Source organism: Notamacropus eugenii, chromosome 2 (assembly GCF_028372415.1).
Source record: "Notamacropus eugenii isolate mMacEug1 chromosome 2, mMacEug1.pri_v2, whole genome shotgun sequence".
NCBI classification, from domain to species: domain Eukaryota; kingdom Metazoa; phylum Chordata; class Mammalia; order Diprotodontia; family Macropodidae; genus Notamacropus; species Notamacropus eugenii.
Genome location: NC_092873.1, coordinates 30,302,319 through 30,446,497, shown reverse-complemented (window position 1 = coordinate 30,446,497; position 144,179 = coordinate 30,302,319). Strand labels below are relative to the sequence as shown.

Sequence of the window (144,179 nt, the reverse complement as noted above, 5' to 3'; positions counted from 1 at the left end):
TAAACACATGCATGTATGTGTGTATATGTATGCATGCATACATGCACACACCCCTATGTATCCTTATGCATAATATACACATATATATGGGGGGATATACCTACCCCCATCCCCACCCCTATATTCCCTATGTATAACACACACACAGACACAGACACACACACATCTATACAGAAGACCATATGTAGGAATATAAAGATGTATATATATACTTGGAAGAGAATGGCACACATATACAAGGACATTATTGTAATATAAGTACAAACACAAGGAATATACGGCACATCTATAGACATATACATATATAATACACAAATACTGAATGCGTATATACATATGTGTGTATCTCATATTTCTTAGGTTTTTATATTACTATATTGTCTTTATACTGCCTGCATATCTGTGTATACACAAATACATACATACATATGTGTCTTTATATGTCAGTATTGGATTTATGTATGTGGGTTTACACATGTACATATATCCATGTGTGTGTCCTGATATTCTCTCTATTAATATGCATCCCTATATGTATTTGTTTTGTATATTTCCTTATATTCCATGTACATGTGGGTGTTTTGTATGTATATGTGTGTGTCTTATATGCCATGTTTGCATCCCCATATACCTATAAAATATCTGTGTGGATGTGTGTATACATACATACGTAAAAGGAATGTAAGGATACATGCATATATAGGACATCTACAGGAAATATGAAAGTGTACATATACATATATGTATGTATTCTTATATCACTTGTCATTTACATAAATATAAGCTTTATTAGACTTGTCTAAAAGTAGAATATCTGCAGGGTTTCCAAAATGTCTCAGTACAGTTTTAATCTATTCAAACTTAAAACTGCACTAAGACTTTTGGGATACTATATAGCTCTCTAACTCTAGATCATTCTATGCATACATATACATGTGAATGAATCATTATGATGAGATACGTTTTTACATATCTCATTATATTCCACATGGGTGTATATTTGTATATAGAGAGACACACATCCATTTCCTGTTTAGTCATTTCAAGCACATCCAACTTTTCATGACCCTATTTGCAGTGTTCTTGGCAAAGATATTAGGGTGGTTTGCCATCTCTCATTCCAGTTCACTTTATAGATAAGGAAACTGAAGCAAACAGGGTTAAGTGACTTGTTCAGGGTCACAAAACTGGTAAGAGTCTGAAGCTAGATTTGAACTCAGGGAGATGAGTCTTCCTAACTCCAGGTTCACTACTCTATCGACTGTGACATCTAGCTGATATTATCTATCTATATATCTATGTATCTATGTATCTATGTATCTATGTATCTATCTATCTATCTATGTATCTATCTATCTATCTATCTATCATCTATCTATCTGTCTGTCTCTCTGTCTGTAAGTGTGTCTGTCTGTCTGTCTATCTACCTAAGTATTTTTCCCTCTATTGGTATACACATGTTTATATGCATGTGTTTCTCTCTGTGTCTCACTTTGTCTTTGTCTCTCTTAGAGTTCATGTATCGATTTACTCACAGATCTACAAAAAACTGAATACTTTGAACTTTCCCTGGAGTGGGGTAGTACGCCGTGAAAAGCCAATGGACCACTAAGTTGCTCTAGCCTGTGTCTAGCTGATGTAGCTATTCATAATTCGTTACTTCTGACAGCCAATACCCCACCCCAAACCTTCTGTTCTAGGAACTCACCTGTCAGTCTCATCCACGGGTTCCCCCTCCATCTCAAAGTGGCAGGAAAAGCCATTGTCTTAAAAATTCTTGGGGCAGAGGCCAGCCACACACTTCAACTTGTCCACAAAAAATGGAGCAATGCTGGGAAGTTGGTGAAAATGGCCTGCAGCCAGGTAAAGTGGAAGCCCAAGCAGGCTCTAGAGAGCAGAGAGAAAAAACAAAGAAGTTCTTTGGGAGCGAGGACATGGAAACTGAAAGTTTCACCTAAATGCCATAAACAATTCTTGTCCAGGTCACTTACTACCATGACATTGTTGTGGTACTCTAGATCACCAGCCATTTATAAATTACTTGATATGTGCCCAGCACTGTATTAAACACAGTGAGAGATACAGAAGATTTGTGTATGATATAGGGCAAAGAGCTTTGGAATGGGAATGGGAAGACCTGAGTTGTAGTCTCAGTTTTAGCATTTAGTACTTCTATTTCCTCAGGAAAGTTTACTTACTGATCCTCAGTTTCCTCATCTGTAAATATAATACTAGAGATTATATAATATATAAATGTGGGTAGCCTATGATCAGTCTGAGAAACCTATTGCTCAGACTACATGAGAGAATGTAGGTAAAATTCTTTACAACCGTAAAGTGTTATTTAAATATTAACTACTGCTCAGTGTTGTAGTGGATAGAGTGCTGAGCTTTCCCGAATTCAAACCTGGCCTCAGACACTTACCAGCTGTGGAACCCTGGGCAAATTACTTAATCTTGTTTACCTGAGTTTCCTCATCAGTAAAATGAGCTGGTGAAGGAAATGGCAAACCACTCCAATATCTTTGTCAAGAAAACTCTAAATGGGGTCACAACTGAACAACAATATTTCTATTACAGAGGGAAACAGGGGAATTAGGGGTTATGAAGTTTGAGCTCTGAAGCTACACATGCTTAGGAGAATGACTTTTCCTCTCTAGCCTTCAGTTAAGAGGGCCCTCTGCAAAAGGAGGATGCAATTTTCTTTTATGCTCTGATTCTAAAAGTGGCAGTTCTTTTATAATTCTCATGTAGCCATCATATATTTAGATATGTGCCCTATTTCCTCTGTTGGATTATAAGTCCTGAAAGCAGTAACTCTACTCCTCCATGTTGCTTGACAGCTCCGCCAGTACCTAGTATGATGAAAACTTGATGGGAAAGTGCAGTGCGGAGGAAAAAATGATGAATTGGAGTCACAGAGGACTTGAGTATTCCCAGCTACTCCACTTAGCCTGTATACCTTGGTACAATCCCTTAACATCTCTTGGATTTAGTTCCTCATTTGTAAAATGTGTGTGTCTGTGGGTGGGTGGATTAGATAATCCACAAAGTCCATTGTAGCTCTAAATCAGTGATTCTATGATCCTATCTATGTAGGCCATCCTTTGTAAGTGTAATTTGTACTTCAAATTTTTTGAATGAAAGGAACTCCAAGCATCCAACAACAGTGATAATATCTCTCTCTCAATGTTATCCTTACAAATTAGGAATTCAACCTTCCAAAAAGTAACCTTACACTTTCCACATCTGTAAATACCCCATTGAAGAACGTTATGTTATCTAAGAAGAGTGGAAAGATTTTTTTTAAATGTGTCATCCTGAAAGGGATAATAAGTTTGTATAAGATATAGTTAAATGAAAGGACTACCATTTTGTATGCCAAGGACTATGTAACAACATAGCATCAGTCAGTTATCCACGCTAGGGTTCAGCTAAGGAGGCTTAGCATCTCAGTGCATTCATAGATAACATCCTCAGTCTATGACTTCCTTTTTAACCTTTTCTTGAAGCGCTGGTTAGTATAAATAACTATTCCAATTATTCCCTCTTCCCTCTTTGTACTTTTAGGGTTATGCCAGAAGGAGTAGATAATGCTTGCACAACAGATCCCCTTCTCCCCAACTGTCTCTCACATAAATTGTCTTACCTTCCTGAGGGTGTTATAATGCCCTTGGTAAGTGGAGTGCCAACAAACAGAGAGAAAAACATACATATGGCCAAGCTTATGTGTTTGAAAAGGGAAGGAGCAGAATCTGTGAAGCAGATAGAATTGCAAAGGGGAAATGTCTAGAATATGGAACAGGTAGAACTTCAAGTCCCATGGGAGCTAGAGACTTACTGACCTGTTATTCACAAAAGACTTTGTTCTGGTTATATAGTGCCTGGCATTTTCATAGTGACAAAAACACCTAGCCCCCAAATTCTGGAACTTCAGGAAGTTTCTTCCTTCCTGAGAAAGCTTAACCAACTGCCATTATAGGCATCATCTCCATAATGAACAGAGAGACAAAGGTGTTAAGGTGCTCACTAGAACCAGAACCAGCACCAAGACTATCTTGTATCCTTGTTCTTTAAGATATAGCCCTTAAAAGCGAGAGAAACCTTTTACTCCCTCTATGTCAAATCAGTCATTTATAACCCTGGTAACTGTGGCTTAAGATGGCTTTTGCAGCCTCCTATAATAATTGGCTTAGCAGACAGGGTGGAGAAAATTACTTCCCTCTTGAAACAAGGAAAAAGAAAGGTCATTAGAAACCCCTGGCCCCACCAACACCTACCTTTAGGCATAGTCAGACAGTAGAATGTGGAATCCTGTCACCCCTGAACTCTGGGCAGTTTGATAAAAGTTCCAACAATGGAATAAGTTGGGAGAGTCTTCTCATCATATCTGAGGGATGAATATGAGGAAATGCTGCATTCCAAGCGGCAGTATATGCAAAAGAAAGAAAAGCCTCTAAGTCTTTTCAAAATGCAGAGAGTAACTCTTTACCATCAGAGAAAACAAACTTCTTCTTTCCCTGTCTCATAGGAAGGTGCATTTTTTTCCCTTCTGTGAAACTCTCCCCCTCTCCATCCTCAGCTAGACTTAGAAAGAACAATTCAAAAGATTCTCATGGATTTTTCTTGGAAGTCCTTGAGTCATTTCCAGTGGAAGGTCAGGTCTGTCCCCATTTTGTCTTCCTGTTTATATCAAAAAGATTGGACGGAAAGGTTTTTAAATGTTAATGAAAATCACTCTGTTTTGTAGGGATAGTAAAGCAAGGTAAGGGGTAAGAGAACAAATGCAGCATAAGTGCTCACAATTTGTTTAATTAGCATAACAGCTACTGATGTAAGAATGGCTGCTCCCCACTGAAGAAGCAATTGCAAAATATTATCTCCTCTTTGATAATTACATTTTTATTTTCTTCATGAAACTAATAATTAAATTCTATTCCAGAATTCTAGTTGCTATTATTTACCAACAGATGTTAGTGAACTACTTTTTTATTGTCATTTTTGCTTATTTTCAGTAGGTCCACTCTCATATATTCTCACCATAGTTTGTAAATGCTTCCATCCCATCAGAACTTGAAAGACAGCAACAAAGTACAGTGGGAAGAGCACTACTGATGTTGTAGTGAGGGGATGTGAATTCAGATTCATCCCCTGATCCTTACTGACTACTTGAACTTAGGAAAGTCACTTGGTTGCCATGGGCCTCAGTCTTCTCATCTGTAAAATGAGGGCATTGGATAAGGTCACTTCCGAAGTCCTTTCCAACTCTAAAATCTAATCTGATCCTATGAATGAGTTAGTTCACTTAGAAGAATGAGATGTAGAGAAACGTAAGGGCACAAAAGGAAAAAAGTCCTAAGGGCAAAAAATTATGGGATGTAAACAATGTTAGACTGATCAGTTGGTGCAACATGGTATAGTGTGGGTGGGACACTGGACTTGGAATTAAACTGTAGGTCAGTCCGTTCAATCAATCAATATTCCCCTTGTTCCCTTAAAATAACTACCCTTGTTAGGTGAGAACATCTCCCTGCGTGAACTTAAATATCTCTATTAATCATCAAGCAATCAAAGACATTAGAATAGGCTGTGAGACACCTAGTCTTGACAACCATTGGTCGTCAAACCTGGCTGGTTTCTAGTCTCCTCTCTAAAACTCAATGCAAGATAACATTGCACTATCACTCAGAGCACCAGATGTGCCAAGTCTCTTACCCGCCCCCAAGACTTTCAACTGGCCATCATTTTTCTTTCCTATGTGACTGGCTACATTCACTTTCTTCTGTTTCTTGTTGGATCAGGGAGGGATTTGGGCAGAGTCCCTCCTGTGTGGTATGCTTAAGGAAACACCCTGAGTTATAAACTTGTGAACTCCTTTGTGGTCACATCTATGGGTGTGTGGAGTTGATCGGAGGTGTGTGTGTGTGTGTGTGTGTGTGTGTGTGTGTGTGTGCGCGCGCGCGCGCACGTGCACGTGCATGTGCACACTCATAAGGGTGCTGAGTAAGACCCTCAATTCTCATGGAGTCTTTACCTATGCAGAGTTCCACTTCCTTATCTTACCAAGTCAGCTGTAATGGCTCTATTATTTGGCATATAATTCTTTTCTTTTGATGCCCTGGTTTTGGAGAGTTTGCAGTTAGAAGCTATTCAGATCTCTTGCTGGTTAAATGAGTTTCTTTTAACTCAAAGAACTCTTCTTAATATGAAATTTCTCTGATTCTAGTTCAGAGAAGGAGAGATCAGTGCAGTCTGGAATATTTGGAGGAGGCTTTATATTGGCATTCATTATCTCTGCCCATTCCTCATTTGAATATGTTACTGAAGGGAAAGCACTGTTTGTTTATTTTGTCTGCGTATTCAAAACCAAGAACAATGCCTTGATTATTTTTGGAAGGTGTGGAGCTGTGATTTTTCTTGTGGCATAGGGACCTCCAAGTAAGAAGATACCCTTTACTGATATAGATAGCATCTCATCCATTGCTTGCAGACTTGGAGAGCTGCCTGTTATTGAGAGCTTAAATGAATTGACTACACAGTCATTTTATTTCAGAAATGGAAAGTGAGCCAATTTCTTCCTGACTCTTAGCCAGGTTCTCATACTTCAACAGTAGGCACTTATGCTAATAAGTATTGGTTGGATCAAATTGAATCTCAGAGCTGGTGAGACTTGAAGGATCTAAATCTTTGTTGAACTAAGACAAGCACAGAGGAAGAGAGAGGGCTTTCTCTGCAGAGAGAATAACCCTAAGGAAAGATACAGAAGTGGGAAGGAGCACACTATGTGAAGGCATGGCCAGTACGTCATTGAATACTGGAGGGGTTTGGATCTAATGTATTTTTTGATCAAGAAGAGCACATTGAGGAGGAAGTGGTAAAGTTCAGTTGTGGTCACATGGTCAGAGAAAGATGAAAAAAAGAAAGTTCAGATGAACTGATGAATGGATAGATAAGATAGATAATTTGTAGAGTTAAACATTAATTTTAAAACTGTGTAAGTTAGTGGTACTGGATATAACAATACCTTACATTTGTAGGGCTTCTCATATTTTCCAAAGCTCTTTTATAGCTCTAGAGCAATAAGGAACCTCAGAATCCATCTGGTAAATGACCTTCTCATGCCTCATTATACAGATGAGGAAACTGGAGCCCAGGAAAATTATTTTTCAAAGCCAATCATGGAGTCAATGTCAAACTTTGAGCTTGTAACTTTTGAGAGAATACTCTTTTCATGGTATTATATTGCCTTCTTTCACACCATTTCTCTCATTTGATCCTTACCATAAGTTAGATGGTGACCAAGGTAAATATTATTGTCTCTGGGTTACAGAGAAGGAAACTGAAGCCCCAAAGCCTGTGGCTACACTGGCAGGCATCTTTCCAAAATGGAAAATTTTGAGTTCTGAATATGATGTGTTTCTCTTATTTGAGGATCAGCCCAACTATGTTTGGGGAGGTTCATTAGAAGGATGTTGGTTGGCTACCAGAATAGTTTTTCTTTTTTCCATATGAACTGTCACATGAAACCATCTGCAAAAGTAAGAAGGAGAGGAGAACCGGTAACAATGCTCTAAGTGTTAAAGAATGTAATCATGAGCTCTTATTATAATGCATGAGTAGGGGAGGTCTGAGTATAATTTTTCTGTTGGCCTAAGGGTGGGGGGCTTCAGGCTGGTAGACAAGCCACAAATGCTCAAGTCACTTATGCCTATCATGGACTTATGATATGTGTGAAAATACTTCCTGCATTGGCACTTAGAGAAAAGTTTCACCTTTTTCTCACAATTTCCCCCTCCCCCATCCTCTCAGGAAAACTTAGACCTCATCCAAAAGGACATCTTTTAAGGTAGTTAGATATTTCTCTGTCCATGCAGGATTTGAAAAAGGATATTCACTTACCAGCAACTGGCAACATCAACATTGGTTGGTTGGTTGCTTGTTGTCCTTTGTCTTCAAGGAGGACCAAAATGACATCACCATGATAAAGTGAAATTTCAGTGGGTCTGACTGTGGTTGATCAGGCGAATGTGAGCTTGGAATGTTCTATCACAGGCTGGGCACAGATAGTCCATGTGAATATTTGGGGTGAATATTCCAAATTTCCCATCCTGCGATTACTTTGTGCTGTCTCAATTCTGCTTTGCTCAAAGCGCACAGCGCCCTTTCTGATATGGGCACGCCATGCTGAGCGGTCCTGTGCCAGTGTCTCCCATGTTGCACAGTTAAATCCAAAGTTCTTGAGAGAGACCTTGAGAATGTCCTTGTATCACTTCTTCTGGCCACCACGTGATCGCCTGCCCCATGCGAGTTCTCCATAAAAGTCTTTTTGGCAAGCATACATTTTGCATTCAAACATCCTAGCCAGCCTATCAGAGTTGCGCTCGCTGAAGCATAGTTTGAATACTTGGCAGTTCAGCTCGAGTAAGGACTTCAGTGTCTGCTACCTTATCCTGCCAAGTGATCCTCAGAATCATCCTAAGACAATTTCAATGGAAGCAATTCAGTTTCTTGGCATGGCACTGGTCGTCTGTCCATGTTTCATAAGCACATAACAATGAGGTCAGCACAATGGCTCTGTAGACCTGCAGTTTGGTAGTCAGTCTCATACCTCTTCTCTTCCAAACTTTTCTTCTGAGCCTCCTAAACACTGAGCTAGCTCTGGCAATGTGTGCATCAACCTCATTGTCAATGTGTACATCCCTGGAAAGTACACTACCAAGGCAAATGAACTTATCCACAGCTTTCAAAACTTCTCCATTTGTTGTAACTGATAGTGTGGTGATGGCTGATGGAGCACCTGTGTTTTCTTGGTGTTAATTATTAGGCCAAAATCAGCACATGCAACAGAGAATTGATCCATACTTCGTTACATCTCAGCTTCAGAGGCTGCATTGAGTGCAATGCAGAATCATCTGCAAACAGAAAATCATGCACCAACACTCCCTCCACTTTGGTCTTGGCTTGTAGCCTTTTCAAATTAAAGAACTTGCCATCAGTATGGTAGTTGACCTTGATGCTGTGTTCATCCTCCTTAAAAGCATTAGTCAACGTGGCTGAAAACATTATGCTAAAAAGCATGGGAGCAAGCACACGCCTTATTTCACTCTGTTGGTGACTGGGAAGGTACGAGAGTTTTGTCCATTGTCCAGAATCAGGACAAACATGCCATCGTGAAATTGACATACAATATTGATTAATTTCTTTGGGCAAGAAAATTTTGACATAATTTTCCATAAGCCCTTATCAGTAACAGTGTCAAAGGCCTTGGTCCGATCTACAAACGTTGTACATCAACACGCTCATCAGAACAAATGCAAGCATGGTTTTCATCCACAGAATAGAAATGAATCAACTGCCTGGTGAAGGAAGCAAGACATGATGAAGAATATTTGCTCCACTCAACCCAATTCAATTCAATCAAACAAATATTAATTATGCACACTAAATGCAGCCAGAAAACTTTTGTCAGTGGAAGGCTGCGTAGGTCAGGGGAGAGAACACTTGACTGCATATCAGAAGTCTGTGTTTGAATTCGGCTTCCTGCTATTAAAGTACCATGTGACATTCAGAAAGGCATTTCTCCACTTTGGGGGTTGGAGACATCCTTCCATAGGAGCTAGATTGCACAACTTGGATTTGGACTCACATCCCCAGGTTTAATTTTCTCACCTGTAGCATAGAGACAATGACATTTGCAGCTCAGAATGATTGTTGGGAGGAAAAAGTTTGCAAATAGTGAAATTTATGGTTTTTCAGAGAATATTTCTTCATTTTTCAAATAAGCATTGGCTTAGATAACCCCTAAGATCCATTCCACCACATTATGAAGTTTAATTTCTTTCAAGTGTAATATATTCTCTCACCCAAGGTCTCTACTAGCTTCTAGTATTTTTTGTTTTTATAATCAACCATTACAGGAACCTGGAAATATTCCACTCTGACACAATGTACCAATAATACCTCAATAGACATAAAATGTGGATAAATCTTCAGAGACAAGATTTTCATGTACTCAGCCGAGATTCAGACCCGATAATGACATGTCCCCTGCCTCTTTTGAGAATGAAAAGAAAAGAACTTCTTAAGACGTGAAACCTGCCTTATCACCAATGAGAAACTATTGTGAGGTCAGTAGGTGAAAGCATAGGATTCCTAGTGCCGGGACAACATTCTTCTCTGCTAGGGAGCTTAAGTAATGGAATCAAGGGAATCTGCAGACACAGGTGACATGGGAAGTAGGCTATTAAACAGAAAACAAGACATCTACTATTGTTAGATCTACTTAAAGCCAAGAGAATTCAATACCAGAACTGAAATATTTAATTGCTCAATTAGGAGTTGTAAGAAATTTTAAACTTGTAAAATGTGAAAGAGTCCTGAAGATCTCTATTTCAGCCTGCCAGTTTTGAATGGTAAAAACTCACGGCCCAGAAAGTTCACACAGCTAGGAAGTGTAAGATCCCAGACTTGAACCCAGGCCCACTCCTTCTCAGCTGTTTGTGTTCTCTGTTATACTGCTTCTTGGTATTGTTCACTTGTGTTTGACTGTGGCCATGTGGACCATACAATCCATGGGGTTTTCTTGGCAAAGATACTGGAGTGGTTTGCCATTTCCAAACCCCAGTGGGTTAAGGCAAATGGAGGTTAAGTGACTTGCCCAGGGTGGTACAGCTGGTAGGGTCTGAGGCCAAATTTGCACTCAGGTCTTCTGATCCCAGGCTCAGCACTCTATTCCCTGAGTTATCTGTTCTTCAATCATTTTTTCCATAGTATCTGACTCTGTGTGACCCTATTTGGGGTTTTCCTGGTCATTTCCTTCTCTACCTCATTTTACAGATGAGGTACTGAGGCACACAGGATCAAGTGACTTGCCTAGGGTCACATAGCTAGTAAGTGTCTGAGGCCCGATTTGAAATCAGGGATATAACTGATTGCTTTCACCTGCCTCTTCCACAACTGGCTGCATCTGATATCAGGTGTTATTTAGTAGGGATGGCTTTCGGGTACCAGTCTCTGTTAACAGCAGCAAAAGGTTAGAGAGCAGGGTGACTCAATGTTCAGTCACCAATTTCCTAACAACGACCTCCTAAAGATTCCTTTAAACTCTAAAGAAAACTAGGACTCATCAAACCAATCATTTAGTGGGAATTTCCTCCTTTCTAAAGGAAGCAAAGCAGGGTTTCTTTAAACAGATGACTTCCCTAGTGCATTCATGTTTGCTCACAATTATGTTAATTTAGAATTCTTCACAAACTGGAAGCAAGGACAAAGTAATTTTGAATGATGTCAATCAGACAAATAAGAAAAGAGGATTTAATTTATGAAAATTCATTTTATGTACAGAAAATAAGTTACCATTGACATAGGGCTTAAAAGTTTGCAAAACACACTGTATCATATTTGGTGTTCATAAGAGTCCTGTGAGGTAGGTGCAACTATTTTTCTTGCTTTACACACAAGGAAGCCGAAGTTAAGCGATCTGTCTAGTTTAACTCAGTTAGTACATGTCTGAGGCAAGACTTGAACTCAGATCTTCCTGACTCTAGGCTTACCACCCTTACCTGATGGGCCACCTAGCTACCATGCCTTCATTTCCAAAGGAGGAACTCTGAATTTTCACATTATCCTCAGATGTAGGTAGGGTTCTGTGTGTTTGTGTGTCCATCCTTTGTTCCCAAAGATGACCATGCCATTAGGGAAATAATGACGTAGGGTTGTGCAAGTCCCCAACCTGACTTCTCCTCCAGAGCCATCTGAATCCAGTGAACTCATCAGGATGACTGCAGATGACCCAGGACAAGGCAATTGGGGTTAAGTGACTTGCCCAAGGTCACACAGCTAGTGAGTGTCAAGTGTCTGAGGTGAGATTTGAACTCAGGTCCTCCTGACTCCTGCACTGGTGCTCTATAGACTACACCACCTAGCTTCCACTCACTAGTAAGGGTGGTATCCCTAAGTAGGAATTGCGTTATTGAGGAGAAATGGGGATGGATAGCCTGCTCTCTTTCCTTCCCTACACCCTTCACATGTGCCAACCAACTGCTCAGTCACAGAATTCCCCAGTAAAAGAACCTAAGCAGGAGGCTCATCTCCCCAAACTTGTGACTTCTTGGGGCTGAACACCATCTCTGAGTTCAGCTGTGTAAAAGCCTCTTTTTCAAATGATCCAACAGAGTCAGTTGCGATGGAGATAATTCCTTCAATTCATCACACCAGCCACCAGGTTCCCACTGGAACAGCTGGCCACAAATCAAGACATTCTCACCCACAGAATCTACCTCTTCTTCTACAAGAGCCCCTGCTGTGCCAAAGACATCAGCGGGAGTGAACACGGCAAACAGGAGCCTGTTGCTTGCCTTGACTTCAGATGAAACAACAACTACATCTGACTCAAGTACTCTTTTACAGACCAGGCTGCCTGGGAGCCTTTCCTCTCTTCTCTCAATCATCACATCTAGAGCACCCCCAACTACCATGGAGAACTCCAGTATGGGATCAATAACTATGGCAGTTCCACCAGATATTCTCTGCACAACTGCCTCAGCTTTAGGGATGAGCACCAGTCCTCCTGCTTCCATGTCCTTCTCTCCTTCAACTTTCCATGCCAAAGAACCAGGAGAAAGCCCTGTACCAACTCCAGGGCAAGCTGAGGTCACTACCCCAGAGAAGTCAAACTCCCAGACGTGAAGAGAATCTGGCTCATCTGCCTGCACCATCCTGCTATAAGGATCATCCCAACACATGTGCATCCTTGGCACCCACAAAAGGGATATCTGGGCCCATAACATTGTCTGATTCCTTTGTGGAGAGTACACTCAAGCCCCACACAACTCTCAAATATCAAACACGTTCCTTGAGACCACCAACTTTTACAAGGCCAGAGACACATCTACTGTTGCCCCCCATGATATAAGACAGCGAGCCAACCATTCTACAATTATCCCCTCACCCCACATGACAAGAGCCCCAACAAGCCAAACTCTACTTCCTCCCACTAAACACAGGGAGACCTTGAATCCTGAGGGGGCAGACATATCAGTTGGATCAGTGACTGGAGATACGTATTTTCCTCCTAGTGTTAGAAGAGATTCTAGACTCCAACTCTCTTGCAAACAGGCACCGAGCTAATAATATGGCTTCCATAACCACCTCTTTGTTTGAAATGAGTTGGGGGTGGGGAGCAATGGTGCTAGGGCAACTTTTCGTGCTGAGACCTCAGCTGACCTCCAAGCAAGTCCTGATGGAGTGTTCAGCACCAGGTCAGATGGCTATTCCACTCTACACCACACCATCCTTTCTGTGGGTTAGAGCAGAAACAGTCTTGTGTCCTATATCAACAACGGCAAGTCATGATACCTTTAGCAGAAGTAGCTCTGTGACTCCTACAGGAGAAAGAACTTAGAGCACCTCATCTTCTTCCACATCTGAAGCCACATCTCTTGCCATGACTGGAATGGCTAACACCTCTACTTGACCAACAATTCACCATTCTGCTTGCCCTTATGGGATCATATTACTAGTACCTGAAGGGAATTTAATTGTCTAGTACAAATGTCTTAAAGTAGAGAAATCTCTAAAGCAGATGTGAACCTTTGCCCAAAGACTCACAAGGATAAGCATTAGAGGTGTAGATTGAATCATATTCCATTGAAATTCTTCCTGAAATGTGGTACACAGATTTTCCCATCTCATTGCTTTCTCCAGTGAAGCCTGTGGGGTAATTGCAACTTTGGAGAATTATGGGCAAGAGATTGGACAGGTATTGATCGGTCAGTTGAGCTTAAACTAATTTTCGTTCATTATATTTTTGCAAGGCAATTGGGGTTAAGTGTCTTTGCCAGGGTCACATGGCTAGTGACATATGTCTGAGGCGGGATTTCACTCAGGTCCTCCTGATTTCAGAACAAGTTTTCTATCCATTGAACTGTCTAGCTGCCCCCGAGTCTCAGTGTCTATCCTAATTCATTCCTCTGCCACAGATATCAATAGAATTCCAAGTAAGGATCAGTACCTTCTCCTATTATCTCTATTCTGCAAGTCTCCCTGGGATCTGCATGAGTCAAAAATGAATCTTGTCACGGTATAGGTTCTCTAACATGGGTGTCTCATGGACAAATGGGGCCACACTAAGCTAACATAGCAGTGTGTAGCAGTCTCTGATGGAATCCTTAGACCGTAGGTAAGACTTATCCAGGAACTGAAGCTCAACTAATGAATGCAGGGGAAAGTGAGGTGTAGTGGGTTGGGAGATGTCTCGAATACAGTAGGGGCCAGACTAAGAGGCAATGGAAGTCTGTCTAAATGATGCCAATTTCCACCCACCAACACTTAGGCACATTTCAACCAACTGCCAACTCCAACTAACTTCCATGTGCACAGGATTCTGCACCTGAAGCACCGGGACGTTGGATAATGTCAGTGGATCTGACCTGGAAAGAGACTCAGCAGAGTCTACCACCATCCCCAAGACTGTCTCCATTGTGAGAGATTCCATTTCTGACACTGCAACAGAGGTAATCATCATGGAGACAACTCCAGGTAGAAGAGCCACTGATAATTCACCTTCTCACTGTGGCCACCATAAGAGTTGGTCTCAGGCCTAAGAAACACAGAAGAATCATCTACTCTTCCATAGAAATTTCAACACCACCTGGATCATTTCTTGCAGATAGCTTGAGTGCTGAAAGTCCCCTACTTTCCTTGCCTGCAAATGGAAGCCACAGTCAGCTCAAACTCCAGCGTTCCCGTTAAAGATCAGTACAGCCAGGACAATTTCTTCTACATTTCCTTTGGACTTGCTTCTATCAGAAATATCCCCTTGAAAGAGTCCAACCACCACCCAGGCTCCATAGCCCACTGCAGTTGATTCTTCCCATGTTTCTGTCTGAGGGAAAGGAACCGAAATCAGGCCCATTTTTTCTCTACCTGCAACTCCTACAGCCATCAGCGCCATGGGAGTTGGGCCAAACTCAGATATGTCCATGATGTGAACGAGCCCAGAGAATTCGGATGCCTGCCCTAGACAATAATAGTGAGGATCAGTGCCCTGTCCTCCATTGCTCCCAGAATCATCCCAACATCTGCTAGAAGAGATATGAGAAATTGCTTGCTGTCTACAGAAAAGTCAATGGTGGGTAAAATAGTGGCCAACAGTTTCCTTGAGACCACAAGATACTCCAAGACATGCAGCCCACGAGGTCCAGGTGTAACACTTTTGGCCTGACAGAACCTCCACCTCTTCTCTGCCCAGCCTCCAGGACTTTCCTTTCCCTCTCTGAAGGGAGTATAAGGAGCTCAGAAAATCCCACCTGTACTGCTTCTGACTGAAGTGATGTAGCCCACAACTTCCGAGAACTGTACTTCTTCTGTTACACCAGTGACTAAATGCAGTGATGGTTCTGCCTTCTCCACCAGCACCCTAAAAGTGCTAGAAGAGGACACACAGTTCTTTCAGAGCCCAGTGAAAATGCATCAAGGATGTCTCTCCTAATGAGCTGACAGCTGGCCTCTTGATAAGCCCTGTGGGGACATGAGCTAAATATGGAATAAATTGGAGATAATCAATAAGGGAAGGACACTAGAATTAATAGCGATCACTTAAGAATCAAGAGCGTCATGTTTATTAAGATCACGCCTTCCTATAGGCAGGAAGGGGGTGCCTTTCTACAGGAAGGGGGGAAGATTAACAGGGGTTTGAAGGAATTCAGGAAAATGAGGAGGGAAAGAACTCCAAGGATGGGAGACAGCTAGTGAAAATGTGTTGAGTTGGGAGATGGCTAGGCAATGTAAGGAAGAGCAAGAAGACCAGTGTCACTGGGGGATAGGAGGAATAAAGTGTAAGAAGATTAGGAAATGAAAGGAAGGGCAGGTTCTGAATGACTCTGAATGCCAGCTGGCATTTTCTATTTGATTCTTGAGGTAACAGAAAGCCATTGTATTTCACTGAATGGTAAAATGACATGGTCAGACCTGGGCTTTAGAAAAATCATTTTGGTCGCTAAGTGAAGGATGGAAAAGAATGTCTTATGACAAGAAAACCAACCAGAAGGCTACTGGAGTAGTACAGGTATGAGGTGAGGTGGGCTTCCACCAGGATGATGACTGGGTCATGTGAGCGAAGGAGCATATAGGAGAGGTGTTAGGAGAGCAAAATCTACATTCCTTATCAGCAGATTGGACATAGGGTTGGGAGTATAAGTGAGTAGTCAAAATTGACCTCCTGGGCTTTGAGCCTGGGTGATAGGGAAGATGGTGATAGCCTGAAATTGGAAAGTTGAGATGAAATGAAGGTCTTGGGGGAAAGACAATGAGTAGAGTTTTTGACGTGCTGCATTTCAGATGTATACAGGACACCCAATTCAAGATTTCTAACAGGAAGTTGTCCAACAGTTGTAATATAATTGGAGGTCACTACAGAAGCTAAGGGTAGATGAGTATGTGTGAAAATCATCCATTGTCAGGATGAATTCCCAGGTGCTTACAAAATCACAAAATTTCCTAGAAAAAGGAAAAAAGAGGGCCCAAGTTAGAGCCCTAATTTGCTACGCCCAAAATTGGTATTGATGACTTGGGTGAGAATCTAGCAAAAGAGACTGAGACAGGGTTCACGCAGAGAAGCAGGAGAGTATTGTCATAAAAATCTGAAGTAGACAGTATCAATGAAAATAGGAGAATGGAATGAAAAGCTGCAGAGAGATGGAGAAGAATGAGGATTGAGAAAAGGGCATTTCTTTTTGCAGTGAAGAGTTTTATAGGAACATTAGAGAGGACAATTTCATTTTACTGATGAAACTGACAACCAGACTGTAGAGATAAAAAGGGAGTGAGAGGAAAGGACGTGGAAACAGCTTTTGTAAATAGCTATCTCAAGGACCTGGAAGAGAAAAAGGAAGAACTAAGAAAGAAGGAAGAATACTATCAGGGAAAGAATGACAAACTGAAGGTGTTTTTTCTTTTTCTTTTTTGTGGGCATTCATATTTTGCAGATGGGTTAGTAGGGAAACAGCCAGTAGAAAACCGGAGATTGAATATACACGAGAGATTGGGAAAATAGAGGAACACTGCTATGGGAAGGATGAAGAAAGCACATATTTTGGAGTTTACAATCAGAACATGTGGAGATGATATATTGTACTTTGTACTCCGTGACTGTGATATGTGCACTTATTTGTTGCTACAGTTAGGGAAGTTAGTGTACTACCTGCCACACATATTTCGTATCGTACAGCATCAGGAGGCATGGCGGTACTGCCTAGTGGCCCACTGACACCCGAGTCCACTTTAAGGCCTGTGGGTAAGAAAGTGCTTCTTGTGTTTGTCTTGTGCTTCCTAGACACTTGTCTTCCAGTTTTGAAAAAAGGTAGGAATTCATCTCCGTAGTCTAAGAACAGGACACTGATGGGGAGTGGGGGGTTGTAACTAGACTACAAGTCTAGGCAGATTCATCTGCCACATTCCTTTTGCGTCCTGAAGTATGTTGTAATAACAGCCTTTGGATGAGGTACTGCTGGGGCATTTGGTACATTTCTTGTATTCCCTTCCATGTCTACGTGCTATTGAGGGCAGTTTTCTTTCGTTCCTTAAAATCAGCTCACAGCGAACTATTTCTTCTACATTCCCTGCAGACCTACGTGTATCAGACATGTCTCCAGAGAGAGTCCCAGCACCAACCTGACTCCATGGTCCACTCCAGTTCATTCTTTTCATACTACAGTCTCAGCCCCACTTTGTCTCCCTTCTCAACTCCTACAAGCACGAGGGCTACAGAAATGAGGCCAAGCCTAGACCTTCCTCTGAGACAAAGCACCCTGGAGAAGCAAGATCCCTAGCCAGTAAGAGATCCAGGCCCAGCTTCCCTGCCCTCTACTGTTCCCAAAATAATTCCCACATCTGCTGGAGGGGAAACAAGTATTTCCTTGCAGTCTACAGAAAGGCCAACTGAGGTAAAAATTGTGTCCAGCACTTTCCCTGATATGCCTGGAATCACTACCAGAGGGCACGTGTACTCTAGAAGCCAAGGAGGACTTGACAGGACCTTCACCTCTTCTCTGAGCTATCTAAGTGCAGGACTCAGCCACTACAGGGCTGTCTCCTAACATTCTGTGGAAAATATGACAAAGCTTGGCCAGGACTGAAGGTCAGAGAAGCCCAGATGAATGGTCTCCAGAACAGCTCAGAGAGTCCACACCCCCTGAGGGAGGCACTCCCTCTGCTGCACCAATGACTGACTTCAGAACTAGGTGACAGTGAAAACTGACATGGTAGTTTGGCCTCTATCAGCACATCAGTGTGGGAGACCATCAGACCATGAACCTCAGCAGCATCACAATCTGGCACACTCATCCCAGGAATGTTTTTTCTGTTTGAGAACACAGCTTACTCCATCTCAAGTCCTTTTTGACGGCCTAGTCCAGAGCCAGCTGGCTACAGGACACCTTCCCACACTCCAAGTACGTCCGGGATCAGTCTTGAAGGAGAAACAGACTCATTCTTGGTTGTCACTTCACCAGCACCTGCTATCTTCATCACCCGCTTTACTGCAGCCCTGCCGGGAATAAAAACAGAGTTTCCCTGGATCTTGACCTCTTCTGAAGCCCCAGATCTCACCAGGATGGGTAGATCTTATGTCTACTTTGTCCCAGACCTTCTCTCCTTTGTCTTCAGTCACGTTCTCTGAGGATACTTACAAGTCCAAGGCCATGAGCTTGAATACTCCTGAAACTGACAGCCCAATTGTCATCAGCAGCAGCAGTGTCATAGACATGATCTCTCTTTATCTGGAGACCACTCCCAATCAAGAGCTTCTGGGTACAGTGGGAGAAAGTAGGACAGGTGCTTCTCTGATCACTCCTTTACCTGAATCTCCTACGTCCTCACTTGCTCTTCTGGGAGAAGTACCAAGGAGGTTACGTACCACTGCTTCCTCACTTCCATTGGTGATTGCAGTTGAAAATCTCCAGGCCTGATCGGAGAAGACGACTGGGGATATCTCTATGGCTCCTACAGGACACAGCACAGAAGCTTAAGTGAACTCAACCCTGCTTCTTACCACCAGCACCAGTTGCATGGTTTTCCTCGGACAAAGCACAATTTCCCCCTCATCTACTAAAGCTGAAGCCAGTGATCTCACCATCACTGAGACAGATACCACCCTTGCCTGGCCAAGGACACTCGATTCTTCAACTCTTGTAAACTCAACTGAAGTTATTCCCTTCATAGTGAACATTAGCTCAACTGCCCCAGGGCCTGATACCACAAGTCTCACCTTTATCACCAAAATGCCAGACATTGGCCCTTTCTGTCCTGTGGTCACCCTCAGCCCTGAAATCTCAAGTAGAGTGTCAGAGACAAACACAACTTAACCACAGACTACCACTTCTACTGATGACCAACTGTTCTCAAACACTAATCCTGGAAGTTCATAGATCACCACAGCTGGCTCAACTTTGGTGGCAAGTGATGCTCATATTGTTTCACAAGCAGACACAAGGGAGCTCAGAGCTTCCTCGGACCACAGAGAGCATGATTACATGCAGGGCAATAATAAGTATCACCTCAACTCCTCCAGGGCTCCACACAGCAGCTGAATTGAGCTCAGCCATACCTCCTCCTCCAATTGCAGAAGAGACTCCAAAAAGTGCAGAGGACATTCTGACTGCCAGAGATATAAGCCCTTCCTCTACTTGGCAATGGGTAAAAGGGGGCTGCAGGGACTCCTGTCCATGTGCCATGAGGTTCAAGTGTGGCTGCTGTGTCCCAAACCATCATCTCTGGATTTCAAAGTTCATTTATCATCACCAAAGCCCCATGGGAGATTGACACAATATATCCATTGTCTTGTATTGGCAATCGAGGTCACTAACACAGTTACTCTATCGGATTCCCCTCTGATCTCAGAGCTAGAGGAGGGCCAGGATTCCAAAGGTGCCGTCTCATGGACAGAACCCAACAGGACCCATCCCACCTTGTTTTGCCCTTCAGAAAACCCCATAACACATGGCACTAGTCCTGTGGACACCCTCTGACCAAGCATTATCCACTGGGCCAAGTGAGCAATTGCTTGAAACAGACACCAGTGCTACTACTTTTCTTTTCAAAATGCTTGCTGAAGTCACTGTTCCAGCACCACAGAAAACTACCTAAGGGCTTGAAAGTCAAAAGCATTTCTACCCTGGATGGTCAAACTGCCCTAGCAGTGGACACTGGCCTTGTTGGGAACCTTATCTCTGCATTGTCAAAGGTCACAGCTTATATCAGCAAAGATAGGGAAACAGTGTGAAATGGAGCTCCTCAGGCAGCCAGCCTTCAAGGAATTTGCATGTAATGGGGGAGACAAGGCCTAGAAAGGAGTGGTAGCCAGTGAGAGGCAACTGAGTTATGCATCATGAAGGAATGGTACCTGGGAACCAATGGAGTACATGGACACATGACAGTAGAGAAGAATGAGAGAGAGGATTGGGTCACATTTCCAGATCTGGAGAGGATCTGGGGGATGAAAGTGTACCCTTGTACAGGAAAGGAGAGAGTGAAATGAAGCATGAGCTTGAATTCGATGAAAAAATATATGAGGAGAGTGACACACCTGTGGGGACCGTGGTAGGCCAGGGCTATGTTTCTAGAGACTAAGCTTGAATGCTGCAACAGTAGTCTTTGGTGTGGGGATCAGGGCAGTAAGGAGGCTCGAGAAGAAATGGCCACAGCATAGGTTCAAGGCCTGAGCAGGGCTGATGAGTGTGCTCTACTGGAGGAAGTGCTGATGATGTGCATGGGGGAGGAAAGTGTAGCTCAGGAGTTTGGGTATTATTCCACTGAGAGAAAATGGATACCCCTGTGACAATAGCACCAAACCTGCCCACATAACTAACCAACTCCTCTGCTTGTAGCATTCTCCTCCAGGAGCACAGTTCATGGGTTAGTGAGTCTGATGTTACTAGCAAATCAACAGTCTACCAGCGTCCCCATGATGACCTCCACAGTGAGAGATTCTATTTCAGAGACTGTAAGAATGACAGTTATGATGGACATCCCTGCAGGCTCCGCTCCCATTTGGGGTACACTTCTCATTATGGCCATGATCAAAAGTGGGCTCAGATCTGAGACATCCAGAAGACCAGTAGATTTTCCCATAAAAACATTAGTTTCACCTAACAGATTCTCTGGAGTGATCCTGGTTTCTCCCATACACCTCCCATGCTGCTCGTCTCCCGTAGAGCCCACAGTCAGCCAAGGATCTAGTGAGCCTTGAAAGGCCACACTAGTGGCATGGGATACTCAGGCGGGACCAGAGGCAGGTTCGGCTGCCTTGTCCTTCACTGCTCCCAGCACCACCCCAACAGATGGTGGAGGGGACATAAGTCCTTTCTTGTTGTCTGCAGAAGGGCCAACAGGAGGTCAAGTGGTGTACAGCAACTTCGTACAGAGCACAGACCTGAACAGAGGCCTGAGTTTCCCTGGAGCTCACTGCATGAGGTGTGAGGGAGGGATGGTCTGACTGCAGTGGGCCTCCTCTCCTGAACTAGAGTACAGGCAGGCTCAGTGGTTGGTGAACTCTGCGTTACTGTCTTCTCAATTCCCGTGGCTGAAATAAGGTACACCTGGAGTCCTGGTGTTGGTGCTTATGGGTTTCACTCCCTCTGGGGTTCAGGATCTCCTCCTGGTTCTCTGAGCTTGGCCATCTGGGACAGCCACAGCAACGGGGTGTCTCCTTATGATTTTCCTAGTCCTTTGAACTAGGAGACTGTTCATCCCTTCAACTGATCCCACTAATTCCAGGACTTTTCCTGGAGAAGTATTCTCTGGGTTATTGAAAGTCAACAAGGGGAGTGTCCAAACACTTACAGATCACTCTGCTATCTTAGCTCCCAGAAGGTCAGGTGAGTGACTTACATTTTATCTGTGGGCTTATAGTCTCAGGAGGAGCTGACGTTACCTGAGTTTCCGTGCTTCTCTCTCCCTCAGTTCTGCTGCACTCCTGTCTTTAACTGATATGTTTGAGAATCTGCACTGCTGTTTCTGCTTCAATCTGCCCCTGAGGTTCCTGCTGGTATGGCCTGTGCGCTCTGGGCTCTCCCGGTTCTGTGTAACAGATCCTTCTTGTCTACCTTCTGGCCAGTCCTGGACTGGAAATCTGCCACATTCCTGTCTGCCAGTGGATTCTGTCACTCTGAAATTTGTTGGGATAATCTTTTTTAGTGATATGTGAAGAAAGTTGGGGTAGAAGTTAGGTGAGTACGTAGTCTCACTCCATCACCTTGACTACACCCCCCTCCCCACTTATTCTGTTTTTGTGGGGTTTTGTTTTGCGGGGAATAGGGAAGAAGAGAGCAGAAAGATTTCAGCAGAAAACTCGAAAAGAATTTTTATAACTAGTGTTTGTGATCAAGTCCTCATTTCTAAAATGTATAGAAAAAGAAGTCGAATTTACATGAACAGAAGTCATTCCTTAAGTGGCGAATGTTCAAAGGGTATGAACAGGCAGTTTTCAGAGAAAGAAATTAAAGCTATTCATAGTCATATGGAAAAATGTTCCAAATCACTATTGATTAGAGAGAGGCCAGTCAAAACAGCTCTGAGGGAGCCTCTGTTGATCCACTGAGATGTTCGCAATCAGCAGCAGGCTGATGATAGATGTCAGCCCAGGCTTCTCCAGCAACGACAAAATTGAAGAAAAAGACATCTGTAAGTAAGCTCGTCCTCATCTTCAGTTAAAATTCGCAATTAGTTTAGCAATTGTATATCAATAATTAGTAAAACTGCCTATCTTTTGTTAATTTCTTAAATAGAAAACACATTACAGCCTTTAAAGAGAGATGACTAAAGTATTTTAGTCAATTTAGCGGTTTCTAGAGTACTAGTAACAATTAACAACTTGGGGGAGAGTATTACAAATATAAAGAAATAGAAGTTTTTAATAAACAGTTGTACATACATATGAATACAAATATATACACATTGTACATATTCAAACGACACAACATATTTTAAAATACATTAGGAGTTTTTCACATTCATATTCTTAGTGGAAAATCATTACACATTATTAAACATAGTTCATTACACAAATGAACATTATTTCTTCCTTTCAAGTGAGCATTATTCTGGATCTTGATTTGGCTTTGGCATTCTGGAGGATTTATCCACCGATCCTATTGGAGAAGTCCTTCAAGATATAAAAAAAAAGTTCATCAGTAGCTGGTGGAAAAAGTAGGAAGAACAATTCACATCATACACGTGTGTGTGTGTGTGTGTATCTGTGTACACACAACATATTTATGTATGTGTGCAATTTTTAAATTTTGCTTGGAAGAAATGATTCATGTGAAAAAATTCTGCATGCGAGAAGCATGAAAACGGTCAATGGTCCAACGTTTCCTGAACACTTTGAAGTCAAATGACTTTACCATGGTGTCATGGGTAGCATATATCATCGGATAGGGAGGACATGAACTCAAGTTTACCTGGAAACCACCTACTGTACAGAGTTGTATGAAAACTCAAGTCAGATCATGTCTGCACAATGCTTTGAAAAGTTAAAAGTGCTTTCATAATGTCAGTAACTATGATTACACTTAAGATGTGTGTTGATTTTGGAAGAATTCATCAAATTGTTAATGTAATACTGCTTTGTCATCCTTTGCAAAAATTACTATGAGAAGTACAATTATAAATATGTTCGTGGCGATCTGTTTACTTATGGTCACAATGAGCTCGATTTCCTACTTAATTAGCATAACGAATTGCTTGACTTTTACCTTTGAGCTCACAATCCAACCAACCAGGACAATTGTTTCATTTGACTATTTGAGGAAAATGCGAACCGCACTTCCATTTACCTACAATTTCTATTTTTTGCTTAAATTGTTAGCAAGGGTTTCAGTATGAATATTGCTTTATTCTTTCAGGAGTCTTGGTCACTGGACAACCAGTATAACTTAAGATTCTAACACTTCAACTGATATTCGTAGATGGTTTTTGAGTTGTGGGATTCTTAGTATGTTTTCCTCCTCTCATGACCCTCCTCTGTAAAATCACAGTAGAATCACAGAATTAAATAAAATAATAGAATTTCAGAAATGAATATGAGTTTAATGGCACTCTAGGCCAAACAAACCTTGAACAGCAATTTTGATTGCATTCTCATAAAGTCACTGAATAATTTCATATCTGAAGATCAGAAGGCACTACATAGAATTGAGGACCGATCGTTCTTCTGTTTCATGGGATGCTGTGGCCAAAAACTGCATTACCTACTGACCAGTCTTCAGGATCTAAGTCACTCTGTAATTGGCCAGCCTTGTCTTCTGGAAACAGCCACAAGGTGGCTCGTGCTTATTCTAGCCTATTGGAAAAAAATCTGCTAGCTTATTGGAAAGAACCTGTTAAATCACCGGCATAGAAGAATCCAAGGTTACTTCAAAGTGATGAAGAAGAGTGAGATGACACTGAAGCAACAACTTTGTGAGAGAGTTCCAGCATATTTAAAAATCAGGTATAACATCAAATCATAACATTTTATCTGTGAGCAATTTGGACATACCATCGTTAAGTTCCCTAGTTAATCTTTCTTCCTACTCCTTCTGCATCTGAAATAACATTAAAATGCAAGTCAGAACGATGACCTACATGAGGAATAGCGAACTCTAGATAATACACAGAACTCAAAATCTCTTAAGAAGGGGAAACCAGATTGTTGATCAAGGAGCTGAAGAAATAAGAACACATGTATAGATCTTACACCAAAAGATTCAGTGAAACTAGCAAAAAAGTAATGAAGATGAGGTGATTCTCAAAGCAAAAGAGTAAATATAATTCCTGTCTATGTACAAGTAAAACAAAGTGGCCAACTGATGGTCAAGAAGGAGACTTTCACGTGGCATATTTTACTCAAAATTGCAAAACTACTGCTTTTCAAAATGAATATTTTCATTCAAGTCTTCACAGGGAAGACAGGTTTATTAAGTAACATTCATGTTTCCTTATCATATCTAAATGATGCACTTGTTGACCTCAAAAGTTTAATCCTTTCATCTTTATGAATAGATCGATTCATTCAATATCTACATTTTTGGGGCATTTTAGCAGTGTCATCAAAAAATCTAAACATTTGCTGGATTAAATGTGGACTGTATAACATTTAGCTTGCTAGTACTGGGAGGTCCTTAGAAATGGGCATATTTTCCAAAGGGAAAGATGTCATAGACATCCAATATCTCGTAAACTTCTAACCCTAGTTGAAGAAAGTCTTTATACAAATATGAACTAAAAAAACTGAGTTAGGAAATAATTCTTCATAGTACATGTGATCGCTTTGTAAAAAAATTTCTCTGTGATATTGGGGAAAAAAAGAGGGTGCGTTCCTGTGGGTAAGGTTTTTTGTGTTTATGTAGTTGTTTAAGAAGGTCTGAAAAAAAAAAACCAGAAAAATCACAGGTAGACTGTATTTTCAGTGTTAAGATGCCATTGCCATGGGAAAGTAAATAGGAGGAGATCAAGCCTCTCTTTAAGTACTTTCTGGTGGGGAAATAGTATTCCATGTAAAGAATAATTATATGAATGCCACTTGTCAAGGTTACATAAATTGAGTAAAACTAGGTATAACTATTTCTGAGAAGTTCACCAACGATAGTGGTAGATCTAAAAAAAAAATTTTAATGCTCAAGATTTAACACTTCAAAATATTATTAGGTAAAAGGACAAGATTTAGTAGATCATTTTAATATCTCACAAAAATCAATATGACGCATTCAAATATCTAACCAGGTAATTTAACGAAGATTAATTACTTTAGATTATAGCTTTAATATAAAGGAAGACAAAAAATTCCAAATGACTAACCTTTGCCAAGAAAGCATCCACACTCCTTTGTGAAGATTTTTGGTTTCCAGTATATTAAATTTCACGAGTTGTTGTCTCATCTCAGCTAGCCTCTCCTTAGTACTCTGAACATTTCAAAGCACAAAAATGATTAGAATTTTTCGTAAATGTTTGGTGTTTTTTTTTATTACTGCTATCATTATTGTGTGACTTTTGCAAGAAACTACTGAAAAGAATTAAAGTATGTAGGCTATTAAAGTTTTTCCATAATTGAGTTATTTCCATTAAGATCCTTTCCCAGTAAATGATATTAAAAAAAATTGAGTCAAGAAAAAGGTTTTCATACTGTCCTCGGAAATTAAAAAACCAAACAGATACGTGTAAATCTGAGATTCCTTACTAACCTGATTTTAAAGAAACCGTCAAACTTGCATTCCATAAATTGATATTGGAAATTAGTGGGTTGGTTTTCAGGGTAGCAAATCTGGGTGATTATCCCAGGCAGTGCTTGTGCAGTCTTTCTCCCAGGATTCAAGTAGCACCAAATGAGTCAGGGATGCAGTCTCTTGAGGGGAAAGGAGGTGACTCAGCCGAGGCTAAAATATATTCCTGAGGCTCTGAACTTTATAGGCAGCCTATAATACCTACTAACCATTGTCACCAGTATTTATAGCAAGGAAGATTGCTCCAAACCTTTTTCATGAAGAAATAGTGTCTTCTGGCTGTCCAAAACTCTAATCTAAAACCTCCTGCAATATTTGCTTTCTATCCCTTCCCCTCCAATAAATTCCTTAGATGAGTTTTCATCTGTATAGAAACTGAAGGGATTAGACAGTAGGGCAATTGAGGGACCCAGTTTGACTTGCTCTGGGTTAATAGGATGTCCCTGCATTCTTCAGTTCTGCTTGTCACCATTGGGAGAAGATTATTTACAAAGCGTTACATATTTCTGTAGTCCTTTCATACATTTCCAGAAATAATTTAGACCTTGAAGTGTTGTCATTCAATGAAATGAGAATGATATTCTAATATTCAAAATATCTGCTTCATCCTAGAAGGACTAATCTGTAGTGGACAGTAAAAAGAAAAATATGGTATACTTAAAATAATTTAATACGATTATATATTTATTGAGAACTGAAAGGGATCTCAGAAGCCTCCTAATCAAGCATGCTCATTTCAAAGATGAAAAAAAAAACACCTGAGGTCTCGGAAAGTTAAGTGACTTGTTGAAGGTCATAAGCATCAAAGGCAAGATGTGAAGTCATATCCTCTGTCTCTACAACAAGAGCACCATTTTGCTAATGTACCACACTGCATTCCTTTCTACTTAGTTAACATTAAAAAAAATTTTTGGTTTACCTATATGTGCCAAAATATAGAATCTCTACAGCTAATACTGATTTCCTAATGAAGACATCTATTTGTGCATCAAGAATTTGTTAAAAATCAACATGGAGAGCTTTGAAAGCAATCTGAGAAGTTGATGGACCATTTTAAGTGTCTCTGTTTGGGCTTATAGTTGCTTCACACCCCTCTGGGAAACAACATCTCCTTTTTCATATTCTCACCCTCTTTTTGTATTACTTTATTAAAATACTGACTTTATTTCACATGTATACTTCTGTCTCCCCACCATTTCCATTTGTCTGACCACCACTACAACCATGCCCTAAAATAACATTCAATATACACTTAAATGAAGCAAAGGGTGGAGTTCCATCTTTGAAAACTAAACACGCATTTTGGACAACACATTCTTGGCAACGTAATCTGGATGACATATTTCAGACTGGGTAGGGAAAGTTCTCACTCTGCATTAGAAAAGGACAGCCAGATATCAACTGTTACAGAAATAAGAAGGAAAATTTTAACAAACTGTTCAAACTTATTTTCTTAAAGAGATTTCCTCCACAGCCCGAGATCTTGAATAGCCTCCTGATCAGACATCCAGAAGCAATTCTTTACATAGTGGATGAATTTGCCTTCCACTTTTGGTAGGGAACTACCCTTTTCAATGCTTATGTTCATTTTTGCTTTAATATCCTCTCGAGGAGTAGGTCCTGTGATAGTCTTGGGAGTCTTGTCCTGCTTTCTGAAGGATTCTTGACCTTTTGGTTTTGTTGTGGACGGCTTTGAATCTTTTCCATTTTGATTTCATTTTTGTGCATTTTTTTGCTGCAACATCACCAACAGATTTCTTCTCTGGAAGAAGATGCAGAATCAGATGATGAAGAGGAAGATGTTATGAAAGTCTTAAATATGTCTGGCAAACAATGTGCTCCGGGAGTTGCTAGCAAGATTCCACAGAGAAAATAAAACTGTCTCAAGAAGATGAAGATGATGATGAAGAAGGTGATGATGATGAAGATGATGATAGCTTTGAAGATGAGGAAAGTGAAGAAAAGATCGCTTCATATTCTCTTAATTTATTGTTTGTTGTTATACACAGGCTTTTATATCTGTGAGAATGAACAGAAAAATTTAGTGAAACTTTTTATAATTTAAATATTATACAAAAAAGTCTTATTTTTGATCCACTCCCTTAAATTATTTTCAGTCATAGAAGGGAAAATAAATCCGTAAAGAGTTCTTGACGTCACCCAACTCAACGGACAGTATTTTGTTAACTAAAGCAGAGAAACAGACGCCTCACTAATCGCTTCATTCATCCTCAGATCCTGACTAACATAACTTCATTGTAGAATATTCGCTAAATGATCATTGGTTATGCTGTCATATTTGCAGAAAAAGGGATACCTTCCAGTAATACATTTATTTTGAAAAACAGATATTTTGCAGTAATGTGTTGTGCCTTGGTCATTTTAATTGTAGATCTCTGTAAAGTAGTTGGTGAAGTATTCAACGGTCTCAGTCCACAAAACACTAATAATGTCATTTAATATTAGAATACAAAATTTCATTTAAAATGTTCCTTTAGTGATGTAAATATAGGAAGTCCCTAACTTGAAAAGTCAATTGGATCCCAAAAGTTACTCTCTGAATTGACTGGTTGGAACAGGGAATGCATTTGGAGCTAGTACTCCAAAAAGGAGTTCAATAGAAGCCCGCCAAAACCTAATTTAACCATAACACAACTGAATTACTGTCGTGGAAAATGCATGATGATTTAGAAACTCTCCTCCGCCAATGAAATGGCAGCCTCTAGCCTGTGGTCAGAGGATCTTACATCTCAACAGTGATAGGCTTTTGCCCTGTTCAATTAAAATTCATCTATTGTAACTCAATTAGAAATCATTAAATGCTTATGCTTAAAGGTTGTGATGGAATACAAAATTTAGACAGACCCTGGTTCATGCTTTCATTCAAGTGAAATGTAAGATATATGTGTAGATAACTGAGATATAGAACAAAATGTAAGAGCTTTGGGGGAGTGTAAGAGATATTTTGATGTCAAATCTGATGATAAAGGTCATTCATCATCAACAACAGAGATCAGAATAGGCCGCAAGGAAGAGGTGGACTTGGGGGATGATGAGTGCAGAGGGCATGGGTGAATATCACAGGCACAGGGCAGAGATGGGAAAGCACAGGGCATGTTTTCAAGGAGAGAGAATAGTACAGTTTCACAGCACCTTACGTTGTAGAAGAGGGAATAACATAATTTAAGTGTGGAAAGGCAGGCTGCTGCCACATTCTGAAGGGCCTTCATTTCCAGGGCAAGATATTTTGTAGGGTCTAGCTCAAAAGTCATATCCTTAATGGAATGTTGCTGATCCTACAATGTCAGAAGAAGCCTATGTCTCCTTCAGTCTCTGACTTCATTTTCTTCGGAAAAATCTTAAGCACTTACCTCATTCTTATTTGAACATCTTATTTGAGTCCCTACGTTACCTCTTTTACTAGAATCACCTTCAAAGCAGGAACTGCTTAAATCATCCACCTCTGTCCCTCCAGAGACAAATACATTACTTCATATGCAACAGATATTGAATAATACTTTTTGAATGAGTGGCAAATGAACAAAATGAAGTAAACAATGAAGGAAATAAATTAGGATGGAAAACCTAGAGACTTACCTGACAGAAACATTTATGTGCAGAAACAGTATATTTAACAAGAGACTGTCAAATGCTGTATAGTATAATTCTAGAAAACACACTTTAAGGTACAAGTGCTATACAGAATTTTACTATAGCTTCAAAGTCGCAGGGCAGAAGGCTTGTTTTCCAGCAGTAATTTAGTGAATAAAATGAAAGTGAAAAACTCTTTCTTCACTTCGAGTTATACATATTGTAATTGTTGATGCAATGGTTAATACATAAAATGAATTTGTACTTAGGATGTAACAAAATAATTAAGTCCTTGCTTACTTAATGTTTGGATGAAAAAGCCTACAAAAAGGAGTCTTACCCACTGAGCTCTTTCTCTAATTCTTCATTTCTCTTCAGTTCTCGTTCTAGACGATTTTCCAGGGACTGATTTAATTCAGTGAGTTTCTTCAACTTTTCCCTTTCAGTATAAGGCTGTAAAAATATTTTTACAGAGAAAAATGTTACAACTCAACTGACATTTCTAAAGAGGATGCTTTTCATCAATTCCAGATACAACTGTAAATGTTAGTTAAAGCATAGTTTGTAAAACCCAAACAAATATAATGAGATTTGAAAACGATTCATCTTACTTTAAACAACAAAGCTTTCCTGAGATTTCACAACAAACTCTTTCTTTTTTTTTAAATCAATGAAAGTTCTCATTTGATTTCAATAAAAGTATTACCTATACTAATAATATTAATAAATTTAAAAATGGTAGAAATGCATAGTATGAATAGAAAGGGGGTCAAGTTTTCCAACATACAACACCGTGGTGGAACGCTGGCTTTTCTCCTTTCTCTAGAGCCAATGGAAAAGTTCCCTTCATCTTCATTCCGCCTCAGTGTTGGCGCAACTGGCCCATGTTGTAAGCATTCCTGTGCTGAGATGTCTATATATGTATTCTCAGGTAAGACTGGAAAACTACTCTCCAAATCTCTTTCTACTTGACTACGTGAGATGCAACCCGTCAATTGGTTTAGATTATGAGCCAGGTAATCTTTTCTGTGGTACACAGGAAAAAGAACCCTCCTCATTCTTCTGAATTCTGCTGCCCTTTCTAGATTCACTCCTATTTCTCATCTTTGCTTCCACACTTCTCCACTGAATGATTACAACAGCTGCCATTTCTTCATCTCTTATTCCTATTTCATTCGTCTATTTACCTAGGATTGTTCACTTATTTATTTCATATGTACTGTGATTTAATTGGTATGCGGAATTCTCAGTGAAAAATTCCATCTCTCAATGCAAGGAATTCCTGCCCTCAACCTGCAATTGAGAATCTGCAACTCTAAGAGTCTTGGCGAATGACTTCGAGTACCCAGAGGTTACAAGGCTGGCCCAGGTTCACACCGTCATTTATGTAAGTGTTGGAAATCTGTATTACCTTCCCACTACCTAAAATGCATTCCCAATAGGCACAAGTTCTCTCTGCCAAAATCTTTTTTCTAAGTCCATGACTTCACTGAAACATAGGATTCTCTTGCTCTTATCTGATTTGTCATTTATTATCCTTTCACAGTGTTTGTCTTTCCTCTTCTATCTCATGACTACCACTTTAGTCTTGGACTAGTACCGCAAAGAGAGGATTAAAAATTGAGGGGGGTGGATATTTTAATCCAACTTTCTCATTTTCCACATTGGGAAACAAGCACAACGATATTGTCACTCGCCTGTGGTTTAATTAAAACCAAAAGGACTACAGGGTCTTTCTGTTCTAGTTTTACCCCTACACCAAACCTTTCTACAAGATGCTAAGTAAATCGTTATAAAACACTGTTTAGATCATATAGGGACTGCTATGTATGGGCCAGGAGATTGAGGCTAAAATTCTCTGCCTTCTTTCGTCTAAAATCTGACCTCATTCTTTTTTCCCCAACTTTTACTTCTAGTTTCTTTACAGCAACCCTCCTCACCCTCCTGTGCTTCTTCTAGTTTCCTGGACTTTACTGCACATCTGTCCTGTTGATCCCTTCCCATATCTCAAAGGGAACTCATATTTCTAACCTTTCTTCAAAACTTTTCTTGGTATCTTGCAACAATGATCCTTGCCTTCACCATATTCTTGGATATTTTGTTCGGCAGCACACAGAGAGTATGCCATTCTTGTTAGTTTTGAAATTTTGTACCATCACTCACTTACATCTTTTATTATTTCAGTATCTATCGGTGATATATTGTGTAAGAATATAGCAGGAATTCAATAAATACTTTTTCACCGTAGATTTACAAGAGCTGACTAGGCTAGAAGTAAGGAGCAACAACTGCAGTAAACTCGCTTACGATCGTCAGAGTGTTAGAGCAAAAAGGGGCCCTAGTGTTGAGCTAGTTCATCATTTTAGAAACGAGGAATCTGAAGCCTAAAGACAGAAAACCATTTGTCAAAGTCATATGGATGGCAAGGTCCTGAGGCAGGGCTCAAAATCTGGGAAAAAGGCACTTTCAGGTGTAGGTTTTATACGTGTGTGTGTATGTGTCTGTGTGTGTGTGTGTGTGTGTGTATGCAAAACATAAATTGAATTTACCTATTTGTCACTTGTTCCAGTAGAGTTGCTAAGTCAGTAAATTTGCATTGAGTAGTATTTTGTGTTGAGAAGAGCAGGACTGGATTAAATACCATCTGCTCTAATCTCCAGCTATAGTGATCTCTACTTTTTATAAATACTTACATGCTTACAATTCAGTTAGCAATTGTTAATATGCTACCACGTATTACAAAGGAACTTCCTATATTTTGCGCTGGCATCCCAGAGAGAATGCACATTCTTCAAGGAGAGAGGACATGTCTTCCACATAATTTTGGTAACCCAATCTGCACCTATCATAGGGTAATTTACATAATTGGCATTCACTAATTGCTGTCCGTCCTTCGTTGACAAAGAAGACCATGCCATCAGAGAAATAATGACATGATTTGCACTTCACTCTGTTTTTTTGAGTGAGGGAGAACTGTGCAGGTCACCAGCCTCATTTCTCCTCCAAAGTCGTCTGAATCCAGTGACCAGATATTCATCAGTATGACTGGAGATGACCCAAGATGAGGCAATTGGTGTTAAGTGACTTGCCCAAGGTCACACAGTTAATGAGTCTCAAGTGCCTGAGGTGAGATTTGAACTCAGGTCCTCCTGACTCCTGCACTGGTGCACTATCCACTGCACCACCTAGCTGCCCTTCATTCACGAGTGAATGAAGTGTTGAACCACAAAGAAATAGTCATTTGGATCAAGTATCTTATAGTGGAAATTGTCAGGGAAATTAGAAAAGCAATGGCTTCAGTTTGCCCTGAATTGCAGTTAACTGTGCTAATTCATATTGCTAAAGATGGACTCTAACTTATTGCTTCCTAGCTATATATTCTAGGGCTCACTTCACACCTAGTTTCTTGACTGCAGCCTGATGCCAAAAGCTTTTGAAGGTTAATATTTTAATCAATATGGGTTAAAAAGAAGATGAGGCAAAGAAAGAGAATGAGTGGCAGGGGAGGTAATTGGGAAACAAAACTTATTTCATTCCAATACTGTCTTCTGAAACTTAGAAAAATTTCTCAAGCATAAAAATATGAAAGAAAAGAAGTTTGCTGAAGAATGAGATTGGATCTCACGTTTATTTCTTAGATAAGACAAGTATACTGAAGCTAATCAAGTAAGAGAACACTTTTGTAACATTAGGAGGAACTTATCAAAATGTGGGAGGCAATGATTATTTGCATATAATGGACATTTGCCTTTACGTTTTCAGAGCAGAGAAACAAGAATTTATTAAGTGCCTACTATGTGCCAAGCACCATGCAAACACTTTTACAATTATAATCATTTGATCCTCACAACAACCCTGGGAAACAGAAGCTTTTATAATCCTCATTTTATAGTTGAGGAAAGTAAGCAAGATTAAGTGACTTGCATAGGATCAGATATATAAGGATCTGAGGTCACATGTGAAGTCAGGACTTTCTAACCCCACACCCAATATTCTATCCATTTTTCCCTCAAGGTACGTCTAAGCAGAGAAAAAGCTCATCATCAAAACCTATTTTGGGCCACTTTGGCATAGATTTCGATGACTTTACCATCGGTAATGGGTACTCGCTTGAAAATGTGTTTTGGAGCATATGAGAAATATCCATTTCTGTACTTTTTGGCTGGTGTAATGAAGAATGCCACACCTGTCACTGCCTATAAGTGTGAGACAGCAACTGATGATGGAAAAATATATTCCATAGTAATAAAGGGAACACTTTAGGAGAATTTGACTGAAACTCTTCTATGCTTAACGTTGCTTTCATTCTAATGATTTTTAATAATAACAATAAAATGATTTAATGCTAAATTTCTATTTGCCCTTCGGGAACTCTGGGAAATTGAAAATTTATAAAAAGTCAGACTAGAAATTCTCAAAGTGCTTTAGTCCAAATATCACCTTGGAGAAATTTTAATTTCAGTCAAAACTTCAGCTCATGGCAAAGTCAACAAATAGATACTTAGTTTTCTTCTTCCTCTTCTTCCTCTTCATTTTCTTCTACTTTTGTTCCTCTTCTTCCTCTTACTATTCTTCTCCTTTATCTTCTTCTTTTACTGCTACTACTACTACTACTGCTACTACTACTACCATTTCTAGTGCTACACTATCACCATTTCCACTACTATTACTCCTAGTACAATAATAACAATTACTTCTACTACCTACATGCTGTGAAAAGGAAGTTCTATCGAAAATAATGGAGTATAAAAAATCCCTGTCCTCATGAAATTACAATCTAGTTGGGTAAACAAGACTTAGACACAGGAAATGATAGTTTGAGAACAGATGTGAACATCATAAGAAAATAAATATAGAGTTAAATACTAACCTATATGTTGACAATGAAAAAGTGGAGCTCAGAAGATTAAGAAATCAATAGGGCTGAAAAGTCACAACAGACTTGTGGCAAAAGAATGATAAGTTTGGAATTCAAAAGCTTCTTGGAGGTGAAGGTGGGTAGGCAGCCTACATGGGGAGGTGTAACTAATCAAGAACAAAAACATGATGAAGTTAGGGAGATGGGAATCAACAGGGTGAGATCAGTTTGATTTAGAGGATAATTATGAGAATATCCATCTAATTACTTTAATTCTCAATTTCAGTTTGCATGCATAATTTCCATATTTACAAATTGTGAAGAAATATCATTTTCCATTTTTTCGAGGAGTAGTTTCAATAAAAGCATACAAATAACTTCTACTTCACAGAGCTGTTTTGGAGATTAAATGAGAAAATGAATGTAAAGGGCTTTCTAAATATAAAGTCGGATAGAAATGAAAAATACTTCCTTCGTTGTGTCAGGATGGATAAACAAAATTGTCAACCCCATAAAAAGTGAATAATATTACTAAAATTTCAGTGTACAAATGGTGGAGGTTATAGGTTTTGTTCTGTCAGTTTAAATGAAAGGCACAGGGTTCATAAAATATGTAATATTGGTGAAAAAAGAAATATCACGCTGAACACATTTTTCATAAATGGGAAGTTACTGATTTTTTGCATGCACACTTTGTTTTTGGCTTCATCTCTTTCCTTCGGTAGTTTTTTTCTCAACTTCAAAATCATTTCGAGCAAATGATGTAACCTCTAGTGAAGTGTCGGTTTTGTGTTGTTCTTTTAAGAAATCAGCAAGTTCTTCTTGCCTTCGTACTGTAGTCTGATGGAGATATGTCCAAATAATTTCTCTTACTGACTTCATGAATCAATATCAGCTCATATAAAATGAATATACCTACAAAATTAGTTGATATCAATATTCTCACATGCACCTAAATTTCATCAACGTATTCATAATTATCATAGATTAGAGCTAGAAAAAATCCAAGGGACTATTTAATAAAAGTACCTCATTTTGCAGACGAGAAAAACTAAGTCTTAAGAGGTTAAATGACTTATCCAAGGTCATAATGGTAATAGTTAATAAAGGAAAAGATTGGAACTTGCCTTCTGAGATTGCAAAACTCTTTTGACTATATCACTCACCCTCCATTCAGCATGGATCAAATGCTATCCTCCGACCTGCTGAGTACACTTCTCATAAAGCAGTTCATTCAGCCTGATTTCCCCATTATCTCTTTTTGAGAAGAATTATATCACCTCCAAAGCTTCTTAGGAGCTAATTTTTTTATGCACAATGCACATGGAAGGTGATGGAATAAGGTAGGGAAGAATATACAGTTTCTTATACTTGAGAGAAACATTAGGAGTTTCCCCTTCTATTTTTGAGAAAAGGTAACAATCTTATTTCTATGCAACTGTAAGAAAAGGTTTCATTTTCCTTGCTCTCATGGTTTCCCCTGGAGAATGAACATAAGCACTGATATGCTTGTCAGGCTTGGTAAAAGCACTTGATATGAATGAACTGGTCTGCCCAAAGCCAAAATAACCACAAAAAAATAAGGTTTTTTAAGGTGAAGGCTACACTTCACATCTTCCACTGTCTTTGCCAAGTCTTCAAAGCAGTTCCTTTTTCTGTCCTGATAGGAATTACACTTATGGTAGCAGTTCATGGACAGAAAAAGAGGAAACTATCGAAAATATGGTAGTTCTCATACTTATGTATATATAGTGTAGTGCAGGGTCTCAGTTTTGTAGAAAGGAGGCATGCCATTTCATTTTCTACCCTAGAAGGAAGATGTACATACATGTATTCAAGCATACATATATGTACATATACGTACATATGAATGCATGAATATGTACACACAGAAATGCACACTTGTATATGTATATACAGATATGCTACAAAAAATCCTGTTGGTTTTCACTATACAGCAAAGCAAATGATTCTAAAATTACTTATAACAAACGAAACCAAAAATCAAAAGAAATCAAAACTTTTCTCTTTTTAGATAAGATTAATTCCCTTGTAAAAATAAATTTAACTAAAGTTTGATAAATTTTTTTAATGCAAATGCAAAACCAATGTATAGTTGTGAAGGATAAAATTGACATAATTAATTGAATTTCTACAAGTAAACTAAATTCTTGTATGGAATGACTAGATTCAAATACATGATCATACACAATTAAGCAAAATTTGAAAAAATATTTATACAAAATTGTTACCCAGTATAATATTTGGTAGACCTGCTAGCCACTGCATATATGAAAAAGCACATATAATGAGAACATCTATTAGACTGTGAAACTATTCATCATCAACAAATAAAATCAGTGATTCCAGAAACTCTAATTTTGCACACTGAGCAAGAACTGTTAGTAAAACATTGTTTTAAATGGAGATAAATAAAGAAATTAGTAGGGAAGCAAAAACAATTTTTTTGAAAAATGGAATTAGTACCACAGGCAAAAAAATTAATGCTTAATGCATAATCATATCCTTTTTGAATAGAATTATTGTCCTAAATTTTAAAGGAAACTAGTAATTGATCTTTGGAATTTCATTAAAACTTTATCCAGATGTTTCTAAAAGTAGTTCACAGCAGGTTGAATTAAAAGTAGTCATACTGATGAGTATGGTTAAATAGTTATAAAAAGGGTAACTGTAAGGTCCAAAACTTGCAAAATAAGCATGCAATGGTCTCAGGCCACAGAACAGCTCCAAAAAGATTTTGAATATCAAGTAAGAGAGTTGCAGGAATAACTGGGAAGAGAAATGAGAGCAATGCAAAAAAAATCATGAAAAGCAAATAAACTGCTTGTTAAAGGAGACCCAGAACATGCTGGAGAAAATGAAACCTTTAAAAGTAGGCTAACTCAAATTGTAAAAGAGGTCTGAAAAGACAATTAGGAGAAGAAGGCTTTCGAAAGTAGAATTAGTCAAATGGCAAAGGAGGTTCAAAATCGCACTGAAGAAAATACTTCTTGAAAAATTAGAATGAAGAAGATGGAAAGTAATGACTTTATGAGAAACCAAGGAATTACAAAGCAAAACCAAAAGCATGAAAAAGTAGAAGACAATGTGAACTGTCTCATGAGAAAAGCAACTGACCTGGAAAAATAGATCCAGGAGAGACAATTTAAAAATTATGGGACTACTTGAAACCTACGATCAAAAAAAAAAAAAAAGAGCCTAGATATCAGCTTTCATGAAATTATCACGGAAACCTGCGCTGCTATTCTAGAACCAGAGGGTAAAATAAATATTGAAAGAATCGACCAATCACCCGCTGAAAGAGATTCGAAAAGAGATGCTCCTAGGAATATTGTAGCCAAATTCCAGGGTTCTCAGGTCATGGAGAAAATATTGCAAGCAACTAGAAAGGAAGAATTCAAGTATTGCGGAAATACAATCTGGATAACACAAGGTCTAGCAGCTTCTGCATTAAGGGGTCGAGGGCTTAGAGTATGATATTCCAGAAGTCAAAGGAACTAGGCTTTAAACCGAGAATCACCTAGTCAGCAGAACTGTGTATAATACTTCAGGAGAAAAAATGTCATTCAACGAAATACAGGATTTTCAAGCATTCTTGATTAAAAGACCAGAACTGAATAGAAAAGTTGACTTTCAAACACAAGAATCAAAAGAAGCATGAAAAGCTAAACAGGAAAGAGAAATCCTAACGAACTTACAAAAGTCGAATTCTTCACATTCCTACATGGAAAGATAATATTTGTAACTCTTGAATCATGTCTCAGTATTTGGGTAGCTGGAGGGATTATATACATATGTCTATCGACAGAGTGGACAGGGTGAATTGAATAGGAAGGGATGATATCCAGAAAAATAAAATTAAGGGATGAGAGAGGAATATATTGGGAGGAGAAAGGGAGAAATGGAATGAGGCAAATTATCTCTCATAAAAGAGGCAAGAAAATGCTTTTTCAATGAAGGGGAAAAGGGGGGAGGTGAGAGGGAGAAGGTGAAGCTTACTCTCAGCACTATTGGCTTAAGGAGGGAATAACAAGCACACTCAATTTGGTATGAAAATATATCTTCCACTACAAGAAAGTGGGGAGAATGGGAGAAGTGTGGTGGGGGAATGATAGAAAGGAGGGCAAGTGGGAGGAGGGAGTTGTTAAAAGTAAACAATTTTGGGGGAGGGAGAAGGTCAAAAGAGAGAATAGAACAAATGGTGGGCTGGATAGGATGGGGGGAAAGATAGGTAGTCTTACACAACATGATCATTATGAAAGTCTTTTGCAAAACTACGCATTAATAGCCTGTGTTGAATTGCTTGTCTCCTGAGTGAGGATGGGTGGGGAGCAAAGAAGGGAGAGAAGTTAGGACTCCGACTTTTAGGAACTATTGTTTAGAATTGCTTTTGCATACAACTGGAAAATTATAAATAGAGGAAATGGGGCATACACATTTTTCTTGCCATGCAAGACAAGAGAGAAGAGGGGTATAAGGGAAGGCAGGGGTGTGATAGAAGGGACGGCAGGCTGGGGGAAGTGGGTCATCACAATGCACGGCTTTTTCGGGTGGGGAGGGAAGAGATGGGGAGAAAATTGGGAACTCTAAATTTTGCGGAAATGAATACTGAAAACTAAAAAGAAATGAACATTTTAAAAAGGGTAACTAATATTTCACAGTAGTTCAATTGAGATGTCTGACTTGAACTGTTATATTATTACAAGAAAAATTTTGTAGGATTTTCTTAAATTTTATCATGTCAAATTATTTATTCCATTGTATAATTAAATTGGAATATTAGGCATATTATTAGAATGATAAATTTATCAGTATTTATGGAAAAGTAACTAACCTATTTACTAAATCAAAATTACGTGGACTACATAATTTCTTTAGGTAGAGTGAGTCATCTTATCTAAAAGATGATTAAATCATTTCATTTTTAATTTATTTTACACTATTATTGTGATATTTATTATTATTCTCATTTATTCAATCAATTCTTTTGATTTTATTGGATTGTGTTACCAATTTTATAACTGTTATATTTGTATTTCATTATTTTATTATGGCCTACATCCTACTATTGATTCTTATTCTCCTGTCTTACATATCAGAATTTTTACAAGGAAAGTTAGTCACATCATCTGCCAGCTATAAATTCAAATTCCTAATTTATCTTCATGAATATTACCTTGACTTTCATTTCAAAAAGTTAAATACTTATCCAATTACATTATTTAAAGACCTACTTTTATTTCTGCTTTCTCCTTTTTATGTTTGTGCACCTTCTCTCTTAAGTAGTTATATTTCCTGGGTAATTCTTCATTTCTCTCTTTTCTCATAAGAGCTTGCTTTCCAGTATCACCATGAACGTCATGGCAGCAATCCATAAACTGTCCACAGCTCTCACTCATTACCTTTTCTTTAACGAAACATTTGTTTTGGGCATCTTCAAGCTGTTGTTGAAGTAATACATTTTCATTCTCGAGTTGGGCTAATCTTTTTTGGATAGATTCATGTTTGAAAATATATTTGTCCATTTTTTCCTTTTCTACTCGATTTAGGTGTTCAAGTTCATTTGCTTTGTGTTGGGTCTGGTTTAATTCTCTCTGTGTAGTTTCTAAAGTGAGTGTCTTTTCTCTGAGGGAATCATGTACACAGTTTAGCTCCTTTTCTAAACTGCTGGTTTTACCTTCAGCCTTCCAGAGCTTTTGAGAAAGAACACCATTGTTCTCTCTTAGACTACCCAAGTGATGAATTAGTTCGTCCTGTAAACGAAGCAGCTCGTCTCGTTCTCCCTGAATGGTTTGTTCAAGGTCTTGATTAGATTTGATAGGATTTGATATCTGACTTCGTTCATGATCGTGAAGAGCAGAAGTCAGACGGGAACGATATAGAGCAATTACTGTCTCCAGTCTGTCTGTGCTTCGTTTTGCCTTCTCCAATTTAGAATTCAGCACTTCATTTTCCGTTGTCAGAACGTTTAGTTGTCCGCTGTATTGGGATGTGATTTTTGTTAATGCTTCTTCCTCCAGTTGTAATTTCTTTTGAAGTTCATCAATCGTTTCTTTTAAAACTTCAGTGTCTTCTGTAAATTGATTTTCTTTTCCCTGAAGCTCCATTTTTACTCTGTGGAGTTCCATTTTGAGCATGACAACTTCATCCTGTAGGATTTGATTTTTATCCGACAGATCTTTTCCTTTTTCATTGCTTTCAGGAACCTAAACAAAATAAACAGGAAAAAAATGATACTCAAAATATAATTATGCATTCTGATTTGTCCTTGCTATTTCAAAATAAAGCACAAGGTGCCAAAAAGCATAGCACATTGAAAGAAAAAGTAAATTGAGGGAGTTTCACCAATATCACATTTCTGTCAGACTCAATTTTCCCAAAGAACAGTTCTTAAAAGTGTTTCATCAATCAGAACATATATACTGTATTTTGGGGGCCCAAATCTGTCTGCCATTCAGCATATTTGATTTCCCTTGCTCTCTCCATTCTATCCCACCCTGGCTACTCATGGTGTTACAATAACAATAACAGCACCTAATATGGACACATATTAGTACCTAAGAAGGTACTTTGCTTAGTACTTTCAATACATTGTCTCACCAAAGCCTTGCAACATACTTATGAGGGAAATATTCATATTACTCTCTCGATGTTACACTGAGGACATAGATGAGGAAAAGTTATTAGAGGACCTGTCCATTGTCACACTTACTAAGTATTCTAAGAGGTATTTCAATCCAGGTCTCTTCAGACTCCAAATCTAGCTCTCTTTTCTTTTTTTGTTTTATTTGTTTTCACTGTTCTACAATCACTTCTATATTCCTTTGATTTCTCCCCTCCCTCCCACCCTTGCCCCCTACCTTCCCACTCCCTTCCTGAGACAGAATACAGTTTTATATGGATTCTGCACATACATTTCTATTAAATACATTTTCACCTTAGACATGTTGCATAGAAGAATGAAAATGAATGGGAGAAATCACAGAGCAAATCAAAATGTAACACAAAAGAAAATGATCGGCTGCATTCTGCAATCAAATTCCATAGTTCCTTCTCTGGATGTGGAAGGCATTTTGCCTTGAGACCACAGGGAATTTTTTAAGTCCTTGCATTGCAATGAAGTTCTAAGTCTGCCAGAAAAATCCTCACACACTCTGTGTGTGAGAACACAAAGTTCTCCTGGTTCTGCTCCTTTCATTCAGCATCAGTTCATATAAGTCTTTCCAGGCCTCTCTGAAGTCTTCCTGTTCATCATTTCTTATAGTGAAATAGTATTCTATTACATCTATATACCACAATTTATTCAACCATTCCCTCATTGATGGGAATCCCCTTAGTTTTACGTTTTGGACAACCACATAGAGTGTTGCTGTAAATATTTATGTATGTGTGGGACTCGATCCCACTTTTATGATCTCTTGCTGATACAGTCCTAAAAACAGTATTGCTCAGTCAAAGGGTATGCACATATTTATAGCCCTTTGGGCATAGTAACACATTGCTCTCCAGAATGGTTGGATGAGGTCACAGCTCCACCAACAATGAATTAGTGTTCCAACTCTCCCACATCTTCTCCAACATTTATCATTTTCCTGTTTTGTCATGTCAGTTAATCTGGTAGGTTTGATGTGATATCTCAGAGAGATTTTGACTTGCAACTCTCTAATTAATAGTGATTTAGAGCATTTTTTCATATGACTATAGATAGCTTTGATTTCTTCCTCTGAAACATGCCTGTTCACGTCTTTTCATTATTTACCAATTGGGGAATGAGTTGCATTTTTGTAAATTTGACTCACTTCTCTCTATATTTTAGAAATGAGGCCTTTATCACACACACTAGCTGCAAAAATTCTTTCCCAGTTTTCTGCCATCCTCTGAATCTTTGGTCCTATTGGGTTTGACTGCGCAATAGATTTTCAGTTTAATGTAATCAAAAAAAATTCATTTAGCACTTCATAATGCTTTCTATCTCTTTTTCAGTCAAAAATTCTTCCCTTCTCCACAAATCTGATGAATACACTATTCCTTTCTCCACTAAATTGTTTATAGTATAAATCTTTATACCTAGATCATCTAACTATCGGAAGTATCTTCTTGTGTATGGATTCAAGCACTGGTCTATGTCTGGTTGCCGCCACACTATTATCCAGCTTTTCCAGAAATTTTTGTCAAAGAGTGAGTTCTTATCCCAGAAAATGGGATCCTTAGGTCTATCAAACAGTAGGGAACTATATTCATTTCCTGCTGTGTCTTGAGTACCTAGAAATATTCCACTTGTCGGCCCCTCTGTTGCTTAGCCAATACCAGGTACTTTTGATAATTGTTTTATAATACAGTTTCAGATCTGGTAGAGCGAAGCTACCTTCCTTAGCATTTCTTTTCATGACTTCCCTTGATATTCTGGACTTTTTGTTCTTCCAGATGAATTTTGATATTATTTTTTCTAGCTCTAGGAAACAACTATCTGATAGTTTGATTGGTATGGCACTGAAGAAGTGAATTGATTTAGGTGGAACTGTCATTTTTGTTGTATTAGCTCAGCCTACTCGTGAGCAACCGATATATTTCCACTTATTTAGAACTGACTTTACTCGTGTGGAAAGTGTTTTCTGATTGTGTTCATATAATCCCTGGTTTTGATTTGACAGATAGACTCCCAAATATCTTAGAGTATCTGTCCTAGCTATAAATGGCATTCCTCTTTCTATCTCTTCTGCTTGGCTCTGTTAATAATATGTAGATATACAGAAGTTGTGTGTCAGTTTATTTTGTAACCTACAATATTGATAAAGTTGTTTATTACTTCAAATAGTTTTTTACTTGAATCTCTTGGATTCTCTAAGTATATCATCATGTCATCTGCCAACAATAATAACTTAGTTTCTTTTTTTCCAAATCTAATTCCTTCAATTTCTTTTTCTTCTCTTATTGTTACAGCTAATATCTGTAGTATCATATTGAATAATAGTGGTGATAATGGACATCCGTGTTTCACCTGTGGTCTTATTGGAAATGCATTTAATTATCTCCCTTGGATGTAATGTTTGCTGAGGGTCTTAGGTAGATGCTGCTTATTATTTTATGGACAGTTCCATTTATTCCTATGCTCTCCAATGTTTTCAGTAGAAATGGGTGTTGTATTTTGTCAAAAGCTTTTTCTGCATCTATTAAGATAATCTTGTGGTTTCTGTTAGTTTTGTTGTTGATATGATCAATAATGCTAATAGTTTTCTTAATACTAAACCAGTTCTGCATTCCTGGTAGAAACCCTACCTGATCATAACGTATTATTCTTGTTATGAGTTGCTATATTCTTTTGCTAAAATTTTATTTAAAATTTTTTTTCAAGTGTATTCATTAGAGAAATTCGACTATAAATATCTTTCTCTGTTTTGGTTCTTTTTGTTTTAGGCATCAAAATCATATTTGTATCATAAAAACAATTTGGGAGGACTCCTTCTTCCCCAATTTTTTCAAATGATCTACATAGTACTGGAATTAGCTCTCTTCTAAATGCTTGATAGAATTCATTTTTGAATCCATACAGCCCTGGAGACTTTTTGCTAGCGACTCCATTGATGGCTACTTCAATTTCTCTTTCTGAGAAAGTGATATTTAAGCCTTCAGCTTCCTCGTCTATTAATTTGGGCAATTCATATTTTTTAAAGTAATTCTCCATCTTATTTAGATGTCGAATTTATGGGCATACTGTTGGACAATATAATTTCTAATTATTATTCCAATTTCCGACTCATTGCAGGTGAGTTCACCCTTTTCATTTTTGATATTGGTAATCTGGTGTTCTTCTTTCTTTTTTTTTATAAAAATTGACCGAAGTTTATCAATTTTACTGCTTTTTTTTATAAAACCAACTCTTAGTTTTATCGATTAGTTTAATAGTTTTCTTAATTTTAATTGTATTCATATCTCCTTTCGTTTTCAGTATTTCTAATCTGATTATTTCCTTGGTGATTTTCAATTTGTTTTTTCTCTAGCTTTTTCAGTTGCATGCCCAATTCATTGATTTCTTTTTTCTCTACTTTATTCATGTAGACATTCAAAGATATAAAACTTCCCTTAAGAACTGCTTTTGCAATATCTCATAAGATTTTGTAGGTTGTCTCATCCTTGTCATTCTCTTGAATGAAGTTGTTGATGGCTTCCATGATTTCTTATTTAAACGACTCCTTCTTTAGGATTAGACTATTTAGTTTCCAATTACTTTTTGGTCTATCTTTCCCTGGCATTTCATTAAATATAATTTTTATTGCATTATGATGTGAGAAGGATGAACTGACTATCTCTGCCTTTCTAGACTGGATCGTGAGGTTTTTATGTCCTAGTACATGGTCAAGTTTTGTATATTTGCCATGTACTGCTGAGAAAAAAGTGTATTTCTTTCTATCTCCATTCAATTTTCTCCAGAGACCTATCATATCTACCTTATCCAGAGTGGAATTCAACTCCTTCTTTCTTGTTTATCTTCATGTTAGATTTGTCAAGTTCAGGGATCGGGAGGTTGAGGTCCCCCACTCGTATAGACTTGCTTTCTATTTCTTCCTGTAACTCCCTTCACTTTTCCTCTAGGAATTTGGATGCTATACCAGTTGGAGAATATATGCTCGTTAATGATATTGCTTTGTGGTTTCTTTGTCTTTTAGTTGGGATATTGTTTCCTTCCTTATCTCTTTTGATTAGATCTATTTCTGCTTTAGCTTTGTAGGAGATAATAATTTCTACCTCTGTTTTTGTTACATCAAATGAAGCGCAACATATTCTGCTGCAACTTTTTACCTGGATCTTGTCCTTCAGTTATCAGTTCATGGATCAGGGGTCTGATCTCCAGTAATTTCAGCACATCCTTCCCAAAGTTGTACCTAAGTCTCCTAACAGTCCAGCCGCACAAGCTACTACTACATCTATGTGATCCTCATCTGCAGCAATGTGATCGATGTAGGAAAGAATAAATTCTACTCTGGACTGCATCAGGCTCGCAACCAGGTGTACATTCTCCTGGTCTCCCTTTAATCCCTGGAGATTCTGGTGTAGGCTTCCAAACACCTTTCCCTTCACTCATTCAGATAATACACCATGTCGTAGTGCGACTTGTCCACCTGGGCTTAGGAAGCCTCCTAAAAAATATTCACTACCACCTCAAGATACCTCTTCAACTCTTCTCCAATCACAAGGGAAATATCACCAAATACTGACAGAATCTGTGGATTGACAAATTTATGGACATTTTCATTTCTCAAGTTCACCAATAGCAACTGCATCACCTCTCACTGAAAGGTAAAATGTTGGAATATAGGGCTTGGCACTGGTCTTCCACCAGGCACACAACAGCTAAACAAACCTGGTACTCAGCATCATTCTTCAAACCAATGCCCAAGAAGGGTTTAAAGGCATCCATCTATTTCAGGATTTCACCACCCAACATTTCTACCAATGTGCTCACGGCCATCAGGGCATCTTCTTAACTCTGCCCCAGACCCAGTTGTGCTCTGGAACATCCTCAGCAAGGATTCATGGCCACATCAGAAATCGGAAAAGCGTCCTGGTGCTGCACTTTCCAGAGAACATTCTGAAGAGAATCATAGAGCAAAGACTGAAGGTCATTAAAATGAATTCTGTCTGATGTGCTCTGTATGTGAGACTATCTTCAGCACTTGCTGCAGTCGTTCCTTGATGACCAAAGTCGTTTCCTGGACTGCAGAATAACAGTCCTTGGCACTGTTTTTCACTCTTTCCATCAGGGCTTCATATGCAGCACTCCTCAAGTTATTCTGGTGTTCGTTAGGTCTGTCCGTGGTCTCTAGAAGTTGCAGGACCATGAGTTCAAATGAAGTAGATAAAGAGTAGGTAGTTGGGTTTTTTTGATCATCAACTACATCTGCAGCCTCACAAGCAGCTTCAGTCACACTAGAGAAAGCCCAGCACACGTTGCAAGCCACACTGGGTTCAGCGCTGAGGCCCTCTCAGAGACACTATAGTAAAGGAGCAAGGTAGACTCCACTGATGGCAGCCTCAGGGAGCAGCTCACAGATTCTGCCCACTGTCCAGGCAGTTGTGTCTCGAACCACCATCCTGGGAACTTTCATTAAGCCTATGTGAGTGGGCATTGCCTGAATAACTACAAGTTTGAACTGATTCCAAGATGCAGACAAAAGCCACTGCATCCAAGTCTTAAAACTTCTTAGTATAAGTCGTGGGAAAAATCGGTCTTTTGATGGATCCATAGCATCTTCATAGCATCATTGATTTAAATTTTCTCGTCCAAATCGCTCATTTTAGGGATGGAAAAAGTGAGACCTGGAGTGTGGTCAGTAGCGGGTAACCTAGGCCTAGCCATGCAATTTAAAGGAGTAATGAAAGAACCGTTGAGGCCAAAGTATAAAAAGTTGATATTGCACTCCCATCATAGTAAAACTGGTCCAGGAGCATTGGTCCCCATTCAGGACCAGTGGAAAGAGCTATATCAAAAAGCTAAGAAGCCCCATTCTAGGAGATCCCTTCTGTAAGGCAAGGGGGATTGTGTGAAGAGGTAGCAGCTGAGTTAAATGAAGCTCTCCAGTGCCCAGGAACCAAAGGATTACTAAGGACCAAAAACTCAAAGGATTTACCTCAAACCACTGGGGAACAAAAGAAGAAAATGAAAAATTCTAAATTTGCCATTTGATGAACATGTGTTTCTATCATGCTAAGCAATGATGAATGCAAATGAATGAATCCTTGTAGTGGATAGAGCCTTATGTCAGAAATCTAAGTGAAATTCATTCTTTCTGAAAATACTTTTATTCCTTCTCTTTCATGAAACATGAGCGAGACAACAATGTGAAGTAGACCAAACTATTAACATATGGTTTGGTGTAACCCTTCCTCTCTGCCCTGGAAAGCAGAAACAGAAGAAATCACTTAATCAAGGAAGAAAAGTGATTTGTGTATGAAATGTCCCCTTCTGCCTGGTTGCATTCCTTTCACCCCCTAGGGACCCTGAAGAGCTGCCCTTTTCCCATGTCCAGAAAGGGCCAAGGCATTACTGAGAAGCAGGGATTTTTTTCAGTAGGAATAACCTAGAGTCTCTGGGGCGATCATGCCATTCAAAGAAAAGAAACAACCAAGCAAAACAACCTGTGCTCATTTTGGTCACCACGTATGTCCCATCCTGTCTGCTGCAGACAGATGGACGAGACTGAGGATGACAAATATGTTCCAAAATGAGGAACAGAAATCCTGACTTTTCAAATATATAGTTAAATTGGAAAATGACCAAAGTGAATACCTCAGAAGTCTGAGTCGCTTTGGAAGCAACTGCTTCTTTTTCTTTCTGCTTCCAAAGAAGATTATTCAGAGTTGACTCTTGCAAAGTTCTGGCTCTCTGCTCGTGAACAAGTTGTCTTTGAGTGTATTTTAGCTCTTCTTCAACCTGGGGACAACAATTTCATAAAATTTTTAATCATCTTTTTCCTTCAAAAGTCAACAAATACATTTTACCTTTAACTGGAATATAGAATCTCAAAAAGGAAGGAAAATAGATTTTAAAAAATTCGGAAAAGTAGGCTACTGAAAATGAAAGTAACAAGAAGGATAGTACTTGAAAATTACAAAGGAACCTCCACAACTATTTAGTTCAATCCACACCATCGTTATGTATCTAACTCTTACCAAACGCAACTTGAAGTCTTCACAGGTGGGCGAACTCTCAGGGAAACTCATTCTATTTACAGGGGTTCCATTTGTTAGCAATTTTCCCCTGACATTAACTGTAAAAATGTACTTTTTTGCCACTGCATCCATTGCTCTTAGCTCTGTCCCTTACACTGAAGAAGAGCAAAATTCACTCTTCTTCCACCTGACTGTCCTTCAATAACTTGAAGATATAAGGATAAACATCTCTAGTTCCTTTAACTGATCCTCACATGCAATAGACTCCAAGGGCCTTCCTCATTCTGTTTGCCATCCTGCTTACTAGTTACCTTAATTCTGTGGGAGCCACAAATGAATTCAATAGTACAAACAAAGTCTATTCAGGTCACAGTAAAGAGACATGTTTCGAAACTACGCTTCTCTGAATGGGAGGCAAAATTACACTAGGTTTTTGGTGGTCATATAGCAGCACTGACTCAACTTCAGCTTAGAACTGACTAAGATTCCTGTATCTTTTCAGACAAAATGCCATGTAATCATATTTCTCCCAGCTTATACATATGAAACTATTTTTGCATCTAATTACATAATTTTACATTCATCTTTACTGAATTTCGTCTTAGGCTCAGTCCAGTGCTCTGAGTAATGAAGACTTAGCCTTTCCTCCATTTAGAAAGACTTGAATAATGTTAATTGCATAAGAATTGCATCAGTCAAAGGTAAAGATGCTAGAGAACAGTAAACTATTCTGAAAGACGGAAGGATTGGGTGCTAAAGTGTCGCACAAGGGACAGAAAAGGGGATTGAACTTGCAATTTCATTGGCTTAGAGAATCTTCAGGTAAGGAATCTCTATCTACCAATGTGCTCTGGAATTTATATTCTTATCGAAGCTGAGGATAGAGCAGTGCTGTCCATTAGATCCCCCACCCCCAGTACTGGGGTCTGTGGGCAGCTTTGGGGGAATTTGAAACTTTTGGCTTGGGGTCCATCTAGATTGTCTGCCCAGGGTCAATCAGTCAGGAAGTGTCCATGGCAACATTTGAACCCTCCTTCTCATGGATTTGAGGCCAGCTCTATTCATTACACCATACTAATTCTCTACTGTGAAACACACTTTCAAAAGTATCAGCTTCAATTTATTTTTTCCATGGGCATTTAGACTGTAATTTTACATTCAAATGCTAAAATACGGGCAATTGTTCCTTTTTTTGTTACGTATTTAAGAGTACTCATTTACAAATCATTGAACCCAACCTACTAATACCAGAAATAAAAAGCATAGCCATTTTTAGGATTCAAAAAAATGCGGTGTTGATCCCCCCATTCCCAGGGAACCCATACGTATTCTTAACAAGAAAAAATTGAAATAGTGACTTTAGATTCCAATTTACCTGCTGAATATGCTTTCTTACTGTTGTCAGTTCAACTTCCAGAGATCTGGCACTGCATTCAAGTCGCTGGGTGAGATCCACTATTTTGCTATATTGCTCTTCTTCTCTTCTCAACTGTTCCATATGTTCTTCAAGTAGCATTTTTGTAGTCTCTAGCTTTATTTTCCCTTGGTTCAAGGTAAACCTAGATTAAAATTGCCGTTTATAAATGACAGGTCAGTAGAAATAAGGAATAGAATGCCATTTAAATATAGTCATCTGAATGACTAAAGGAAAAGAATATTAATTTAGGGATAACTGGATCCATGTACGGAACTCACAGTCAAGAAACTCCTTTTAATGATGCAAATTGAACGTTCTGAGTTTTGACGCATTTGAATGACTCTGGTAAAAAGTGTAAAGGGGCATGTAGATAAAATTCAATCCATTTTCCCATCACTATGCATTATTCAGATTTTATTTTTGACCTCATTTTGAAAAAACAATAAATTGCAAGGAAATGTGCTATAGTTTTGATAATTCACTAAAAATTTAACTCATAGATGTCCATGGAGTAACAAGGAATAAGTAGGGCTTATTCATAACATTGTTTTTCCCTTCCAACTTCAAATTCGCTGTCACATTTCTTCAACATTAAAAGAAATGCTTCCAAGCCTTTATCAAAAATCGTGAGTTCCATACCTGATGCTACAGAGTTCTCTGTTGCATTCTGCTTTTTGATGCTCCAACTTGGATTTCATTTCTATTGTTTCTGACGTTTCCTTCTGCATTCCACTAATCATGTTTTCTAAATTCTTAACTTTTCTGGCGAGTAGTGTACAATGTGATTTTTTACGATCCACTGATTGATCATATCTTAGAACTTCATCCTTAATTTTCAAATATATAGTAGGATCTATGCAGAGAAAAACACAAGTCAATACAAATTGAGTATTTTAAAATCTGCACAACACTAGCAGTACATTTAGAATTCAAATGCTCTGGGAATTACAAAATAATATCTATCCATATAAATCCTACGATTATAGGAAAACACTACTTTGTCACAAGATTTACATTGAATATGAAAATAGCCTATTTCCCTGTGGGCACTGTGGACAATTAAGAAGAGTCTCTAAGTTACCCATTACTTTATCAAAAAAAAAACAAAACATTTGAGAGTTCCTGATTTTTCACAATATGGGAGAAGTATATGTGAGAAGTAAATATTCGGGTGTGTACTCTGTGTGGACAAATAAGATTAATAAAATGCGTCATATACTTAATATCTATGCATTGCAAATATACTGAATTATTTTATAAGTAGAATAAATGTTTTACTTTAAATCGTTGTCTGTAAACACTGCTTCTTCTTTAGAGACTTATAGCATAAATAAGTATGTAACATGCATACAATAACATCTGTCCTCATTTATTTATTGGTCAGACTTCTGGTAACTTTAAAGAAAATATAGCTGAAACACCAGAGGAAAGTGAAAAAATCTTCTGAGCATTATGGAAAATAGCTGCTGTCCCTTTATTTTTCAGAGAGATATGTCACCCAATTTAGACCTAATCCGGAGTTAGAAATGTATCAAGTGACAGATTCAACAGAGTTTGTTATTGGGTTTCCCTTGGTAACTTTGAAGTCTTCATATATTTTAGTGTTTAACAGAGTTGAAGCAATGAGAGCTAACACAGTTGCTAGAGGTAGACACACTTATTGGAGCACGAAGTGAAGCTGAGAGTAAAGGAAATGATAAGCTCAAAGATTCAAAGAAAAGGAAGAAACTGAGGCACAGAGAAGTGCTTGTTAAGGTTCACAGAATTAGTAGGTGTATAAGGCAGAATCTGAACCTAGCTACTCATGGTGTTGTGTCCAGTACAGTGTCCTATATGCCATGCTGACTGAAGAATTGTTACAACGAGGCAGAACATTTGCAAGACTGTTGATACTTTGGCCCATTTTGTGAAAGATTTTAATATTTTGATTGTTTTTTCCATGAAAGAGCTCACTGCCTGTTACCTTTATACATCTAGTCATGTCATTCTCTTCAAATGGTTCTTCTATTACCAACCAAGCAAATCATATTCACATATCGTATCCTAGCATGCAATATTAATAACACATATTATATAATACAGCACGTAGAGCCTTACAAAATATATCCCCCCACAACAATCCTGTAATGTATAGCATTTAATAGGTGAAGAAACTGAAGCTCCCAGTTTGAGAGATTTGTCTATAGCCAAAATCTAGGCCCTCTCCATTATCTACCTTTCCCTTTTATTTCTTACTGCTATATATTGTCCAGTAAAACTGGATTTTTCACTGTCATTTCCTGGCTTTTTACTAAAAGTTTCCATGCCTGGAATGTTCATTTCATCCCCCTATACTTTCATGTTCTATACCGACTGAGTTCACACCAGTCCTTTAAATCTCAGCAAAGATAGTACGTTCACACATAGGTTATTTATTCTTAATAGTAAATTTTCTTTCTACACTGACCCTCATGTAGTAATATGACTGTATTCCTCCAACACATATATATTTTAATATTTGAGTTGTCTATGTAGGTTATATCCCCTATTAAATTGCAAACTCAATGAGAAAACTTATCCAAACTTTGTATGTTTCCCACACAGTAGGTACTTAGTAATTCCTTTTGAACTGAAACAAATAGAAGGTGGCTGAGAAATTTACTAGTCTGCAGTCAACATAATTCCTTTCACTTTGGCCACGGTCTGCCAGAGATTAGGCTCACTTCCACTTTACTATGAGTCAGACATCTCTGATTTCTGTTTAACACTGTTATTCTGTCAGAAAATTTCAAAACGTTCTTACTTTTACAATCGGCACTAAGTTGTTCAATCAATATGAAAACATTCTTACAGTTTAAGGGAGGTAAATCGTAATCCTCTGGAGCTGTGTCAGATGACTGAATGAGGTCATCATGATCATTTGCATCTCTCTGTACTTTGTCCTGTAAAATATATAACAGCAGGGTAAAATAACGCAAATTTTAAAATAATAATAACGGCTAATATTTGTGTGGCACTTTAAGGTTTTCACAACACTTTATATACATTATCTCATGCCATCCTCACAACCATTTTGTGACACAAGCATAACTGATAATGATTTTACAAAAGTTATGTGGCTTGTCCAGCATCCTACTAGACATACAAAGCTAGGAGCCCACGGATAGATTCAAATTCAGGTCTTTTTTGGTTTGTTTTCAGTGTTCTACATCCACTTCCATATATCTTTGATTTTTCCCCTCCCGCTCACTCCTCTGCCCTACCTCCCACCTCCCTCCCTGAGATGGCTTACAATTTTATGTAGGTTCTGCACATTCTTATAATGTATAATGCATTAATACATTCTTATTACATTCTTAATACATTTTTATTAAATACATTTTCACCTTAGTCATGTTGCATGGAAGAATTAAAATGATTGGAAGTAATCATAAAACAAACCAAAATTTAATACAAAAGGAAATGATCGCCTGCATTCTGCATACAAATTCCATAGTTCCTTGTCTGGATGTGGAAGGCATTTCGCCTTAAGAGACCATTGGGAATTTTTTATGTCCTTTCATTGCAATGAAGTTCTAAGTCTACCAGAAAAAATCCTCACACACTGTGGTGGTTGCTGTGTACAAAGTTCTCCTGGTTCTGCTCCTTTCACTCAGTAGCAGTTCATATAAGTCTTTCCATGCCTCTCTGAAGTCTTCCTGTTCATCATTTCTTATAGCACAATAGTCTTCGATTACATTGATATACCACAATTTATTCAACCATTCCCCAATTGATGGGCATCCCCTTGATTTCCAGGTTTTGGCCACCACAAAGAGCACTGCTATAAAGATCTTTGCACATGTGGGACCCTTTCCCATTTCTATGATCTCTTGGGCATACAGTGCTAGAAGCGGTATTGCTGGGTCAAAGAGTATGCACATTTTTGTAACCCTTTGGGCGTAGTTTCAAATTGCTCTTCAGAATGGTTGGATCAGTTCACAGCTCCCCCAACAAAGAATTAGTCCTCCAACTCTCCCACATCTTCTCCAACTTTTATCATCACCCTATTTGTCATGTTAGGTGTGCTGTGATATCTCAGAGCTGTTTTGATTTGCATCTCTCTAATCAATAGGGATTTAGAACATTTTTTCATGTGACCATTGGTAGCTTTAACTTCTTTCTCTGAAATCTACCTGTTCATATCCTTTGATCTTTCGTCAATTGAGGAATGACTTGTGTTGCTGTACATTTGACTCAGTTCTCTATACACTTTAGAAATGAGACCTTTATCACAGACACTAGTTGCAAAAATTCTTTCCCAGTTTTCTGCTTCCCTCCTAATCTTAGTTGCATTGCATTTGTTTGTGCAAAAATTTTCAGTTCAATGTAATCAAAATTATCCATTTGGCACTTCATAGTGTTAGGTCCTCAAGACACAGCAGTCTATGAATCTAGCAGTCTACTGTTTCATAAACCCACGGATGCCAGCTTCTCAGATAAGGACTCACAGTTGGCCAAACTCAGGTCTTCTTGACTCCCTCTAATATGCCACCTAACTAATTGGAAGCTAAATGATTAAGCTTATAAAAATTATCATAATCATAACATTTCTTTCCACTTATAAGTAGTCTTCATTTTATACATGTGGGAAATGAAGGAAAATCCAGCAATATCATTAGGTTTCTAGCATTCACCATGGACACATTTCACTAAGAGACTATTTCTAAAAGTATCCGTTTTCAGACGAAAGATTCCTATACCTTATTATGCAAAAAAGCAGTCCTATGTGTTCAGTGAAAAATGCATTTAAAAGCAAACTAAGTCCTGAAAAACTTTCAGTAACACTAGCATGAAAATCAGCTTTAGTAAAGTAAAATATCGGAAATTTGAATGTCATTTTTACATACCTGTTGCAGGTCACTTTTATCAAAACTTTCTGAGCATTCCTCTGATGATCCTTTAAATTCTAAATGTCATGTAAAATTGATATGAATATTTAAGTAACAATTTATATTATTCAGAATTATTTTCTTACATAAATAAAATCCCATATATAATTTACCTATTTTAATCTCTTTTAAAATAAGGAATAGATAACAGAAATTCATACTAATTATGCATTCATCAAATTATATTGTATTTGCAGTCTAATGAAACAATTTACGTTTCTAGTGGAACAGTCTTTTCAGACCAAATCCCACGAAGTGTGAGGATAGATTTATGTGGTTAATCTAGATGAAACCTTTATAATTCAAAATTCAAGGTAAACCAAGAGACAGTGATCATACGTGATCAATCTACTAGTTAGGCCAGCAGTTATCAATTAACTGGGTCACTTGTATTTCTCACTAACCAAAGACAACAAATCCAAGATAGGATTACTGGCCTCCATGGAATTTGGGGAAATATAAGAGAACACAGAACGGGGACGGATAGGTGGGAAAACAATGAGTATACAGCATCCTGGGAATCAGGACAATGTGAGTCACGTTGGAAATTGGGAAGGAACCATTAGCAACAACCACTTCCTTCTCTCTTGTGACTAAGAAATATTCATTGCTTGAGTCTGCCTGCAGGGTCAGAGACAGAGGATCTGATTTCTTTCGATAATAAGCCAGACATCCTGGAAGGATAGCTTGGTGGTATAAAGATACTTGATCAGATTCCGTGGTGTCCACATGCCTCCGTTAAGGCTAGAAGATCACTTTGCAACAAGAATAGAAAAATGATCCACAACACAACTAGATTTCTAAATATAACTCATTACAGGACTGATGAATTTCTGAGTTAAGTTCAGAGACAAAGAATCATGACATAGTCAGTGAGAGGACAAAATAAATAAATGAAAATTGACAAATCCGTTTGGTTATTTCAAGAGACAGAGCACAAAACCTACATCTTAATATGTAAAACCACTGGCTAGGATCATTGCAAAAGAATGGAAAAACAAGACTTCTTCCTTAATGCCATGTTGCCTAGGGAAGTAAAAGTCCATGAGATCTGTATCATGAAGTAACTCAATAAGCTTTTCGCAGCAAGCCAAAATCTTGGAAGGAAGACATGCAGATAATACTCCAGCAGTGAATTTGAAAGTCACTGTACAACTTTCAGGTTCCTCAGAGCAAGACAGAGGACGATTACATGGAGAGAAAATTCCAGATCTGAACATATATACAGAACTTTAAAAGAATAGGAAGAAATAACTGTATATGTCACAGTACAACAAATCCATTCAAACAAAATCAAAATAATCATTGAAGCCTGAATATGAGACCAATTTCTTAATTTATGCAGCATCTAATAGTAGTATTACAAACCAGCAACTCACTAGGTCATTTAGCATTTGACATTTAAAAAAAATAAAGTAGCAAATCACAGCTATCCCAGAGAAGACTAATTTATCACAAAGGTCTAGGCTACTGCCTTTCAGTGTAGCTGGATTATGTTACACTGATTAAAGGAGAAAATAAAAATAGCTGTTCAAAAGACACCTGCCACATTATAGGCTGCATGAGAGGAGAAACAAGAAATGAATTTTGTCATCGCGTGACTTCATCACTTAAATTGCTTACGTCTTCCAATAACGATTGGAATGCAACAATTTGAGAAATGATCGACACATGAAAAATTCACAGTGTCAACTGTGCAAGATTCTGCATGAGCTTGTCTACCTTCTATTATTACAGGGGGCGGTGGTTCACCCTGCTTCTGAGGGACTTGCTTTGCTCCTGCAATCACACTTCCAGCTCCAGCTGCTTCATCTTTCAGGATAGGACTCAGTCTAAAGTCTGCGGATCCTGACCAGTTTTTGGTCACTGGCAGTGACTGGTAGGGATGATTCAAGTTAAGAATCAAATCCTTAGGATGTCTGTAACTGTCCTTTTTCCGACAACTAGTGGCAGATGCATCTGACAAGGAAATAGTGGAGTTAAATAGAACATCACTTTTATCCACCTGGCATATTACTTAAATTTATCATGGGATGTCACTCAAATTACTACCTAACTTTATGACTTGATTTTGTTAATTTATGCATCATGTATTTTATCTATGTCATGCGTGGAATAACCAATATCAAGAACGGTTTCTTTTCTTGTTTTTTATCCTACCCTCTCTTTTTGGGATTACCAGTTCTTACTCCCTCATCAAGATTTGTCTCCATGTGTAGTGTCAAACAATTTCTTAAGAAGGAAAGGCTTCAGCCAAGGCTTTTCTTTTGGGAGAAACTTTTAAAATTAACATTCACATTTGACTTTCACTACTTAGGATTAGAAAACAGACCCTGAACCTATGAATTTTACCCAGCATGTTATTTGCAAAGAACTCTCAGGTGAGGAAACTCCCCTTGAACAATGGAGACTGGCACTTTCTCTACAGCTTATAGTCTTAGAGAGTTTCCTTGAGAATATAGAGGTTAAAAAATTTGCCCAGGATCACCTAGCCGGGATGTGTCAGCGATGACATTTGAAACCATTTCGTTGTGGCTTCCAGGCCAGCACGTTATGCACCATGTTGAAGTACTTTTGCACAAGACATGCTCACAATTAGGATCCGTTCACTTCCTTTCTTTTTTTGGCGAACTCCCATTTGATCTGTGTATAGTCGCAACGATTTTGTAACATGTGAACTACATTAATTAAATGGGAAGATAGCTTTTTTTTTGAACCATCTAACTTCTTAAAGATTAATCATTTGAATTTTAACATCCACAATAAATTTACCATGAAAATAACAGTTTATAGAGTTTAAACACTCCCTTTTAAAATATAACAAGATTACTTCTATACTAGACTCAAAAAGGGCAACTAAAGGACAATGATGTAGGAAAGTAACCGCAACACAAGGACACAGAATCAACATTTAATTTCTGGGTCTTTAAAATTTCTCTCATCCTTCATTTAACCACGGCATCCCTTCAAGTTATTATTGCCCACTATCTCTCCTCCGTTTCACTCTCTAAATAATAGAGTTATTTATATCCACTCAGCACACTTTTTCTCTGGCTATGAGGCTTAAGATGAGGTTGATTACATATTTTCTTCAGTTTGCATATTCTCTGGTAGACAGAGGGAATGAATAACCAAAGGTTTCAGAGCCAGGGCATCAGAGGGAGACGAATGAAGTTTGAGAGACAGTGTGGATGAAGATCTGACTCCAGAATGAGGAAGTCCTGAGCTTGAGTCCCACCTGTGATTTTGATGTTGCCTGTGTGATTATTAGCACACCATCTACCTTGTCAGTGCTCCAGCCCATTGTCTGAGACCCTTAGTTTCACAGAAGGTACTAACTTGTCCTGGTCAAGGAAGTTAGTTCTTCCCAATGGAATTACAAGCCTAGTCTCACAAACAAAAACAATCATGTGCCATGGACTGCTATAGCATGGAAGACACATGTATACCAAACTCATTTAACTGAAATTGAGCTCATTGTGGTTCCTGAAAGTAACCACCCAAATAGAAAAGGGATTTAAAGAGAACTCTCTCTTCCTTCAGAAACTTTGTGTGGTGTAAGCTCGAGGACAAATTCCTGCATTTTATCAGTCTTCCTGAGAATTATGTGCCATTATATCGATTTGTTGGTTGCTTTGAAATGGATACTTGTTATGAAGAATATGAGTTGATGTTACCGAGCACACATTACTACATGCATGAATATGCAATCCTTCCCAGGTTTGCTAAAGTAGACCCAAGAGTCATTGTTCTTTCAGAACTCCTCAAAAAGAGAAATATAGTTTAAATCTGGCAATAGGGAGATCCTTAGGGTTAAATGCACAAAGTAGAAAGCTCTGCGTGTATGTGTGTAGGGAGAAAGAATATGTGTTTGGCTCATGCGAGCCCCAGTGAGACTTTGATCTCACCTCTGATTTTGATACGGGAGTTCAAAAGCTGTGGCTGTCTGGACTGGCACAGCAAGGTATAGGGTCCGTTGCCCCCATTTTCCCCAGGCCCTGCGATAAGGGTGATTAGGGAATGTTGTAGCAAGCAGCTCTCCCATGGCCAGCAACTCCCTTTGAAGAAATCAGACTAGAATAAAGTCAGAATATTAAGCCCTCTGACGTGTCCCCCTATCAAACCAAATCAACAATGAAGTTATGCAAGCAGTCATCCTGTACGCTTGTATTTATCACTCTTATAATCAACTAACTGGGTCATTTCACATCTTAGAAAAGGTAAATTGATTAAATTCCAGCTTGAGGAAGATACCTCTAAAGAGTTCAAAATGAGAGCAAAACCACGCCTATATGGCCATTGTCTGTGAACGGGAATTCATATAACCCGAATTGTTTAACTTGTTAAACATTTAGAAAGGGAAGTAGCAAATCACAGTTATCCCAGAGAAGACTAATTTATTACAATGGTCCAAGTTACTGTCTTTCAGGGCTTGTGGAATATGTTACAGTGACTAAAGGAGAAAATAAATATACCTGCTCAGAAAACACCTGCTTGATTCTAGGCTGCATGAGAGGAGAAAAAAGAAATGAATTTGGTCATTGCATGACTTTTTCATTTATTTTCTCTTGTCTCTTGTAATAAAGATTGGAACGTAAGAATTTCTGGAAGAAATTGACCCATGGAAACTTCATAATGTTAACTGCACAGACTTCTTCATTAGCATCTTTACCTTCTATTTTTCCAGGGAGCTGTGGTTCACCGTGATTTTGAAGGACTGCTTCTGCTTCTGGACTCACAGCCTTGTACGCATTCTTAGAGCCACTTCCAGCTCCAGGTGATTCATTATCTTGGACAGGACTCACTCTAGAGCGTGTGGATCCTGACAGACTTTTGGTCACTGGCAGTGACTGGAAAGGATGATTCAAATTATCAGTGAAACCTTTAGGATGTCTGTAACTGTTCTTTTCCCCACAATTAATGGCAGATGCATCTGAAAAGGAAGTAGTGGAGTTTAATGGTACATCAGTTTTATCCACCTGACATATTACTTAAATTTATCATGGGATGTCACTCAAATTACTACCGAGCTCTATGACTTGATCTTCTTAATTTACACATTATCTATTTTGTCTCATGTGTAACCGATAATGGTTTCTTTCTCTTTTTCAGCCTATCGTCTCTTTCTCGGAAATCCACTTCTTACTTCCTCATGAACATTTATCTCTATGAGTAGTCCCAAAGAATTTCTTAGCCAGATGTTTAAGGAAAGGCTTTATTTTGGGGATAACTTTTTAAAAATAACATGCACATTTGACTTCTCAAAATCCTTAGGGTTAGGAAATAGATTTTCAACCAATTATGTTCAACCTGTGCTTCATTTACAGAGAACTCTCAGTTGAGGAATGGAGGTGGGCACTTTCTGTGCAACTTACAGTCTTTCACAGTGTCGTAGAGAACATAGACGTTAAACAATTTGCCCAGGAATCCCTTAGCAAGGATGTGTCAGAGATGACACTTGAAGCCATGTCTCTGTGTCGTTGAGGCGAGCTCTCTATCCACAATATTCAAATATTTTGCCATAAAAAATACTCACAATTAGCATTCTTTCATTTACTTTATTTTTTGGAACGAACTCCCATTTGCTCTCTACATAGTAGATATAGTTTTTTAACATTTGAACTACTTTAATTACATGAGAATTTAGCTTTTTATAGAATGATCTAACTTTTATGAATTAATCTTTAAACTTTCAATACCCCATATCAATTTAATATGAAAATAAGAGCTTATAGAGTTTAAGCATTCCTTTCAAAAACATGACAAGTCTACTTCTATACTAGGCTTAAAAATTGTAACTAAAAGACAACGCTTTAGGAAAGTGAAAGAAGCAGCAGAAGACAGAATCAACATTTACTTTCTGTGGCTTTAAACTTTCTCTGATCCTTCATTCAATGATGCTGTCCCTTCAAGGTATTATTATCCAATATCTTTCCTCTTTTTTACTCTCTCAATGGTAGAGCTATTTATATTCTCTCGACACACTCTTTTATCTTGATATGGGGCTAAGACACTACTGAAACTGCTGACTCCCAGATTATCAATGGTATCTTCACTGCTAAATTTGATAGCGTTTTTCTCCATCTTCCTTTTGCTGCAACTTACACAGCAGGATAGCCTTGCTCAGGAGGTTGGTAGAACAAGCTCATTGCTGGGGAGGCAGTACTAGCTCAGTGCTTGGAGGCTTCAAAGGAACTTATGGGAGAGAAGAGGTAATGGATTGTGGTGTGCTACTGAAACCTGGACAGCATACCAGCTCCATGCCAGGGAACTGAATCGCTTCCATCTGAATTTTCTTATTAGGGTACTGAAGATCATCTAGCAGGATAAGATAAGGTTTCAGACGCTGTGGACCTTACTCGGAACTGAACTGCCAAGCATTCAAACTGCCCAACTCCCTTTAAGCTGGTCATGTTGAATGCAAAATTTACACTAGCCAAAGAAGCTATTTTATGAAGAACTGCCAAAGCGCAAGTGTTCATATGGAATTGCTTTCTCCTCCTGGTTCCAATGAAGCCACGTAATACTATGCAAGTTTATGATTTCTTGATGGCTGCTCTTTGGTCACTATTTACTGTCATCAGGCTATGTAATATCTTTTCCCTAGTTAAAAGTGTCCGAAAATTCACAGGCTTTAGAAAGGAGATATGACATGTCTTTTGAAAGATGGATTTTATTACATATTTTCTTCAGTTTGCATTTTATTTGATAGACACAGGAAATCAACAACCAAAGGTTTCAGAGCCAGGGGATCAGAGAGAGATGAATGAAGTTTGAGATGCAGTGTAGATGGAGATCTGACTCCGTATTGAGGAAGGCCTGACTTGGAGTCTCAACTGTGATTGTATTATTGCCTGTGTCAGTTCAATGAAAACTTACTTTCACAGAAAGTAATAACCTGCCCTGCTCAAGGGAGTTAATTGATCCCAGTGGATTACACGTCTAATATCTAGCACCAAAAAGGATTGTATGACATGCACTTGTATCATAGGGAAGAAATCTGCACAACAAACTCATTAAACTAAAATTGATCTTATTGTGTTTCGGCAAATTAACCACCAGTTTAGAAAAGTGATTTCCAAGAGAACGGAATTTCTAAATTTAACTCATTTCAAGACACATGAATTTCTGAACTAAATTCAAAGACAAGGAATCAATACTGAGGCAGGACGAGGATGATTTTTTTTAAAGACAAAACCAGTCTGATTATCTCAAAAGACAGAGAGAAGAAAAACTAACTGTTAATATGTGAACCACTGGCAAGGGATGTCACAAAAGAAGTAGGAAAAAAGTCCTCTTCCTTGGTACTGTATTGGAAGGGGAAGTCAAAGTAAATGGGATCTGAATCACTAAGTAACTCTCTAAGCTACTCTGATTGGGCCAAGAAACATGACAGCAAGATATGTATATAACACACCAGCAGTTCATATGAAATTCATTGTAAAAATGTCAGTTCCCTCAGACGTAGACAAGAGTATGATTGCATGGACTGAAATTCACAAGAATGAAAAGATTAACAGAACTTCCAAAGATTAGCCCCAGGTCAACCATATACTACTGTCCGTATTTCTGATTTCCTGATGCTTACTCTTTGCCACGATGGATTGTCATGAGGCTGTGGAATCTCTTTCCAAAACTTACAAGTGCCTGAACATTAACAACTTTTACTAAGCAGATAGGGCATTTTATTTTAAGATGAAGTTTGTTACACAGTATCTTCAGTTTGCATCTTATTTGATACACAGAGGGAATCAATAACCAATAGTATCAGAGCGAGGGGATCACAGAGAGACGAATGAAGTTTCATATACAGTGGGGATGGAAACATGGGGAGGGGAAACATGTACCTGGATGAATAGAAATAAAAAATCTCACATCCCCATACCCTCCTCCCCCATATTGATGAAAGCAAAGGAATCCTTGATTGCTCTCTCTTCCTATTTCCAATGAAGTTACATACTACTATGTACTTTTGGGACTTACTGATGTCTACTCTTTTCCCATGATTTATTGGCATCAGGCTGTGAAATCTCCTCTCTAAAGTTTCTAAACATTCCCACGTTTTAGCAAGGAGACATGTAAGTTGATTTGAAAGATGGAGTTTATTACCTATTTTCTTCAGTTTACGTTTAATTTGAAAGACATAGGGAATCAATAAGCAAAGGTTTCAGAGCCAGAGGATCAGAGAGAGATGAATGCAGTTTGAGAGGCAATGTAGATGGACATGTCACTCCGGAATAAGGAAGGCCTGAGGTGGAGTCTCACCTGTGATTTTGACATTGCCTGTGTGACTCTTAACAAACCACTTCTGGTTTCAGTGCAGCCTTAGTTTGACAGAAAGTACTAACCTGTCCTGGTGAAGGAAGTTAATGGAGCCCAGAGGATTACATGTCTAATCTCCAGCACTAAAAAATTGTGTGATACGGACTGGTGCCATAAGGAAGACATCTTCATAACAAACTCATTAAACTGAAATTGATCTTATTGTGTTTCCTGAAAATACCCACCAGAAGAGAAAAGAGATTTACAAGAGAATGGACTTTGTAAATATACTTCATTACATGACACATGAATTCCTGAAAGAATTTCAGAGACAAAGAATCAGGACTAAGACAGTGCCAGGATTATTTTTTTTCTTTTTAAATGGCAGAATCAGTCTGATTATCTCCAAAGACAGAGAGAAGAAATCCTAACTCTAAATGTGTGAAACCACTGGGAAGGACCATCTCAAAAGAAGTGGGAAAAAAGTCGTCTTCCTTGACATCATGTTGCAAAAGGAAGTCAACCCAAATGAGATATAAATCACTAAGCAACTCTTTAAGCTACTCTGATTAGGCCAAGAAATACGACAGGAAGATATGCAGATAACACACCAGCAGTTAATGTGAAATTCACTGTAAAACTGTCACTTGCCTTAGAGGTAGACAAGAGTATGATTGCATGAAGGGAAATTCACAGGATTAAACAGATTAAAAGAGCTTCCAAAGATTAGGAAGAAATAACTCCATATGCCCCAGGTCAAACAAATCCATGGAAATACAACCAACATAAACATTGAAATCCGAATATGACACAATGATCATCATTTATGGAGGTTGTAAGGACAATATTACAAAGATATTCCCTTCTATGATAAATGTATTCCATTTCATCTAATTTCATAGAAGCAATTACTCAGATTTTGTACTTAGAATTTTCATTCCTTGGTATTAGATATGAGTTCTCATGATTAAGGTTTAAAATATTGCCACCACACTAAACCTAATCATATCAGCCCTCTCCCATTTCAAAGTCAAGTGGAAGTCATGTCATCATTTCTCTGATGGCATGGTGTTCTTCACCAATGGTGGACAAACAAAACATCACTATAAAATAAAAATAAATAAATAAACGCTAGGGGTATAATGTTTTAGACTGTGCAATGATACACAGGGATCATGTAAAGTAAACCTGGAAGCTATTCCTGGCTAAACACTTTTTTTTTGTTTGATGCCCTGTAAAGCAGGTGGGCACTCATCAATGAGTGGGGTATCCTCAGGGTTGAATGCACTAACTAGAATGCTGTGCATGTGTACGTGTACGTGTACGTGTGTGTGTGTGTGTGTGTGTGTGAAGAATGTGTGTTTGCCTCACTCGAGCCCAATGGAGATTGGATCTCGGCTCTAATTTTGATTCTAGAGTTCAAAATTGTGGCTGTCTTGACTGACACAGCAAGTTGTTAGAGTCGCTCAACTCCATTTTACACAGGCCCATGGACAAGGATGATTAAGGAATGTTGTACGAAGGGGTGCTCCCATGCCAGGCAGTCCCTTTGAAAATATAAATCCAGAAGAAAGAGTATTAAGCCCTCTGACGTGATGGAATTTTAAACCAAATCAAAGAAAGAGGTTATGCGAGCAGCCATTCTGTATGCTAGTATTTATCACTCTTATGCTCAACAAATTAGTTCATTTTATATCCAGGAAAAGGTAAATTGATTAAACTGAAGTTTTGGGAGAGCAAGCTCTAAGAATTCAAAATCAGAGAAAAACTACACAGAGATGGACATTTTGCGCAAAAATTAATTCATATAGGGCGAATTGTTCACCTTGTTAAATACTTAAAAAGGCAAGTAGGAAATCATAGTTTTTATCCCGGAGAAGACATTTATGACAATGCTTACTGCTTGTGGAATACGTTACACTGAGTAAGAGAGGAAAGAAAATACCTGTCCAAAAACATCTGCTTGATTCTAGGCTTCACGAGAGGAGAAATAAGCATGAATTTTGTCATCGCAAGATTTATCACTTATTCTTTCTTGTATATTGTAATAAAGACTGGAATGTAACAATCTGAGAAAACAAGTGATCCACGGAAAAATCATAATGTGAAGTGCTGAGATTTCTCCTTTAGTTTCTTTACCTTCTGTTTTTTGAGGGAGCTGTCGTTCCCCGGGAATTTGAGCTATGGGTTTTGCTTCTGGAATCACAGCCCTGTATGCGTTCTTAGGGCCACTTCCAGTTCCAGCTCCTTCTTCACTTTGGAGAGGACTCAATCCAGTGCGTATGGATCCTGACAGGCTTTTGATCACTGGCAGTGACTGGACGGGATGATTCAAGTTTACAGTGACATCTTGAGGACGTCTGTAACTGTCCTTTTCTCGACAACTAATGGTAGATTCATCTAAAAGGGAAATAGTGGAGTTAAATAGTACATCAGTTTATCCACCTGATAAAAGACTTGAATGTGTCTTGACATATCACTCAAATTTACTGCCGAGCATTATGACTTGATCTTGTTAATTTACACATAATCGGTTTTATCTTTTGTGTCACGTGAGAAAAAAAAATCCCAGTAATTGTTTCTTTCATTTTTTCAGCATGTCGTCTCTTTCTTGGGTAATTAGCTCTTACTTCCTCATGAAGATTTATCTCCATGAGTAGTCCCAAAGGATTTCTTCATAAGATGCTTGAGAAAAGCCTTTTCTATTGCAATAGGCTTTTTAAAAGTACCATGCACATTTGACTTCTCCAATTCTTTACTGTCAAGGAACATATTCTTAACTAACAATGTCCAACCTGTGCTTCACTAACAGCGAAATATCAGGTGAGAAAATTCCTCTTTAGTAATGGAGTTTGGCATGGTCTCTGCCACACATAGTCTTAAAGGGTGTCCTAAACAGGTGAAGCAATGTGCCGAGGATTACCTAGCCAAGATGTGCCAGAGAAGATACTTCAATCTCTGTCTCTGTGACATTGAGGAGAACTCTCTATGCACCATGTTCAAACACTTTATCACAGAAAATACTCAAAAGTAGCATCCGTTCACTTACTTTATTTTCTGTAACGACCTCCCATTTGCTACAATGATATTGTAACATTTGAACTATTTTAATTACATGGCAAGATTGATTTTTATTCAATAATCTAATGTTTTATACACCGATATTTTAACTTTCACCACCCACAATCAATTCACCGTGAAAATAACAGTTTATTGAGCTTAATCATTTCCTTTTAAAATATAAAAAGATTATTTCTACACTAGGCCTCAAAAGTGCAACTAAAGGACTACGATGGAGGAAAGCAATAGAAGCAGCAGACTAGGGAATCCACATTTACTTTCTGTGGCTAAAAACTTTCTCTGACATGGCATTCAATCAAGGCATTCCTTCAAGGTATTATTGCCCAAAACATTTCTCCTTAATATTCTCTCAATGGTAGAGCTATTTATATTCACTCCTCTCACAACTATATCTTGCAACAAGGCTAAGGCTCTACTGAAGCTGTTGACTCCCACACTGTCAATGGCATATTCACTGCTGAAGCTGATAGTCTTTTTCTCTGTCTTTCTCTTTTTCAGCATACACAGCAACATAGCCTTCCTCAGCAGATTGACCCACAAATTGAAAGAACAACCTCATTGCTTGGGAGGATCCAAAGAAAATTGTGGGAGAGAAAAGGTAATGAACAGTGGTGTGCCTCTGAAACCTGGAGAGTAGACCAGAACAATGCCAAGAAACTGAATCGCTTCCATCTGAATTTTCTTATTAAGATACTGAAGATCATTTGGCAAGACAGGATAAGGTTCCAGGCCTTGTGGTCCTTGCTTGGAACTAAACTGCCAAGATTTCAAACACTCCAACTCCATGTGAGATGATGATGCTGAATCTCAAAATTCCGCTACCATAAAAGCCATTTTACTAGGAACTCCCGAAGGGAAGTATTCACATGGGGGTTCGAAGAATCCATAAAGGGACACTCTCAAGTGCCCTCTTAAGAATTTGGGAATAGACTGTGTGTCTTGGTGCACTGACAGGCGAGCATTCATCGTCGCCTGCCCACATCACAGAAGGTTTTGTGCTCTGTGAACAAAGCACAATTGAGACAGCTGCAAGGAACAGCGGGATGCTCATATTGGGAGTACCGAACTCAACTATGCACACTGCGTAATCGTGCATGTTTGTGGTGGACAATCCAAAGGAACCGTTGGTGTGATCCTCCACAGTCGGACACGTGGAATCTTGACTCTGGCGTAGTTAGGCCACTTTGGTCCTCTTTGGGAGCAAAGGACATGCACGCTGGCAGCCTTGGCAGACTGAAGAGAGAGACACTCAATTTCTGGTGACAACTGATTCCCATCTTGAATTTCCAGGAGAGAGGGATAGCTTCTGCAGCTACAGCTGAGCCATATTTGTTCGTATGTGCATATTCTGTGTGGATATCATTCCAAACATGGCCATAGGCAGATGACTTTCCCCCGGCAGAAATGAATAAAGCAGACTCTACGGAACTCAGAACATAGGCAGAGGGCAATGAGGGCTCAATCTCTCTCACTCTCCACAACATCCACAGCAGCATCCACAACAATGAAATCATGGCTCCTTGGGCTCAATGAACATAGAATTCGTTTCGTTTCTGCCCACAGTTTCATCTCTGTCTCTTTCTCAGGAGATCCTAAAGAACAAGGACCCTTGTGTCTCCTTTCGTCAACTTGGGAAGGATTGCATATTCATGCGTGTAGTCATGTGTGCTCTGTAATATTAACTCACATTCTTTATAACAAGTATCCATTCCAAAGCAACCAAAAAATCGGTAGAATGAGACATAACTCTCAGGAAGACTAGGAAAATGCAGGAAATAGTCCCGGAGCTTACACCATGCACAGTTTCTGAAGGAAGAGAGAGTTCAAGAGATGACCTGAAGGGATACAAAGAGGGAACACTGGGCAGCAAGTTGTGCAGACTAACTGAGGTATCTGTTTGGTTTGAAGATGAGTGAGAAGATGAGCAGGATTAAGTAAGGCTGCTTAGGGTTGGACTGTCAAAGTCCTGAGTAGTCAAGAGGTCTTCCCGTCTGAAACATTTACAAGCACGTGACTTACTCTGCTGAACAACAGGGAATTTCTTTTTGAACTTTCTCTGTCATCCTATGGTCACTTAATGAAAACATCCTTGGACTAGGTAACTCGATGCCAACATGCAGGAAAGCAAGCCACAGGCTGCTCAGAACGACGACAAGAGACACCATTCACGGCTCGTGGGGAAATGAATATGGGGAAGGGAAACTTGTATCTGGATGAAAAAAATAAAGACAATTCGAATTCGAGAGTGAGGCCCTCCTCGTCTCCACCGTCAAATTGATGAAAGCCAAGGGATCGCTGGTTCCTTTCTCTTCCTGCTTCCAATGAAGCCATGTACTACTGTGGTCGTTTAGGACTTCCTGATGGCTGCTCTTTGCTCATGATTTTTTGGCCTCACGCAATGAAATCTTTCTAATCGTTCAAGGGTCTGAAAATTCAGAGGTTTTAGTAAGGAGACTTGTACGATTTGGGGAAAGAAGAAGGTCATTGCACATTTTCTTCCGCTTGCGTTTCCTTTCGTAGACATAGGAAATCAATAGGCAAAGGTTTCAGCAGCCAGGAGATCAGAGAGAGAGACGAATGAAGTTTGAGAGACAGTGTGGAGGGGCATCTGACTCCGAAACGAGCAAGGTTTGATGGGGAGCCTCAGCCGTGCTTTGCGTATTGCTGGGGTGACTCTTCACAAATCACTTCTGCTTTCGGTGCTCTCGTCAGTTCTCTGAAACCTTCCTTTCGCAGAAAGTACTAACCTGCCCTGGTCAAGGGAAGGAATTGCTCGCAGTGGCTTACAAGTCTAATCTCTGGCACAAAAAGGAACTGTGGCATATGGACTTGCACCATAGCATGTCATCTGCAGAACAAGCTCGTTTGAATGAAAGGGATCTTATTGGGTTTTCTCAATGTAACCACCAGGATAGAAACGTATTTACAAGAGAACGTCATTTCTCAATTGAACTCATTACAGGACACATGAATTCTGAACTAAATTCACAGACAAAGAATCAGGTCTGAGGAAGTGCCAGGATTATTTTTCCTTCGGACATGACAAAATCAATCTGATGATCTCAAAAGAGAGAGGGAACAAAACCTAACTCTTAAAATGGAAACCACTAAGAAGGACCATCTCAAAAGAAGTAGGAAAAAAGTCCTCTTCCTTGATGCCATACTGCAAGGCGAAGTCAAAAACATGCGATCTGAATCACTAAGTAACTCTCTCAGCTACTCGGATTAGGCCAAGAAACATGACAGCAAGTGATGCAGAGAATACACCTGCACTTCATGTGGAATTCACTGTGAAAGTGTCAGTTGCCTCAGACGTAGACAAGAATATGGTTGCATGCAGTGAAATGCACAAGAATGAAAAGACTGACAGAACTTCTCTAGATGAGGAGGAGAGAAGTGCATATGCCCCAGGTCAACAACTTGTATTGGAACACAATCAACTGAAACATTGAAACCTGAATAGGACACGATGATCATCATTTCTGCAGTTTGTAAGGACAGCCTGACAAAGATATTCCCTGGTAGGACAAATGGACTCCATTCTATCTAATTTCATAGCAGCATTTACTGCGATTCTGTACTTAGAGTTTCGGTTCCTTAGTGTTGGATACGAGTTGTCATGATTAAAGTTCAAAATATCTGTACCACGCTAAACCTACCCCAATCAACCCTCTCTCACTCAACACAAAGTCCAGGGCAAGTCATGTGGTCATTTCTCTGATGCCATGGGGGTCTTTGGAAAGGAAGGAAAAGCACAACCCCATTCTACGATAAATAAGGAAAACTCTTGGGTTAAGGAATTGAGACTATGCAGGGAGACACAGGGATCATGTCAAACAAACCTGGAAGCTATTGCTGGCAACTTACCTTTTTCTTGGGTGCCCTATACAGCAGGTGGGCACTCGTCCGTCCCTGGGGAAGCCTTACGGTTGAATACACAAATAAGAATGCTCTGTGTGTGTGTGTGTGTGTGTGTGTGTGTGTCTGTGTGTCTGTGTCTGTGTCTGTGTCTGTGTCTGTGTCTGTGTCTATGTGGGTATCTGCACGTGTGGGAAGAATGTGGGTTTTCCTCATCCAAACCTCATTGCGGCTTGGACCTCACGTCTAATTTGGATCTGGGAGTTCCACACTGTGACTGTCTTGACTGAGACAGCGTGCTTGCCCGCCGTTTCCCTAACACGCTTAACCAACGGTGATTAGGGAATGTTGTAGGAAGCAGTCCTTCCATGGCCAGCAATTTGCTTTGAAAACATTGCACTACAATAACGTTAGGGGATTAAGCACTCTCTTGGGTCTCCCTGTAACAACAGATCAACAGTGAAGCAATGCAAGCCCCCATCTCTATGCAAGTATTTATCAGTCTTGCACTCAACACACTAGATGTTTTCATTATCTAGGAAAAGGCAAATTGATTAACATGAAGCTTTGGGGAAGAGAACCGTCAAAATCCAAAACTGGAGAACATCTCTCTCAGATGGATATTTGAGGTGAATATTCATTGCTAGAAGCCGAATTCTTTAGCTTGTTAAATACTTTAGAAGGCAAGGAAGAAATCACGGTTATCCCGGAGAAGACTTCTTTATGACAGTGGTCAGTGCTTGTGGAATATGTCCCGCTGATTAAGGGTGAAAACAAAATCCCTGTCCCAAAAGACCTGCTGGATTGTAGGCTGCATGAGACTAGCAATAAGCATGAATTTTGCCATCGCATGATTTGTCATTGATTCTTTCTTATCTATTGCAATAAAGACTGCAATGTGACGACTTGAGAAAAGCAGCGACCCATGCAAAATTCATCATGCCAACTGCAGAGGCTTCTCCATGAGCTTCTTTACCTTCTGTTTGTGGAGGGAGCTGTCGTTCACCGTGCCTCTGAGGGACGGGTTTGGCTTGTGGAATCGCAGCCGCGTATGCATTCTCAGGGCCACTTCCAGCTCCAGCTCCTTCTTCACGTTGGGCAGGACTCGTCCTAGCGCGTGTCGATCGTGACAGGCTTTTGCTCACTGGCAGTGACTGGACAGGATGAGCCAACTTCACGGTCACATCTTTAGGACGTCTGTAACTGTCGTTTTCCCGAGAACTGATGGTCGATTCGTCTGAAAAGGAAATAGTGGAGCTAAATTGTATATCACTTTTATCCACCTGACATATGATTGAAATGTCTCATGACATGTGACGCCAATGACTACCCAACTTTATGACTTGATCTTGTTAATGTACACATCATCTATTTTATCTCTTGTGTCACGTGTGCAAAAATAATCCCACCAACGGTTTCTTTCTTGGTTTCAGCCAATCGTCTCATTCTCGGATATCCAGCTCTTACTTCCTCATGAAGATTTCTCTCCATGAGGAGTCCCAAAGAATTACTTAGGAAGATGCTGCAGGAAAGACTTTGCTCTCGAGATATCCTTCTAAAAATACCATGCACATTTGACTTCTCCATTTCTTTAGTGTTAGGAAATAGGTTCTTCACCAACAATGTGCAACCTGTGCTTCACTAACAGCGAAATATCAGGTGAGAAAACTCCCCTTTAGTGGTGGAAGTTGGCATGCTCTCTGCCTCATTTAGTCTTACAGAGTGTCCCAGAGCACAAAGGCGTGAAGCAACTCGCCGAGGATCACCTAGCCAGGCTGTGTCAGAGATGATACTTCAATCTATGTCTCTGTGACTTTAAGGAGACCTCTCTATCCACCAATCCAAAATACTCACAGTTACCATCCGTTCACTGACATTATTTTCTGTAAGGACCTCCCATTTGCTCTATGTTTAGTCGCAATAATCTTGTCACATTCCAGCTACTTTAGTCACATGACAAGATTGCTTTTAATTCACTCATTTAACTTGCTACAGATTAATCTTTTCACTTTCAGTACCCACAATCAATTCAGCATGAAAATCGCAGTTTACCGAGCTTAAGCGTTTCCTTTGAAAAGATGAGAAGACTACTTCTATACATAGAGGGCACAAAAGTGCAACTAGAGGACTATGACGTAAGAAAGTGATCGAAGCAGCAGAGGAGGGAATCCACATTTTCTTTCTTTGGCTTTCAACTTTCTCTGACACTTCCTTCAATCATGGCATTCCTGCAAGTTATTCTTCCCCAATTTCCTTCCTCCTTTATACTCTCCCAGTGCTAGAGGTATTTCCATAAAGTCCTCTGGCAATTTTATCCTGCAATAAGCCTAAGACTCTACGGAAGCTGTTGACTCCCAGATTATCAATGGCATCTTGACTGCGAAAGCTGACAGTCTTTTTCTCTGTCTTCCTCTTCCTGCAACTTACACAGCAACATAGCCTTGCGAAGGAGGTTGACCCACGCATTGGCAGAACAAGCTCATTGCTTGGCAGGCTCCAGAGGAACCTATGGGAGAGAAGAGCTAATGGACCCTGGTGTGCCTCTGAAACCTGGTCACTAGACCAGCGCCATGCCAGGGAACTGAGTCGCTTCCATCTGAATTTTCTTATTAAGGTACTGAAGATCATCTGGCAAGGTAGGTTAAGGTTCCAGGCCTTGTGGTCCTTACTTGGAACTAAACTGCCAAGTATTCAACCTCTCCAACTCCATTTGGGATGGTGATGTTGAATCTCAAATTGGCGCTACCAGAAAAGCCATTTTACGAGGTACTCCCGAAGGGAAGTATTCACATGGGGCTTAGAAGAATCCATAAAGGGACACTCTCAAATGCTCTCTTAAGAATTGTGGAATTGACTGTGTGTCCTGGGATACACTGACACCCGAGCATTCATCGTCGCCTGCCCTCATCACAGAAGGTTTTGTGCTCTGTGAACAAAGCACAATGGAGACAGCTGCAAGGAACAGCGGGATGCTCATATTGGGAGTACCGAACTCAACTATGCACACTGCGTAATCGTGCACGTTTCTGGTGGACAATCCAAAGGAACCGTTGGTGTGATCCTCCACAGTCGGACACGTGGAATCTTGACTCTGGCGTAGTTAGGCCACTTTGGTCCTCTTTGGGAGCAAAGGACACGCACGCTGGCAGCCTTGGCAGACTGAAGAGAGAGACACTCAATTTCTGGTGACAACTGGATCCCATCTTGAATTTCCAGGAGAGAGGGATAGCTTCTGCAGCTACAGCTGAGCCATATTTGTTCGTATGTGCATATTCTGTGTGGATATCATTCCAAACATGGCCATAGGCAGATGACTTTCCTCCGGCAGAAATGAATAAAGCAGACTCTACGGAACTCAGAACATAGGCAGAGGGCAATGAGGGCTCAATCTCTCTCACTTTCCACAACATCCACAGCAGCATCCACAACAATGAAATCATGGTTCCTTGGGCTCAATGAACATAGAATTCATTTCGTTTCTGCCCACAGTTTCATCTCTATTTCTCTTTCTCAGGAGTTCCTAAAGAACAAGGACCCTTGTGCCTCCTTTCGTAACCTTGGGAAGCATTGCATATTCATGCGTGTAGTCATGTGTGCTCTGTAATATTAACTCACATTCTTTATAACAAGTATCCGTTCCAAAGCAACCAACAAATCGGTAGGATGAGACATAACTGTCAGGAAAACTAGGAAAATGCAGGAAATAGTCCCGGAGCTTACACCACGCACAGTTTCTGAAGGAAGAGAGAGTTCAAGAGATGACCTGAAGGGATACAAAGAGGGAACACTGGGCAGCAAGTTGTGCAGACTTATCTTGTGCAGAGGTATCTGTTTGGTTTGAAGATGAGTGTGAAGATGAGCAGGATTAAGTAAGGCTGCTTAGGGTTGGACTGTCAAAGTCCTGAGTAGTCAAGAGGTCTTCCCGTCTGAAACATTTACAAGCACGTGACTTACTCTGAGGAATAACAGGGAATTTCTTTTTGAACTTTCTATGTCATCCTGTGGTCACCTCCTGAAAACATCCTTGGACTACGTAACTCGATGCCAACATGCAGGAAAGCAAGCCACAAGCTGCTTAGAATGACGCGAAGCGACACCATCCACTCCTCGTGCGGAAATGAATATGGGGAAGGGAAACTTGTATCTGGATGAAAAAAATAAAGAAAATTCGAATTCGAGAGGGAGACCCTCCTCATCTCCACCGTCAAATTGATGAAAGCCAAGGGATCGCTGGTTCCTTTCTCTTCTTGCTTCTAATGAAGCCATGTACTACTGTGGTCGTTTAGGACTTCCTGATGGCTGCTCTTTGCTCATGATTTTTTGGCCTCACGCAATGAAATCTTTCTAATCGTTCAAGGGTCTAAAAATTCAGAGGTTTTAGTAAGGAGACTTGTACGATTTGGGGAAAGAAGAAGGTCATTGCACATTTTCTCCCGCTTGCGTTTCCTTTCGTAGACATTGGGAATCAGTAGGCAAAGGCTTCAGCAGCCAGGAGATCAGAGAGAGAGACGAATGAAGTTTGAGAGGCAGTGTGGAGGGGCATCTGACTCCGAAACGAGCAAGGCTTGATGGGGAGTCTCAGCCGTGCTTTAGGTATTGCTGGGGTGACTCTTCACAAATCACTTCTGCTTTCGGTGGTCTTGTCAGTTCTCTGAAACCTTCCTTTCACAGAAAGTACTAACCTGCCCTGGTCAAGGGAAGGAATTGCTCGCAGTGGCTTACAAGTCTAATCTCTGGCACTAAAAGGAACTGTGGCATATGGACTTGCACCATAGCATGTCATCTGCAGAACAAGCTCGTTTGAATGAAAGGGATCTTATTGGGTTTTCTCAATGTAACCACCAGGATAGAAACGTATTTGCAAGAGAACGTCATTTCTCAACTGAACTCATTACAGGACACATGAATTCTGAACTAAATTCACAGACAAAGAATCAGGTCTGAGGAAGTGCCAGGATTATTTTTCCTTCGGAAATGACAAAAAACAATCTGATGATCTCAGAAGAGAGAGGGAACAAAACCTAACTCTTAAAATGGAAACCACTAAGAAGGACCATCTCAAAAGAAGTAGGAAAAACGTCTTCTTCCTTGATGTCATATTGCAAGGCGAAGTCAAAAACATGCGATCTGAATCACTAAGTAACTCTCTCAGCTATTCGGATTAGGCCAAGAAACACGACAGCAAGTGATGCAGAGAATACACCAGCACTTCATGTGGAATTCACTGTAAAAGTGTCAGTTGCCTCAGACGTAGACAAGAATATGGTTGCATGCAGTGAAATGCACAAGAATGAAAAGACTGACAGAACTTCTCTAGATGAGGAGGAGAGAAGTGCATATGCCCCAGGTCAACAACTTGTATTGGAACACAATCAACTGAAACATTGAAACCTGAATAGGACACGATGATCATCATTTCTGCAGTTTGTAAGGACAGCCTGACAAAGATATTCCCTGGTAGGACAAATGGACTCCATTCTATCTAATTTCATAGCAGCAATTACTGCGATTCTGTACTTAGAGTTTCTATTCCTTAGTGTTGGATACGAGTTGTCATGATTAAAGTTCAAAATATCTATACCACGCTAAACCTACCCCAATCAACCCTCTCTCACTCAACACAAAGTCCAGGGCAAGTCATGTGGTCATTTCTCTGATGCCATGGGGGTCTTTGGAAAGGAAGGTAAAACACAACCCCATTCTACGATAAATAAGGAAAACTCTTGGGTTAAGGAATTGAGACTATGCAGGGAGACACAGGGATTATGTCAAACAAACCTGGAAGCTATTGCTGGCAACTTACCTTTTTCTTGGGTGCCCTATACAGCAGGTGGGCACTCGTCCGTCCCTGGGGAAGCCTTACGGTTGAATACACAAATAAGAATGCTCTGTGTGTGTGTGTGTGTGTGTGTGTGTGTCTGTGTGTCTGTGTCTGTGTCTGTGTCTGTGTCTGTGTCTGTGTCTATGTGGGTATCTGCACGTGTGGGAAGAATGTGGGTTTTCCTCATCCAAACCTCATTGCGGCTTGGACCTCACGTCTAATTTGGATCTGGGAGTTCCACACTGTGACTGTCTTGACTGAGACAGCGTGCTTGCCCGCCGTTTCCCTAACACGCTTAACCAACGGTGATTAGGGAATGTTGTAGGAAGCAGTCCTTCCATGGCCAGCAATTTGCTTTGAAAATATTGCACTACAATAACGTTAGGGGATTAAGCACTCTCTTGGGTCTCCCTGTAACAACAGATCAACAGTGAAGCAATGCAAGCCCCCATCTCTATGCAAGTATTTATCAGTCTTGCACTCAACACACTAGATGTTTTCATTATCTAGGAAAAGGCAAATTGATTAACATGAAGCTTTGGGGAAGAGAACCGTCAAAATCCAAAACTGGAGAACATCTCTCTCAGATGGATATTTGAGGTGAATATTCATTGCTAGAAGCCGAATTCTTTAGCTTGTTAAATACTTTAGAAGGCAAGGAAGAAATCACGGTTATCCCGGAGAAGACTTCTTTATGACAGTGGTCAGTGCTTGTGGAATATGTCCCGCTGATTAAGGGTGAAAACAAAATCCCTGTCCCAAAAGACCTGCTGGATTGTAGGCTGCATGAGACTAGCAATAAGCATGAATTTTGCCATCGCATGATTTGTCATTGATTCTTTCTTATCTATTGCAATAAAGACTGCAATGTGACGACTTGAGAAAAGCAGCGACCCATGCAAAATTCATCATGCCAACTGCAGAGGCTTCTCCATGAGCTTCTTTACCTTCTGTTTGTGGAGGGAGCTGTCGTTCACCGTGCCTCTGAGGGACGGGTTTGGCTTGTGGAATCGCAGCCGCGTATGCATTCTCAGGGCCACTTCCAGCTCCAGCTCCTTCTTCACGTTGGGCAGGACTCGTCCTAGCGCGTGTCGATCGTGACAGGCTTTTGCTCACTGGCAGTGACTGGACAGGATGAGCCAACTTCACGGTCACATCTTTAGGACGTCTGTAACTGTCGTTTTCCCGAGAACTGATGGTCGATTCGTCTGAAAAGGAAATAGTGGAGCTAAATTGTATATCACTTTTATCCACCTGACATATGATTGAAATGTCTCATGACATGTGACGCCAATGACTACCCAACTTTATGACTTGATCTTGTTAATGTACACATCATCTATTTTATCTCTTGTGTCACGTGTGCAAAAATAATCCCACCAACGGTTTCTTTCTTGGTTTCAGCCAATCGTCTCATTCTCGGATATCCAGCTCTTACTTCCTCATGAAGATTTATCTCCATGAGGAGTCCCAAAGAATTACTTAGGAAGATGCTGCAGGAAAGACTTTGCTCTCGAGATACCCTTCTAAAAATACCATGCACATTTGACTTCTCCATTTCTTTAGTGTTAGGAAATAGGTTCTTCACCAACAATGTGCAACCTGTGCTTCACTAACAGCGAAATATCAGGTGAGAAAACTCCCCTTTAGTGGTGGAAGTTGGCATGCTCTCTGCCTCATTTAGTCTTACAGAGTGTCCCAGAGCACAAAGGCGTGAAGCAACTCGCCGAGGATCACCTAGCCAGGCTGTGTCAGAGATGATACTTCAATCTATGTCTCTGTGACTTTGAGGAGACCTCTCTATCCACCAATCCAAAATACTCACAGTAACCATCCGTTCACTGACATTATTTTCTGTAAGGACCTCCCATTTGCTCTATGTTTAGTCGCAATAATCTTGTCACATTCCAGCTACTTTAGTCACATGACAAGATTGCTTTTAATTCACTCATTTAACTTGCTACAGATTAATCTTTTCACTTTCAGTACCCACAATCAATTCAGCATGAAAATCGCAGTTTACCGAGCTTAAGCGTTTCCTTTGAAAAGATGAGAAGACTACTTCTATACATAGAGGGCACAAAAGTGCAACTAGAGGACTATGACGTAAGAAAGTGATCGAAGCAGCAGAGGAGGGAATCCACATTTTCTTTCTTTGGCTTTCAACTTTCTCTGACACTTCCTTCAATCATGGCATTCCTGCAAGTTATTCTTCCCCAATTTCCTTCCTCCTTTATACTCTCCCAGTGCTAGAGGTATTTCCATAAAGTCCTCTGGCAATTTTATCTTGCAATAAGCCTAAGACTCTACGGAAGCTGTTGACTCCCAGTTTATCAATGGCATCTTGACTGCGAAAGCTGACAGTCTTTTTCTCTGTCTTCCTCTTCCTGCAACTTACACAGCAACATAGCCTTGCGAAGGAGGTTGACCCACGCATTGGCAGAACAAGCTCATTGCTTGGCAGGCTCCAGAGGAACCTATGGGAGAGAAGAGCTAATGGACCCTGGTGTGCCTCTGAAACCTGGTCACTAGACCAGCGCCATGCCAGGGAACTGAGTCGCTTCCATCTGAATTTTCTTATTAAGGTACTGAAGATCATCTGGCAAGGTAGGTTAAGGTTCCAGGCCTTGTGGTCCTTACTTGGAACTAAACTGCCAAGTATTCAACCTCTCCAACTCCATTTGGGATGGTGATGTTGAACCTCAAATTGGCGCTACCAGAAAAGCCATTTTACGAGGTACTCCCGAAGGGAAGTATTCACATGGGGCTTAGAAGAATCCATAAAGGGACACTCTCAAATGCTCTCTTAAGAATTGTGGAATTGACTGTGTGTCCTGGGATACACTGACACCCGAGCATTCATCGTCGCCTGCCCTCATCACAGAAGGTTTTGTGCTCTGTGAACAAAGCACAATGGAGACAGCTGCAAGGAACAGCGGGATGCTCATATTGGGAGTACCGAACTCAACTATGCACACTGCGTAATCGTGCATGTTTGTGGTGCACAATCCAAAGGAACCGTTGGTGTGATCCTCCACAGTCGGACACGTGGAATCTTGACTCTGGCGTAGTTAGACCACTTTGGTCCTCTTTGGGAGCAAAGGACACGCACGCTGGCAGCCTTGGCAGACTGAAGAGAGAGACACTCAATTTCTGGTGACAACTGGATCCCATCTTGAATTTCCAGGAGAGAGGGATAGCTTCTGCAGCTACAGCTGAGCCATATTTGTTCGTATGTGCATATTCTGTGTGGATATCATTCCAAACATGGCCATAGGCAGATGACTTTCCTCCGGCAGAAATGAATAAAGCAGACTCTACGGAACTCAGAACATAGGCAGAGGGCAATGAGGGCTCAATCTCTCTCACTTTCCACAACATCCACAGCAGCATCCACAACAATGAAATCATGGTTCCTTGGGCTCAATGAACATAGAATTCGTTTCGTTTCTGCCCGCAGTTTCATCTCTATTTCTCTTTCTCAGGAGTTCCTAAAGAACAAGGACCCTTGTGTCTCCTTTCGTAAACTTGGGAAGCATTGCATATTCATGCGTGTAGTCATGTGTGCTCTGTAATATTAACTCACATTCTTTATAACAAGTATCCGTTCCAAAGCAACCAACAAATCGGTAGGATGAGACATAACTGTCAGGAAAACTAGGAAAATGCAGGAAATAGTCCCGGAGCTTACACCACGCACAGTTTCTGAAGGAAGAGAGAGTTCAAGAGATGACCTGAAGGGATACAAAGAGGGAACACTGGGCAGCAAGTTGTGCAGACTTATCTTGTGCAGAGGTATCTGTTTGGTTTGAAGATGAGTGTGAAGATGAGCAGGATTAAGTAAGGCTGCTTAGGGTTGGACTGTCAAAGTCCTGAGTAGTCAAGAGGTCTTCCCGTCTGAAACATTTACAAGCACGTGACTTACTCTGAGGAATAACAGGGAATTTCTTTTTGAACTTTCTATGTCATCCTGTGGTCACCTCCTGAAAACATCCTTGGACTACGTAACTCGATGCCAACATGCAGGAAAGCAAGCCACAAGCTGCTTAGAATGACGCGAAGCGACACCATCCACTCCTCGTGCGGAAATGAATATGGGGAAGGGAAACTTGTATCTGGATGAAAAAAATAAAGAAAATTCGAATTCGAGAGGGAGACCCTCCTCATCTCCACCGTCAAATTGATGAAAGCCAAGGGATCGCTGGTTCCTTTCTCTTCTTGCTTCTAATGAAGCCATGTACTACTGTGGTCGTTTAGGACTTCCTGATGGCTGCTCTTTGCTCATGATTTTTTGGCCTCACGCAATGAAATCTTTCTAATCGTTCAAGGGTCTAAAAATTCAGAGGTTTTAGTAAGGAGACTTGTACGATTTGGGGAAAGAAGAAGGTCATTGCACATTTTCTTCCGCTTGCGTTTCCTTTCGTAGACATTGGGAATCAGTAGGCAAAGGCTTCAGCAGCCAGGAGATCAGAGAGAGAGACGAATGAAGTTTGAGAGGCAGTGTGGAGGGGCATCTGACTCCGAAACGAGCAAGGCTTGATGGGGAGTCTCAGCCGTGCTTTAGGTATTGCTGGGGTGACTCTTCACAAATCACTTCTGCTTTCGGTGGTCTTGTCAGTTCTCTGAAACCTTCCTTTCACAGAAAGTACTAACCTGCCCTGGTCAAGGGAAGGAATTGCTCGCAGTGGCTTACAAGTCTAATCTCTGGCACTAAAAGGAACTGTGGCATATGGACTTGCACCATAGCATGTCATCTGCAGAACAAGCTCGTTTGAATGAAAGGGATCTTATTGGGTTTTCTCAATGTAACCACCAGGATAGAAACGTATTTACAAGAGAACGTCATTTCTCAACTGAACTCATTACAGGACACATGAATTCTGAACTAAATTCACAGACAAAGAATCAGGTCTGAGGAAGTGCCAGGATTATTTTTCCTTCGGAAATGACAAAAAACAATCTGATGATCTCAGAAGAGAGAGGGAACAAAACCTAACTCTTAAAATGGAAACCACTAAGAAGGACCATCTCAAAAGAAGTAGGAAAAACGTCTTCTTCCTTGATGTCATATTGCAAGGCGAAGTCAAAAACATGCGATCTGAATCACTAAGTAACTCTCTCAGCTATTCGGATTAGGCCAAGAAACACGACAGCAAGTGATGCAGAGAATACACCAGCACTTCATGTGGAATTCACTGTAAAAGTGTCAGTTGCCTCAGACGTAGACAAGAATATGGTTGCATGCAGTGAAATGCACAAGAATGAAAAGACTGACAGAACTTCTCTAGATGAGGAGGAGAGAAGTGCATATGCCCCAGGTCAACAACTTGTATTGGAACACAATCAACTGAAACATTGAAATCTGAATAGGACACGATGATCATCATTTCTGCAGTTTGTAAGGACAGCCTGACAAAGATATTCCCTGGTAGGACAAATGGACTCCATTCTATCTAATTTCATAGCACCAATTACTGCGATTCTGTACTTAGAGTTTCTATTCCTTAGTGTTGGATACGAGTTGTCATGATTAAAGTTCAAAATATCTGTACCACGCTAAACCTACCCCAATCAACCCTCTCTCACTCAACACAAAGTCCAGGGCAAGTCATGTGGTCATTTCTCTGATGCCATGGGGGTCTTTGGAAAGGAAGGTAAAACACAACCCCATTCTACGATAAATAAGGAAAACTCTTGGGTTAAGGAATTGAGACTATGCAGGGAGACACAGGGATCATGTCAAACAAACCTGGAAGCTATTGCTGGCAACTTACCTTTTTCTTGGGTGCCCTATACAGCAGGTGGGCACTCGTCCGTCCCTGGGGAAGCCTTACGGTTGAATACACAAATAAGAATGCTCTGTGTGTGTGTGTGTGTGTGTGTGTGTGTGTCTGTGTGTCTGTGTCTGTGTCTGTGTCTGTGTCTGTGTCTGTGTCTATGTGGGTATCTGCACGTGTGGGAAGAATGTGGGTTTTCCTCATCCAAACCTCATTGCGGCTTGGACCTCACGTCTAATTTGGATCTGGGAGTTCCACACTGTGACTGTCTTGACTGAGACAGCGTGCTTGCCCGCCGTTTCCCTAACACGCTTAACCAACGGTGATTAGGGAATGTTGTAGGAAGCAGTCCTTCCATGGCCAGCAATTTGCTTTGAAAACATTGCACTACAATAACGTTAGGGGATTAAGCACTCTCTTGGGTCTCCCTGTAACAACAGATCAACAGTGAAGCAATGCAAGCCCCCATCTCTATGCAAGTATTTATCAGTCTTGCACTCAACACACTAGATGTTTTCATTATCTAGGAAAAGGCAAATTGATTAACATGAAGCTTTGGGGAAGAGAACCGTCAAAATCCAAAACTGGAGAACATCTCTCTCAGATGGATATTTGAGGTGAATATTCATTGCTAGAAGCCGAATTCTTTAGCTTGTTAAATACTTTAGAAGGCAAGGAAGAAATCACGGTTATCCCGGAGAAGACTTCTTTATGACAGTGGTCAGTGCTTGTGGAATATGTCCCGCTGATTAAGGGTGAAAACAAAATCCCTGTCCCAAAAGACCTGCTGGATTGTAGGCTGCATGAGACTAGCAATAAGCATGAATTTTGCCATCGCATGATTTGTCATTGATTCTTTCTTATCTATTGCAATAAAGACTGCAATGTGACGACTTGAGAAAAGCAGCGACCCATGCAAAATTCATCATGCCAACTGCAGAGGCTTCTCCATGAGCTTCTTTACCTTCTGTTTGTGGAGGGAGCTGTCGTTCACCGTGCCTCTGAGGGACGGGTTTGGCTTGTGGAATCGCAGCCGCGTATGCGTTCTCAGGGCCACTTCCAGCTCCAGCTCCTTCTTCACGTTGGGCAGGACTCGTCCTAGCGCGTGTCGATCGTGACAGGCTTTTGCTCACTGGCAGTGACTGGACAGGATGAGTCAACTTCACGGTCACATCTTTAGGACGTCTGTAACTGTCGTTTTCCCGAGAACTGATGGTCTATTCGTCTGAAAAGGAAATAGTGGAGCTAAATTGTATATCACTTTTATCCACCTGACATATGATTGAAATGTCTCATGACATGTGACGCCAATGACTACCCAACTTTATGACTTGATCTTGTTAATGTACACATCATCTATTTTATCTCTTGTGTCACGTGTGCAAAAATAATCCCACCAACGGTTTCTTTCTTGGTTTCAGCCAATCGTCTCATTCTCGGATATCCAGCTCTTACTTCCTCATGAAGATTTATCTCCATGAGGAGTCCCAAAGAATTACTTAGGAAGATGCTGCAGGAAAGACTTTGCTCTCGAGATACCCTTCTAAAAATACCATGCACATTTGACTTCTCCATTTCTTTAGTGTTAGGAAATAGGTTCTTCACCAACAATGTGCAACCTGTGCTTCACTAACAGCGAAATATCAGGTGAGAAAACTCCCCTTTAGTGGTGGAAGTTGGCATGCTCTCTGCCTCATTTAGTCTTACAGAGTGTCCCAGAGCACAAAGGCGTGAAGCAACTCGACGAGGATCACCTAGCCAGGCTGTGTCAGAGATGATACTTCAATCTATGTCTCTGTGACTTTGAGGAGACCTCTCTATCCACCAATCCAAAATACTCACAGTAACCATCAGTTCACTGACATTATTTTCTGTAAGGACCTCCCATTTGCTCTATGTTTAGTCGCAATAATCTTGTCACATTCCAGCTACTTTAGTCACATGACAAGATTGCTTTTAATTCACTCATTTAACTTGCTACAGATTAATCTTTTCACTTTCAGTACCCACAATCAATTCAGCATGAAAATCGCGGTTTACCGAGCTTAAGCGTTTCCTTTGAAAAGATGAGAAGACTACTTCTATACATAGAGGGCACAAAAGTGCAACTAGAGGACTATGACGTAAGAAAGTGATCGAAGCAGCAGAGGAGGGAATCCACATTTTCTTTCTTTGGCTTTCAACTTTCTCTGACACTTCCTTCAATCATGGCATTCCTGCAAGTTATTCTTCCCCAATTTCCTTCCTCCTTTTTACTCTCTCAGTGCTAGAGGTATTTCCATAAAGTCCTCTGGCAATTTTATCTTGCAATAAGCCTAAGACTCTACGGAAGCTGTTGACTCCCAGATTATCAATGGCATCTTGACTGCGAAAGCTGACAGTCTTTTTCTCTGTCTTCCTCTTCCTGCAACTTACACAGCAACATAGCCTTGCGAAGGAGGTTGACCCACGCATTGGCAGAACAAGCTCATTGCTTGGCAGGCTCCAGAGGAACCTATGGGAGAGAAGAGCTAATGGACCCTGGTGTGCCTCTGAAACCTGGTCACTAGACCAGCGCCATGCCAGGGAACTGAGTCGCTTCCATCTGAATTTTCTTATTAAGGTACTGAAGATCATCTGGCAAGGTAGGTTAAGGTTCCAGGCCTTGTGGTCCTTACTTGGAACTAAACTGCCAAGTATTCAACCTCTCCAACTCCATTTGGGATGGTGATGTTGAATCTCAAATTGGCGCTACCAGAAAAGCCATTTTACGAGGTACTCCCGAAGGGAAGTATTCACATGGGGCTTAGAAGAATCCATAAAGGGACACTCTCAAATGCTCTCTTAAGAATTGTGGAATTGACTGTGTGTCCTGGGATACACTGACACCCGAGCATTCATCGTCGCCTGCCCTCATCACAGAAGGTTTTGTGCTCTGTGAACAAAGCACAATGGAGACAGCTGCAAGGAACAGCGGGATGCTCATATTGGGAGTACCGAACTCAACTATGCACACTGCGTAATCGTGCACGTTTCTGGTGGACAATCCAAAGGAACCGTTGGTGTGATCCTCCACAGTCGGACACGTGGAATCTTGACTCTGGCGTAGTTAGGCCACTTTGGTCCTCTTTGGGAGCAAAGGACACGCACGCTGGCAGCCTTGGCAGACTGAAGAGAGAGACACTCAATTTCTGGTGACAACTGGATCCCATCTTGAATTTCCAGGAGAGAGGGATAGCTTCTGCAGCTACAGCTGAGCCATATTTGTTCGTATGTGCATATTCTGTGTGGATATCATTCCAAACATGGCCATAGGCAGATGACTTTCCCCCGGCAGAAATGAATAAAGCAGACTCTACGGAACTCAGAACATAGGCAGAGGGCAATGAGGGCTCAATCTCTCTCACTTTCCACAACATCCACAGCAGCATCCACAACAATGAAATCATGGTTCCTTGGGCTCAATGAACATAGAATTCGTTTCGTTTCTGCCCGCAGTTTCATCTCTATTTCTCTTTCTCAGGAGTTCCTAAAGAACAAGGACCCTTGTGTCTCCTTTCGTAAACTTGGGAAGCATTGCATATTCATGCGTGTAGTCATGTGTGCTCTGTAATATTAACTCACATTCTTTATAACAAGTATCCATTCCAAAGCAACCAACAAATCGGTAGGATGAGACATAACTGTCAGGAAAACTAGGAAAATGCAGGAAATAGTCCCGGAGCTTACACCACGCACAGTTTCTGAAGGAAGAGAGAGTTCAAGAGATGACCTGAAGGGATACAAAGAGGGAACACTGGGCAGCAAGTTGTGCAGACTTATCTTGTGCAGAGGTATCTGTTTGGTTTGAAGATGAGTGTGAAGATGAGCAGGATTAAGTAAGGCTGCTTAGGGTTGGACTGTCAAAGTCCTGAGTAGTCAAGAGGTCTTCCCGTCTGAAACATTTACAAGCACGTGACTTACTCTGAGGAATAACAGGGAATTTCTTTTTGAACTTTCTATGTCATCCTGTGGTCACCTCCTGAAAACATCCTTGGACTACGTAACTCGATGCCAACATGCAGGAAAGCAAGCCACAAGCTGCTTAGAATGACGCGAAGCGACACCATCCACTCCTCGTGCGGAAATGAATATGGGGAAGGGAAACTTGTATCTGGATGAAAAAAATAAAGAAAATTCGAATTCGAGAGGGAGACCCTCCTCATCTCCACCGTCAAATTGATGAAAGCCAAGGGATCGCTGGTTCCTTTCTCTTCTTGCTTCTAATGAAGCCATGTACTACTGTGGTCGTTTAGGACTTCCTGATGGCTGCTCTTTGCTCATGATTTTTTGGCCTCACGCAATGAAATCTTTCTAATCGTTCAAGGGTCTAAAAATTCAGAGGTTTTAGTAAGGAGACTTGTACGATTTGGGGAAAGAAGAAGGTCATTGCACATTTTCTTCCGCTTGCGTTTCCTTTCGTAGACATTGGGAATCAGTAGGCAAAGGCTTCAGCAGCCAGGAGATCAGAGAGAGAGAGACGAATGAAGTTTGAGAGGCAGTGTGGAGGGGCATCTGACTCCGAAACGAGCAAGGCTTGATGGGGAGTCTCAGCCGTGCTTTAGGTATTGCTGGGGTGACTCTTCACAAATCACTTCTGCTTTCGGTGGTCTTGTCAGTTCTCTGAAACCTTCCTTTCACAGAAAGTACTAACCTGCCCTGGTCAAGGGAAGGAATTGCTCGCAGTGGCTTACAAGTCTAATCTCTGGCACTAAAAGGAACTGTGGCATATGGACTTGCACCATAGCATGTCATCTGCAGAACAAGCTCGTTTGAATGAAAGGGATCTTATTGGGTTTTCTCAATGTAACCACCAGGATAGAAACTTATTTGCAAGAGAACGTCATTTCTCAACTGAACTCATTACAGGACACATGAATTCTGAACTAAATTCACAGACAAAGAATCAGGTCTGAGGAAGTGCCAGGATTATTTTTCCTTCGGAAATGACAAAAAACAATCTGATGATCTCAGAAGAGAGAGGGAACAAAACCTAACTCTTAAAATGGAAACCACTAAGAAGGACCATCTCAAAAGTAGTAGGAAAAAAGTCTTCTTCCTTGATGTCATATTGCAAGGCGAAGTCAAAAACATGCGATCTGAATCACTAAGTAACTGTCTCAGCTATTCGGATTAGGCCAAGAAACACGACAGCAAGTGATGCAGAGAATACACCAGCACTTCATGTGGAATTCACTGTAAAAGTGTCAGTTGCCTCAGACGTAGACAAGAATATGGTTGCATGCAGTGAAATGCACAAGAATGAAAAGACTGACAGAACTTCTCTAGATGAGGAGGAGAGAAGTGCATATGCCCCAGGTCAACAACTTGTATTGGAACACAATCAACTGAAACATTGAAACCTGAATAGGACACGATGATCATCATTTCTGCAGTTTGTAAGGACAGCCTGACAAAGATATTCCCTGGTAGGACAAATGGACTCCATTCTATCTAATTTCATAGCAGCAATTACTGCGATTCTGTACTTAGAGTTTCTATTCCTTAGTGTTGGATACGAGTTGTCATGATTAAAGTTCAAAATATCTGTACCACGCTAAACCTACCCCAATCAACCCTCTCTCACTCAACACAAAGTCCAGGGCAAGTCATGTGGTCATTTCTCTGATGCCATGGGGGTCTTTGGAAAGGAAGGTAAAACACAACCCCATTCTACGATAAATAAGGAAAACTCTTGGGTTAAGGAATTGAGACTATGCAGGGAGACACAGGGATCATGTCAAACAAACCTGGAAGCTATTGCTGGCAACTTACCTTTTTCTTGGGTGCCCTATACAGCAGGTGGGCACTCGTCCGTCCCTGGGGAAGCCTTACGGTTGAATACACAAATAAGAATGCTCTGTGTGTGTGTGTGTGTGTGTGTGTGTGTGTGTCTGTGTGTCTGTGTCTGTGTCTGTGTCTGTGTCTGTGTCTGTGTCTATGTGGGTATCTGCACGTGTGGGAAGAATGTGGGTTTTCCTCATCCAAACCTCATTGCGGCTTGGACCTCACGTCTAATTTGGATCTGGGAGTTCCACACTGTGACTGTCTTGACTGAGACAGCGTGCTTGCCCGCCGTTTCCCTAACACGCTTAACCAACGGTGATTAGGGAATGTTGTAGGAAGCAGTCCTTCCATGGCCAGCAATTTGCTTTGAAAACATTGCACTACAATAACGTTAGGGGATTAAGCACTCTCTTGGGTCTCCCTGTAACAACAGATCAACAGTGAAGCAATGCAAGCCCCCATCTCTATGCAAGTATTTATCAGTCTTGCACTCAACCCACTAGATGTTTTCATTATCTAGGAAAAGGCAAATTGATTAACATGAAGCTTTGGGGAAGAGAACCGTCAAAATCCAAAACTGGAGAACATCTCTCTCAGATGGATATTTGAGGTGAATATTCATTGCTAGAAGCCGAATTCTTTAGCTTGTTAAATACTTTAGAAGGCAAGGAAGAAATCACGGTTATCCCGGAGAAGACTTCTTTATGACAGTGGTCAGTGCTTGTGGAATATGTCCCGCTGATTAAGGGTGAAAACAAAATCCCTGTCCCAAAAGACCTGCTGGATTGTAGGCTGCATGAGACTAGCAATAAGCATGAATTTTGCCATCGCATGATTTGTCATTGATTCTTTCTTATCTATTGCAATAAAGACTGCAATGTGACGACTTGAGAAAAGCAGCGACCCATGCAAAATTCATCATGCCAACTGCAGAGGCTTCTCCATGAGCTTCTTTACCTTCTGTTTGTGGAGGGAGCTGTCGTTCACCGTGCCTCTGAGGGACGGGTTTGGCTTGTGGAATCGCAGCCGCGTATGCATTCTCAGGGCCACTTCCAGCTCCAGCTCCTTCTTCACGTTGGGCAGGACTCGTCCTAGCGCGTGTCGATCGTGACAGGCTTTTGCTCACTGGCAGTGACTGGACGGGATGAATCAACTTCACGGTCACATCTTTAGGACGTCTGTAACTGTCGTTTTCCCGAGAACTGATGGTCGATTCGTCTGAAAAGGAAATAGTGGAGCTAAATTGTATATCACTTTTATCCGCCTGACATATGATTGAAATGTCTCATGACATGTGACTCCAATGACTACCCAACTTTATGACTTGATCTTGTTAATGTACACATCATCTATTTTATCTCTTGTGTCACGTGTGCAAAAATAATCCCACCAACGGTTTCTTTCTTGGTTTCAGCCAATCGTCTCATTCTCGGATATCCAGCTCTTACTTCCTCATGAAGATTTATCTCCATGAGGAGTCCCAAAGAATTACTTAGGAAGATGCTGCAGGAAAGACTTTGCTCTCGAGATACCCTTCTAAAAATACCATGCACATTTGACTTCTCCATTTCTTTAGTGTTAGGAAATAGGTTCTTCACCAACAATGTGCAACCTGTGCTTCACTAACAGCGAAATATCAGGTGAGAAAACTCCCCTTTAGTGGTGGAAGTTGGCATGCTCTCTGCCTCATTTAGTCTTACAGAGTGTCCCAGAGCACAAAGGCGTGAAGCAACTCGCCGAGGATCACCTAGCCAGGCTGTGTCAGAGATGATACTTCAATCTATGTCTCTGTGACTTTAAGGAGACCTCTCTATCCACCAATCCAAAATACTCACAGTTACCATCCGTTCACTGACATTATTTTCTGTAAGGACCTCCCATTTGCTCTATGTTTAGTCGCAATAATCTTGTCACATTCCAGCTACTTTAGTCACATGACAAGATTGCTTTTAATTCACTCATTTAACTTGCTACAGATTAATCTTTTCACTTTCAGTACCCACAATCAATTCAGCATGAAAATCGCAGTTTACCGAGCTTAAGCGTTTCCTTTGAAAAGATGAGAAGACTACTTCTATACATAGAGGGCACAAAAGTGCAACTAGAGGACTATGACGTAAGAAAGTGATCGAAGCAGCAGAGGAGGGAATCCACATTTTCTTTCTTTGGCTTTCAACTTTCTCTGACACTTCCTTCAATCATGGCATTCCTGCAAGTTATTCTTCCCCAATTTCCTTCCTCCTTTTTACTCTCTCAGTGCTAGAGGTATTTCCATAAAGTCCTCTGGCAATTTTATCTTGCAATAAGCCTAAGACTCTACGGAAGCTGTTGACTCCCAGATTATCAATGGCATCTTGACTGCGAAAGCTGACAGTCTTTTTCTCTGTCTTCCTCTTCCTGCAACTTACACAGCAACATAGCCTTGCGAAGGAGGTTGACCCACGCATTGGCAGAACAAGCTCATTGCTTGGCAGGCTCCAGAGGAACCTATGGGAGAGAAGAGCTAATGGACCCTGGTGTGCCTCTGAAACCTGGTCACTAGACCAGCGCCATGCCAGGGAACTGAGTCGCTTCCATCTGAATTTTCTTATTAAGGTACTGAAGATCATCTGGCAAGGTAGGTTAAGGTTCCAGGCCTTGTGGTCCTTACTTGGAACTAAACTGCCAAGTATTCAACCTCTCCAACTCCATTTGGGATGGTGATGTTGAATCTCAAATTGGCGCTACCAGAAAAGCCATTTTACGAGGTACTCCCGAAGGGAAGTATTCACATGGGGCTTAGAAGAATCCATAAAGGGACACTCTCAAATGCTCTCTTAAGAATTGTGGAATTGACTGTGTGTCCTGGGATACACTGACACCCGAGCATTCATCGTCGCCTGCCCTCATCACAGAAGGTTTTGTGCTCTGTGAACAAAGCACAATGGAGACAGCTGCAAGGAACAGCGGGATGCTCATATTGGGAGTACCGAACTCAACTATGCACACTGCGTAATCGTGCACGTTTCTGGTGGACAATCCAAAGGAACCGTTGGTGTGATCCTCCACAGTCGGACACGTGGAATCTTGACTCTGGCGTAGTTAGGCCACTTTGGTCCTCTTTGGGAGCAAAGGACACGCACGCTGGCAGCCTTGGCAGACTGAAGAGAGAGACACTCAATTTCTGGTGACAACTGGATCCCATCTTGAATTTCCAGGAGAGAGGGATAGCTTCTGCAGCTACAGCTGAGCCATATTTGTTCGTATGTGCATATTCTGTGTGGATATCATTCCAAACATGGCCATAGGCAGATGACTTTCCCCCGGCAGAAATGAATAAAGCAGACTCTACGGAACTCAGAACATAGGCAGAGGGCAATGAGGGCTCAATCTCTCTCACTTTCCACAACATCCACAGCAGCATCCACAACAATGAAATCATGGTTCCTTGGGCTCAATGAACATAGAATTCGTTTCGTTTCTGCCCGCAGTTTCATCTCTATTTCTCTTTCTCAGGAGTTCCTAAAGAACAAGGACCCTTGTGTCTCCTTTCGTAAACTTGGGAAGCATTGCATATTCATGCGTGTAGTCATGTGTGCTCTGTAATATTAACTCACATTCTTTATAACAAGTATCCATTCCAAAGCAACCAACAAATCGGTAGGATGAGACATAACTGTCAGGAAAACTAGGAAAATGCAGGAAATAGTCCCGGAGCTTACACCACGCACAGTTTCTGAAGGAAGAGAGAGTTCAAGAGATGACCTGAAGGGATACAAAGAGGGAACACTGGGCAGCAAGTTGTGCAGACTTATCTTGTGCAGAGGTATCTGTTTGGTTTGAAGATGAGTGTGAAGATGAGCAGGATTAAGTAAGGCTGCTTAGGGTTGGACTGTCAAAGTCCTGAGTAGTCAAGAGGTCTTCCCGTCTGAAACATTTACAAGCACGTGACTTACTCTGAGGAATAACAGGGAATTTCTTTTTGAACTTTCTATGTCATCCTGTGGTCACCTCCTGAAAACATCCTTGGACTACGTAACTCGATGCCAACATGCAGGAAAGCAAGCCACAAGCTGCTTAGAATGACGCGAAGCGACACCATCCACTCCTCTTGCGGAAATGAATATGGGGAAGGGAAACTTGTATCTGGATGAAAAAAATAAAGAAAATTCGAATTCGAGAGGGAGACCCTCCTCATCTCCACCGTCAAATTGATGAAAGCCAAGGGATCGCTGGTTCCTTTCTCTTCTTGCTTCTAATGAAGCCATGTACTACTGTGGTCGTTTAGGACTTCCTGATGGCTGCTCTTTGCTCATGATTTTTTGGCCTCACGCAATGAAATCTTTCTAATCGTTCAAGGGTCTAAAAATTCAGAGGTTTTAGTAAGGAGACTTGTACGATTTGGGGAAAGAAGAAGGTCATTGCACATTTTCTTCCGCTTGCGTTTCCTTTCGTAGACATTGGGAATCAGTAGGCAAAGGCTTCAGCAGCCAGGAGATCAGAGAGAGAGAGACGAATGAAGTTTGAGAGGCAGTGTGGAGGGGCATCTGACTCCGAAACGAGCAAGGCTTGATGGGGAGTCTCAGCCGTGCTTTAGGTATTGCTGGGGTGACTCTTCACAAATCACTTCTGCTTTCGGTGGTCTTGTCAGTTCTCTGAAACCTTCCTTTCACAGAAAGTACTAACCTGCCCTGGTCAAGGGAAGGAATTGCTCGCAGTGGCTTACAAGTCTAATCTCTGGCACTAAAAGGAACTGTGGCATATGGACTTGCACCATAGCATGTCATCTGCAGAACAAGCTCGTTTGAATGAAAGGGATCTTATTGGGTTTTCTCAATGTAACCACCAGGATAGAAACGTATTTACAAGAGAACATCATTTCTCAACTGAACTCATTACAGGACACATGAATTCTGAACTAAATTCACAGACAAAGAATCAGGTCTGAGGAAGTGCCAGGATTATTTTTCCTTTGGAAATGACAAAATCAATCTGATGATCTCAAAATTGAGAGGGAACAAAACCTAACTCTTAAAATGGAAACCACTAAGAAGGACCATCTCAAAAGAAGTAGGAAAAAACTCCTCTTCCTTGATGCCATACTGCAAGGCGAAGTCAAAAAAATGCGATCTGAATCACTAAGTAACTCTCTCAGCTATTCGGATTAGGCCAAGAAACACGACAGCAAGTGATGCAGAGAATACACCAGCACTTCATGTGGAATTCACTGTGTTAGTGTCAGTTGCCTCAGACGTAGACAAGAATATGGTTGCATGCAGTGAAATGCACAAGAATGAAAAGACTGACAGATCTTCCCTAGATGAGGAGCAGATAAATGCATATTCCCCAGGTCAACAACTTGTATTGGAACACAATCAAATGAAACATTGAAACCTGAATAGGACACGATGATCATCATTTCTGCAGTTTATAAGGACAGCATGACAAAGATATTCCCTGGTAGGACAAATGGTCTCCATTCTATCTAATTTCATAGTAGCAGTTACTGCGATTCTGTACTTAGAGTTTCTATTCCTGAGTTTTGGATACGAGTTGTCATGATTAAAGTTCAAAATATCTGTACCACGCTAAGCCTACCCCAATCAGCCCTCTCTCACTCAACACAAAGTCCAGGGCAAGTCATGTGGTCATTTCTCTGATGCCATGGGGGTCTTTGGCAAGGAAGGAAAAGCACAACCCCATTATACGATAAATACGGACAACTCTTGGGTTAAGGAATTGAGACTATGCAGGGAGACACAGGGATCATGTCAAACAAACCTGGAAGCTATTGCTGGCAACTTACCTTTTTCTTGGGTGCCTTATACAGCAGGTGGGCACTCGTCCGTGCCTGGGGAAGCTTTACGGTTGAATACACAAACAACAATGCTCTGTGTGTGTGTGTGTGAGTGTGTGTGTGTGTGTGTGTCTGTGTGTCTGTCTGTGTCTGTCTGTGTCTGTGTCTGTGTGGCTATCTGCACGTGTGGGAAGAATGTGGGCTTTCCTCATCCAAACCTCATTGCGGCTTGGACCTCACGTCTAATTTGGATCTGGGAGTTCCACACTGTGACTGTCTTGACTGACACAGCGTGCTTGCCCGCCGTTTCCCTAACACGCTTAACCAACGGTGATTAGGGAATGTTGTAGGAAGCAGTCCTTCCATGGCCAGCAACTCGCTTTGAAAACATTGCACTACAATAACGTTAGGGGATTAATCACTCTTTTGGGTCTCCCTGCAACAACAGATCAACAGTGAAGCAATGCAATCCCCCATCTCTATGCAAGTATTTATCAGTCTTGCACTCAACACACTAGATGTTTTCATTATCTAGGAAAAGGCAAATTGATTAACATGAAGCTTTGGGGAAGAGAACCGTCAAAATCCAAAACTGGAGAACAACTCTCTCAGATGGATATTTGAGGTGAATATTCATTGCTAGAAGCCGAATTCTTTAGCTTGTTAAATACTTTAGAAGGCAAGGAAGAAATCACGGTAATCCCGGAGAAGACTTCTTTATGACAGTGGTCAGTGCTTGCGGAATATGTCCCGCTGATTAAGGGTGAAAACAAAATACCTGTCCCAAAAGACCTGCTGGATTGTAGGCTGCATGAGACTAGCAATAAGCATGAATTTTGCCATCGCATGATTTGTCATTGATTCTTTCTTATCTATTGCAATAAAGACTGCAATGTGACAACTTGAGAAAAGTTGCGACCCACGCAAAATTCCTCATGTCAACTGCAGTGGCTTCTCCATGAGCTTCTTTACCTTCTGTTTGTGGAGGGAGCTGTCGTTCACCGTGCCTCTGAAGGACGGGTTTGGCTTGTGGAATCGCAGCCGCGTATGCGTTCTCAGGGCCACTTCCAGCTCCAGCTCCTTCTTCACGTTGGGCAGGACTCGTCCTAGCGCGTGTCGATCGTGACAGGCTTTTGCTCACTGGCAGTGACTGGACGGGATGAATCAACTTCACGGTCACATCTTTAGGACGTCTGTAACTGTCGTTTTCCCGAGAACTGATGGTCGATTCGTCTGAAAAGGAAATAGTGGAGCTAAATTGTATATCACTTTTATCCACCTGACATATGATTGAAATGTCTCATGACATGTGACTCCAATGACTACCCAACTTTATGACTTGATCTTGTTAATGTACACATCATCTATTTTATCTCTTGTGTCACGTGTGCAAAAATAATCCCACCAACGGTTTCTTTCTTGGTTTCAGCCAATCATCTCATTCTCGGATATCCAGCTCTTACTTCTTCATGAAGATTTATCTCCATGAGGAGTCCCAAAGAATTACTTAGGAAGATGCTGCAGGAAAGACTTTGCTCTCGAGATACCCTTCTAAAAATACCATGCACATTTGACTTCTCCAATTCTTTAGTGTTAGGAAATAGTTTCTTCCCCAACAATGTGCAACCTGTGCTTCACCAACAGCGAAATATCAGGTGAGAAAACTCCCCTTTAGTGGTGGAAGTTGGCACGCTCTCTGCCTCATATAGTGCTACAGAGTGTCCCAGAGCACAAAGGCGTGAAGCAACTCGCCGAGGATCGCCTAGCCAGGCTATGTCAGAGATGATACTTCAATCTATGTCTCTGTGACTTTGAGGAGAGCTCTCTATCCACCATGTTTAAACACTTTCTCACAGAAAATACTCACAGTTGCCATCCGTTCACTGACATTATTTTCTGTAACGACCTCCCATTTCCTCTATGATTAGTCACAATAATATTGTCACATTTAAACTACTTTAGTCACGTGGTAAGATTTCTTTTTATTCACTAATCTAACTTGCTACAGATTAATCTTTTCACTTTCAACACCCACAATCAATTCAGCATGAAAATCACATTTTATTGAACGTAAGCGTTTCCTTTGAATAGGTGAGAAGACTACTTCTATACATAGAGTACACAAAAGTGCAACTAGAGGACTATGAGGTAAGAAAGTGATCGAAGCAGCAGAGGAGGGAATCCACATTTACTTTCTTTGGCTTTCAACTTTCTCTGACACTTCCTTCAATCATGACATTCCTTCGAGTTATTATTCCCCAATTTCCTTCCTCCTACATACTCTCTCTACAAAATCTCTTTTCTAAAGTTACAAGTGTCTGAACATTCACAGGTTGTAGTAAGGAGATATGTAAGTTGTTTTTTTTTTTTTTTTTAAGATGGAACGTATTACACAATTTCTTCATTTTGCATTTTGTTTGATAGACACAGGGAATCAATAAGCAAAGGTTTAAGAGCCAGGGCATCAGAGAGAGACGAATAAAGTTTGAGAGGCAGTATGCATAGACATCTGACTCTGGAATGAGAAAGGACTGAGCTGGAGTTTCACCCGTGATTTTGATATTGCCTCTGTGACTTTTAACATACCACTTCCCCTTTCCGTTTTCCAGTCAGTTCTCTGAAACATTAGTTTCACACAAAGTTCTAAAAGTGCCCTAGTCAAGAGAGTTAACTGATCCCAATGGAATTGCAAGTCTAATCTCCAGCACTAAAAAGAATAGTTTGACATTGACTTGTATCATAGGGAAGACATCTGTTTAATGAACTCATTAAACTAAAATTGATCTTATTGTGTTGCCTGAAACTAACCGTCAGAACAGAAAAGTGATTTACAAGAGGATGGGAATTCTAAATTTAACTCATTAGTGAACAGATGAACTTCTGAACTAAATTCAGAGACAAAGAATCATGACTCAGGCAGTGAGAGGACGATTTAAAAAAAAAGAGACAAAATCAATCTGATTCACTCAAAAGAGAGAGACAGAACAAAACCCAGCTCTTAATATGTGAAATCACTGGCAAGGACTGTCTCAAAAGAAGCAGGAAAAAAGTCCTCTTCCTTAATACCATATTCCAAAGGCAAGTCAAAGGAAATGAGATCTCTATCATTAAGTAACTCTTTCAGCTACTCTGATTCGACCAAGAATCACGACTGCAAGGTGTGCAGATAATAAGCCAGCAGTTAATGGGAAATTCACTGTAACACTTTCAGGTACCTCAGAGGTAGACAGAGTATGATGGCATGGAGTAAAATTCACAAGAATAAAAAGATTAACAGAATTTTCAAAGATTAGGAAGAGATAACTATAAATGTTCCAGGTCAAACAAATCTACTGAACCAAAATGAACATAAATCTTTAAACCTGAATATGACACAATCACCTTCATTTATGAAGATTCTAATGACAGCATTACCAACATAGTCCTTGGTATGATAATTTTATTCCATTCTATCTAATTTCATAGAAGCAATTATTGTAATTCTGTACTTAGAGTTCTTATTCCTTGGTATTTGATATGAGTTCTCATGATGAAGGTTCAAAACATCTCCACCACACTTGTACCACATTATACAATAAATAATATAAATGCTTAGGCTAAAATTGCAACTATGCACTGCGGATGTGCAGTGAGATACAGAGATCATGTAAGGTAAACTTGGAGGCTATGGCTGGCAATACATCTTCTTTGTTTGATACCCTATAAAGCAGGTGGACACTCGTCAGTGAGTGGGATTTCCTTAGGGCTGAATGCATAAACTAGAGCGCTGTATGTAAATGTGTGGGAAGAATGTGTGTTTGCCTCATCCTAGCCCCACTGAGGCTTGAATCTCACCTCTAATTTTGATAGGGGAGTCCACAAGCTGTGGTTGCCTTGACTGACATGTCGAGATGTAGGGGTAGTTGCTCCCCGCTTCTCCCCAGACCCTGCGAGAAGGGTGATTAGGGAATGTTGACGGATGCAGTACTCCCATTGTCAGAAACACCCTTTCTAAAGATCAGACGAGAATAAAGCAAGAGGATTAAGCCCTCTGAGGTGTCTTCTGGCCCACTACATGAACAGTGAATCTATGACAGCAGCCATGCCGTGCGCTAGTATTAATCTGTCTTGTAATCAACTAACTCGTTCATTTCATATCTCGGAAAAGGCAAATTGATTAAATTTCAGCTTTGGGGAAGACAGCTCTAAAGAATCCAAAACCACGCATAGATGGGCATTTTGTGTGGATATAAATTCATATAAGCCGAATTGTTTAGCTAGTTAAATATTTGAAAAGGGAAGTAACAAATCGCAGCTGTCCCAGAGAAGATTAATTTATCACATTGGTCTATGCTACTGCCTTTCAGTGCTTGTGAAACACGTTACATTGATTCAAGGCAAATATAAAAATACTTGGTGAAAGACATCTGCTTGATTCTAGGCTCCAGGAGAGGAGAAACGCGAAGTGAATTTTGTCATCACATGACTTTATCATTTATATTTTCGTATCTCTTGTAATAAAGATTGGGATGTAACAATTTGAGAAAGCAATCGGCCCATGGGAAATTCATAATGTTAACTGTGCAGGCCTCTTCATTAGTTTCTTTACCTTCTATTTTTAGAGGGAGCTGTGGCTCACCCTGTTTCTGAGTGACTGGTTTTGCTCCTGGAATCACAATCTTGTACACATTCTCAGGGCCACTTTCAGCTCCAGCTGCTTTATCTTCTTGTACAGGAGACACTCTAAACTCATTGGATCCTGAGTGTTCTTTCATCACTGGCAGTGAGTGGCACGGATGATTGACATTACAAGTCCTATCCTTAGAGTATTTGTAGCTCTCCTTTTTCCGATGACTAATGGCAGATGCATCTGAAAAGGAAATGGTGGAGTTAAATAGTACATCCGTTTTATCCACCTGATGCATTATTTAAAGTTACCCCAGGATGTCATTCAAATTACTACCTAGCTTTATGATTTTATTTTCTTAATTCATGTGTCATGTATTTTATCTCTTTTGTAACGTGTGGAAAAATACTCCCAATAACGGTTTCTTTTTTGGAGCCTATCCTCCCTTTCTCAATTACCAGTTCTTACTCCCTCATCAAGATTTATCTCCATGTGTAGTCTCAAAAAATTTCTTAATACGATGCTTCAGGAAAAGCTTGTCTTTTCAGATAACCTTTTAAAAATAACATGCTTTTGACTTTTGACTTTTCAAACTGCTTAGGCTTTGGAAATCGACTCTGAACCTAAGATTTTTTATCCTGTCATTAATTTATAGAGAATGCTCCTGTAAGGAAACTTCCCTCTAATAATGGAGGCTGGTTCCATCTCTGCAACTTATAGTCTTAGACAGTTTCCTTAGGCACTTAGAAGTTAAGAGACGTGCCCAGGGTTACCGAATCAGTGTGTGTCAGTGATGAGACTCGAAACCATGTCTCTTTGCCTTTGAGGCCAGCTCTCTATCCACAGTGCTAAAATTTTTTTCTGGAGAACATGCTTACAATTAGGATCCTTTCAATTACTATAGTTTAAAAAATGTACGAAGTATAGTCGCATCATTTTTTGTAATGTGAACGGCTTTAATTTGACTAGAAGATACGCTTTTTCATGAATATGCTAACTTCTTGAAGATTAAGCTTTTAGCTTTCAATATGCATTACAAATTTAGCATGAAAATGCCAGTTTACAGAGATTAATTGTTCCCTTTTCAGATATGATATGGCTATTTTATACTAGATTCAAAGAGTGCAAATAAAGGACAACGATGTCTGAAAGGGATAAACACCAGTATATGTAATCAATATTTAATTTTCTGGGTCTTTAAATTTTCTTCCATCCTTCCCTTAGTCATGGCATCCAATATCTCCTCTCCTTTTCACTATCTCGTTTCTCAACTTTTTTATATTCACTCCTTAAAACCTTTTATCGCGTTTTGGTCTAACACTAATGAAAGTGCTTACTCCCAGATTATCAATGGTTTCCTAACTACTAAGTCTTACAACCTTCTTCTCAGTCTTCCTCTTTCTTGACCTTACATAACCTCAGGAAGTGCTAAAATCCCATGCCTCAGGGATAATCTTCCTCCATAGTATTTCTTTGCCACTCTCCTAATTTCATTGGGATGTGATCAGAACAGCTTATAACAGACTTTCTTCACGTATTGACCAGGAGCCTAGACTGACTGACCGCAGGATTATTCTCATTATACTTTACCTGAATTTCAGCAAAACATTTGGCAAATTCTCTCATGTCTTCTTTGTGGACAAAATGGCAAACGCAAGTTAAAGCACGAGACACAAGTAGTATGGCTAGATAAATTTTCATCTCCCTTTCTTGCAATTCGTTCGACTATGTGCTCCACATGATTCAATATAGCAGCCATAACGGCTAGGGCAATTTTAGATTTCATTAAAACAGAGATCATGTTCAGAGCAAAGGAAATGTTAGTCTGGTTGACCTCTGCTTGAATACTGTGCTTAGTTCCGGGCAGCACATTCTAGGGCTGTCTCCTCGATCTCTCAGCCTGTTTTTCCTCCTGAACCTTAAAATTCAACATGAACAGATCTGAACGCATCATTTCCTGTCTTCTCATCTCTGCCTCTGAAGTCATCAATCCTTTAATATTGCTCATCTTTGTTAAAAACAGGCCCTCTTCTCAGTCGTCTGGCTCTGTTTTAACACTTCTTTCATTACACAAACGTGTGTGTGTGTGTGTGTGTGTGTGTGTGTTTATGTAGACACAGAGATCCGAAAGTTACTAAGTCCTTTTAATTCTACCTCTATATAACATCTGTCATCCTCTCCAGTTCCTTCATTCCTACATCCACCTCCTATTTCATGAACTTTTACCTGAATTCTTGCAATAAATTACTAACTGATATTCTCATCTCTGGTTCCTGTCTTCTCTGGTCCCTTCAACACAAAGTCAAAAAGTAATCTTCTTAGGGTACTTACCTGGCCATTCTCTTCCTGTAAAACCTTCTGTGGTACCCTACTGACTCCACTCAGAGATCATCAGAGTTGCGAAATCTTCCTTCCTCAACTATTGTCCTTTTTCATCCTCTGCCCCCTTCAATTTTCCCAAAGCACAATTATCCTTCTCCCTTACCTCCTTTACTCCAGACATAGTTTGCATGTTGTATCGCTTCATGGAAAGTAAATTCCTTGAGGTAAAGGAATGTTTGTTTTTATCATTTCACCCTACAGTAACACAGCAGACATTTGAGATGCACAGGATACATAACAGTTGCTTAGTGGTTATTAACTTGAACTGGGAGAATACATATGTAACTGGATTTATTGCCTTCATGCAATATAGAAAAAAAGCCAGGAACCATAAAAATACAATTTGAAAAATGGTGTTCAGAACAGAAATGTAAAAACCTGAAGCCTACAGGAAATGTCTTCTATTAGCTGTGATTTTTAAAAATTCATTCATCCTCATATTTGTAAAAAGGGGAAAAAGTACAATACCATAAATGACATCTGGATCATCTACAACTAATTCTTCAAATAAATCTGTAAGAGAAGTGGGGAGAAAGGGGAGAAAAAAGAAATGTGAATACTGAAAATTATTTTTTGCAATAAATTACTAACTGGTCTTCTCATCTCTGGTTCTTACCTTCTCTGGTCCATTCTATACAAAGGCATGAAATATTTTTCTTTAGGCACATAACCAGGCCATCCTCTTGCTCTAAAGTCTCCTGTGGTACCCTACCTGCCTCAGTTGCACGGACATCAGAACTATAAAACCGTCCTTCTTCAACCAATACCCATTTCTATGCTCTATCCCTCTTCAATTTCATAGAACACTATTATCTTTCTCCACTCCCTTAACCTCCTTTACTCCAGTGTTTGTAATATAGACCATAAAAAGGAGAAATTGTAGGTGAGTAAAACTATTTATAGCAACTCTTTTTGTGTTGGCAATAATTGGAAATTGAGGGAATACCTTTCAGCTGGCAATGGTTGAGCCAATTGTGGTATATGAACCTAAGGGAATATTATTTTTCTATAACAATTTTGTAAGAATTAATTCTATAAGAATTGATGAGCAGGTAGACTTGAGAAAAACCTGTAAAGACATACACAAACTGATGCTAGTGAAGCGAGCAGAAAAGAGAAACCATTGCATACAGTAACAGAAAATTTATATGATGACAAACTTCGATCGATTTAACTCTTCTCAGCAAGACAAGTATCTAAGACAATTTCAAAAGATTCGTGTTGGAAAATGCTATTGAAAACCAAAGAAAAGAATATGCAGATAGAAGGATACAATTTTCTTCTTCTTTTTTTGGGTCTTCATTCTCAGAGTTTTTCCACTGGGTTCTAATTCATCTTTACAGCATGAATGATGTGTAAGTATCTTTGATTAAAAAAACAGAATTGTGCAAATGGAAAAAAATCCACTAAAGAAAGCAACTCTTTTAAAAGTAGAAATGGCCAAGTGGAAAAGGAGGCACAAAAGCTAACTGAAGAAAATAATGTCTCCGAAATTAGACTCTGGAAATGTCCGTAAATCAGAGAAGGATTGAGTTGGTCAAACAGAAAGTCATAGAAATGATCAATAATTTTATCAAAAGAATGACAATAATGAGAAAACCCACCAAAACATGGGATGAAGTCAAAGCAGTTCTTAAGGGAAATGTTATACCTCTACATGCTTACAATGATTAAAATAGAGAAAGAGATCAATGAATTGGGCATGCAAATAAAAAAGCTAGAAAAAGAACAAATTAAAAATCTCTGAACATATGCCAGATTAGAACTGTTGGAAATCAAAAGAAAGTTAAATAAAATTTAAAGTAAGAAAACCAATGAACAAATACATAAAACTAAGATTGGTTTTATGAAAAAATCAAAAACATAGATAACACTTTAGTTATCTTGATTAAATAAGAAACAAGAAAAACCTATTCCCAGAGTCAAAAATTAAAATGGTGAATTCACCAGCAATAAAGAAGAAATTAAAGCAAGAATTAGGCACTATTTTGCTCAACTATAGGCCAATAAATCTGACACTCTTGGTGAAATGGATGAACACTTACAAATATATGAATTGTCCAGATTAATAGAAGAGAAATGAAAATACTTAAATAATCCCATTTTAGAAAAAGATATCGAACAAACAATCAACGAACTTCCTAAGAAAAAATCTCCAGGGCCAGATGGATTTGCAAGTGAATTGAACCAAACTTTTGAAGAAAAACTAATTCCTATACTATTTATGCTATTTGGAAAAACAGGTGAAGAAGGAATCCCACCAAACTTCTTTTATGACACAAATTTGCTACTGATACCTAAACCAGGAAGACTCAAAATAGATAAAGAAAATTATAGACGAGTTTCCCTAATAATATTCATGCAAAATTGTAAATGAAATGTTAACAAAGAGAGAGGGGAGGGAAGTGAGGGAGAGAGAAAAAGTTAGAACTTAAAATTTTACAAATTGAATGTTGAAAACTATCTTTACATGCAGTTCGAAAAAATACTACGAAGAAAAAAGAAAAAAAAGCCATTTAAACACTAATTGAATGTCCTTTGCACTGTTATTCAGAAAAGCAGACAAAATTTAGAAAAAGAATTAAGAAGTAAACAATTAAGATGCCTATACCGTGTTCATTTCAATAAATTTCAAACTTTCCTAACCATCTATGTTGGTTCTGAAATATTCCACTTTTCATTTAAGTGCTGACCCTATTCTTTTTTTTCAATAAAATAATGGAAACATAAACTAATGCTAGAAGGGATATCAGAGGATATCTAGTCCAACACAATTATTTTAGAGGTGAGAAAAATGCAGCTGAGGAATGTCAAGTGACTAGTTCACATTCGCACAGGTGATATTTGAATCCAGTTTTTCAGACTCTGATCTGTGTTTTTCCAATGAGAATGTGCCTGCTTCTTTTAATTTGAAATATTAAATATAATAGAATATTTTCCAGCTCCTGGGCACATAGCACTCTATCTTCAGCCTTAAGCTAAAGAGACTGTGAAAGTGGTCACTATGCAGGTCAGAATTGCAGCTTAGAAGCTGAAGGCTCTTTCGATAGCAGTATTGAGGTTCTTTTCTCTGTCTTATTAATTCACTGCAATGCAGTGAAGCAGTATTGATGACTTAAGGGAGTACAAATTATGAATTAAAGTTCTCATGCACTTATGGCGCCAAGTCACAGGAGTATTTGAATTTAAAAAATGCACAACCAAAGAGGCAGTTGTATGTCATGCTATAGACTAGTATTTAAACAGTATAAAATATTTTATAAGGGAAGATGATGAATGAAATCATTGCAGTTGACTAGCCATATTATCTATTGTCAAAATAAAAAAAAATACTTCACGAATATCAAAAAATAAATTAGCACAGAAACATAGTACTTTAGAAGGGATAGAATTTCAGAGGGCATTCCAAACTCTTTACTTTCTGTTTGTAAATGGAAACTAAATGAAAATGAAATTCAACGAGTTGAAGGAGCTAATTTGTGGAAGAGCCAGGAATACACCACATAGTCCTAACTCCTGCCTGCTTTATCTATCTACACTACAGCACTGTCTCATTGGAGAAGAATAACTTTACTTGCTTGCATTTGTCATTCCCGGCTCATGGTATTACCCACGATGAACTATGAAGGAAGATGACATTACACAATTAAAATTTTATGGTTGCAAAAAAGAAAACTGAGTATCAATATTCAGAGAGCAGGAAAAAAAGAATTTTGGATTTCAGTGTTTTGGGATAATTTATGGCTTTTCTCCCACGACCCTGAATTAAAATATCAAAGTAATCAGAATAAAGAATTAGGGAATACACAACTCCAGAAGATAATAATTTTTCAAAGTTGCAGAAAACTCATAATATTGGGTGATTCTGACAAAGAATTTAGGGTTATTCACAATTAATGTGAACACAAGAATGCAAGAGATAATGGCAAGAAAGCAAGATGTTGTTCTAGGGAAGTGAAAATGACTACCAGGCCCCAGGATCAGAATTCTAACACACTCACACTTCATGATAAGAGTCCTGTTCCCTTTGACAATATGATTTGTAAGGAAATTTGTATGCAAAGGGTTCACGATTAAAAATACTCAAGAAAGAAAAGGTTCTCAATTTATTACTACTCTAAGCTTCACCCAAAATCAATGAAGGTTTATGGTTTAAGGTAAATAGTTCCCTAACTCCGCAAGTTCAAACGAAGTGAAGAGATCATCAGTTTCAAGTCTAGTGACAAGTGAAGCGATGCGGCGCTACTTCACTTATCCATCGAATAAAGAATTTTACCAGTTTTTTGAGGAACGTAAATGGAGTGCAACAAATAAATGTCTTTTGGTGGAGAATGGGTATTTGAAGAAAAATATGTATTTTATAATAGCAATTTATAAAAATTTATTGTTCTTCTTATGACTATCCCCAGTTGTTTTAAACTTTTAAAATTCTAACACCAATAAGTTTATGTTTATACTATGATTTTGGCTGCTATAGAAAATGTTATTGGTTGCTATATATTTCATAAAATCATTGTCCACAATCAGTTATCTACCATGACCATATTTGTGAATAGTTCTTATCTCTCAGAATTCCTAGTCTTCAATTGTCTTTATATTTAGTTCTGTATTCTAGAATATAACATTTTCTTGATTGGTAAACTTCATAGATACTCCATCTTCAATGAAATTCCTTAGTACAATTATGTTTATTAAAACTGGATATGGCACTTTAAAAATATTTGCACCGAAAATTTGTTTGTATAGTTATATGATAAAAACTGAGGAATAAAACTTGACTTTTTTAGCTTTAATCGCTTGTCATAACAATTTCATGTATGTAGCTATGGATAGCCTATTTTACAAATGAACAAATGAGGGAAAATGTGGTTCACTTATCACCTGAATGGCTATAGGAAATTGAAATACGTTGTTTTGGAAAAGGTGATTTTTCAGGTAGTAATAATATATACCTACAATTAAATACTCTTTCTTCTGCCATTATGATTTCTCATTTCTTTCACGGAAGGGTTTACATAGTTCATCTCTTTCAGATAGATAGTGTAATATACCATGGTTAAAAGTACATGATAACACTTTCCTTTTAGCTCTGTTAGCATGTTCAAGTCACTTAAGCTTTCTGTTCCTCAGTTTCATCCCCATTCAAATGAGAGTACACAGAATCAGAACACCCACACGAAATTTCTCACAAGGCAATGAGTAAATTGATTTGAAAAAGAAATCTCATAAATGTGGAATGAATTCATTATTACAAGTCCTGGTCATTAAGATTCCAAAGGGCCCAGCTGGCAGGATTAAATATTAAGAGCTAACTCAGAAAATCTCCTCACATTGAAAGTTTGAATCAAGAGATTAGAAAGTCTTTCTAGGGCCATGTTGGAGATGGGCACATATGTAAATATCTACCAAAATTCTAGGAACATATATGTATTATATTTCATATCTCTGTTACAGGGCCCAGCTAACTCCTGTGGCTTTTGTATCTTCTATGGTATCTCTGACATGAAAGCTTTATGAAGATTAACGAATTTTGGAAACACTTAAAATGTATACATTTTGAAAGCTTGGATAAATGATTTACATAGAGTTCCAAAAATGGAAGAGGGCTTTGCTCATCACTTATTTTACTATTCTATCTTTATATGTCCGATCAGGTCATCTGTGTGTGTGTGTGTGGGTGGGTGTGTGTCTGTATGCAAACATGTTACAGTTATAGGAGGTCCTTATATGTTTATTTTCCCCATGTTTAAGAATCAAATATAAATAAAATTGCTAAATGTAATATATTTTAAAAGTATTCAAAGCTTTTTTGATGATTTGGTTAAATACCTTTAGAATAATGAAGAAATGTGAAAATTGGTATTGTAACCTACTTGAAGAATTTTTGGATAAAAAAGAAAATACTAACACAAAAAATATTGAGGTTGTTTTTAGTAAACAGTTCCAGGATAGTAAACTTCAAGGGTAATTTAGTAAATAATAAATAATTAGAAGTAATAAAAAATATATAAAATAAATAATAGAACAATTCCAAACGTTTTAAATAGAATATACATATATACATGTATATGTACACACGAATTTTAAGACTGCTTTTTCATTTCCATTAATTACTTCTTTGGATTTGTCAGTCCTACCTTCTTTATCCTCATCAGGTCCATGGAAAGAAACTTTTGGATCAGAAGAACTCTCCGAACTGCTGATTTGGGATGAATTGAGCTGCTTAGATTTCTTCTGTCTTTCATATGTTTCAATTTCTAGGTAATTGCTATGTATAAAATAAAATATAAACCATAATATTTCTACATCAAACAAGATAAAATTATATGCACCAAGTTTCATCATATCTCAAACTTTAAATAATTAGATTGTCACCAAAATTTTTTTATTCTTTTGATAAAGTATGTAGAGTATAACTAATTACGTATATTTACTACACCTGCACTCTGAGTCACAGCAATATAGAATTAAATATAGGCTCAGAGCTTTAGATCATCTACTCCCTCTCTTCATTTTACAGATTAAGTAACTGAGTCACGGAAAAGTTAACAGCTATCCAGCATCACACATGTATTGGGAAGCATGATTTCTCCCAAGGTATCTCTGACTCCAAATGAAGCACTTTTTCCCCTATACCAAACTGCCATTCTGTAAATTTTAATGTTGGCTGTTAATATCTATGAATTACCCCTTTTATTATCTCTCATTTGCAAGCATACCAGACGTAATGTGATTTTTTCTAAAACACACTTTTGTCTAATATAAGTGAAATGTGTCAGGTAAGGTTAAAAAACAAAGTGGACGGAGGAAAGATGGTGGAGTAGTAAGACACACATACACTAGCTCTTCCCTCATAGCCCATAAAATACGCGTCAACAACGACTCTCAACAAATTTTAGAGCAGCAGAAGCAACAGAACAAGGAAGTGAAAGAGATTCCCAGCCCAGGGTGAACTGGAAGGTCGACGGGAAAAGTCTTTTGCACCGCATGCAGAGTGGACCACAGCCTAGTCTTGGCCAGGCAACACTTGGAGGGGCAGGACCAGAACAGCCCTCAGGGGTGGAACCCACAGCAGCAGCAGGGGATCTCGATTCCCTCAACCCACATGTGCCAAAGACAACTTCAAAGGTCAGTGAGAAGGCTTTTTCAACTGCTCCCCCACTATCCCTGGCTCCAGACACTGTTAAAGGCAGCATGGTGGGGGGCAGTGGTGGCTGTGGTGGCTACGGTGGCTGTAGTGGCTGTGGCAGGTAGCAGCCAGCCTCCAATTTGTGTCCCTCAGCTTAAAACCTCTGGGGGAATTGACCAGCTGACATGAATCTCAGCTGCATGCACTAACTGGGGGTGAGGAGGAGCGCTAACATGGTCACAGATTCTGGGCAGAAAAGTTTTTGGTTGCTCCCTGTTCAGTGTTTACTCCTCTCCCTTGATTGAGCCACCTTGGAGGAACTGAGATCTTTCAAGTGTCCAGAGTATACCCTAATCTTGACAAAGGATCCAAAAGTCAAGTAACTGGTTGGGAAAGTGTCCAACAAAGAGGGGGGAGGGGAAGAATAGAGAAGAATACGTTCTTGGTGAAGAGGTATTTTCTCTGATCGTTTTGGATGAGGAAGAAGGTTGCTCACCATCAGGCGAAGACATAAACGTCAAGACTTCTGCATCCCAAACATCCAGAATAAATAGACAATGGCCTCAGGCCAAGGAAGAGCCCAAAAAGGATATTAAAAGTCAAGTTAGATAGGTGGAGGCAAAACTGGGAAGAGAAGTGAGAGTGATGCAAGAAAATCATGAAAAGTGAATCAACAGCATGCTAAAGGAGACAAAAAATGCTGAAGAAAATAAGCTTTAAAAATAGGTTAACTCACTTGGTTAAAGAGGTCCTAAAAGCCAATGAGGATAAGAATGCTTTAAAAAGCAGAATTAGCCAAATGAAAAGCAGGTTCAAAAGCTCACTGAAGAAAATAGTTTTTTAAAAATTAGAATGGAAGAGACAGACGCTAATGACTTTATGAGAAACCAAGATCTAACAAAACAAAATGAAAAGAATGAAAAAATGGAAGAGAATGTGAAGTATCTCATTGCAAAATCAACTGACCTGGAAAAGAGATCCAAGACAGACTATTTAAAATTATGGGACTATCTGAAAGCCATGATCAAAAAAAGAGCCTAGACATCATCTTTCATGAAATGCTCAAGGAAAACTGCCCTGATATTCTAGAATCAGAGGGCCAAATGAATATTGAAAGAATCCATCAATCATCTCCTAAAAGAGGTCCAAAAAGAGAAACTCCTAGGAATATTGTAGTCAAATTCCAGAGTTCCCAGGTCTAGCAGAAAATATTGCGAGCACCTAGAAAGAAACATTTCGAGTATTGAGGAAATACAGTCAAGATAATAGAAGCTCTAGCACCTTCTATATTAAGGGAACAAAAGGCTTGGAATAGGATATTCCGGAAGTTAAAGCACCTGAGATTAAAACAAAGAATCACGTACCCAGCAAAACTGAGTATAATACTTCAGAGGAAAAAATGGTCATGCAAGGAAACAGAGGACATTCAAGCATTCTTGATGAAAAATCAAGAACTGAAAAGAAAATTTGGCTTTCAAACACAAGAATGAATAGAAGCATGAAAAGGTAAACAGGAAGGAGATATCACAAGGGACTTACTAAATTTGAACTGTTTACATTCCTACATGGAAACATAATATAGGTAACTTTTGAAACTTTTTTTATCTTGGTAGACAGAGGGATTATAAACACACACAGACATATACATATACATATATGTGTGTATATAAATATGTGTGTGTGTCTATATATAGAGAGAGAGAGAGTAAGAGAGAGAGCACATGGTGAGCTGAATAAGAAGAAATCATATCTAAAAAAAGAAAATTAAGTGATGAGAGAGGAATATATTGGGAGGAGAAAGGAAGAAATGGAATGAGGCAAATTATCTCTCATAGAAGAGGCAAGAAAAACTTTTCCAATGGAGGGGAACAGAAGGGAGGTGAGAGAGAAAAAGGGACGCTTACTCTCATCACATGTGGCTCAAGGAAGCAATAACATGCACACTCAATTTGGCATCACAATCTATCTTACACTACAGGAGAGACGGGAACAAGCAGGGTAGAGGAGATGATGGAAGAGCGGGCAAATGAGAAGAGAGAGTAATTAGAAGTGAACACTCTTGAGGAGGGACAAGGTCAAAAGCGAGAATAAAAGAAATGGGGGGCATGATAGGATGGAGGGAAATATAGTTAGTTTTACACAACGTGACTATTTGTGGAAGTCATCTGCAAAACTACACATACATAGCCTATATTGAATTGCTTCCCTTGTCAGTGGGGATGGATGGGGAGAGAGGAAGGAAGAGATGTGAGAACTCAAAGTTTTAGGAACAAATATTGAGAATTGTTTTTGCATACACCTGGGAAATAAGAAATACAGGTAATGGGGTATAGACATTTATCTTGCACTACAGGACAAGAGAGAAGATGGGGATAAGGGAAGGGAGGTAGTGTTAGAAGGGAGGCCACATTGGTGGAAGTGGCCATCAGAATGCAAGGTGTTTTGGGGTGCGGGCAGGGGAGAGATGGGGAGAAAATATAGAACTCAAAATTTTGTGGAAATAAATGTGGAAATCTTAAAATAACAAAAAAACTCACTTCTCTAAATCACACCTTATAAGTAAATTATAGAACTTTTATGAAGATAAGATAATAAAATGTATGTAAAACATCAGAAAACCTTAAAGATGGCAGCTATTGTCATCATCATTATTACTTCTGAAAATTCTGTTCTCAGATTACCTGACTCTACTTTGTAGCCTGTCTCGTGTTTGTTTCCTCTTGAACCTGGATGACCTAACTTGCCCATTTGCCTAATTTCTTCTAAGTTCCTTGAAGTATGCTGGCCAGATGCTTGCTATATTATGCAGCTATGAAAGTCGCAGGCAGTCTCAGTTGTATAAAAGAAAAAGTATTTTACATGCAACTATGTAAAAATAATTAGAATTATAATGTTACTACTTACAGGACATGAAGAGTGTCAATAGCAAAGTCTTCAGCTTTCTTTCCATTTTTATCTTTACGAGAGATATCAATATCATATTTAAGAAGCAGGCTGATCACACCGCTTGGTTCAGAACTGGCAGCAATCATCAGAGGTGTTCTAGAGTGCCAAAGAAACAATTCACATTTAAAAATTTAAACTAGTGACATGTAATTTGATGTTTCTTGATATGTTTCAACAGGATCATATGTCCTATATGAGTCAACATGCATGTGGAACATGAACACTTAGTGATGGATATGAGTACTTTTACTATTTATGTGCAGCACGAAAAATGGCAATTAAGACCAACATGACAGATAAGAAAAAGAGGGCTTTTTTGGTCCCCATAGAGTTTTAGCAAGGACTGTAAAATTTAAGGATTTATGACAGAGAAGAAGAGAGGGTGTCAAAGTCACTTGTTTACAACAGTTCAGGACTTTCAGAAGGACCATTCACAGAGTTTCCATTTGTCTACTAGCCTTCAAAGTCAAGTGGAGGGTCTTTGCAAATGATTGGATTAGAAATTGACAACTCACTCCGTTGCTATTCCAATGCCACTTCCAAATGTGGAGCTGACCCTTGGTTGTCAAAGGTTAATCCAGAACAAGCTATCTTATGTCTTCACAAACCTACAAGTCCTTGACCGTGGATATAGCAATGAATTCTGCTGTTTAAAGACAAGTCCAGAAAGATTCATCACCAGAAAGCAAGCACCACTTGATTTGAGGAATGCCCATTAAGTCATGAAGGCAGTTGATTAAGAGTTAGTGTGATTATGAGCTGCACTAGTAGAGAGAATTTCCATGATGAGAACACAAATTTTCTAAAATACCGAGTTTTTGGTATGCTGAATGATTCATGGACTTTCTGCCTCAGGCAGTATTATACCAATATTAGTAATGTCAAGTAGAGGTTTGCTACCCATTGGCTACTTAGCGATAACAATACAACAGGCTGACTCTGCTAAATGCTGAAATAGTTTAAGAAGTATCCTCACTGATGAAATCATGGATATTTTAAAGGTATTTTGAAGGGTTAATAAGCTCTTTCTAGCAGGTAGAAATATTCATTCTGTTTAAAGTTTCTGTCTCATCCAAACTATCAATAGCAAACATAATAAGAGCCCAAAAGGAGCTAGTGAATTACAATTGGGTGGGAAATAAGGGATTACGAGAAAGACTGAAACGAATGGAGTCATCAACTCTGGCATTAGTGGTTAATATCATATGTTTTAAAATATGAGCTTTTTTAGATAGTGTTTAATTCTGGGGACCAAGATGGTGGAGTAAGCAGCAAATTTCCATAACTTTCCCACATTTACCTCCAAACAACCATAAAATAGTGCCCCTAAACAAATCCTGGAACACCACAATCAGCAAAAATATGGGGTGAAACAATCTTTGAGACCAAGAAATTTGGAAGGTTGGCAGGAAAGGTCTTCCTTACCTGGGAAAAAGGGAGCACAGTCCAGGACAGGAAGTGTCCCACTAGGCCAGGAGTAAGCCCCACCTCAGCAAAGCAGTGGTAGGTCATGAGCCCCAGTATGGTGGAACAGGGCAACGGCAACAGCAGGACCACCCATGTGCCTCAGAATAGGCAGGAGCAACGGCAGACTCCAGCTCTGAGAACCCACATGCCTTCACCAGAGCCCCAGGCAAACAGGTAGGCTCCATCCTTACAGGTGCTTAAGCAAACAGCCATCCCCCTGTGGCTACAATGACAAATGCTTCAGTGTGTCCTTAGGGAAATGCAAAAACACTCCACCAGCCATAGCACATGCCAGACATCAGCATCAGAACATCAGTTCAACATCAGGCAAACTGTCAGACTCCTACTTCCTACAGCAGTGCCAGTCATCTCCACTCCCACCCCCTTAGCACAGCTCCAGACAAGAGTGTCCGCAATGGACCTCAGTAGAATATCAGTGCAGCACAAGGTAAACAGTCATGACCTGTAGACCCTCACACAAGAAGCCTGAAACAGTGCTCTTTCCACACTGCGAGCAGAGCTCAAATTGAAAAGAAATTGACACTGAAAAGAAAGAAAAAAGACCAAAAAATATGAGCAAAACAACCACAATTTTAAAAAATCTGCCCATAGAAAGTTATCGTGGTCACATGGAATATGGAGAAAAAAATTCAGTGGAGGACAATTTCAAAACACCTATAGGCAAAACCCCAAAGAAAAAGGAGATGTGTTCTCAGTCCCAGAGAAAGCTCGTGGAACAGATTAGACAGGAACTTAAAAATCGTAGAAGAGAGGTACAAGAAAAAGTGGGAAAAGAAATGAGAGTGATCCAAGAGAATTACGATAATATGAAAGATGCAATTCAACCAATGACATGAGCACAATTACAAAACACTTTTCACACAAATAAAGTCAGATCAAAATAAATGGAAAAATGTCAGTTCCTCATGAATAGGCCAAGCTAATATGATAAAAATGACAACTCTACCAAAATTAATTGACTTATTGAGTACCATACCAATCAAACTACCAAACATTATTTTTTAGAGATTAAAAGAATAAAATTCATCTGGAGGAACAAAAGGTCTAGAATATCAAGAAAATTAATGAAACGTTATGCAAGGGAAGCTGGCCTAGCTCTACTGGATCTAAAAGTGAATTGTATAAAGCAGCAATCATCCAAACTACTTGATACTGCCTAAGAAACAAAATGCTGAATCTATGCAATAGATTAGGTATCCAACACACCATAGTCAATGACAACAGTAATCTATTGTATGATAAACCCAAAGGCTCTTTAAGGAATAAGGATAAGGATAAGAATGGACAAAAACTGCTGGAAAAACTGGAAAAAAGGACTCGTGACAGAAAATATAATCCACATCCAGAGAAAGAACTAGGAGTCTGAATGGAGATTGAAGCATACTATTTTCCCTTTTTTTGCTTTTTCTGTCTTCGGATTTTTCCCTTTTATTCTAATTCTTCTATCACAACATGACTAGTATAGAAATAGGTTTAATACGATTGCACATGTACAGCCTATATCAGGTTACATACGGTCCTGGGAAGGGGAGAGGACAAAGAAAAAGGGAGAGCAGGGAAGGAAAACATTTTTGAACTCAAAATCTTAAAAAAGGGAAAGTTGAAAACTAAGTATGAACAATTAAACTTAAAAAGAAAACAAGTGAGAGAAGAAATCGAGAGAACATAGTGCTTTCCTCGGCCTCAAATATTAAAAGAACCAGGAGAAGGCTCCAGTGTCTTTCTGGGATCCTCTATGAAGAATTCATGGATTGACAAGTCAAAAATTATGTGAGATTAAAAGGCATGGCAGAATTAAAATCTGAACCAGGAGCATTATAAGATCATTCCTATTATTCTTACATTGATTTGTATTTGCTAATGCACATATCCTTAAGGATAACCAAAGGAAGAAAGAGCAAAAATTACACACTTCAATTCTCATGGGTGACACGAAGATTATTTCATATAGAGAATCAATTGCATCACTAGTGCACAAAACTTCTGTGTGATGATCTTCAGTAAAAAATCAGTTTAAAGTCAAATAGAGAAAATTGCAAATAGATATCACCAATTCACATTGGATGGTATGCCCGCAGGAACTGCCTTCCCTGTTATAGAAATAGAAATAATAACATTTCTTTTCATACTTGATGTTTGTGGACATTTTCATCCATTTACAATGATGATCAATTCCAATTACTGTTGTTCACTAAGAGTTACATGATTTAAGTTGTTCTTATTCCTTTAGTGTCTTTCCCCTCTTTTTTGTTGCAAACTTTAATTACAGTACCTGTCAAAACTATCTGAGGCATTCACATTTGCTCCATGCTTTAATAAAAGATCCACCATATCTCGGTCATTTTCTATAACTGCAAGCAAGAGTGGTGTAAGGTCTTCCTGCAAAATCATATTAAAGATATGGTTACAGTATGCAAGAAATATTTATACACTTCAATTCAGTTTAAGGCATTTTGTGAACATCTGTGAACTTGCTAACTAACATGCCAAGGAAGTATGGGACAATGGAACTTTGGAGAGAAGAACAGGGCATAAATCCTGCTCCTGTTGAGTAATTTCTGTGTGATCATAAGCAAGTTGTTTCATCTATCTGGAACTTAGTGTCCTCATATATAAAATGACCAAATGAAAGTAGAATGCCTCTGGGAATTCTTCCAGCGATTAATTTGTGACCAGGACATAGAAACCCAAAATTTGTAAGAGACTGTTTCATATTACTTTAGGAGTATCCTCCTTTCTTGCTATCTTCATGTCATGACAAGTTATTGTCTGCATGCAGCCAACCTTATTTCCACTGTACTCTGCCAAGCTAAAACTATATTCTGGTCAGTTTTAAGGTTGCCTGGTTCTCTTCACCCGTTCCCCTGAAGTGTGTACAACCAACCTCAAAACTCAAGAAAATCTCGCCTCGACGTGGTTAAATCTGGAAGAAAGTCATTCCCTTGACATTTTCCCTCCCTTCCCAACCCTTCATATGTATAATTTATTTTGTTTTCTCACTCAAGTGGCAGTGACTAAGAGCTAAAGCTTTTTTTTAAAATTCAGGCATTGTTCAGTAATTTCAGAAAGGGAATGACATAGTGTTTAGGAAATAGAAAAAAACAAAAACAAAAAACAAACCTACATACACGTAAGAATTTGTTCTTGTGAAAATTCTGTGTAGTTGTATGCTTAATAAGAACACATTTTTAGAAGATCATTTTTAAAAACATTATGGCATTTCTACATGACAAATTACCATTGCATTATCACAAGTAAAGGACTACAGGTAGAAAAGCACTGTAGACAAGTATCTCATGGAAACATTGCATTCTGAGGAGCAGACCTAACATATCATGCGAAGGAAATGCTGACTAGACAGTTGTGATGCAATGAATAGAGAGCTAGCCTCAACGTCAGTAAGACCCTGATTCAAGGTCTGCTGCCTATACTGGCTGGGTGACACTGGGAAGTTCCTGGTCATTTCAGCATTTCAGAACACTCCCTGAGTCAGGACTTCGTTACTTTTTTGTGTGTCATGGACACCTTTTCAGGATACCATTTTTAAATACCTAAAATATAAAGAATGCAAAGGAAGCCAATGACTATAACTATAGTTTGAAATAACTATAAAGTAAAAGTTGATTTTTTTTAAATTAATGGATCCTAGGTTAAGAATCCCTACTCTAAGATTAAATTTCAGAACAGATGCTGGTCTAAAGCAGTAAAGGGAAGTTCTACATTTGGAGGTCAGATGTCAATGAAATTGTCTCCTCTGATCTCCCTTGCCATCAGAAAATTCGAAAGGACAATGAACTTTGACTACAGAACTATTTTAAGTTATTTTCATTAAATAAATGCTTCCAAGAATATATGAAATATAAATATGTGAATTGGACATTAACTGATTTACATGTTTTAACTTACAAAATACTCTGTTAACAAGAGGTGGGATTCTACCTTGTTTCTTGCTTCCATTACTACATTATGCTTAAGCAGCTCGGCTGCTATCTTGATGTTATGTCCACAGGCAGCATAGTGAAGTGCAGTGTTGTGGTAGTTATCCCGATGAAGAGTGTCTGCACCATGTTCCAGCAGGATAGCTGCACACTCCTCCTGCTGACACTCTACTGCCTGTCAATATAATGGAGAGAAAGAGGTAATAGGTACTCTAAGATAAAATTCAGTATATTAAAATATCATTCATGGTATTTAAATGAGTAAAGCATATTTTCTTAATCTGAGAGAAACCAAAAGACATTAAATAGACCAAAATGGTTAACTAGAGCATACCTTTATTAAAGGTGTTTGACCGTTATTGTCAAATAGGTTTAACTTGCATTTTTTCTCTACTAAGAGGGCCACAACATCTGGAAATCCATGAGCACAGGCCAGGTGGAGTGGTGTCCTATGGAAATGAGAGGGCGATATGATTGCTTCATAATTACAAAAACCAAAATTGTTCTATTATTATATACTGTAGTTCTAACATAGAAAAATTTTAACATAGCAATATAAAAATAAAAATTATTATGATGCCTGAAATGTAAATCACTGCCAAAATATATATTAGTGGTCACTACTGTCACCTGAAGAAACCTACAATATGTATTAGCTCTCATTACTGGATATGATGAACAAAAGTGCCTGGGGGACAAAGAGCAGTATATTTAGATTTCACTAGAGACTGGCATGGAAACTTTGCTCAGTTTCTGACCTCAAGTGGTTCTCCTCTCCATAGGGAACTTGATGGTCCCTTGTACTTTGAGACACACCATATTGATGCCAGTCTTAGTGCAGACACCCTACTGGCATAGCCCACTGCAGCTCAGAACTCATGAGTCCAAGAGATCTGCCAGCCTCAGCCTCTCTGGCAACTGGGATAATAGGTGTGCATCACCTTGGTTGGCTGTTAATTCTAATAATAACTTTTTACACTAAGAGGATTCATAATTACAAAGTATTTAGTAAGGCAGGTGCCTCAGGGGGAAAAAAACATTTTCAAATTTGTATATTGTGTATTGCGACAAGCACATATGCATATGTGTGTGCAATCTCCACTAAAGCCATACTGCAATGCAACATTGGACAGGTGAAGGGGCTCTGTGATGCTAAAAGCTATCCCAGCAGGGTGCAAGTTTTGGTAGCTCTACCATGCTGGCAAGGTAAAAGCCTGGTATGTCTGCTGTCCACAGATCAACCTAACTAAGCTGATAAAGATTTCACCAGGTTATTCAAAGGAGGATGAATTGTTTTATCAAAAGTCAGTCTCAAAGATGAGCTGTGTTGTTCAGTCTTTCAGTCATGTTTAACTCTTAGTGAACCCCATTTGGGGTTTTCTTGACAAAAGATGTTGGCATGGTTCCCCATTTCCTTCTCCAGTTCATTGTAATAATGAGGGAACTGAAGCAAACAGGATTCAGTGACTTGCCCAGAGTCACAGAGTGAATCAATGCCTGAGGCCAGAGTGGAACCCACACAGATGAGTGTTCCTGACTCCAGGCCCAGCATTCTATCCATTGATTTACCTAGCTGCCTCTGGCTGATCATCGGCCAAGTTGTAAAGAGGTCATGGTATGTATGTGTGTATGTGTTTGTCCTTCGTTGCTGAAGAAGACCATGTCACCAGAGAAATAATGAAATGACTTGCACTGACTTTGTTTTGAGTGAAGGAGGGCTGTGCAGGCCACCAGCCTCACTTCTCTTCCAAAACCATCTGAATCCAGTGACCAGATATTCAGCAAGATGACTGGAGATAATCCAGCTTAAGTGGCTTGCCCAAGGTCACACAGCTAGTGAGTGTCAAGTGTCTGAGGTGAGATTTGAACTCAGGTTCTCCTGACTCCTGCACTGGCTCTATCCACTGTACCACCTACCTGCCCCTTAAGGTTCATGATATGTACTGGTGGAGGGAATATCCATACCAACAATATCACGTATTCCTGAAATAATGAATGTGGATCTAAATACTCAAAGATCGATAGTTTTCATTTTTCTTCTTCCTCGGGACTCCCTGTTTGCCTTTTCCCTCATGCCTTCTTCACATGGGGAGAGGAAACAGCTCTTCCTTTTCCTCTTCCCAGCTGCAATGATGATGTGCTTGGATGAAGCCAGAGAAGTAAGGCAACTAGTATGTAGTAAGTATTTACTGTGTCCCAGACACTGGGCTAAGCACTTAACAAATGTTCTCTCATCTGATCCTTGTCATAACCTTGGGAAGTAGGTGCCATTATTAGCCTCATTTCCTAATTGAGCAAACAGAGACAAAGAATGATTAAGGAATTTGCTCAGGGTCACACAACTAGAAAGTATCTGAGGATGAATTTGAATTCAGGTCTTCCTGACCTTCCAGGCACAATACCCTATCCACAGTCAAAAATCATTTTTGACCAAGACAATATTATCTTAACTTCGTAATTATACAAAACATAAAAAGCAACACTCAATCTTATTTCTGTGTCTCTTGAAAATATTGGATGCTAATGCTTCCAGAAAAAAAGGGGAAGATGAAATGAAGCCTTTGATTATGGAGATTGTGAAGGGAACTAAAATAAATTTGAGATTGGTTCATACAGTTTACACTCATTTTCTATTTTTGAATCCAGTTGCATCCCATCCCTATCAGCTATGATTAGGGTAGGATCTTATTTTATTCAGGAAAGGGACAAAAAGAAATGGGAATCAGGGTAAAAGAGCCAGGGTAGACAGAGATATTCCTGGGAAGGCATTGGGAGAGAGAGGGGAAGGAAGTTAAATTACTTCAGCAAGAAACCGAGTTATGGGTGGTGAAAGAAATCAGAAAGTAAGGAAGCAAAACAGCCTCAAATGTTAGGGTAAAGGATCATGAAAGAGAAAGATATCGGGTCAGCCATCACACTGACTGAGTGGCAATATGGGGGGAGGCCAACTTCGTTGCTGTCTATTTTAGGGAAGAATATAACCACAAAGACAGAGGAACGACAAGAATCTGTGACAACTTTCAATCGGAATTCACATGTAGTTGCTGTTAGCAATTACAACTTTCATCATTCTAGGAATGTTTCTTTCCATGTTAAGTACAGTTAGTCTTCAAACTAGGGGATAATTATCTAGTTGACATATCATGCAGGCTCAACAGGCTAGCATTCTCTTCATAAGTGTTCATATTGAACACTTTGAAAAGTATCTCAACCTTGAGAATGGACTAGCACTAAACTGTATAGTGACTGGTGGTAGGTTTTTCTTTTCCTTCAGTTTCAGATAACATTTGATTATAAACAAAGTTTCCTACACTCATTTCTGTAATCATCACTCTATTTTAATTGCTTTTTTAATAATCACCTCAACAAAACAACATATATTTATGGAAAGGGCAAAAGTTATTAGTCTGCAAATCACAGCATGTGTGTCAGAGGAAGGTGAGTAAGGATAGTCAGAGAATCATGAAAGCCTTTGGTTTCAACCACTTCAGTGAGCCAATTCTCCAGCTGCTTTAACCCATGAGGCTGTCCTCACATATCCATTCCTAATTTGGCTCTAAAAAATGTGAAGGCAGATGAACTGACATGAACCTATGTTCATAGGAAACATGGAAATGTCTGCATTTCTTGGCTTTTAGACAACTGAAAATATTAATAAAAACTCATAATATAGCTATCACTTTTAATTTTGAAGGCTGATGTATGACTAATATTGGAAATTACATTCAATATATGGGTCGTGGTTACAACAAGTCAACGTTTCATTGTTTCTAAGAACACATCTCATATTATTTTTGTACATTTTCACCAAATAAGAAACTATATGTAATTCAATTGGGACACTCTGAACCGTCACATTTCCATCCTGGATTCCACAGATTTTCAATATTTAAGAAACAAAGTAAACAAACAAAAAAGATATATATGGCCTTGAAAATTATATTTGGAACTTAACTTCCCTATGGATAATTTAAGTGACTCATGTTTAAAGGTCCCCATGCATATGTTTTTGAATAAACTACAGAAAGGGAGCACAGTATGGTGGATAGAAAGCCAGCCTTGATGCTGGCAAGATCTACCTCTGACTCACACTGACAGTGTGACCTCTCAGGGATCTGAGCAATTTTCTAAGATTCTAACTTGCTGGAAAGCTACTGGCCTGCAGTGTAAAGGGAATTCTCTATACCAATGACACCACATATTCAGTCCACATCCCATGAGAAACTCTAACACACACATTTAATCAGATGGCTGTATTAAGCATGTTGAGAGAGTAAGGAAGCAGATTCTATAAAATATACATGAAAAACAGTCTCCTTACACTCCCCACAGTAGCCAAAAGTCAAACCTCTTCATCCCTCCTCAAATCTCCCAAGTTTCACTCTGCACTTCCTCAGCTAAAAATCTTGCCTCATATTTGGCTGAAAATAATTGAGACCATTACCTGAGATCTCCCTGCCCCACTTCTTCTCATCTAACATTATCCAAATGCCTTCTGTCACTATCTCCTTCATCATCCATCTCACAAGAAGAGATAACTCTTCTCCTTACCCATGAACAAACTTCTATAGGTACAAGTGATTCCATTCTATCATATCTCCTGCAGCATATCACCCTCCCCTCTAATTCATATTCTGGTTTTCTTCAAATCATTCCCTGCCTAGTGGCTACTTCCCTGCTTGCCTACAAACATGCCCACAACTTCTTCCCCATTGCCAAAATCATTTTTACTTCATTAATCTTTCCTCGTTCTCATCCTACATTTCTCATCTCGTTTGTGTCTAAATGCTCTAAGAGGATCATTGATTATACGTGTCTGCACCTTCTCTCTGGGCCCTTTCTTTAAACCCTACAGACTTGAGCTCAGCGTGTGGAGTGCAGAACAGCACAATGCAGCAGCGACAGGACCAGGAACAGGCTTCAAGGCACCACCGCTAGCAGTTCCCAGATTGCTCAACCCACAAACGCCACAGACAGCTTTAAAGATGAGTAGGAGGGCTCCTTCAGCCAGGAGAGGGGAGAGGAATCTGGACCTCCAGCAGCAGGCACTGCAGCTGCAACTTTTGGAGACTTCTGCCTAGAGCCCCTGGGGGCATTGAGCCACTGATCTGATTCTCAGCTCTGAGCTCCACCCATGGATGAAAAGGAGCACTGGCAATGGAAATGGGGATGGTTGTGGTGAGGAAATTTCATTTACAGGTTCTAGGCAGAAAAGTTTTTGATTGCTCCCAGACCAGTGTGCAGGCCAGGAAGGGAGTAAACTCCTCTACCTTGACTGTGCCACTTTGGAGGAACTGAAAATTTACAGGTCCGCAGAAGATGCTCTCTTCTTGACAAAGGACTCACAAGTCAAATAACTGGCTGGGAAAATGCCCAGAAAAGGGACAAAAAGAAGACAACAGAAGGTTACTTTCTTGGTGAACAGGTATTTTCTTCCTTCTGTTAGGATGAGGAATAAGAAAGCATTACCTCAGAGGAAGTCAAGGCTTCAGTGTCCAAAACCTCCAAAATAAATATGCAATGGTCGCAGACCATGGAAGAGCTCAAAAATGATTTTGAAAATCAAGGAAAAGAGGTGGAAGGAAAATTGGGAAGAGAAATGAGAGGTATGCAAGAAAATCATGAGAAGTGAATCAACAGCTTGCTATAGGAGACCCAAAGAAATGCTGAAGAAAGTAACACCTTTGATTTTCCGATTCCAGGAGTCAAGATGGCAGAGTGATTGGTAATTGCTATTTCCTTCGCCTTGATGACCTTGACCAGAACAGAGATTATTTCCCTGGAAAAAACCCTGGAACAGTGGGAGCAGCAGAAGGGGTAAACACACTCGCAGCACAAGAGGCTAGAAAGATCGCTAAGAAGGGTTCCTCATGCTGTGGCCCAAAGGCGATCAGTGCAGGATCAGAGCTGTCCCAGGTAGTCCCACTCCAACAAACTGGATGAAGTTCCTGAATCCCAGGGAGGTGAAGTCAGCAACTGTCAACGCCAGGACCACAGACATGCCTCAGCACCCCAGTGGAATCAGGAAGACATGAGCACAGAAAGCTGACCTTCCCTATGCTCTAGCTGAGCAGAGGAGCTGCCTGCATCCAGATCAACCCTCCCCCACAACTGACGAGCTTCTTCCAGGGTAATTGTGGGGAAACCCAAAAAGTCCTAACTGGCCTCCACTGTCAAACACTAGCTAGCTCAGCACGAGGTAAGCGGCAGCATTTAATTTCTAGCTGAAAGAACCAGAGGCCACAACACACAAAGTCTCAAGTTTTAGGCACAAGAAATATGGGACAGAGCTCCCTATGCCACAGATGCAGAGAACTACCTTAAAAGTCAGGAAAAGGGTTATTATCATGAGTAAAAAGCAACACAGAAAAGAAAAGACCACAGAATCTTTCTATGGGGACAAGAACTAAAGCACAAATACCAAACAGGTCAGCAGTGAGAGTGTGCTCCCATCTGAAATTTCAGAAGGGAATATGAACTGGTGGAAAAAACAAAGAGCCTTCTTGAAAGAGCTCTGCAAGAATTTTAAAACCCATATTATAGAAATAGAAGAAAAACTGACCAATGATTTTGAAAATATAGAAAAGGGTGCACTGAAGAGAACAGCTCTCTATAAAGGAAAATTGGACAAATGGAAAAGGAAGTACAAAACCTAACTGTTGAAAATAACTCCTTAAAAAGAACAATTGGGCAGATGGAAAATAGATTCCAAAGTTAACTGAAGAAAACAATTTGACAAAAAATAGAATTGGTCAAGTAGAAGCTAGTGAATCTAGGAGGCATTAAGAATCAGTCAAACAGAATCTAGAATCAAAAGACAGAAGAAAATGTAAAAAAATGTAACTGGAAGAACAGCTGACCTCGAAAACAGATTCACGAGAGATAATTTAAGGATTATTGGTATACCAGAAAGTCATGATGAAAAAAGAGGCTGGACAACATCATCCACGAAATCACCAAGGAAAATTGACCAGAAGTTCTAGATACGGAGGGCAAAACAGTCATTGAAAGAATCCACCATTCACCTGCTGAAAGGGACCCCAAACTATAAACACCAAGGAATATCATTGCCAAATTGCGAAATTATCAAGTGAAGGATAAAATATTGCAGGCAGGCAGAAAGAAACAATTTAAATATCGAGGAGCTACAGTCTGGATCACACAGGACCTGGCAGCTTCTACATTAAAAGTTTGAAGAAATTGCAATATGATATTGCATAAGGCAAAGTAGCTGGGACTACAACTAAGGATTAATTAGCCAGCAGAGTTGAACATGTTATTTCAGGAAAGGAGAAGGATATTTAATGAAATAAGGAATTTCCAGGTCTTCCTGATGAAAAGGCCAGAATTCAACAGAAAATTTGATCTTCAAACGCAGATCTCAAGAGCAGCATAAAAAGGTGAAGAGGGGAAAAAACTTGTTACATGGCATTGATAAACTGTTTACATCCCTATAAGGGAACATGATATTTGTTAATCTTGAGAATTGCATATTAATTATGAAAAGTAAAAGGGATATACGTAGATAGAGGGAGGGGGTATAAATTTAATGATGTGATGAAAACAAATGTGATTTAAGGGTGTTAAGCGATGGTAATTTGAGATGTGAAAAAGAAGAGGCAGAAAAAATAAATTCTTTCACAAAAAGAGGCACAATAATATATTCGAGTAGAGGGAAAGAGGAGAGGAGATGAGTATTGTTTGAAAGGTATGCTCATCTTATTGGATTCAAGGAGAGTACAGTAAACTCAGTAAATGTAGAAATACAACTGGTTCTAAAAGAAATAGGAAAGGAAAGGGGAAAGAAAGGGGAGGGGAGGCTAAAAGGGAGGGAAGAAGTATAAGGGAAAGGGAGATTAAAAGGGAGGGAGGCTGAAAGAAGGGAGGAGAGACTGAGGGAGGCAGCAGCCAAAAATTAAAACTCTTGGGGAAGGGAGAAGTAAAAGAATAAATGAGGGGGAAAGGGATGGAGGTAAAGACAGAAATAATAATCATAACTGTGAATGTGAATTGGATAAACTCTCCCAGAAAACGGAGATGGATAGCAGAATGGATTAGAGACCGTAATCCAACAATACGTTGTTCACAAGAAACACATTTGAAAAGGGGAGGTACACGCAGAGTAAAGGTAGAAGGTTGGAACAGAATTTATTGTGCTTCAGCTGATGGAAAAAAAAGCAGGAGTAGCAATCTTAATCTCAGACAAAGCAAAAGCAGAAATCTATCTAACCAAAAGAGATAAGGAAAGAAACTATATTCTACTAAAAGGCACCATAGACAATGCAGAAATTTCATTATTAAACATATGTGCTCCGAATGATATAGAGAAGTGCTCCAAATTCTTAGAGAAGTTAAGGGAGTTTCAGGAAGAAAGAGAGCAAAACTATACTATTGGGAGACCTCAGCCTCCCACTCTCTGAACTTGAGAAATCTAACCGCAAAACAAACAAAAAGAAGTTAAGGGGGTGAAGGTGAATATAACTCTGGATAAGGCAGATATGATAAATATGTGGAGAAAATTGAATGGAGATAGAAAGGAATACACCTTTTCTCAGAGCTACATGGGACGTATATAAAAATTGACCACGTAATAGGCCACAAAAATCTCGCAGCCCAGTGCACAAAGGAAGAGATGGTTAATGTATCCTTCTCAGATCATAATGCAATAAAAATAATATGTATTCAAAGGTCATGGAAATATAAAAAAAAAACTAATTGGAAACTGAACAATCTAATCTTTAAGAATGAGTGAGTTAAACAACAAATAATAGAAACAATTAACAACTTCATTCAAGGGAATGACAATAATGAGACAACCCACCAAATTTTATGGGATACTGTAAAAGCAGTTCTTAGGGGAAGTTTTATATCTTTGAATGCCTCCATGAATAAAAGAGAGAAAGAGGAGATCAATAAATTGAGTATGGAGCTGAAAAAGCTCGAAAAAGAACAAATTGACAATCCCCAAGTAAATACCAAACTAGAAACGCTGAAAACCAAAGAAGAGATTAACAAAACTGAAATTAAGAAAACGATTGAACTAATAAATAAAAATCAGTATTGCTTTTAGTAAGAAAAAAAAGAACAATAAAATTGATAAACTTTTGATCAATTTGATAAAAAAAGAATAAAGCCACATTACCAATTTCCAAAATGAAAAGTGTGGGGGGGAGGAACCAAGATGGCAGAGTAGAAAGACATACATGTGCTAGCTCTGAAGCCACAGCCCGTAAAATACCTGTAAAGAAGAACTCCCAACAAATTCTGGAGCAGCAGAAGCCACAGAACAAAGGAGTGGAGGAGATTTCTGTTCCACAAAGACCTGAAAAACTAACCCGAAAGGAATGTCACACACTGGACCCAGAGCAGAGCCCAGCCCTGACTCGACTGCGAGGAAGGAGAGGAGCTGATCCGAGCAGGCTTGAGGGACGGCATCTCTAGCAGCCACCCAGGTCCCTCCACCCACAGGTGCTAAAGATCAGTGAGAGAGTCTCTTTGGCTCACCGAGAGGAAAGCAGGGTGTCCCCATCACTCAGGCACCCTCGGGAGGCAGCAGCAGAGGCAGCAGCAGACAGGGGCTCCAAAAGCAGGCAGGAGCTTAGATCCATTGTGTAAGGTCTCCATGTAAACCCCCTGCGGGAACTGAGCCTCATGAGGTGGCCCTGCCCCCACCTGAGCACCTGAACTTAATCTCACACTGAATAGCAGCCCTGCCCCCTCCCAAAGCCCTGAGTCTGGGAAGCAGCACTTGAATCTCAGACCCTAAGCACTGGCTGGGGGGACCTGGAGGCGAGGTGGGTGTGGAGAGTACATTCAAAAGTCAAGTCACTGGCTAGGAAAATGCCCAGAAAAGGGGGAAAAAAAGACCATAGAAGGTTACTTTCTTGGTGAACAGATATCTCCTCCAATCCTTTCTGATGAGGAAGAACAAGGCTTACCATCAGGGAAAGACACAGAAGTCGTCAAGGTTTCTGGATCAAAAACATCCAGAATAAATATTCAATGGGCTCAGGCCATGGAAGAGCTCAAAAAGAATTTTGAAAATCAAGTTAGAGAGGTGGAGGAAAAACTGGGAAGAGAAATGAGAGAGATGCAAGAAAATCATGAAAAGCAAGTCCACACCTTGCTAATGGAAACCCAAAACATGCTGAAGAAGATAACATCTTGAAAAATAAGTTAACTCAATTGGCAAAAGAGGTTCAAAAAGCCAATGAGGAGAAGAATGTTTTAAAAAGCAGAATTAGCCAAATGGAAAAGAAGGTTCAAAAGCTCACTGAAGAAAATAGTTCTTTCAAAATTAGAATGGAACAGATGGAGGCTAATGACTTTATGAGAAACCAAGAAATCACAAAACAAAACCAAAAGAATGAAAAAATGGAAGCTAATGTGAAATATCTCATTGGAAAAACAACTGACCTGGAAAATAGATCAAGGAGAAACAATTTAAAAATTATGGGACTGCCTGAAAGCCATGATCAAAGAAAGGGCGTAGACATCATCTTTCATGAAATTATCAATGAAAAGTGCCCTGAGATTCTAGAACCAGAGGACAAAATAAGTATTCAAGGAATCCACCAATCACCGCTTCAAAGAGATCCAAAAAGAGAAACTCCTAGGAACACTGTGGCCAAATTCCAGAGTTCCCTGGTCAAGGAGAAAATATTACAAGCAGCTAGAAAGAAACAATTCAAGTATTGTGGAAATACAATCAGGTTGACACAAGATCTAGCAGCTTCTACATTAAGGGATCGAAGGGCTTGGAATATCATATTCCAGAAGTCAAAGGAACTAGGACTAAAACCAAGAATCACCTACCCAGCAAAACTGAGTATAATACTTCAGGGGAAAAAAATGGTCTTTCAATGAAATCAGGGACTTTCAAGCACTCTTGATGAAAAGACCAGAGCTGAAAAGAAAATTTGACTTTCAAACACAAAAATGAAGAGAAGCATGAAAAGGTAAACAGCAAAGAGAAGTCATAAGGGACTTACTAAAGTTGAACTCCTTACATTCCTACATGGAAAGACAATATTTGTAACTCTTGAAACTTTTCAGTATCTGGGTGGTTGGTGGGATTACACACACACACACACACACACACACACACACACACACACACACATACACACATACCCGCACATACAAAGACAAAGAACAGAGAGTGAATTGAATAGGAGGGGATCATATCTTAAAAAAATGAAATTAAGTGGTGAGAGAGAAATATATTGGGAGGAGAAAGGGAGAAATGGAATGGAGCAAATTATCTCTCATAAAAAGGCAAGCAAGAGACTTTTTAGTGCAGGGAAAAAGAGGGGAGGTGAGAGAAAAACATGAAGTTTAATCTCATCACATTCGACTAAAGGAAACAATAAAATGCACAATCACTTTGGTATGAAAACCTGTCTTACAATACAGGAACGTGGGGGTGAAGGGGATAAGCAGGGTGGAGCGATGATTGAAGGGAGGGCAATGGGAGGAGGGATCAATTTCAATGCAACACTCATGGGGAGGGACAGGATCAAAAGAGAGAATAGAAGCAATGGGGGGCAGGATAGGATGGAGGGAAATATAGTTAGTCTTACACAACACGACTGTTATGGAAGTCACTTGCAAAACTACACAGGTATGGCCTATATTGAATTGCTTGCCTTCCCAAAGGGAATGGGTGGGGAGGGAAGGAGGAAGAGAAGTTAGAACTCAGAGTTTTAGGAACAACTGTTGAGTACTGTTCGTGCTACTAGGAAATAAGAAATACAGGTAATGGGGTATAGAAAGTTATCTGGCCCTACAGGACAAAAGAGAAGATAGGGACAAGGGAAGGGAGGGATGATAGAAGAGCGGGCAGATTGGTGATAGGGGCAATTAGAATGCTCGGTGTTTTGGAGTGGGGAGAGGGGACAAATGGTGACAAAATTTGGAACCCAAAATTTTGTGAAAATGAGTGCTAAAAGTTAAATAAATAAATTTTAAAAAAATTTAAAAAAATGACAAGGGTGAACTCACCTCCAGTCAGGAGGAAATTATAACAATAATAAGAAATTACGTTGCCCAAATGTACTCCCATAAATTCAACAATCTAAACGAGATGGATGATTATTTTAAAAGACACAAATTACCCAGACTAACAAAAGTGGAAACTGAATACTTAAATAACCCCATCTCAGAAACAAAAATTGAACAAGACGCCAATGAACTCCCTAGAGAAAAATCTCCAGGGCCAGAAGGTTCACAAATGAATTCCATCAAACATTTTAAGAACAATTAATTCCAATATTATACAGAGTATTTAGGAAAACAGGGGAAGTAGTCCTCCCAAATTCTTTTCATGATACAATTAAAGTTTTTATACCTAAACCAGGAAGTTGCAAAACAGAGAAAGAAAACTGCAGACCAATTTCTCTAACTAGCATAGAGGCAAAATTTTTAAATATGATTTTAGAAAAGAGAAAATTAATCACAAGAATAATATAGTATGATCAGAGAGGATTTATACCAAGAATGCAGGGGTGGTTCCATATTAGGAAAACTGTTAATGTAATTGATAATATCAACAACAAAACTAACAGAAACTACATGATTATCTCAACAGGATGCAGAAAAAGCTTTTGACAAAATGCAACACCCATTTCTATTGCTAAGAATAAATGGAACTTTCCATAAAATAATAAGCAGTATCTACCCAAAACCTTCAGCAAGCATTACATGCAATGGGGATAAGCTAGATGCACTTCCAATAAGATCAGGGATGAAACAAGGATGTCCATTATCACCACTATTATTCAAGATGGTACTAGAAATGTTAGCTGTAACAATAAGACAAGAAAAACAAATTGAAGGAATTAGCGTAGGCAAAAAAAAAACTAAGATATGATGATATTCTGAGAGAATCCAAGAGAATCAAGTAAAAAACTACTTGAAATAATAAACAAGTTTGCCAAAGTTGCAAGTCACAAAATAAACCCACACAAACCTTCCGCATTTGTGTATATTACTAACAAAACCCAACAGCCAGAGATAGAAAGAGAAATCCCGTTTAAATCTAGGGTAGATACTATAAAGTATTGGGGAGTCTACCTGCCAAAACAGACCCAGGAATTATATGAACACAATGACAAAACATTTTTCACACAAATAAAGTCAGATCTAAGTAAGTGGAAATACATCAGTTGCTCGTGGGTCGGCTGCACCAATATAATAAAAACGACAATCCCACCTAAATTTATTTACTTATTCAGTGCCACTCCAATCAAACTATCTGATAATTATTTTGTAGAGTTAGAAAAAAATAATATCAAAATTCATCTGGAAGAAGAAAAGGTCCAGAACAGCAAGGGAACTAATGAAAAGAATTGCTAGGGAAGGTGGCCTAGCTCTACCAGATCTGAAATTGTATGATAGAAAAGCAATTATCCAACCCACTTGGTACTGGCTAAGAAAAAGAAGGGTAGGACTATGGAATAGGTCAGTTACCCAAAACCCAGTAGTCAATGAATATCAGATTGGCTAACATGACAAAACAGGGTGATGATAAATGTTGGAGAAGATATGGGAGACTTGGAACATTAATTCATTGTTGGTGGAGCTGTGAGCTGATCCAGCAATTCTGGAGAGAAATTTGGAACTATGCCCAAAGGGCTACAAAAATGTACATACTCTTTGACCAAGAGATCATAAAAATGAGAAAGAATTCCACATGTACAAAAGTATTTATAGCAGGACTCTTTGTGGTGACCAAAAAGTGGAAATCAAGGGGATGCCCATCAACGGGGGAATGACTGAATAAATTATGGTATATGAATGTAATGGAATACTATTGTGCTGTAAGAAATGATGAACAGGAAGAAGTCAGAAAGGCCTGGAAAGACTTCTGTTAACTGTTGGTGAGTGAAAGGAGCAGAATCAGAAGAACTTTATACACAGAAACAATCTCAGCGTGCAAGGATTTTTCTGGAAGAGTTAGAACTTCATTACAATGCAAGGACTTAACAAATTCTCCATGGTCTCTTCAATTTGTTCTTTTTCTAGCTTTTTCAACTGCAAGCCTAAGTCATTGATCTCCTCTTTCTCTATTTTATTTATGTAAGCATTCAGAGATATAAAACTTCCCCTAATAACTGCTTTTGCAGTGTCCCATAAGTTTTGGTACGTTGTCTCACTATTGTCATTCTCTTGAATGAAGTTGTTGATTGTTTCTATGATTTCTTCTTTAACCCAATCCTTCTTTAGAATTAGATTATTTAGTTTCCAATTGATTTTTGGTTTCTCTTTCCATGGCCTTTTATTACATGTAATTTTTAATGCATTATGATCTGAAAAGGATGCATTGATTATCTCTACCTTTCTGCACTGGATTGTGAGATTTTTATGTCCTAGTACATGGTCAATTTTTGTAAATGTTCCATGTACCGCTGAGAAAAAGGTATATTCCTTTCTATTCCCATTTAATTTTCTCCAAAGATCTATCATATCTACCTTATCCAGAGTTTTATTTACCTCCTTAACCTCTTTCTTGTTTATTTTAAGGTTGGATTTATCTAGTTCAGAGAGGGGGAGGTTGAGGTCCCCCACTAGTATAGTTTTGCTATCAATTTCTTCCTTCAACTCCCCCAACCTCTCCTCTAAGAATCTGGATGCTATACCACTTGGAGCATACATGTTTAGTAATGATATTGCTTCATTGTCTATGGTGCCTTTTAGTAGGATATAGTTTCCATCCTTATCCCTTTTGATTAGATCTATTTCTGCTTTTGCTTTGTCTGAGATTAGGATTGCTACTCCTGCCTTTCTTACATGAGCTGAAGCACAATATATTCTGCTCCATCCTTTGACCTTTATCCTATGTGTATCCCCCCGTTTCAAATGTGTTTCTTGTAAGCAGCATATTGTTGGATTATGGCTTTTAATCCATTCTGCTATCCGTCTCCGTTTTATGGGAGAGTTCATCCCATTCACATTCACAGTTATGATTACAATCTGTGTATTTCCCTCCACCCTCTTTCCCACCATTTGTGCTTTTAACTCTCCCGTCTCCCTTCCCTCCTCAATAGTATTCACTTTTCTCCCCCTCCTCCTGCAGCCTTCCCCTCCTTCTTTTAGCCCCCCTCCCTTTTAGTCCCCTTTACTCTTATTGCTTCTTTCCTCCCTTTTAGCCACCCTCCCCTTTCTTCCCCCTTCCCTTCCTACTACCTATAGAGCTAGTTAGGATTATCTGCTTAAGGTTATTGTTCCCTCCTTTGAACAAATCAGATGAGAGTACCTCTCAAACAATGCTCATCTCCCTCCCCTCCTTCCCTCTACTATAGTTTTGTACTTCTTCCTGTGATATAATTTGCCATTTTCTGCTTCCCCCTTTCCACACCTCCTATTACATTCCCTTCTCATACTTAAATCATATTTTTGCCATGACATCATTTACTTTATGCCCGTTCCCTCTACATATATCCCTTTTATCATAATAGCTGCACAGTTCTCAAGATTAACAGGTATCATCTTCCCTTACAGGGAGGTAAACAGATTGCCCTAATTGAGTTGCAAGTTTTTGTTTTTGTTTTTTCCCCTCTGTTTACCTTTTTATGATTCTCTGGAGGCCTGCATTTGAAGATCAAATTGTCTATTGAGTTCTGGTGTTTTGGTCAGGAAGCTCTGGAAATCCCTTATTTCGTTGAATTACTTTCTCCTTGCCTGAAATGTTATGCTGAACTTTGCTGGGTAGTTGATCCTCGGTTGGAGTCCCAACTCCTTTGCCTTACGGAATATTGGGTTCCAATTCTTTCAATCTTTTAATGTAGAAGCTGCAAGGTCCTGTGTGATCCTGACTGTGTGACCTTGATATTTGAATTGTTTCTTTCTGGCTGCTTGTAGTATTTTCTCCTTCACTTGATAGCTCTGGAATTTGGCAACTATATTTCTTGGGGTTTTGAGTTTGGGATCCCTTTCCGGTGGGGAACGGTGGATTCTTTCGATGACTATTTTGCCCTCTGAGTCTAGTCCTTCTGGGCAGTTTTCCTTGATGATTTCCTGGAAGATATTGTCCAGACTCTTTTCTTCATCATGGGTTTCTGGCAGGCCAATAATTCTTAGATTTTCTCTCCTGGATCTATTTTCCAGGTCAGTTGTTTTTCCAATTAAATATTTTAGATTTTCTTCTATCTTTTCATTCTTTAGATTTTGTTTGACTGATTCTTGTTGCCTCATTGAGTCATTAGTTTCTACTTGCCCAATTCTAATCTTGATCGTATTGTTTTCTTCAGTTAGCTTTCGCATCTCCTTTTCCATCTGGCCAATTTTTCCCTTTAAGGAGCTATTTTCTCCATTTAATTTTTGTACTTCTTTTTCCATTCGACCAATTTTCCCAGTTAGGTTTTGGGTTTCCTTTTCCATCTGATCAATTTTCCCTATTAGGTTTTGAGTTTCCTTTTCCGTTTGATTAACTCTTCCTTTTAGGGAATTATTCTCTCCAGTTAATTTTTGAACTTCCTTTTCCATTTCTTCAATTTTCTTTTTCAGATTGATGTTCTCATCAGTGAATTCTTTTTTTATGGTTTTAAAATCATTGGCCAGATTTTCTTTTATATCCTTCTTCAGACGTTCCAGGTAATCTAGTTGTGCTTGCGAGAAATTCATAGTCCCATCTGAGGTTTCAGATGGAAGTACAGTCTCAGCTCTGACCTCTTTGGTGTTTGTGTTTTGGTCCTTATCCCCATAGAAAGATTCTATGTTTTTTTCACTTTTCGTCTGCTTTTTCCGATTCATGATGTTGGCTGAGTGTTGTAGCTTTTGGTTTTTTCAGTCAGAAGATACAGATCTTTTAAGTTGAGTTGATGTTTGTCTAGGCTAAAAGCAGGCTTTTTTTTTTGTTTGTTTTTGTTGTTGTTGTTGTTGCCCAGATCAACCCTGGGGTTAGCTTGATAGGTGTGTGGGAGGTGTGGTCTGGTCTCAGGCTATCTCCTCAGCTGGCCTGAGGCAAAGGCAAGGTCCGGGGATGGTGATCCCAGCTTCCCTATTGTCTTCCCTTTCCCCTGGAGGGCTGGGGCACGCCTAGAGGCTAATGCGTGTTCCTGCCCCTCCTGGGGCTCGACTCCCGGGCTGAGGCTTGCTTGGGTCTCAGTGCGAATTTTCTCTGCCCTGGGTCGTCTGTCCCTCCAGATAGCCTCCACCACGGTGGAAAGAATCCCCCTTTGCCACTTTTCCAGCCTGTGGTGTTATGAGACCACCCGCCCCCTTCTGCTGTTCCCACTGATCCAGGATTAATCTGGGGAAGAATTTTATGGTTCCCTCACGGTCATCGGGGGGGAGGGGAGAGCACTTACTGATCACTCCGGCATCCCAGCTCCTGGATGTTTAAGTAGTGACCCACTCTCCATGGTCTCTTAAGGCTAAATGCCTTCCACAGTCAGAGAAAGACCTATGGAATTCGACTGCAGAATGTAGCAGATCATTTTCGTTTGTATTGACACTTTGGTTTGTTTTATGATTTCCCCCACTCCTTCTAATTCTTCTATGCAACGTGACTAAGGCGAAAATGTATTTAATAAGAATGTATGTGTAGAACTTGTATAAAATTTTATGCCAACTCGGGGAAAGATGGGAAAAGGAGGTGGGAAGGAGGGGGAGGGAGGGGGAAAAATCTAAGTTATATGGAAGCGATTATAGAATACTGAAAAGAAATAAAACAATAATAATAACAACAACAACAATAAAATAACGCCTTCAAAAATAGGCTAACTCAATTGGCAAGTGAGTTCCAAAAAGGAAATGAGAAGAAGAATGCTGTAAAAGACAGAATTAGCCAAATGAAAAAGAAGGTTCAAAAGCTGACTGAAGAAAATAGTTCTTTCAAAATTAGGATGGACCACATGGAAGCTAATGATTTTTTGAGAAAACAACAAATTAAAAAAACAAAACCAAAAATTGAAAAAAAAGAAAACAATGAGAAATATCTTATTGGAAAAGCAAATGACCTGGAGAATAAATTCAGGAGAGAAAATTTTAAAATTATGGAACTACCTGAAAGCCAGGATCAACAAAAGAGCCTACACATCATCTTTTATGAAATTATCAAGAAAAACTGCCCTGACACTCTAGAACCAGAGGGCAAAATAAATATTGAAAGAATCCTCAGATCACCTCCTGAAAGAGATCCAAAAAGAGAAACTCCTAGGACTATTGTAGCCAAATTCCAGAGTTCCCAGGTCAAAGAGAAATAGTGCAAGCAGTTAGAAAGAAACAATTCGAATATTGTGGAAATACAGTCAGGATAACACAGGATCAGGCAGCTTCTTTGCTAAGGAATCAAAGGGCTTGGAATATGATATTCCAGAAATCAAAGGACCTACGAATAAAACCAAGAATCACCTACCCAGCAAAAGTGAGTATAATACTTCAGAGAAAAGAAAGATCATTCAGTGAAATAGAGGACTTTCAAGCATTTTTGATGAAATGATAAGAACTGAATAGAAAATCTGACTTCTAACTACAAGAGTCAAGAGAAGTATGAAAAGGTAAAGAGGAAAGAGAAATCATAGAGGAGTTTCTAAAGTTGAACTGTTTACATTCCTACATGGAAATATAATTTTTGTAACTCTTGAGACTTTTTTCAGTATTCAGGTAGTTGGAGGGATTATAAAGACACACACACACAAATACACAGACACACACACAGAGAGCACAGGACGAATTGAATAAGAAGGGATGATACTTAAAAAATAATAAAATTGAGGAATAAAAGAGGAGTATATTGGGAGGAGAAAAGGAGAAATGGAATGGAGCAAATTGTCATTCACAAAGGAGGTAAGAAAACGTTTTTTCAGTGAAGAAGGAAAGGGAGGAGGTGAAAGGGAAAAAGAGAAGTTTACTCTCTTCACATTTGGCTTAAGGAGAGAATGACATGCTCCGTCAGTTTAGTGTGAAAATATTCCTTGCACTACAGAAGGGTAGAAGAGAAGGGGACAAGTGGGTTGAGGGAGGTGATAGAAGGGAGGGCAAAGGACAAGGAGAAGGAAATGGCGAACCACTCTGGTATGTATGCCAGGAAAATCTCCCGAAGGCCTTCACAGAGAGTCAGGCACAAGTGAAAGGCTGCAAACAACATTTCACTAGAACAGGGTAGCATTTGCTCCCACCTCACCACTGAGAAAGTGGAAGTCAGCTGGAGGCTGGCTAAAGGAAAAGTGAAGGAGTTTCCCTTCATTAAAAATGGGTAGGCAGGAGGGGAAGGGGGTGCCAGCAGTCAGGACTTGGGATCCACTCTGCAGCAGGCAGAGCGTGACCCTGCGCTGTCCCAGGTGCTGAGGGCAAGAGCTTGGCCAAGGGGTAGCCCAGACACAGGCACATCCGTGGAGGGAGGAGGAAGGGGTGTCTGAGGCTGCTCCTGGGGGCCGTCCCTTCACTCTCCCCCACCGCCCTCTCACCTGCACTTTTCATCCAGATCGTTGACTCCAGCCTTTTCGTGCAGCAGCAACTTCCGCACTTTTTCCACATTCCCGAAGGCGGCAGCTTTATGGATCTTATCGAGGTCCTTGGCTTTCAAGATGTAATAACCAGTAGCCGGGTCGAAGGGTCGGACTCCGCTGTCCCTCCGGGAAAAGTAGGTGGGAGCTGAGCCTTCAGCCCTCCTCCCAAAGATATTTAAAATCTTCTTCATGTTGTCAGCGGGTCTCAGAGAGGGTGGGGGAATTCACGAGGAGTTCTCCCTTGGTGTCACGGACTTCTCTGGGCCTTCGCTGATTCTCCAAAGAAAACTTTAACCGCCAGAAGCGCCAAGTGAAGTGACTCCTAAGCCAGTAACAGCAAGGAATCGATCCTAGAGACGGCTGTAGCCCCAGCAACGCCTCGAGGGGGACCGAAATGCGCATGCGTTCTCCAGATGCAGGAGTCACGCGCATGGGCCCAAGGGTAAAGCTAAGCCTGGGCGAGTGCACACGTGCCAGGTCAGTTAGCTCTCCGCGGGAGGGGTCCACAGCTCAAGATCGCGAGGGTGGCTGAGCCCTGGGCTGGCTGCTTCCTGTGCTGGAGGTTCTGTGGAGCCTCGCGCTGTGACAGGATGCATAGAAGACGGGGGGAAGGCGATGGGGGCCAGGTGAAGCCTAAGGGGAGGGTGGGGCATGTGGATTCGGAGGACCTGGGTTCGAATGTCGAATCCCGGACCCGCTCTGTTGTTTCCCTTTGTGAAGTCGGGTAAAGCACTTCCTCTCTGAGCCTCAGTTTCTTCTTCTGTACAGGGAAGACTTGGGTCTCGATATCTTCCCAAGTGTCTGCCAGCCATGAATAATTCTGTGAAGCCCAGACTGAAAACCAGCTCCATGTTGGTGCTCTGATGTCTGATGGACGCCCTGGGACAAACGCAGTCTAGGTTCCTCTCTCCTCTGATTCTCCCTTCAGGAGGACAGGGCAATGATTCCTCTGGGACAGGGAGCCTGGCACAGGGAGGGTGGAGCTGGCCTTAGCCAGGCAACCCTGGGTTCGAGCCCAGTCTGTGCAGAATTACAGTTGCCCTATTGATGCTGTTATTAGGGTGGGGCCTGAGGGAGTTACAGCAGTTGTTTGGGAAAAGATACGTCAGGTTCAGCTGATTATAAGTAAGTCTAGAGAACAGATGAGACTATTTTTTTTTAACATGGCCAACGCAGAAATTTATTTTGCTTGACTTGACAAGCATATCAGAGGAGTTTTGATGTTCTTTCTTTCTCAGTGAGGAGTAGGGCAATTGGACGAGAAAAGGTAGATTTCTTTCTGAAAAAAATGGTAAAATAAAATTTTAAAAATATACCTATTACATATCCACATGACAGTGATAGATTATTGCACAGGAAAAAATGATGAGAAACAGGAGGCCCCAGTAGACAGCAGGCCAGCCTGTAGGTCAAGAAAATGAGAGTTCAGGTTCTACCCTGCCATATTCAAACTGTGGAACCCTTGGAATGCCATTTAACCTTTCAGGGATCTGAGGCAGCTCTCCTATAAGCCTCTAAGGATAGAGATAAGTTGTTTATCTACACAAGTGGAAGGAGTTAACACACTTGGAAGTGCTAGTAAAATGACAGGTCTGAAAAAAAGAAAAAGAAAAAAAGAGGAATTGTACATAACAGGTATTCAGAGAAAGGTGGGAAAATGTATGTGGACTAATAGAATTAAGTGAACATAACCAGGAGAACAGCACAAAACAGGAAAATCACAATGGAAATGAAGCGCCCAAAGACAGTCACATTGTAATTGTGATGACTAAGCTTTGAGATTAGCCCAAGACAATTAGGAAATGAAGCTTGCCTTCCCACTCTGTGGAGATGGGGAACTGTGGGAGCAGAATGTCACACAGGTAGTAAATGTCTGAGGCCATGTGAACTCAGGGTTTCCTGACTCCTAAGGCTCTACCCCCTGACCACATAGTTGCCTCTTAGACAAAATGGGTTAAGCGACTTTCTCAAGGTCACACAGTAAATATCTGAGGCCATTTGAACTCGGGTCTTCCTGCCTCCAAACCCAGCATTCTGTCCACTGAACCATCTAGCTGCTCCCCCTTGCTGAAGTTAGTAAATGACTATTCCTGTCTTCACAAGGGAATCCTGTGATGACAGCAAAGATGCATCCATGATCAAGAGCTTGGTACCCAGACCAGACTTTCCGCATGCTACCATTTGCATGAAGGACAAGACTGCTACCCTGAAGGTGGAACAATTTTTGTTTTCAGTCTCAAGAGAGGTACCTACTGAATGCCCAAGAGTGCCTTTGCTTTTTCTCTGGAGATGCAGGCGTGGCATCTACTAGGACCACATCAATCTAAACAGTGGAGATATATATATACATATACATATATATGTATAAATATATATAAATATATATAAATAAATATATATATATATTTATATATATATATAAATATATATAAAGAAATATATATATACATATGTGTGTGTGTGTGTGTGTGTGTGTGTGTGGCTGGACTGAAGATCACAGCCTCGCTTGAGAGGCAGGCTGATCTTACTTCCAACCCCTCCTAAAGGCATCCTTCTCCAAAGCCCTCTCTTAACTCCTCATCTTTTCCCTCCTTCCTTCCTGGAAAGTGGCTCCTCACTGTTCAGCCCCAAAACCTCTAGCCACTGCCAGGGAGCCCTGTTTAAAAGCAAAACTCCAACTCCAGCACCAGAGTGAAGCCTCTGCACTTTTTATTCCTAGACCTACTCAGCTCTGGTCCTTTGTATACTGCACCCTGAGGTCTATGAAGGTCTTTCCACCTGACTGACAATGGAAAGATCCTCTATTTTTTGTCTTCAAATATAAGCTCCTTGAGGACAGCCTTACTTTTCTAAATATATTCCCAGTTCCTTTCATAAACGTCTAATGAATGCTTTCCCATTCATTGTTTGTTCCTCATTCATACAAAGTAAACAGAACCTGGAGAATCCAGACTGTGACTGCAATGGTGGCAAGGAAAAGAAGACACTCTCTTAGGGAACAGAAGAAAAAGGAAGCAGAGTTTGAATTAAAATGGCTAATGTTTGTCCAGGGAAACAGATCATCAAAAAGGCTTGCATCCTCTCTACTTGTAATCACTCAAACGTGTTGGAATGCTCTCAGGTCCTGTTGAAGAGAGAGTCACTGAGACTTTCTCTGTAGCCCTTGGGAGCATTATTGAAGCCAAAGCGGTGGGCCTGAGATTTAGCAAGGAGCTAAACACAGGCCATGGTATAGGAAAAGGACCAGAGTTACGTGGGATGATTTTCGGGTTTCCTTGTGGGGGTTGGAGATCTAGGGTAAGTCTTGCAAGATAAAGGCACAGGGTGAGGAATGTAAAGGACACATAATAATGAAATCCCATTCCCCAGGAAGAGGGTTGGGAACAGGGAAATTTATGTTCCCCCAGGATGAGGGGTGGGAATAGGGAATTTGATGGTTCAGGATAAGGGGAAGTTGTGGTAAAGGGAAACTTTAGGGCACCAAGGGATTCACAAAGTCAATCAATGTTATTTTAACTCTCAGGGCACTGTTTCTATCCACATCGGTCCTGACTGCAGAAAGAACCAGACCCTAAATATCCCATCGACTTCATGATGTGGTTGAGGAGCTAACCATAAATTGCCCTTGAGAGAGCAGGAATAAGGCAGTAAGGACTCAGAATTGGTCGGATGACTGTGATGGGGTGTTTGAATGCATGTGCTTGGACCCTAATTCTAAAATCACATCTCTTAATAATCACATTTCTCTGACCTCAAAACACTATCTCAGGCAGTCTCCCTCCAGCTCAAGGACAGCCTGTCCCAGCACGAACCGTTATCTCCCTTCCTGCCATAGTAGCCAGCTGCACCTATAGAATTTATCACTTAGAGACAGCTGCATACTGACTAGACGAGCTGTGCACTGGATCATAGCAACATTTATTACTCACTGACCAGTCATATGTATCTTCTGCTTAAATGTATGTGAGCTCCTTTACATTAATCTTGTCTAACAAGGTATTGATGGCAGAAGTATGATTTTTTCTGGTGAACCCTTACCATTGGTTGCCTTAGTGACGTTTCAGACTTAAAACCACACCTCCATATAGCCCTGCCTTGGGCTATTTCCCGAAGAATATTGGGTAAAATACCTGCACAGTAGGTACCAAAATCTTTAAAACTGACCACTCCCTAATCACTCCCCAAAATACCTAGTTAGCATATTTGGCACACATCGTACTATACAATGATTTATACAAAGTTTTCTATAACTCTTTTAAATCGCAAGTTCCCTAAGAACTCTTGCCCACTGGAAAGCATAATAATAATCAACTTTTTTGCCTACTTGATTTAAGACTGCTTGAATCCAGCGAATTCTTTCCAGACTAGTTGACAGGGACCTCTAGCGGTTCCTATACCTTTCTTGACCCTCATCATATTTTTGGCGACTCCTCCAGGGCATAGTCAGACATCTCAAGTCTTCTCCAAGTCAAGGGGAGCTGTCTTTTCCCTTCAGCTTCCTAAGCTTTCCCCTCTCCTTGCCCTATAGTTGAGGTTCACCCCATCAGCACTTACGAAGTCTTACCGGGGTTCAGGCAGAGCCTCCAACGGGCTCTGGCATTCTTCCCTGAAACAAGAGATGCCTTGTGAGGTTCAGTGCACTTTCTCTCCCTTAGGACTCCTGGAGACGATTGACTGTCGGCACTGTTGGTACTCTTTCCCCCTTTTGCCTATCCTCCTAAAGCTTACGGGCAGAAAAGATGCACCAATCTCCTCCTATACCTCGAGACTTCTCTCTAGGCACTCTTGGAAAAAACTTGGTCTTCAAGACCTCAACAAAAAGTGTCTTATGTTCTTTTGCAGCACTGCCTGGCCTCAATACATTCTGGAGGATCAGAAGCAATGGTCTGGTGGTGGAACCCTAAATTATAACACGGTCTTACAGCTACATCTCTTTACCCACAGGGAAGGGAAATTTACAGAAGTTCCCTACGTCCAGGCTTTTATGACTCTGTCCCAGAATCCAGACGTCTGGAAGCAATGTAGGATGCTCCTAGTTAAACTTCAACCAGCAAAGGGGAATCAGAATGAACTTCACATACTTGATGATCCCCTCCTTTCAGAACCCCAGCTTTGGCTCCTGGAGCGCCTACACAATCTCACAACCCCCTTGCCACTCCATCGGCCCCTCCCCTTCTTCCTCCCCTTCCAAACCATATAAGGAAATTAACAGACTCCTGCAACTAATCCCTCCCCCTTACCTGCCGGTGCCACTTGCCCATTGGTCTCCGAAACCTACACTTTCAGGGAATTCACCACTGGCAGCACTCCCGAACTACATTTCCCAGGAGCCTCTGATATTAGCAGAACCGCCTGCTCATTGGTCTTCTGGGCTTCTGCACCCAGACTCCATTACCCAGAATCCTTCGTTCCCGTGTCCCCCTCTCACTAGTCAGGGAACTCTTTACCTTACCCCAGTCCAAAGCTCCTGAATCCTCCTTTCCCTCCAAGGTATTCCCATTAGGGAAAATGGCAGATACCACTACAGGAACGATTCGGGTGCATGTTCCCTTTTCAATGGCTGATCTCGCCCAGGTTAAGGAAAAACTTGGTCATTTCTCAGAAAACCCGACTAAGTTTACAGAGGGCTTTAGAGCAATCCGTCTCCAATTTAAATGATCATGGGGAGGCTCAAATATCATTCTTTCCACTTGTTGCACCGTTGAGGAGAATAAGAGTATCTGGGATTCAACCCAGAGGTTTGGGGATAATCTGACTGTACCCACACCCACCAGGTACACTCTGGGAGCCACAGAGGTCCGGTTGTGGATCTTGGATGGAATTATCAAAGGGATGCAGACAGGGAAAAAAGGGACCATATGTTGTTATGCCTAATAGAAGGAGTACAAATGGGAATTAAAAAGACTGTGAATTATGACCCTCTCAGAGAAATTACCCAAGGAGCTTATGAAAGCTGAGCCCTCTTCCTAGGATAGCTAGTGGAAGCCTTAAAGCAATTCTCTAACCTGGATTCCAAGTCCCCTGAGGAAGCAACTATTGTGGGCATGCATTTTATTGGCCAGTTCACTCCACACCTTCAGCATAAATTTAGGAAGTTGCCCATGCGACCCCAGGCACCCCATCAGCTGGACTGAAAGATCTGTGAATGATTCAGTGTCACCACAGCAGGAGGCCTGTAGACCTGTAGAAATGTATATTTGGTGGCTAGAACTTGCCTCCCCAAGGTCATTTAAAGTCATTATCAATAATTCTGATAAATTCTTAAATGGCTTATCCACCAGATTTGTCAATGTCACCAAGGTGGAGGGATAATATATTCAAATACAAACTCAGGATTCAAAAGAATGTCAATGAGCTGGATGTAATGGGATTCATTTTGATGCTGAAAAATGTAAAACTGCATAGTTCAGCTTCACAGGGATAAAATTAAGGATGTTGGTCTTTAGATGGCAATTCTTCTCAAAAAGATCTGGCAGTTGTAGAGGATTCTAGTGTGAAAATGATTTTTAGTTGTCAAATCCAAAAACCTTTCTCAGTCGTGATTCTCCTTGCCCTGTACACAGCCTTGGACACTCGATCAGTCCATTCTCCTTGATTATCTCTTCTCTCTAGACTTTTGGTTCTGTCTCTCCTTTTCCTCTTACCTATTTGATCATTCCTCAACCCAAATTATGACCTGTAACCATGGGCATCTCTCAGGATTCTGCCCTGGGTTCTCTTCTCCTCTACTATTTACTTGTTAATCTCATCACCTCCAGAGTAGATTTAATTAACGTAGAGATTAATTTATCTCTATGCTGACAATTCTCAAGTTTACCTTTCCTGCCCAAATCTCTGTGCAGAAATGCTGTTTCACCTTTGAGGCCTCTCCAGTTGCAAGACATTTGCAAAACAGAACTCATTATCTTTTCCCCAAAACCTCCCCCATTCCTACCTTCCCTATTATTGTAGACAGCAACAACACCTTCCCATTCTCTTTGGCTCACAACCTACGAATCAGCCTGGATTCCTCACTGTCTCTCATCGCCACTCCTCTTTTCCACCACATCCAAGCTCTTGCCAAGGCCCATAGATTTCACCTTTGCAACAACTCTAGAGTATGCCCTCTTCTCCCTTCCCAAGCAGATTTTCATGAACTTATGTCTACATTGTTGCAGTGGTTGCTTGCCTCTTCCCACTACAATTCATTCTCCATTCTAATTCTAGGTTGTTAATTAGTTAATTGGTTCTGGACTTGAAACCTAGGGCAACCCGCTGGAGGGACATCAAAGAAGTAGCCAGTGTAAAAATATAGATCAGGTACGGAGGAGGTAGCTGTATTCCTATCCAGATAAGAGTATGCTGAACCAAAAAGAATCATAGAATGCCTACAATAGAATATATTCTAGTTCAGCCAGTCCAGGAGTTAATATTCAGACCTTACTGGAATAGTAATACCTACAGGAGTATAAACTACTCTGGTGGAGGTAACACTTGTTATCTATATTTCTTAAGTATAAAAATGCACACATTCAAGGGTAAGTTGAATTGTTCTGTTTCCATCAGAAAAGCTTTCCCCATCCCTTCTTGAAATTCAACTGGTGTGAAAACTCACCTTCATTTTGACTGATTTAATTTTTCTTACTAGCTGCTGCAGAATGGTGTTTAAAAGAGATGTATATTTATATATATTTTTAAAGTTTCTAACCTATACTCCTTGTGGATGCTTGTACAGGAATTTCTACCATGCTAGCCTAATAAAGGCTTCTTTTGCTTTATCTCAAGACTCTTGCTGAGGTGTTATCCCAGACTTATAATGACTCCTTAGGGTCAACTTCAAATATTATTTCCACCACACCCATGATCTATTCCTATAGACGCAGATTCCAAGGATGAATTGGAGTTCTGAGGGGGTGTACTATCTCTATAGTGTATTCAAGGAGTTCCAGTCCATTAATTAATTAGAAGGCTTTTGTCATCTGACAAAATATGAATACATCTGAGTACATCATCTGAGTACAAAGACCTGAGTCTTCATGGTCTACAGAAATTAGTTACACGATATCTATATATGTTCTGGAGGCAATTGGGGAGGGTGTGTGTGTGTGTGTGTGTGTGTGTGTGTATGTGTGTGTGTGTGTGTGTGTGTGTGTGAAAATAGCCTTGTATTTGATTGGAATGCCACTATATCACTTTCTAAGTCGGGGACAGGGTGGGTGTGCACAAGGGATGCTACACATGAATACTTTCCCTCTAGGGGTAGCTAGGTTGTGCAGTGGATAAAGCACCAGTGCAGGAGTCAGGAGGACCTGAGTTCAAATCTCACCTCAGACACTTGGCACTCACTAGCTGTGTGACCTTGCCCAAGTCACGTAACCCCAATTGCCTCATCATGGGTCATCTCCAGTCATCCTGATGAATATCTGCTCACTGGATTCAGATGTGTGTGTTCATCATTCGTTGCCGAACTAGACCATGCAATCAGAGAAATAATGACCTGACTTGCACTTGACTTTGTTTTGCACAGTGTGCAGGTCACCAGCCTCACTTCTCCTCCAGAGCCCTCTGAATCCAGTGACCAGATATTCATCAGGATGCCTGGAGATGACCGGGGATGAGGCAACTGACTTGCCCATGGTCACATAGCTAATGAATTTCAAGTGTCTGAAGTGAGATTTGAACTCAGGTCCTCCTGATTCCTGCAGTAGTGCTCTATCCACTGCACCACCTAGCTGCCCGTATGCAACATGATACGGCTCTACACATGCATACCTTTTAAACATATTTTATATTAGTTATGCTGCACAGAAAAAATTGCAATGAAGAGAGAGAACATGAGAAAGAGAAAACAACAGAACAAAAAAAGAAAATAGATTGCTTTGATTTTCATTCCAACTCCACAGTTCTTTCTCTGGATATGGATGGCATTTACCATCATGAGTGTTTTAGAATTGTTTTAGCTTCTTGCTTTTCTGAGAAAGGCTAAGTCTATCAAAATCAGTCATCTCACACTGTGGCTGTTATAGAGAACAATGTTCTCCTGCTTGTTCTGCACACTTCACTGAGCATCAGTTCATTTAGGTGTTTCCAGTATTTTCTGAAATCTCCTTGTTTATCATTTCTTATAGTACAGTAGTATTCATATACATGTGTGTGAGTG

At 39.9% G+C, this 144,179-nt stretch overlaps 2 protein-coding genes and 1 pseudogene across 2 annotated transcripts; all 3 read right to left on the bottom strand.

Moving 5' to 3' along the window:
• Positions 1 to 22,880: 22,880 nt before the first annotated feature.
• Positions 22,881 to 82,736, bottom strand: LOC140522575 (uncharacterized; the record flags this gene model as incomplete). Its single annotated transcript, XM_072637964.1, has 18 exons — positions 22,881 to 23,158; positions 24,536 to 24,581; positions 25,834 to 25,937; positions 26,217 to 28,274; positions 30,187 to 30,299; positions 39,960 to 40,931; positions 48,011 to 48,154; positions 49,769 to 49,952; positions 50,450 to 50,663; positions 52,641 to 52,731; positions 54,679 to 54,737; positions 56,443 to 56,679; positions 58,629 to 58,778; positions 59,393 to 59,653; positions 65,122 to 65,382; positions 70,898 to 71,158; positions 76,690 to 76,950; positions 82,484 to 82,736. Coding segments are annotated over 15 exons (3,597 nt in total), but the record flags the coding sequence as incomplete, so codon positions are not given.
• LOC140524846 (importin subunit beta-1 pseudogene) lies at positions 41,650 to 47,958 on the bottom strand (annotated as a pseudogene).
• On the bottom strand, positions 82,654 to 135,387 carry LOC140524845 (uncharacterized). Its single transcript, XM_072639682.1, has 11 exons — positions 134,999 to 135,387; positions 115,924 to 116,038; positions 115,591 to 115,764; positions 113,924 to 114,030; positions 110,122 to 110,259; positions 106,226 to 106,356; positions 100,557 to 100,601; positions 97,689 to 97,949; positions 94,073 to 94,333; positions 88,282 to 88,542; positions 82,654 to 82,744 (listed from the first exon to the last, which is right to left on the bottom strand). Exons 1-11 carry the CDS (start codon positions 135,229 to 135,231, stop codon positions 82,737 to 82,739), a joined length of 1,734 nt encoding a protein of 577 aa, XP_072495783.1. The 5' UTR covers positions 135,232 to 135,387; the 3' UTR covers positions 82,654 to 82,736.
• Between the last annotated feature and the right edge of the window lie 8,792 nt (positions 135,388 to 144,179).

What these genes read in the sequence shown, in the direction of transcription:
- LOC140524845 (XM_072639682.1), bottom strand. Translation starts at nt 135,231, where the DNA reads ATGAAGAAGATTTTAAATATCTTTGGGAGGAGGGCTGAAGGCTCAGCT. An exon ending in GTCAAACACCTTTAATAAAG is followed by an intron (nt 115,765 to 115,923) that starts GTATGCTCTAGT and finishes TTATATTGACAG; the next exon opens with GCAGTAGAGTGTCAGCAGGA. An exon ending in ACCTGATGAGGATAAAGAAG is followed by an intron (nt 100,602 to 106,225) that starts GTAGGACTGACA and finishes CTTCTCTTACAG; the next exon opens with ATTTATTTGAAGAATTAGTT.